The sequence below is a fragment of the Mus caroli genome, unplaced genomic scaffold (assembly GCF_978045245.1).
Source record: "Mus caroli unplaced genomic scaffold, Mus_caroli_1 scaffold_1, whole genome shotgun sequence".
NCBI classification, from domain to species: Eukaryota; Metazoa; Chordata; class Mammalia; order Rodentia; family Muridae; genus Mus; species Mus caroli.
Genome location: NW_028227256.1, coordinates 40,935,552 through 41,079,730, shown reverse-complemented (window position 1 = coordinate 41,079,730; position 144,179 = coordinate 40,935,552). Strand labels below are relative to the sequence as shown.

The window sequence follows — 144,179 nt, the reverse complement described above, 5'->3', positions numbered from 1 at the left end:
TCCCTCCATGGTTCCTGCTAGACTTCCCTCAAAGATGGCTGTAACCTTTCTGGTCATAGTGTTTGTCCCAGCAACAGAATGAGATTAGAACACATGCCCAGAGGGTAACCCAATCTACATATTCCCCCATGGTTATACCAAAGGGCCATCTCTTAAAGGGATTTTAGACCCTGTCAAGTTCACTGTCAACTGTAACCTTCACATGGGCATTCCACCACTGATCTAAACCCCCCACCTTGATTTCTCAATTTCTTAATGATATGCTAGGCAGACAAGAATTTAGTTTTGTTGAAAATGAATTTACCAAAATAGTCTCCAAAACTGTCACTACTTCAGTGTCATTATTTTATTTTACACAAAAATAGAAGATAGATATATTTGAAGTACCATTCAATACATACATACACTGCACAATGTTGAAATCATGTTAAATATCTGTGTCTACTCAACATTGATGATTTCTTTTGTATTTAGAGAATTGGGGCAACAAATTTTCTGTTCCCTATATTTATATATTTAGTTCCTTTACTGATCATTTCAATAGTGTATAATTTTTATCTTAACATGTATATTATAAAGGCTTTAAATCATCTTAACTGACTAAAAATATTTTAAACAGGCACAAAATTAAAATTAATAAGGAACCCTGTGTAATTAAGATGAGACAGAATAAAACAGACATGATCTAAGACAGTCTGAGACTACTTTATTGGAACAGTGAGAGGCTCCAATCTCTGTAGAATAAAAGTTAGGGGAATTTAGAGGGGCTAAGGGACATACATAGGTAGCTACCAAGAAATTACAGTGTGTGTGTGTGTGTGTGTGTGTGTGTGTGTGTGTGTGTGTTTGGTTTTACTTTTGCAAGAGGAGCTGGAAGGGTCAGACTGGCACCGAGCAATTCCTCGTGGCTAGGGCCTGTTGTTCAGTATAGCCTGACTCAGTTCCTCATGACTTGAGGCTATTACCCCAAACTACCATTCTCTCAGATAACAAAAGTTACCAAGTTCCCTGCATATTTATGTCAGCTATTTGCTTTCTTTATCTATGTTAAAGTATTTTTAGGAGGGCTGGGGTGAGAGCTCAAGGTATAAAAAACACTTTTTCTGAAAGTGTGGAGACCGGAGTCTGAATCTCTAGCTCCCACATGAAACGATTTGCACTGCTGCACATCCCTGGTACTAGGTGAAGGGCAGAGACTGGAGGATCCAGAAAGTTGCTGTGCAGGTAGCTTGGAAGAAATGGTAAACTTCCAATTCAGTAGGAGAACTTATTTCAAGTCAATAAGGTTCTGGGGCGGTGAGCTATTGTGCACAGACAGCCTGGTCCCCAGTTGAGCACAGGCCTGGAACCCCAGTGACCCTAAGGAATGGAAGGTGTTTGGCCATGCTTCCTGGACCTCTGGCTCCTGTCCCAGCTACAGCCTCCCACAGCCCTCTCACAGCCCCCTGTAGAAAGGTGTGTGGCCAGCAGTCATGTAGGCAATGCCCCAAGCTCCTGGTATTCTGTCTGGACTCCATCCCCACAGTTATCTGGCAACAGCCAGGTGTGCTCCTACCCACAGTTACCTGGCAACAGCCAGGTAGCCCTGGCCCACTATAAAAGGAGCTGATTGCCCCTCCTTGCTCTCTAGGTCCTCGCTTACCCTCTTATTCTCTTGCTCTTATGCTTGCTCCCTTGCTCCCCCTCTCTCCACATGGCCATGGCCAGCCTTTCCTTCCCCACTCTCTCCCTCTCTCTGCCTTTCTACAATAAATGCCTTAAAACCATGGTCTGCTTCTTCTCACAGGGACCCGCTGTGCTGGAGCAATGGAGCAGGTCTCCTTCTACAGAGCATCTAACCTCCCTCTGGGAAGCCTCCCTGTGCTCCAGCCATGGTCTCCACCAAACAACCCACCCGCCAAACCTGCCTAGGACTGCCCTCCCTGCAGTAACCTGCCAGAGCTCTCTCCTCCTGCCCTTATCCTTTCGTCCCCCGGGCCAGAGTCCGCCTGAGGATCCCCACCCGTTCTCAGCTCTTCACGACATATGGGATGTCTGAGAGTGAAAACCTGTCGTCCCTGGCCTCTGGGCAGGCCCAGGGACCCCAGAACCGACTCTTTCGCTGTTCCTGCCCTGTGGCAGCCTGGGGTCCATGCAGTCAAACTTCCTGCGTCCGCCTTGCACAGCGGCCCTGAGTGGACGCAGGACCCCATTTTTTTGCCCCACAGAAGGTAAATGGCGATTGTGTCCTATGCATGCATGCACACACATGCCAAAGGTTTTTAGGAAAATTATATAAGACTTTCTTTCTTGCATACTCTTGTTCTTAAACTGTGAGAACACTATCTTCAAAATACAAGAATGTTAATAACTGTCATTATCACACCTAATAGATCTTCAAACAATTATTATGCCCAGACTATGATTGAATTCTTACAATTATCTTAAAAACATTTGCACAACTTATTTATTCAAATTTGGATTAAATGCACTCCAGGCAAACACAATACAGCTGAGCTACATTCCAGACTCCCATATTTCAGATTGCTCACTAGTTCATTGGTGTACGTTTGGAGGAAAGGTCATACACAGGCCTCAGAACAACCTGCAGTAACTGGATGAAAGCAGTTCCCTGTTCCACTTCCACTTTTTCTCTGAGTTTTTGGCATCAAACTCAGGTCACCAGGCTTGATAGTGAGTGCCTTGAGCCCTCTTATTCACTCCATTTCTAGAATTTTGATTAATTCTTGTGTAGTTATTGAAGTTGAAATTGTTCTATTTTTGTTTCTCTCTGTTCAGTATTTATCTGAAAGATTGCTAATCTTCTGTTGTGGTTATTGTTATTGGTTTTGTTTTGAGACAAGGCCTCACTGGGCATCACTGGCTGGCTTAGAACTTGATCTTTCATCTTTTTATATGGTAATATGATGTAAGCTCTGAGGGAAGTGGTATCTTAGCAGTCAAGAGCCAAAGCATACCACAAATTCATACTATACAGCAAACCTCAGGCAAGAGATTTATTGGGAAGGAAAGCCCCAAGAGGGTGGCTGCCTCCGTTCAGGTGAAAAGCAGCAAAGAACTTAGCAGAAGACAGGGCATATATATATATATATATATATATGATATATATAGGATTTATATATATATGATATATATATAGGATATATATAGGATATATAAATATATATGTGTGTGTATATATATATATATATATATATATATATATATATATATATTTATGATTTATTGGGGGCAGAACGTTCCAGGATGGAGATTTCCAGGGTGGGGATTAGTGGATGATTTCAAGTCCAGAGCTTGGGGTAAACCCAGGTATTGCTGGTATTTCAGGCCCCAGGCTTCGACTCTTTACTTCTTAGGGTAGGGTCTGGGTTTCAGCCATTAGAGCAGTCAGTGTTCTGTGGGTTGAACCTCATAGATGGAGAGCCCCAGGGGGCAGAAGGCCTGGCCACTTGTGCGCCTTACAGCATGGGTATTGTCTTACACACCCTAAACACAATTATCAAAATTGGGGCATAAATAATAAGTAAAAAAATGTAGATAATGCTATGGCCAGTGTTGCCTGTTGGTGCAATCATATCCATATGGGCAACTGATAATTTTTATGTTCATGGGAATTGTTTATGTAATTTTTGAGCCAGAGACTCATGTATGTAGCCCATCCTGGCTTCATATTTGCTAGGTAGTCAAAGGCAATCTTCAACTTTTGGCCCTTTTGCCAACCCTTGCTGGGATGCTGTGGTAATAGGCATGTGCCTATTATCTTAGTTTTACCTGGTGCTGAGGACTAAACTCAGGACATGGTGCACACTGAGCAAGCACCTGACTGAGCTATACTCAGTCTAAACACTATCTTTTTTTTTTTTTTTTTAAAAAAAACAAGGTGGTGTTCACTGTTCATCTTTCTTTTATTCGAAAGTATTTATAGTATCTGATAACATATCTCCTTCCAATAAACAAAAATACTAACTGTAACAAAACATTAGATTAAGGTTCATTTATTCTACTCAGTTATTACAGTCATCTCTATGAATCAATCCAAACCTCTCTCCACTGCTGTGACAGGGCAAGACAGTAAGTACAAAGTTTCCTTCAACTTGTACTCTTTCTGAGGTTATTTAGGTTTTCCTAAAATTTGGCCTCCTTGAGAATGAGTTCTGTGCAAAATTACTGAACTCTACTCTAGAAACCCAAAGTCGAGATGTTCCAGCTAAGTTGTATTAGCTTCTGTTACACTGCCTGCTTGTGAAAACCTCTTTCAGGTCTTTGCTTATCTCAGTTTATGTTTCTCAAACTGCTTGCTTTTGTAAAAGCTCTCCTGCATCACCGAGGTGAGATATAAGGATATGGTTTTTGCCTTAAAAAATACAAGACAAACAAACCAAACCAACCAACCAAACAAACCCATATCCAAACATTTGAAGTTACAGTTGGGTCCCAAAATCCTTAGGTGTAGTTGCAGGGGCTGGAATAAAGACTTCAGTGGTCACCTCAGGTGAGCTCCCAGTAATACTACGACTTTCCCTTCTTGACATTGTCTACCCAGTAACCAGACCAACTGTCTTATAGAATATTCTACATTTTGATTTGTTTCTTTGTTCACTTGTGATTTAATTTAACTTCTTTCTCTTTCCCTTGTGTTTCCACAGACACTTGGCTAGATCAAGTTCAAATTCATTTTGTTCTTGTTTTGTTTGGCAAGAATACATCATACATCATAGTTGGTGCTGTGTGCCTCATGTTGAATTACACCAGGAGACAACTAATGCCTGGTTTCTATTTTTAGTGGTACTAAGATTGATCAAAGCATTCAAGTGGTGACAGCCTAATACCTCTATTGTAATTTCCCACCTTTGCCCAGTGATGTTATCCTTTGACAATTGGTGTATGACTGGTGTGAGATGGAATCTCAGGGATGTTTTGGTTTCATTTCTCTGATGACTAAGGATGTTGAACATTTCTTTAGGTGCTTCTCAGCCATTTGAGTTTACTCAGTTGAGAATTCTCTGTCTACCTCTGTTCTCCAATTTTTAATGGGATTACTTGGTTCTCTGGAGTCTAACTTCATGAGTTCTTCGTATATATTGGATAGTAGCCCTCTAACAGATGTAGGGTTGATAAAGATCTTTTCCCAATCTGTTGATTGCCATTTTGTCCTACTGACAGTGTCCTTTGCCTTACAGAAGCGTTGCAATTTTCTGAGGTCCTGTCTATCTATAGTTGATCTTAGAGCATAAGCCATTACTGTTCTGCTCAGGAAATTTTCTCCTGTGCCACATGTTTGAGGCTCCTCTACTTTCTCTTCTATTAAGTTCAGTGTATCTGGTTTTATGTGGAGGTCCTTGATCAACTAGGACTTGACCAAGGAGATAAAATTGGATCAATTTGCAATTTTTTTACATGCAGAACAACAGTTGAACCAGCACCATTTTTTGAAAGTGCTGTCTTTTTCCACTGGGTGATTTTAGCTTCTTTGTCAAAGATCAAATGATCATAGGTGTGTGAGTTCATTTCTGGGTCTTCAATTCTATTCCACTGATGAGTATAGATTTTTGTACTAGGATCTAATTATTTTTTTAATTTCCTCAGGTTCTGTTGTTGTCTCCCTTTTCATTTCTGATTTTATTAATTTAAATACTATCTCTGTGCTCTCTAGTTAATTTGGCTAAGAGTTTATCTATCTTGTTGATTTCCTCAAAGAGCCAGCTTTTTGTTTTGTTGATTCTTTGTGTAGTTCTCTTTGTTTCTACTTGGTTGATTTCAGCCTTTAGTTTGATTATTTCCCGCTGTCTTTTCCTCTTGGGTGAATTTGCTTCTTTTTGTTCTGGAGCTTTCAGATGTACTGTATATCTGCTAGTGTGTGAACTCTCATAGAATTCTGCACTGAAAATGAATATGTTTATTATATCTACATGAATTTGAGCATTTTTATGGGCAAAGTCACTTATTTGTTTATTTATTTGTTGTTTCAAGACAGTTGTTCTCTGTGTAGTCTTGGCTGTTTTGGAACTCACTCAGTAGACCACGCTGGCCTTAAACCCAGAGATTGGCCTGCTTGTGCTTCCTGGGTGCTGTAATTAAAGGCATGTGTCATCACAGCCGGTTTAAGTGTTTTTAAAGTTTTTTTTTAAGTTTTTAACTTCATATTTTGCATATTTCTCTAAATTTTCTAAAACTTCAATGCTAGTCAATTTTAGGTGTCTTTTAAAAGTTATTTGTCAGAGATTTAACAATTTCTTTCCTAGCTTGCTAAGTCCTATTGTATCCTCATGTATTATTTAAATATTATGTGGTTAAGTGTAATCATCTTTTGTAAATAGACTTTGAACTAAATTATTGTGAAGTTTTTTTTTTAATTCAAACTCACAAAGAAATTGACCTGTGCTTGTTTCTAGTACTTAATTTTCTAGTCATTTAAAGTTAAATGTATAGTTTAGTCATTAGTAATGTGTCCTTGGGAATACTCCTCTTAGATACCTGTGAGGGTCAACATTCAGTGTGGACCTGGATGTACTAGGAGATGTGTAGCATTAGTAAAGCATACTTATGGTTGTGCAAAGAGGTATTTACAAAGAGTATTCAAATGTGGGACAGCTCCTGAGGAAGGAAGAAAGACAAGCCCTGACTGTGGGCAGCACCTTTCAACAAGTTAGGAACCAGAGGGATAAAAAGCTAGATAAAGACAGGATCCCGCTAACATATACATTCAAACTGCCCCCTCCTCTCCTCTTCACTGAAGGCTCTTTCTGTCAGATATCCCTATACAAGATATTCTTGTAAAAAAAATTACAAATTCTAGCTACCCCATATAAAAGACACTGAATCCTGGTATTTATTTACAAGCTGGAAGCCTAGATAGGGCAGCTTTTGGAGCTATTTTAACTTACACCCCAGCTATGTGTCCCTTGTTACTTGCTGTTTCTCCTGTGCTCATGGTCCATCTACTCTCATGGCAGCTTCCTTCTCTCTTTTTGTCCTTTTTCCTTTCCCCCTCTCTACGTGCAATCACCAGCTAAGTAACTGAAAACCTGCCTACATCTACTTATTGCCCAATCACAGGCTTTAGCATTTTATTGACAAATTAAATTGGGGAGCAAAGTTCACAGACACACACACACACACAGAGGCTGGTATACATGAGGAACCACTTGTCTTGGAGCAACTAGATCTTGGGGTATAGAATTTAGCATTTAAATAAAGACAGCGTCAGATCAATCCCTATTGCACCTTTTTGTCTAAATAAAAAGACTCTTTCTCTTATAATAATAAGAATCTACAATATGAACAATTATGAAAACTATTAGGTAAAAGTTTCATTTAAAAAGTCCAGCCTGTTTGTATTTGGCAATCTGTGGAAAAAATATTCTATCATCTATCCTATCTTGGTGAGTTCAGAGTTCTGTATCTAAATCATTTTCTCATTACCATCTTAAGAATTTTAATCCCCTAACTTTTGTAATTTGCTATTACCAACCTTAAAACATCCATTTATAACTTATACCTTCATCTTCTGCCTGGTTTCAGGCCTAAAGTGATGAAGCCATAAGTTGTTTCTTTTGTTTCTCTCAGGTGTCTCACCTGGGGATCCATCCCATTTACAATCATCAAACCCAGACCCAGATAGCAGATCTAGATAGCAGAGGATGGCCTAGTCGGTCATCAATGGGAGGAGAGGCCCTTGGTCCTGTGAAGGATCTATGCCCCAGTATAGGGGAATGCCAGAGACAGAAAGTGGGAGTGGGTGCGTTGGTGAGCAGGGAGGGGAGATAGGGTATTTTTGGAGGGGAAAACAGGAAAGAGGATAACATTTGAAATGTAAATAAAGAAAACACTTATTAATAATAACAAAAAACAATAAATGACCTTCTGGTGGAATCACCATCTCTGACCTCAAGCTGTACTACAGAGCAATTGTGATTTAAAAAAAAAAAAAAAGCATGGTATTGGTACTGTGACAGGAAGGTAGATCAATGGAATAGAATTCAAGACTCAGAAATGAACTCACACATATATGGTCACTTGATCTTTGACAAAGCAGCTAAAACCATCCAGTGGAAAAAAAGACAGCATTTTCAACAAATGGTGCTAGTCCAACTGGTGGCTAGCAAGTAGAATAATGCAAATCGATCCATTCTTATCTCCTTTTACAAAGCTCAAGTCCAAGTGGATCAAGGACTTCCACATAAAACCAGATACACTGAATCTAACAGAGAAAGTGGGGAAGACCCTTCAATACATGGGCACAGGGGACAATTTCCTGAACAGAACACCAACAGCTTATGCTCTAAGATCAAGAATTGACAAATGGGACCTCATAACATTGCATAGCTTCTTTAAGGCAAAGGACCCTGTCAATAGGACAAAATGGAAACCAACAGATTGGGAAAAGATATTTACCAACCCTACATCTGATAGAGGGCTAATATCCAATATATACAAAGAACTCAAAAAGTTAGACTCCAGAGAAACAAGTAACCCTATTAAAAATGGGGTACAGAGCTAAACAAAAATTCTCAACTGAGGAATACTGAGTGGCTGAGAAGCACCTAAAGAAATGTTCAACATCCTTAGTCATCAGGGAAATGCAAATCAAAACAACCCTGAGATTCTACCTCACACCAGTCAGAATGGCTCAGATCAAAAACTCAGGTGACTGCAGGTTCTGGTGAGGATGTGGTGAAAGAGCACCTCTCTTCCATTGCTGGTGGGATTGCAACATTGTACAAGCACTCTGGAAATCAGTCTGGTGGTTCCTCAGAAAACTAGACATAGTATTACCTGAGGACTACTACTGCAATAACACTCCTGGGCATATACCCAGAAGATGCTCCAACATGTAATAAGGACACATGCTCCACTATGTTCATAGCAGCCTTATTTATAATAGTCAGAAGCTGGAAAGAACCCCGAAGTCCCTCAACAGAGGAATAGATACAGAAAATGTGGTACATTTACACAATGGAGTACTACTCAGCTATTAAAAACAATGACTTCATGAAATTTGAAGGCAAATGTATGGATCTTTAGGATATCATCCTGAGTGAGGTGACTCAATCACAAAAGAACACACATGATATATACTCACTGATAAGTGGATATTAGCCCAGAAACATAGAATACCCAAGATACAATTCACAGACCACATGAAACTCAAGAAGAAGGAAGACCAAAGTGTGGATATTTCTATCCTTCTTAGAAGGGAGAACAAATACCTATGGAAAGTGTAACGAAGTGTGAAGAAGAGACTGAAGGAAAGACCATCCATAGACTGTCCCACCTGGGGATCCATCCCATATACAACCGCCAAACCCAGAATTGTTAGCAGATGCCAACAAGAACTTGCTGACAGGAGCCTGATATAGCTGTCTTCTGAAAGGCTCTGCCAATGCCTGACAAATACAGAAGTGGATGCTCACAGCCATCCATTGGACCGAGCAAAGGGTAACCAATGAAGGAACTAGAGAAAGTACCCAAGGAGCTGTAAGGGTTTGCAGTCCCATAGGAGGAACAACAATATGAACTAACCAGTACCCCCAGAGTTCCCCAGGACTAAACCACCAACAAAGAAAACACATTGGTGGGACTCATGATTTTAGCTGCATATGTAACAGAGAATGGCCTAGTTGGTCATCAGTGGGAGGAGAGGCCCTTGGTCCTGTGACGGTTCTATGCCCCAGAAGAGGGGACTGCCAGGGCCAGAAAGTGGTAGTAGGTGGGTTTGTGAGCAGAGGGGGAAGGGGAGGAGGGAATAGGGGGTTTTTGAGGGGAAACCAGGAAAGAGGATAACATTTGAAAAAAAATCTAATAAAAACAACTACTTAAAAAGATGTTAAATGACATTACATACAACAAATAAAATGTATATGTGTATATTATGATGAATATCAAGAAATTTACCCATGATAAAGGAAATTGTAAGAATTATCTGGGCAAAGAAACGCAAGAATTTTTCAGTGCAGGGTATGGGGAAAATAGCTATTTATAGAAAAGGCATGAAGCTCAATTTTTCACCTATGAAATACTGAAACTGCAAGACTAGGAAAAGATGCCCCATAAGTAAGATGTGTTAGTAAAAATGAGCTTTAGTCTAACTAAAACAATTTAAGATGGGTAGTATGAAAAGCACTTGTGAAAGATCAAAGATCCATCTGCTCTAGTTCTATTAGGAAAGCAAAAAACCAGAGATGCTGTATTTGGGTCCTAGTCCATTCCTAGGCTGTCTGCTAATGTAGAAGGTTTGCATGGTTGGGATAACTGGACATTACAGCTACAGGTGGCCCATGTGGGGGCAGCTTAGTCATGCAGATCACCTTAGTCAAATGCACATTTAATCACATTCATCCTCTCAAGGGAAATGAGTGTGCCATTTTCACTCTCTGTCCTGATCACACTGCAATTCTGGAGAGTCTCTTAAAAATAAAGGCCCTGATTTCCATATGTGTACAATAGAGTATTTCTGATCTTGTTGTCTATGTATTAAGGTATGTTGCAATCCTGTCTTTTAGGAAGAGCCACTGTGTTTTTATTCCAGTGTCTAGAGTGACTCACATGTGAGCAATGAAAAGATGATCCTCTGTGAGAGCTCCTGCTGATGCCACCATTATTTCTGTGCCAGGCAGAGAACCAAGCCTGTACCCAATCAGCTGACCTTTTTACACGTGTAAAGCACTTAAGCTGGCCTGCAGTTTAGTGTTTCATCTGGTACTGAGTTTATGATTGACTTTTGATTGCTACTCAGGGTTTTCTACTAACAGTGTGAGAAAGAATCCACAGAATATTAACCTGCAAGGCTTTTTTTTTTTTTTTCTTGGAGAATTACAACAGAATGTACTGTACTGTTATGGTAAAGACCTCTTTACTAAAACGTGAAACCTTGTTTTCATATGGATTTTTAAAATAGAATTTTTAGATCACAGCATAATTGTGTGATATATCCTTTCACACCCTGACAGTACCACAGGGGCACACTATTACAATCAGTCTACATTAACATCATTAAGGCCTTAAGGACTAAAGTCTCTGGTGCACGTGGCAGCTCACTTTCAATGTTGAATATTCTCTGGTTGGGATAACTGTTGTGGCATATATTCACTATTGCAGTATTACAGAGTAATTATACTGTCCTAAACTTCCCCTGTTCTGTTTGTACCCCCAGCCCCCACTTCTCCCCACTTACCAGCCAGTAGTTCTTTTGTTCTCTCTGTTGTTTTGCCTTTCCAGACCACCCGTTATGGTTCAAATATGAAGTGTTTACCCTAAAGATCCATGTGCTGAAAGCTTCGTGTCCAGTATTGGGTAGTTGGTGCATGAAAGTGTTGACCTCATCTGTAGATTAACCCATTGACAAGTTCATAACTAGATGGGTTCGTTGGTTACTTTTATACTATGACAACTAAAAGCCTGACAGAAGCTCTCCAGGGAGGAAGGACTAATTTTGGCTCTCAGTTGCAGGTACTACCAGGCCATCAAAATGGGGAGATATTCTGCAGGAGCTTTTACAGACTTGTTATAACATGGAGGATCAGAAAGAGTTACCACCCTCAAGCCCATTTCCTCTAGCTACCTAGGCACTGTAAGCTGAGATCACCAAATGTTCAACACAGGTACTTCTAGGCATGTTTAAGATTCACACAATGACAATACTTGGAGTATGTTTCTTTTAAGAGTGTGTCTTGCCCCTAGTACCCTTCCCCCATGTCTCTGCTTTCTGGTTGCCCCAAGAAACATCAAGTAGTTACTTTTATTATGGTTGTAACTAAACACCTAACAGAAGAAAGTTATTGGAAGGAAGGGTTTCTTTTTGGCTCACAGCTCAAGGGCGTAGATGTTGGCAGAGAAGTCATGGAGGTAGAAGCTTGAGATGGTTGGTCATATTGCATCTGTAGCCAGGAAGCAAACCGAGATAAATTCTGATGATCAGCTTACTTCTTCATTTCTAACCAGTTCAGGATCAATCCATACACTGGTGTCATTCACCCTGGGGTCAGGGCATGGATTCTTTCACCTCATTTAACTCAATCTAGACCTTCATTCTGAGGTGTGTCTCCTAGGTTTGTTCTAGGTTTGGTTCTAAATCCTAGCAAGTTGACAGTCAAGATTGATCAGCACAGCAGACATGCTCCTCTACATGTTGTTTTTTGATGCAAGATAACTGAGCCCTCTTGTCAAGCTGGAGCTCCCTTGGTTGAGCAACCTGGAAACATGCAGAATTTGCTCCTGGTATAGCCCTGTTCAACAGGTCCTCTGGGAGATTAATTTTGATGTACATTTTATGAAGTTCATCAGAAGTGAGTTCTGATTGCTTGTAGCAATAAGCAACTGGAAATCCATCCACCCATATGCCTTTGTATTTCTCTCCCTGATCCTAAAGATCACTTCTAACTCATCCTCAAGAGGAGCACAGGCTAAGATGGTGAAGCAAAGAAATCTACTCAAAATGCAACCATCCAGATGAAATGAGGATTAACATTTGGATTATTATTTATTCATGCATGAGATCACACCACAAATAATTTGTATAACTGTAGGTTTTATTATTATCATCATCATTTTTATTACATTGGACTACTTATAAGTTTCTTCCTTGTTTCCACCTAATTTCTTCTTTATCAGTTTCCACTAATATCCCACTAATATCAGTTCCCACTAATATCTTTGGCTTTTCTTCATGTTCACATAGTTACAGTGACAAGACCATACACACATCTGCACACATATGAATCATAAGTCAGTTTACCCTGGAATCAATTGTGATAATTATTGTGCTCATGTATTCTCACATTTTTTTTGTGTTGAGCATATAAGATGGTGGTGAAACTAATTCTTTGGGGCAGCCTTCTTCATGAGGCAGCTCAGCTTGATGGAAAGATCCCATCATCTCTCTGCCCGGGCTTATGCTTCACCTAGGGATGAAAAGAAAAACAAGACATTGGCCCAGAGGTGTTTCCTTCCAGAACATTTTGGAGTAGATATACTTCAGGCATTTATGTTTCTGATAGAAGAAGGAGAGAGATCTTTAGAGACTGGCTTGATTGAGGTTACAAAGTCAGAGTGTGGAAGACAAAGCTTCCAAGGGACAGAAGCTTTCTCAGATTTTAAAGCCAGGATTGGTGCTTGACTAAAACTAAGCACACCCCTCCGAGCTCTGACAGTGTTCTCTCACAGAACTGCTTCTCAAACTAAGTCTACTCTAGAAGGGGTGGGGCTGAAGGGTGGGGGTGGGGGTGGGGGTGAGAATGGAAGGCATGTCATACCATGGAACATTCCAGGATAGATCTGCCAGATAAACACATTCTTTCCTAATAGAAATCTGTTGGGAAAAATTATCTTTCTGAACAGTGGTCAAGAGATGTAGCTAAAATCAGAGCCTCGTCAGCTACAATTAAGTCTTTTAAAAAAGCTGTACTTCCAAGCCATGGGTGGCATCATGGAAACAAAGATGTTGCTGGAGGTGTTTGGCCCCATCAGGGTAGTGAGTAGCTTGTGCTCCCAAGCTCACCAAAAAATGGCTTTAGTAGAAAATGTGTTTTCTTGTATACATTTGGCATAACATGCGCTTGGTTAGAATTAAGTCAGAAACATGCCATTTATTAAAGTATAAGACAGGAAAAATATTGCTATCAAACTCAATCTTATTTTAAAACCCTTTTAAATATTAAAAATGTATCATATATTATATATGCTCACACACACACAAACTTGTGTGTGTGTGTATGTACACTCATGTGCATGCATGAACACACAAGTATGTATGTCACATTGTGACAGAGGACAACTTTCAGGACTGAGTTCTTCTACTTTGGGTTTCAGGGATCAAATTCAAGTCATCTGCAGTCTTTAGGACGTACTTGTGGCTGCTGAGCCATCTTGCTGGTCACTGGAAATTTTTCTATCAGAATTTCTCATCCAAACCTGTTTCTCAATCATGGCATCCTCCTTGTAATTAATTCTCAGGCTTATAATTCAGTTGCAGTGCATTCTTGGCTACTATGGTAATAGGCAACCTGGTGATTGCCAGTTGTTATTTATATAAAACTGAAGCTGTTTTACTATTTACAGTTATAACAAAGTATGGAAGTATGTTTTAAGAACTAGAGCAACCCATGATCATGGATCAGAGAAATTCATATTGCGAAAATAACCATCCTACCCAAAACAATCTACAGATCCAAAGCAACATAAGTTAAAAATGCCAATGCTATTTTTTTATAGAAATAGAAAAAAATAATCTTAAAAACTGTATGGAAATGAAAAAGATCCAGGTTATCTAAAACAATCTTGAGCAAAGACTGTACTTTTCTGTTGATGTGATAAAATACTTCAACAAAAGGCAACTGCATACAAAAGCTGCTGCAACTGTGGTCCATGGAGGCCAGGCTCTACCTAGACCTGGTAATAGAAACTGGAAGTTCATCCATGTGGGAAATGGTCAGGATTATCACTCCAACAACCCCACTCTCAGTACTGGTTTCTATATCAGTGGCAGATAACTCATACGGTATTAATTTTTTACCTTCTTTACTGTGTTAATTACACTTTACAAATAAAATGCTTCCAATTGAATTACAGTCTCTGTGTTTCTTGGAGAATGGACACTCAGTAATATCAGGGATGCTGGATACTTGGAAGACATAGCTAGCTCACAACTGTTGATGTGCTAACTGTTCTGTGAATGCCAATCCATCTCTATTTCATACATGAGGACACTGAGGGGCAGGGGAGAGAGGATACCAAGCTTACCCAGACAGTAGATGGCTTTTTCAGGATGCCCACTACAATCTTCCCATATCACAATTCTGATCCATGGCCTGTGTGGAGCTTTTGGATTTAGCCCCGTTGACATTTAGGGCCGGATAATCATTCTCCGTGCTTCCCTGTTTGTTGTGGGAGTTTGAGCCACATTCTGGATTCCAGCCACTCAATGCTAATACCACCCCTGTCCACTGATGTGACAACTAAGCATACCTCTACAAATTGTTCATTGTCCTCTGTTGGAGGGGAGGATGGATTCCTATGAGCACCAGGGGTGACAGAGGTAGGTTAGGCCAGAAAAGCAAATAAAAATCAGGTTTGTGCTGAGGGAGAGATTAAGTGACAATGCCTATTGGCCCTGTCTAGATCTGTAAGCCTTCATCATCTTTTCACTCTAGATGTGGCCCACTTTCCATTTTGTAGGGCTTCCCATGAACAGCTGTTCTGAGCAGTGCTTGTTTGAAAGTTCTTTCCTATTGAGCCCGAAGCCAACTCAGGGATCTTACTTTATCAGTGTGCCCTACAGAGTCCTAATCCTTCATGGGTTGGCACTCAAAACAGTGTGTCCCTGTCATCTCCCTGAGATTGCTGTGAACCCCTGGCACTCCAAGGTTCAAGAGCAAAAATAGCAACTGCACCTGCCTGGAGGTCAGTGGATAATTCTTGGTTGGAAAATTCAAGCCTCCAGGCTCCTTTCCAAGCCTCTAAGCAAGACTTACCAGGGATTTTAAAGCTTCTACAGATTTCTGACATAGTTTCCAATGGTCTCAATGGTCTCGTGTTTAAGAAACTCTGACCTAACTCATTTGAGATCCAGGAAACAGTTATGATTTACTTCTTAAAGCTCCTATAGTGCATGTTGTGCCTTCATCTTCACTGGTGGATGGAGGGAGGAAACTGGGTAGGAGAGTGGATGAGGAGGGATACAGGGATAGGGATCAGGTGCTGAGAGGAGGGGTGGGAGAGAGAACATAAATCAGAGGGGGACATCTCTAGTACTAGCTGGAGACCTGAAACTGGGGAGGCTTCAGAGCTGGGGATTTGGAAACTCAAGTGGCCACCTTCTATATCCTGGCAAAACTTCCAGTGGAGGGAGGGGGACACCAAACCACCCACAAAACCTTCAACTCAAAATATCTCATGCCTACACAATGCGCAGGGATAAAGATGGAGCACAGATGGAAGGAATAGTCAACCAATGACTAACCCAACAAGAGACCCATCCCATGGGAAAAACCAAACCTGACTCTATTAATGATACTGTTATGCTTGCAGACAGGCACCTAGCATAGCATGTAGAGGCAGAGACCTACAGCAAAACATCAGGAGGTGCTTAGGAAGTTGTAGAGAAGAGTATGGGATAAGATTGAATGAGCTGGAGATGTCAAGGACAACACAAGACCTAGAGAGTCAACTAACTTGGGCCCACGGGGCTCATGGAAACTGAACTATCAACCAGACAGCATGCATAGGCTGGATCTAGGCTTTACAGATTTGTATTAGATGTGCAGCTTGGTCTTCATGTGAGTCCCTTAACAATTGGAGTGTGTGTGTGTGTGGGGGGGGTGTTGTCTCTGACTGTTGCCTGCCTCTGAATTTCTGTCCTCCTAGTTGTACTGCATGGTTATGCCTCAGTAGGAGGGGATGAGTTTAGTCCTCAATGGTATCTAAGCAGGGCATCCCCTTCTTTGAGGAGAAGGAAAGAGGATAATAGGGGGACTGGGAGGAGAGCAAGGAGGAGTCTTGTGATTAGGAGATAAAGTGAACAAATAAATTAATTAAAAAGCAGCTCTAGAGGCTATCAAAAAGTTTATTACAAACAAACCCTAAAATAAAAGACACAGCCCCACCCAGTCATTTCTCTATAGTTTTACAAAAGAAACCCTACTTTTTAATGTAGTTTTAAAATTTTATACAAAAAGTATATAGAAATGACAATACAAAAAATACTAGTTAGGTTGATCTTTTCTTATATTAGGATTAAGTATATTTAATTTCCCTTTTATTCCCTTTTCTTCATGTTGAAACTTTTAGAATGAATATGTTTAATTATTTACAACATATGCACTGCAGTCAGTTTTAAAGTTTGCAGGCTAGGCATGTCCTCTACCACTGAGCAACACTTCAAACCCTTTATTTTTATTTTGAAATAAAGGGCCGTAAATTGCTCAGGCTGGCCTCTAACTTTTGATCCTCTTTCTTTCAACCAGATTACAGTTGTGTGACACCAAGCAATCCATTTTCCAAAATTTCCCATATCTTTTAAACCAAATTGTGACCATGTTGATACTGTTTTTGTGGAGATGAAGGAAACTGGTAGAAATAAGTATTAGAAACAACAGTGTAGCCAGAAAACAACAGTGTAGCCAGAAAACAACAGTATAGCCAGAAAACAGATATTATTGGGAGGAAGAGAATGTCCAACTGATAGGGTTGGGAAAATATTAGGGCATCTTGTCCCCTCAAGTTACAAGAAAGAAGATCCAGCATGCATGGAACCCTAGGAGTCAGGCAAGGACCCCAAGTTCAGAGAATGTGACAGTGCAATAATGATGATGATAGCAGAACATGTACTAAGTTTGTATAGAGAAGTGAATGTCGGTTTTTATGTGTACTCGTTACTCACTTTTACTCTGGATACTTCATTAAGTCCCGTCTGCCTGCAGCTTTAATTTTCATGACCTGGATTCTATTTTAAGAGATCTGGAGCTTCCTCCCTGAGCTTTTTCATGAGCTTCTCGCCATAGCTTTTTCCAGATGAAGTCTCTCTTAAGTTCTCTTCGCTCTGACCCAACTTCAAACACCCTGCAGAGAGGTTTAAATCTTTAACTTTTGTCCCTTCCTATAAGCAGTTCTCTCTTCCTGGAAACCACTTTGCTTTATTCTGGGTAGTGGCTCCTGTTGTTCTTGGCTGCTAGGCTCAGCATCTTGGGCAGTGCCCTGGGCAGGCATGCCTCTTGAACCACAGGAGTGTTTGCAGGTCTGTGTGAAACCCTAACCACTCAAGCTATACTTCCTGCTTATTTTTAATTAAATTTCTTTTAGGTTAGCTACAAAGTACTGGGTTTCATTATGGGATTTTCATACTCATGTGCTACACTTTGATCCCATTCATTGACCTCCCATTTCTTTCTAGAACTGAAACAAAAATTTCCATTTTATCCTGCCCCCATCCACAGAGAACTTGTTTCTATTTAGACATTATGGATCTCTGGGGGACATTCCATTTCAGGTTGGGGCAGGAGAGAAATGGTGGGGAGAGAGGAAGGAGAGGAAGGAAAGAGGAAAGGAAGGAGGGAGGGCGAGAGAGGTGTCAGTCTAGTAATGTGTCTGTGAGAGCTCTGGGTAATGCTACCATAAATAGCTTGAACTCCAACTAGCTGGCTTTTGGTCATAAAGAGCTCATCATTTCAAGTGTGGACCTATATAAAAAACACTGGGGACTCGAGGCCACACAAGCTGCAATCTCTGCTTCATAAGGTAAAGGCATGTTTAAACTGATCATTTGAAAAGGTTCTGAGGGGCTTGAAGGCAATAACCAGGAGTTGCTTTAAGAAAGATCAAATTCTTTAATAGTAAATACTAATGTATATCAAACTAATGTAAGACTCTAAAAAGATAACAGTAATTGTACTTGATTGATTTTTCAATACACAAGCTGCCTTTGGGGAAAAATTGTTGACACCAACAGCAGTGGTGGGAGGGGTCATTTGATTTCTCGAGAACTGTCACCTATTCCTTATCTGAAACAAGTTCTCCCTCCTTTGCATGTGAAATAAAACAGTGTCTTAGATTATATTTGTGGCATCCCATGGTGACAGACAGGCACCTTATTACAGGGTTATATTGCATTCTTATTTCATATCCTGGAGGTGGTTATACAGTGAGTGTGTCCATTCCATAGCCCTGGAAGTAGTCATATTGAATGTCCACTCTGTTGTGCTGGAGGTGGCAACAGCAGTGGAGCACTGCATGTGTGAGAGAGGCTTTGCTGGATTATAGCTCTCAATCCTCCAACTTCACGTGGTGTCGCAATTAACTCATTTTCAAAGCAGATTCTGCATAATAGAGCCAACATTCTAACACAGCTTCTCATCACATCAAGGATAGTTTCTGAACCTCACAATAATGCTTGCTACTTTTAAAAGGTAGAACCATTAACTTCCCGAGGTCACTGAAGAAGCTGAAAAATTCAAAGCTAAGCTAAGAAAGTGTCTGCAAGGGGAAAGATGCTTCTGTGAGGCACATGGGTGGAACACTCTTGGGTAGCTTGGTAAACTGGAGAATTAAGGTAATTACTTGATGGCTTGAGTGCGTGAGCTGATTAAAATGCCATATCACACCTATCCATGGCAGTCTAGTTTTTTAGACACTTCCTTCACCAGAGATGCCAGGAACATGCAGCCACATCACATCCATCACCATCTCATTTGACATGCACAGGGACTCCAGGGGCACACATCCTCCGCACATGTGGAGTTAAAAGATGCTTCATGGCTGGAGTGCCTCTGCATATACTGCTCATTCATAGGACTGAGTGGTTGGAATTAAGCAAGTTCTGTAGGAGTGCTTTCGGCTAGGGTGTCCTCAGTAGCTGAAACAGTAGAATGGGGCAACTTTTGCACATGGCAATAAACTCAAGATAGTAAATGCAGATGACAAAAATCTACAAAAACTTGTTAGAAAGATTAAAAATGCCAGTGTACAGTGTGGACTTAATATACACTAAGCACTGGGAGTCATTTAAGAAAAGCCATGTAGGCAGCCTTCCCGGGCAAAGTGGGTTGCAGCTGTATGTCCACTTAGACTCCTGCCTCTGTCACTGATCAACTTCATCTTTATCTGGGATTCTCTTCCCTGACCCACCTCTTAACTGTTGACTGAACATTAGCTTGGTGCAAGCTAATGGTCTACTACTCAGCTACCATTCTGTTTTAATTTTGAGACAGGACCTCTTATATTGCCAGGGCTGCCCTTGAACTTGTGGATCATCTGCCTCACCTCCTAGGTAGGTGGGATAGTGATAGGGGTTATTGTGATTTTGAACATAGTGAGGATCCACACATTCCTAGTGCTGGTAATGTTTCTATTTATCTCACTAACCTTCAAATGGCAGTATCTGCTTTTATACTCAGCAAACACCAAGTGCCCTGGATCTCCCAGGTCCAGCAGGTCTATGGCTTTTGTGCCTATCAGTGGTCTCTGGCCAATTCTCTTGTAAATCAGTCTTCTTGTATGTGAGTGAGGGGACTAAGGAGACTCCAAGTATTAAAAGTGGGGAGCCAGATCAGACTCCTAGCTAGAGCTGTGTTCCAACACAGTCTCAGAGTCTGATCCAAGCTGGGTTTCTTATCCATGGTTCTTTAAACCACAATTCACAAGTGTCCCCAGTGGCACCCAATTTTGGACAGGCTTTCTTCACTGACATTTCTTCCAAATGTAATCTGAAATAATTTTAACTTCAGAACTTAATGGTGAGCTATACAGTCTCAGATTGTAACAAGGAACAGCAACATAATGCTCCCAGGTGCACCTGCTCTGGATTGCATTTCTCCTTGATCATAGGGGCTGCATCTTACACTGTGTTGCTCCTTGGGTGGCTGCCTTACTTTACTCACCCCGAAGGAAGCAAGCTGATGAGCACTGCTCCTGGGAACCTTGCAAGGCTGAGCCTTGAGTGTCTCTTCCCTCTCACCAGGCTCTGGCTATGGATCAGCGTCTCCACACAGCCCAGCAGCCCCTACTCTTGGGGACTCCACAGGAAGATGGTTTTGCAGGACCCTCAGTAGGTAAGCTCTTACAGCATTGCCCAGCCACAAGAATATGTGTTCCTTTTAAACTCTACGATTTTAAAAACTATAATTAAAAAGAGCAGAAAACAGAATCCATTACCTTCTAGTTTTCATTGTTATCACTACCACAATGTCTTATCATGTGTGCAGGTCTAAGAGTGCTATACGGTTGAACAACTTTTAAAACCATCGAAAGGGAATTTAGAGTTGCTTTTTGCTTCTCACTCAGATATATTCCTGGCATCCTTTTCTGACAGTGGTTCCATGTCAGAGGTATTTCCTCTTAGAGCCATGTGAAATTTTAAAATTATGTCTGGGCATGGATTCAGAAGCAAATAAATAATAGACATAACCAAGGATGTCCTGAGAACCATTTAAAATAACCATTTCAGTGGTAAAAAAAAAAAAGTTTCACTTCTGCTAAAGAGGGTGTTAACTTATTTTTTCCATATTTTTTTCATAAAATATAACTGTTTCTAAAATTCTGATCTATTTACTATTAATAAATGAAACTAAAGTATAATACAGATATTTTTCTCTTTATAGACCTTCAGAGGGTCTTACATAAAACTATATGCTTGTGTTCAAACTTGTATTACATTTGTGTTTTGCTGTGCATGCCCTGGCATACATGTGGAAAGCAGGAGGTAACTTGCCCAGAGTGAGTTCTCTACTTCTACCATGAGGGTTCAGGAATAAGTATAGGTCCTCAGGCTCAGAAGCAAGCACCTTTAACTGCTGAGCTATCTCATGCAACCAATGCCTGTTTTTATTTTTAATACATTTTTAATTATGTGTGTGCAAGATAGTGCATGCCACAGTATGTGTGTAGAGGTCAGAGAAAAGTTTGTAGCTTTTTTTTTTTTTTGGTTTTTCAAGACATGGTTTCTCTGTATAGCCCTGGCTGTCCTGGAACTCACTTTGTAGACCAGGCTGGCCTCGAACTCAGAAATCCACTTGCCTCTGCCTCCCGAGTGCTGGAACTAAAGGTGTGCGCCACCACACCCGGCAGCAATCAATTTTTAAAGTAATATTGATTGACTGAAGTAAGGGACAGTGGTGCACACCAGTATTTCCAGTATAGGAGAGGCTGAGACAGGGGAATCAAGAAATCAAGATCCAGTTGTTTTACATATTTCAAAATAAGTAAATAAATAATAATGAATAATATTGATAGTGATAGTGTAACTGCCAAGCTTAATACTTGTTTACTTACAAAATCAACCCGCCAACTTATCTGTAGCACTGAGAGAAAACTGTTGCCACAATGGTGGTCCTTGGGAGAAAAGGATAGAGGTATATGCTGGGTGTGGTAGGTAGGGTTAGAGGAACCTGATGGAGCAGGCAGGAATCCCTGATGGCCTGGTGTACTGGAGACAGCCTATTCTGGCTGTGAATGTCCTGAACTTTCGAACTGGTTGTTACTTGTGGCCAAGGAACATTTGATGTTATGTAACTCACAGACAGATTGCATTAAAGACCAAAGTTAACTCCAACTCTCAAATCTCAAGCTGGCGGGACCTTCCACTGGTTAAGAGTGTTGATTACTCTTCCAGAGGATCCAGGTTTGACTCCTAGTACCCACGGTGGCTCATAGCCATCTTAACTCCAGTTCCAGATCTGGTATCTTCTTATGGCCTCTGTAGACACTGCACCATACACTGTACCCACATGGCACACAGACATACCTGAATACTTGTAGGCAAAATACCCAGACATGAAAATAAATTTTAAAAACTACTCAAATCTCACCTTTAGTCATCTTACACATCTCACTGTGACATATGCCTTTCATGTTACTTCCATTTTCTCTGTTGCTGGAACACACACCACTCATGGTGGGTGGGTTAGGTTTATACAGGATCCTTGTAAATACCTGTGAATCAGTGTCTTCTTCTTTGTAGAACCTGGGAGTAAAACATTCTCCATTGTGTTCCTTGGCTTTCTATCTGTCTAAACTAGATTCAAGATCAGCTCACAGTCTCATGATTCTAGGACCTCATCAATCATTCATAAAGATGGGGCTTATTTGTCAGGTAACTGTGAAGGCTGTGGGTCTATGCCTTACAGCTTTACAGTGGAGAGAGTGGCCCAATGACCACACTGGCTCTTGATGAGCAAGTTCCTACAAGCTTATTGAAGCTTAGCTGTTGAGTCAGTACAGAAGTTTCTCTCTTTTGAGTGGTGTAAGTCAGAATTGCCTGCTTGTTAACAACCGTGATACCATCAAGGAACCAAGGTTTCCCCTAGATTAATATATAAACGACTCAATCACCCTTACTATTGATAAGAATCTGTTCCTAATATGTCCCACACTGATACCATCTTAAAATGCAACAAACTTCTAGGAAATAAAAATGAAAACATATATAGTCACATAAACTATGGGTAGCTTAGGCCTTTTGATGGGTAGTTGTGGATTTATTTTAAAAATTCCATGCAACAGTCAATGTCACCTGAAGTCACTGTAGGGCCTGCCCTGAAGGAAGCTACAACTATGTAGGGTTCTTCCCAAACTCATCTCCTTCCTTTTCATCTCGAGTGGCTGTTCTGAAAGACATCAAATGCTCATTGATTGCTCTCCCATCTCTTTTCTAGAGGCCAGATTCTACTGTCAAAATCTAGTCATATCCCAGGATACAAAGACAAAGGCCATACATGACCCTTCTGCTCCAAGCCAGAATCCCCATTGTTGGTATCACTTTAGTTCTTGGCCAACAGTAGATCATGTGCTTAGTATCCTCAGCCTCCCTGACATTTCACCTCACTGCTCCTCTTAAACACTGGAAAACCTATGAAGATTTGTGACTGCATGATAGCCCTGTTAGGTGCTCTCTTCCCATTTTATGACATGTGAGAACTGCTATCATGGTTTATAGGGCTCAAGGAGTATTAAAAGCAGTTGTAATTTAATATCTGGAGTTTGGCTAATAGCTTTCCCAGGCTTGGAAAGCTGGCTCCACTGTGGGTAGCTTAGGCCTTTTGACAGGTAGTTGTGGATTGGGAATGCCATCTCACCCCAAAATCCAAAAACAGCCATATGCATATTTATCTAGCTCCTCCATGTTCAGAAAGTTCACTCAGGCCACTTTGTAGGTAACCAGGTAACATCACTTCCTCTTGGTGGCAAGAAAGTGGGGATGGGGTATCACCTCTTCTGTCTTAAGACCAGGGGCATACTTTGTCATTTTGTCACATGTGAATTCCATGTCCCTATCACCCTATGTAATTCAGTTTTGTGTTCTAACTACAGTCACAGCTATTGATGGTTGCTCTCCTGTTAGAGAAACAGTTTCATCTATTATCATCTTATTGATGCCCATTTGATTTTTCTGCTTCACAGAGTTCGACAGGATAGAATCCTCTCTTCATAGCATCCAGAAATTTGTTCCTACAGACTATGCCAGCTACACACAAGAGCATTATCAGTTCGCAGGCAAGAAGATCATCATTCAAGAATCCATTGAGAACTATGGCACAGTGGTGTGGCCAGGGGTGAGAATTGCTACCTATGTGGTCCAGCTTTCTGGAGATAAAACATTTTGTACATCTGTGTTGCCTACAACAACTGGCCATGTGCCTTCTTACCTCTGTGCTTTCACAGCTAGTGAATAACTGCCTGGTTTCCCAGGAATTTGGGCTCTTCAGACATACAGCATTTCTCCCAGCAGCACTGGCTTTGAAGTAAAATCCTTCTTTCCCATTCCTGTACCTTCCTCCCCTTGCTCCTTGCCCACCCTCTCCCTTCCTCCTCATCATGATAGACCAGTGATCCATCACACACACCCCTAGCCCTAATCAATATTTACTGAAATATTTTCAGCTGACATAAGTAGGATACGTTGGAAATGGGATGTAAAACTGATACAACTACTATTTGAAAAAAGTTAAAAATTTATAGTTTAGAATTTGCAATAGGCACTTTTGGGCTCCCCCTCATTCTCAGGCAGTGATTTCAGGCTCTTTCACATGGTAAACAGTAAATAATTCAGAAGAAACATCCAGGAGTCATTTCTCTACATCTTGCTTCCCATGCTTGTAAGGATGGTCCTGAAACGGACAAAATTCTGTATTTTCAGGTTGTGTGATCATGGCCAGTCACTGTCCATTTATCTTGTGTCCATATTTAAAATGTGAACTACTGGTAACCACTAGTTGCTGACATGATTGTGAAGATTTAATGAGGTACTACTATTCCTAGGCCCACGTTAGCTGTAGTGACTGGTGCGACCACAACTCTAGTGAAGTTCATAGGTTTGGTAAACCTCAACTCTTGAGTGGTCTGAGGCCCAACATTACCATTTTCTCCAATGTGAGGCTGCCCACATTAGAAAAGGGTCCAGAGCATTAAGTTTGCAGATGTTTGGGAGTTATATTGAGATCTTTAAATATTTTGATTACTGTGTAGGGAAAGCAGGTCCAATGATACATATACATGGTAAAGGGACTCTAAACTAGAAAGTCATGATGGTGGCACTGTGGAACACTGAGTAGTCATGAAGAGAGTCCCATTGGACTCTCCAGGTGGTCTTGGAGACTGTTAGTAGGCGGGACAAAAAGGAGCCAGGGCTTCAGGTCTGGGTGCTCTTTTAGTTATTTATACACAGGTATGATTTCCTTCCAGCAATGCTCTTTTGCCTAACCAGAAGTTTAAAAACACCAAACAACCTATGACACCAGGCAAACACATAACTCTAGTGATGGAAAGACTTATAACAACTAAGGCTTCATTCAGCCTGTCCTGTACCAAATGGGCCTGCATTGAGATTTGTTTCAGACAGCTGCACAAAGTGAATATATGATTTCTGGTGCAGCTGTCCATGGAGAGATTACATCAGAATTTGCTTTGAGAGATAAAGTAGGGGCGTTGAAATGCCAAAATGACACTCCAGATGAGACACACTGGAGGGCAGGGTGTTTTCAGAGCTCAGAATATGTTCTCTGGAACACTGTAGGCGACACTCAGTACTAAAGGTCCATATAAGAACTTTCTCCTTGCCAACCAAACCCCCCTCCCTTGCTTTGGTGATGCCTGACATCTGTACCTGGCAGGCCACATTCATCTTTCCTCATCTGGCTCACCTCTCCCTGCATCAGGAAGGCAGTACTGACTTCCGAGTGATCTCTATTCTGCCCAGTCCCACCTGTATACCTCATTTATGCTACATAAAACACAGTAATTTGTAACTGGTTCACATGTCTTACCCATCCCTAGAGTACCTTGACAGCATAGATTATCTGTTCAGCAAGAACACAGGATGCGTTGGGATAGGGTTACTGTGCTATTCACTCTATGACCTGCAATGCTGAGAGCCAGGAGTTGAAGAATTCCCTGGCCACTAACTTCCTGCCTAGCCCAAATAAAAAGCAGAGTGCAAATCAGAGCTCAACTGCTTTGCACCTCCATGTCCTCACCGAAACCCTGGTCTGTGTATGCATGGGTCTGTTACTCTGTTGTGAGTACTTACCTCTTTAGTCTTTCCCAGGGCTTGCTGATATTTCATCTGCACATGTATATATGTGTGTCCCCTCCACTCCCCACACCAAATACTGATTTGGCAACAAGGCCCTGGCTGTCCTGGGGCTTACTATGTAGCTGAAGTTGGCCATGAACTCCCAGGGATCCTCGTCCCTTTCCTTCCCAAGTACTGGGAATAAAGGTGTGTGCCACCATGCTCAGCTGACATAAATAACATTTTTATGAATCAATGAAATGGTTTATCTCATTACAGAAAAGTTATGAAAACTAGAAACAAAGAATAAAAAGGACTTTTAGTATCATGAATTAAAACGAATTTGCCAGGGCTGATGTAGACATGTCGATCTGCAGAAGCTAAGGATCTGTGTGTTTAGCAAACTACTCCGAACACTTGGACAAGTACTATTTGGCAATGTTTGTCACTCAAGAGGGAGGGGAGAGAGAGAGGAGGAAGGGGAGAGAGGAAGTGGCCAGTTGTCTAATGTAACAAACCTAATTAATCCATAGTTTCATAAAAGAGCTGTGAGAAAAGTATTCTAATTTATATACCTTAAATGAAGCACTTAAGAGAACCAACATGAAAATGCTGGGAAGATTTTGTTCTTTTTCAGTGCACATTCCTGATTTAAGAGTGGAACTGATTCTCCAGGTCTTTAGGTAGAGTTACAGCATTCATGGTAGAGATGGGTATTATATTAAGTTTTTCTTTCTGTTTTGCTTGTTTTTGGACTGGGGGAACAATCGCATAGTAGCTCAGGCTCACTCAAGTTCCTAGTACTTACAGGTCTGAGCCACTGTATCTGGCTATACTGTTTCTTATATAACACTTATTAAACTGAAAATATTTAGGCTTATGCTTTAATGTTCAACTCAAGCAACAATGACTTGCTCCTGGTTTCTAATGATCCAATCTCAAAGAGAAAAATTGTTGTTAATGTCTTTTAGGCTACAGCTTTGTGTCAATATTTAGAAGACCATACAGAGGAATTAAATCTCCAAGATGCTAAAATACTTGAAATTGGTGCTGGAGCAGGCCTTGTTTCCATTGTGTCCAGTCTTTTAGGTTTGTTTTCTTTTGTTCTCATTGAAACAACAACAACAAAACCCCTATTCTGTGACAATTCTGATTTGTTACTACTGATAGGGTGTGGCTTGGCCACAATTATATTGAATTGCCTCTAAATGTCACATGACATGCATCATTAGTTATTCGAATAGTCTTGGAGACAATAGTCTTCAAGTAGCTACTTTACCTAGTTTTCATGCATGGAAGTTCAAAGGTATGAAACTGAATCCCGCTGACATTCATGAGTGGTGGTGGGGGTTTAAGTTGGGGTGCTACTGACATCAAATGTGGTGCTAATCATCCTAGGTCAGGATTATAGGAGGAAGCTGCCTAATTTAAGTTTCATCAGCTTTCTCAGCCTCTGTACCGACAGAGGCAGGAAGGAGTCAGACATGTAGATGGTTCCTACCTAACTCTTAGGAAAGGAACTTGTGGCTGCCCACATCTCCAGGCAGCATTCCCATTTCTTTTTCTCATAGGAGCTCAAGTCACAGCAACAGACCTGCCTGATGTTCTAGGAAATCTTCAATACAATATTTTAAAAAACACACTAGAATGCACAGCTCATCTACCTGAAGTGAAAGAACTGGTATGGGGGGAAGACCTGGACCAGAGATTCCCTAAGTCAACCTGTTTTTATGATTATGTGCTGGCCTCTGATGTTGTCTACCACCACTACTTCCTGGATAAGCTGCTCGCTACCATGGTGTACCTTTCCCAGCCAGGCACTGTGGTGCTGTGGGCAAACAAATTCAGATTTAGTACTGATTATGAATTTTTAGGTAAGTTTAAGCAAGCTTTTGATACCACTCTCTTGGCTGAACATTCGGAATCATCAGTCAAGCTGTTTAAAGGAATATTAAAGTGGGAGTGAAATGTAAAGCGTCTTTGAAACCATCAGTGTCCTGTGAAGATATTAGAAGGTGCACCATACCATACTGGTATGGCTAAAATAAATGCAACTCAATATACAACTTTCTAAGATGATAAGATTATGTGGTCAGTCTAAGTATCTACAGAAAGTAAATAGATACACGACTTTCCAATGTATTAAGCACTTAAATAAGAGCTTATACAAAGAAGTAAATAAACAGGTGGGTTCCTCTTTGTTTCTGCTCTAGTCCCTGGATTTTACATGTGCCAACATGCTTGTCATAATTACTGACGCTGAGCTTGACAGGGTCTGTGTATAGCCCAGGGCAGCTTTGAAATAGATATGCACCTGCCTGATTACAGCTCTGTGCCACAGTGATTGCCTTATTGTAGCTAGTAAAGGTGGAAAATGTGGAAATTGATGGAATGAGGAAACAGATGTCTTAAGAGCCTCCCCTGAGGCATCGGCAAGATGGTTTAGCAGTTAAGATTAACTGATATGCAATCACGGTGACTAGATCTCAATACCCACATCAAGTTGGTATTCAGCAAACAACTCTTTATAGCTCTGAGGAATCTGAGGGTCTCTTCAGGATTCTGAGCACCACAGGTGCACATACTCACACACATACACATATAAAAAGCTGAGCACAGCAGCACACTTATGAAATCGCAGTGCTGGGGTGGTAAAGAAGGGAGAATGCCTGGTGCTTGGTGGACAGCCAGGATAGGAATGGTTACCTATCATAATTGGTAAGCTTCAAGTCCAGAGACTTGTCTCAAAAAGGTAGATAGTGATTGAGGAAGACATCTAGTGTTGACGTCTAGCTGCCACATACATATGCACATACATGAATATGTACACTAGTCCCAATGCAATATTGCAATTATAGAGCAGAGCTTGAGAAAGGGAAAACACAATTCTGACTACCATTATTTCATATATACATGTTTATATGTGTATGTATACACTTTAGCTTTTGTGGCAAAGGAAACTTTAAATACAAATAAAAAATACAATATTCATGCCTGATGTGATGGTGTTGGGTCAGGATCAGAAAATACTTCTGTAGAACAACAGCATCAAAAAATTTTTTCTCTACCATCATTTATAAAAAATTAACTATATTTTTGCTTGTAGGTGGATATGGCTTTCAGGGCACCCTGACAGCCCATGGATGTGTAAGTCATATGCAGCAGGACTTCTAGGATTTCTAAAAGTTTAGCCAAGAAGATAAACATCAGAATGCAAAGTGTATATTCTAGCCGTAGATCTCAGGAACTACAACTCCCTTTACAACAACAGTGCCAAATTCTTGATGGTCTATTAACAGATATGCTAGAATCCTACCCAATTTTACAGAATTATTAAGAAAAACTAAAGACAGTAAGTAAATGGGATGACAATGCAAATTCCTATACTAGAAGGCAGTCCAAAGATTAATTTCTCTAAGCTCTATCAATAGATGTGAAGTCACTTACTGTCAAATTCCCAACATATGTTCCTGTGCGATGAACTTGTTCTGTAGATTCGAACTACACTAAAAGGAAAAGGCCAAGAGGTGTCAGGATACTCCAGAAGAATATGGTGGGAAAGCTTGCTTTATAAAAACTTGACAAAGTTCTATCCCTAGCCAAGAAGCTACTTGCAACTGATAGCTACTTGGAGAGGGAAACACTTTTCTTCAATGGAGTCACACTGGGTTTATAACAGCTGACCAACACACACCAGACGCCATAGCTCGTGTATGTGTGAGTGTGTGTGTACATGTGTGTGCACAAGTGGGTTTAATGTGAGAAAGAATATGAAGTTGGGTAGAAGGTAGGATCGAGGAGTTCAGGGAGGAGAAATAATATGAATAAAAATACACTGTATGAAATTCTAAAAGAATAAAAAAAATAAAAAGTGTCTGGGCTAGGAAGACAACTCAGTGGTTAAGAGAACTTGCTGCTCATACAGAGGACTGGTATTTGTTTGGTTCCCAGAACCCATATGGTAGTTCACAACTGGAGTTGCAGTTGCAGAGGATTCAACATTCTTCTAGTCTCTGTGGGCCAAAGCTTTGCACATAGTGCACATGCATGTATGCAGGAACACACTTATATACACAAAATTCTGAGACTCTTAAAACACACACACACAGTGTATTCTCTACTTTCACCAAATAAAACAATCTTTGCCAGTGCAGCAGCTGTACTTTCTCTATTTTGGAGTCTCTTCTTTAAGATACAAAGTTACAGGATCAAGCTTCACAGAAGAAAATAGAAGGGCAGAGTTTTTGGCAACTGCACAATGTATGGCAAGCACGGGAATCTACAACAAAACTCTGGTTTTACTTGCTGTTGTTTCCCTGTTGAGGATGGGTGGGAGAATCAATGTGGAAATCATTGGTTTCTCAGTGTGAATTCCAGTAATTAGTATGAAAGAGCCACAGCATAGTCATGGTGGTGATGGTGAGGTCAATGGAACAAAATCAAGTTCACAAAGTCTCACAGTCAACCAATTCTGACAAAGTCATGGTCATTCAATGGGAAAGTAGTAAACCCCAGATACAAGAATAAATACCCTGTACACACCTATATAATACACCTTTGAATCTCATAGACTAAACAAAAATATACACCGAAATACTAATAATTATAAAAATGTAAAATATAAGGTAAAAATCTCTGTAACTTTGGACTAAACAAAGATGTATTAGAAATGATATGTAAAGTACAACGTATAAAAACCAACCAAACAACCAAAAAAACTATTCTGTGGCACACACCTATAATATTAGCACTTAGGAGGCAGAGATAGGGGAATCTCCAGTTAGCCTGGCCTACATAGTGAGTTCCAGGTCAGTCAGGATTAAATAGTGAGATAGTGCCTAAATTAAAAAAAAAAAAATGCAATTGGATTATACCAACCTCAAAAATCTTTGCCTTTTAAAATGTACTAGCAGAAAATTTTAAAAATTTACACCTATATAATAAAGCACTTTATGTACCAAATATACGTAAAGAACTGAAATACAATAAAACAAAAAAAGTGGACAAAATTTGGAAGAGCCTTCCCTAAAGAAGCAAGACATGTTTAACAAACACACTGTTCATTGAGGGAATGCAGATTAAAACCACATAGAGATAAGACAACCACTACCTAGTTTTAAAAGTAACATCATTAAGTACTGAGAAGACTGAAAACCAAAAGCACCACCAGCACAGGAGACCGCAGAAGCCCATGCCTCTTACTAGGCAGGCAAGACATCTAAATCAGCACACCCACGCTGGAAGACAACTTGAAAGTTTCTTACATTAAACAAACAACTCAATAAACAGCAATTTTGTTCCAAAGTAACTATAAATCCTCATCACTGGGTAAGCAGATAGCCAGAATGAGTACATTATGTATTATGTTATGTAAAATTATATATCAGTGTTAACAGTGTCTCCCCCACTCACCACAGGTCAGCCTACAGTGCGCATTAAACTCAACAATACTGTATTAACAAAGACTGAAGAGATTTAACATTCTGACAGTCCAAAGCTGGAAGAAAACTCAAAATTGTAGTGACTAGAAGCAGGCCATGGCTTGTTTAGGGACAGGGTAAGCGTGGAAATTGACTACAGTATGGACCAATGACTAGTTTAAAACAACAAAAACAGGCTGTGCTAGTGGCTTGTGACATGGTTCAGGTAAACAAGGTTGCCTCCAGCCTGATGACCTCAGTTCAATCTTCACAATCAACCAGTGGCTAAGAATCCACTCCCACGAGGTGTTGACTGCCGTGAATGGGTGCACACGCCACACAAATGTAATGAAACAAAAACATTAAAAATGTTAAAAAACAAAACAACAAAAAGGTCTCTCAAATAGAGCCCATTTCGTTTTAGATGTACTACCTTTGAAGTATATAATGTAGAGAAATAAAATGATAGCAAATGGATCCTGTCTTCTAAGCATCTTCTTGAACTTACAGGTACTCCTTATTTGTATTTCTAGGGTAGGACACAAATTCCATGCTATTCTGTAACTGGACAGAATATTCTCAGAAAGGCTGGATTGACTATAGTTAGAGTAAGTAGAAAAACTACGGCCTGGTCTCTCATATACCATTCATCACAGAGCCACCATCACAACTCACCGTAACACCAGACGTAGAACAGCCTCCGGGTCTCCCATCCCCATAGGATTTCAACTCACTGGAAGTCTTTTTTCCCCCTCTAAACCTCCAGTTAATTTTTTCACAGTTACAAATTTGAAGAAATTTACAGGAAAATCTTTTCTTCTTCAAGTACAGTATGAGATGTAAACCTTTTTTGAGACAGGGTTTCTCTGTCCAGCCTTGGCTATACTGGAAATTGTTCTGTAGACCAGGCTGGCCTTGAACTCAACTGTCTCTGCCTCCTGAGTCCTGAAATTAAAGGCCTGTGCCTCCAGTTCTTGACTCTAAAATACATTTTTTTTCTTAAATAAAATAACTTAGCAATAAAAACATAGTGTACAAATTTCATTGCCCCATTACATAGCATCCATAGTTATCTCAAGAGACTCCCAAAAGTCTGTTTTTCGTTTTGGGCTAGGCTATTTCTACATACTGTTCCATATGCTTTTATTCTTGTAAATCATATATTCTGATGGCTCAGACTTGGAATCAGCTAGTAACAAAATTTGCTGCTATAAGCTGAGTTTTGAGGCAGTTAGCTCGTGGAATCATTGCCGATATGTGCTATGTAATAACTTGTAAACTCACAAATGAAAACAAAGGGAATTATACAGCTCCTCTATATCCTGTGCACATTTTTGTTAAGAGTTGGCAGTCTGATTCCTGAATGCATCTGGTGTACACAGATGGGGAGACACATGGAAGAGAGACAGTTGTGTACTCACTGCAGAACTGTCATTGCATATTAACTGCTGTATGGACAAGGCTTATTGAATAAACCATATAATGACTAGCTGTTCAAGATCTCACAATAGTGGATGTTCTACAAGAAATGAAACCAGCACCTTTGTAGGCCAGTGAGTAGTCATTACTTTGTAAGAACAATTCTCCCTCTGGATTCAGAGGGCCAGGAGGGCAGTTAGAAATTCTGTCAGGGAGAGTTGTCTGCCACCAACCCTCCCTGGTAGAGCAGTACTCATGTCTTTCTACTTTTGGTTTTAGACTCAAGTCTAGCTTATTTATTACTTTCTTATTCTTCAAAGAGAAATTCCATTCAAGAAGTTTTGTGCATGCTACCTTACCCACCTCCTTACATGCAGGCTTCTTATACCTTATATGCAGAGGATAAAGATGCAGGTTTTTTCAAGTATTGGCTTATTGAAAAAAACCTGGCACAAAAGCTAAAGTTAAATCAAATACGCAGTTTTTGAATGGACGGCACCCGTAATGCACCATGATTTTCTCATGGGACATGGTCAATTCAAGGGCTTTTGAGTGCCTACAGATTAGACTGCAAGGGAAGGTAGGTGTCAAGTTATCTAGTCTCTAGTTAATGCAATAAGGCAATGGGCGTGTAAGGATAGAGCTGGCCTTTTCAAAGGTAAATAAAGAATATATAATTCTAGGATGTAGGTAACAGTATTAAGGAGTAGAACATCCCATGACAAACTGCTTATAGCTGGAAATGTCCTCAGGAAGTAATCCCAAGCACACTCTGCAGCTCTAATGTTTCTTTAGGAAGTATCTTTCCCTAGTTCTCTAGTTGTTTTCAGTGTGAGTAGTGTAGGCATTTGGATACAATGACTTTCAGTCACCACCTCATCCATGCATCATTCTACAGATTTTTTGGCTTGAGGATATGGTCTACTGTAGAGCTTACTTGAAATCATCTGTTCTCAAGAAGCACATTATGATCCAGACAGGAAATGATACATGGTAGCACCCTGACTCTCCCAACTACAGAACTATACCAATAAAACTATTTACATATGGCTCAATGGACAGTTTACTGACCCTTCCTGAGGTACTTTAGATGAAGGGCAAGACCTGGCTGGTAAAACAGAATCTGAAATTAGTAATTGGTCTGAAGTGATCTTTGGAAGTTGCTATAATCTTTCTGACCCAAGACTAGATTATGTGCCTGTATGTGTACAGGTAAAAACACATATGATAGCTCATGCACTCAGCTAGCATCCACAGAAGGATGTTAAGACTCTAGATCCTCCAATTGCGCGGGACCTGAGACTGCATTAGTTAGGGTAGCAGAAACCGGCCTGAGTAGGGCCACAGGCCTCATCCGGCCGGATCAGCGCCTGGGTAGCGGGAGCGCAGGGTTGCCTGACACCCGCCAGCTACCCACGACCCCCGCCGCAGGATTTTGGGACTGCTGGTGAGTGGAACACAGCTTCTGCTCCAGTCCAATCACGCGGGACCTGAGACTGCTCTGGTTGGGGAGAGAGAAATCCGGCCTACATAGGGCCACAACCCTCTTCCAGTCAGAAAAGCACCGGGGCAGCTGGGGCGCAGGGTCGACTGACACTCGCCAGCTACCCACAACACCCGCCACAGGATCTTAAGACTTCTGGTGAGTGGAGCACAGCTTCTGCTCCAATTTAATTGCGCGGGACCTGAGACTGCATTAGTTAGGGAAGCAGAAACCAGCCTGAGTAGGGCCACAGGCCTCATCCGGCCAGATCAGCGCCAGGGTAGCGGGAGAGCAGGGTTGCCTGACACCCGCCAGCTACCCAAGACCCCCGCCGCAGGATTTTGGGACTGCTGGTGAGTGGAACACAGCTTCTGCTCCAATCTTTAAACAGTGACAACGATAACAACTAACCCCAGAGATTACCAGATGGCGAAAGGTAAACGTAATAATCTTACTAACAGAAACCAAGACCACTCACCATCATCAGAACCCAGCACCCCCACTTCGCCCAGTCCAGGGCACCCCAACACACCGGAAAAGCTAGACACGGATTTAAAAGCATATCTCCTGATGATGATAGAGGACTTCAAGAAGGACTTTAATAACACACTTAAAGAAATGCAGGAGAATACTGCTAAACAGGCAGAAGACAATAAAGAGGAAGCACAAAAATCCCTTAAAGAATTGCAGGAGAACACTGCTAAAGAGTTACAAATCCTTAAAGAAAAACAGGATAACATAATCAAACAGGTAGAAGTCCTTACAGAAAAACAGGAAAACACATCCAAACAGATGATGGAAATGAACAAAACCATACTAGACCTAAAAAGGGAAGTAGACACAATAAAGAAAACCCAAAATGAGGCAACACTGGAGATAGAAACCCTAGGAAAGAAATCTGGAACCATAGATACGAGCATCAGCAATAGAATACAAGAGATGGAAGAGAGAATCTCAGGTGCAGAAGATTCCATAGAGAACATCGGCACAACAATCAAGGAAAATGTAAAATGCAAAAAGATCCTAACTCAAAACATCCAAGAAATACAGGACACAATGAGAAGACCAAACCTACGGATAATAGGAGTGGATGAGAATGAAGATTTTCAACTCAAAGGACCAGCAAACATCTTCAACAAAATTATAGAAGAAAACTTCCCAAATCTAAAGAAAGAGATGCCCATGAACATACAAGAAGCCTACAGAACTCCAAATAGACTGGACCAGAAAAGAAATACCTCCCGACACATTATAATCAGAACAACAAATGCTCTAAATAAAGATAGAATACTAAAAGCAGTAAGAGAAAAAAGCCAAGTAACATATAAAGGCAAGCCTATCAGAATTATACCAGATTTTTCACCAGAGACTATGAAAGCCAGAAGATCCTGGACGGATGTTATACAGACACTAAAAGAACACAAATTCCAGCCCAGGCTACTATACCCAGCCAAACTCTCAATTAACATAGATGGAGAAACCAAAGTATTCCACGACAAAACCAAATTCACACATTATCTCTCCACGAATCCAGCCCTTCAAAGGATAATAACAGAAAAAAACCAATACAAGGACAGGAACCACGCCCTAGAAACAACAAGAAGGTAATCCCTCAACAAACCTAAAAGAAGACAGCCACAAGAACAAAATGCCAACTTTAACAACAATAATAACAGGAAACAACAATTACTTTTCCTTAATATCTCTTAATATCAATGGACTCAACTCCCCGATAAAAAGACATAGACTAACAAACTGGCTACACAAACAAGACCCAACATTTTGCTGCTTACAGGAAACTCATCTCAGAGAAAAGGATAGACACTACCTCAGAATGAAAGGCTGGAAAACAATTTTCCAAGCAAATGGCATGAAGAAACAAGCTGGAGTAGCCATTCTAATATCTGATAAGATTGACTTCCAACCCAAAGTCATTAAAAAAGACAGGGAGGGACACTTCATACTCATCAAAGGTAAAATCCTCCAAGAGGAACTATCAATCCTGAATATCTATGCTCCAAATACAAAGGCAGCCACATTCATTAAAGAAACTTTAGTAAAGCTCAAAGCACACATTGCACCTCATACAATAATAGTGGGAGACTTCAACACACCACTTTCACCAATGGACAGATCATGGAAACAGAAACTAAAAAGGGACACAGTGAAACTAACAGAAATTATGAATCAAATGGATCTGGCAGATATCTACAGAACATTCTATCCTAAAACAAAAGGATATACCTTCTTCTCAGCACCTCATGGTACCTTCTCCAAAATTGACCACATAATTGGTCACAAAGCAGGCCTCAACAGATACAAAAATATTGAAATTGTCCCATGCATCCTATCAGATCACCATGGACTAAGGCTGATCTTCAATAACAAAATAAATAATAGAAAGCCAACCTACACGTGGAAACTGAACAACACTCTTCTCAATGATACCTTGGTCAAGGAAGGAATAAAGAAAGAAATTAAGGACTTTTTAGAGTTCAATGAAAATGAAGCCACAACATACCCAAACTTATGGGACGCAATGAAAGCATTTCTAAGAGGAAAACTCATAGCTCTGAGTGCCTCCAAAAGGAAACTAGAGAGAGCACACATTAGCAGCTTGACAACACACCTAAACGCACTAGAACAAAAGGAAGCAAATTCACCCAAGAGGAGTAGACGGCAGGAAATAATCAAACTCAGGGGTGAAATCAACCAAGTGGAAACAAGAAAAACTATTCAAAGAATCAACCAATCAAGGAGCTGGTTCTTTGAGAAAATCAACAAGATAGATAAACCCTTAGCCAGACTCACTAGAGGGCACAGGGAAAGCATCCTAATTAACAAAATCAGAAATGAAAAAGGAGACATAACAACAGATCCTGAAGACATCCAAAACACCATCAGATCCTTCTACCAAAGGCTATACTCAACAAAACTGGAGAACCTGGATGAAATGGAGAAGTTCCTAGACAGATACCAGGTACCAAAGTTGAATCAAGATCAGGTTAATGATCTAAACAGCCCTATATCCCCCAAAGAAATAGAAGCAGTCATTAATAGTCTCCCAACTAAAAAAAGCCCAGGACCAGATGGGTTTAGTGCAGAGTTCTATCAGACCTTCAAAGAAGATCTAATTCCAGTTCTTCACAAACTATTCCACAAAATAGAAACAGAAGGTACTCTACCCAACTCATTCTATGAAGCCACAATTACTCTGATACCTAAACCACAAAAAGACCCAACAAAGATAGAAAACTTCAGACCAATATCCCTTATGAATATTGATGCAAAAATCCTCAATAAAGTTCTTGCTAACCGAATCCAAGAACACATCAAAACAATCATCCATCCTGACCAAGTAGGTTTCATCCCAGGGATGCAGGGATGGTTCAATATACGGAAATCCATCAACGTAATCCAGTATATAAACAAACTCAAAGACAAAAACCACATGGTCATCTCCTTAGATGCGGAAAAAGCATTTGACAAGATCCAACACCCATTCATGATAAAAGTCTTGGAAAGATCAGGAATTCAAGGCCCATACCTAAACATGATAAAAGCAATCTACAGCAAACCAGTAGCCAACATCAAAGTAAATGGTGAGAAGCTTGAAGCAATCCCTCTAAAATCAGGGACTAGACAAGGCTGTCCACTTTCTCCATACCTATTCAACATTGTACTTGAAGTCCTAGCCAGAGCAATTCGACAACAAAAGGAGATCAAAGGGATACAAATTGGAAAAGATGAAGTCAAAATATCACTTTTTGCAGATGATATGATAGTATATATAAGTGACCCTAAAAATTCCACCAGAGAACTCCTAAGCCTGATAAACAGCTTCGGTGAAGTAGCTGGATATAAAATTACTCAAACAAATCAATGGCCTTTCTCTACACAAAGAATAAACAGGCTGAGAAAGAAATTAGGGAAACAACACCCTTCTCAATAGTCACAAATAATATAAAATATCTTGGCGTGACTCTAACTAAGGAAGTGAAAGATCTGTATAATAAGAACTTCAAGTCTCTGAAGAAAGAAATTATAGAATATCTCAGAAGATGGAAAGATCTCCCATGCTCATGGATTGGCAGGATCAACATTGTAAAAATGGCTATCTTGCCAAAAGCAATCTACAGATTCAATGCAATCCCCATCAAAATTCCAAATCAATTCTTCAACGAATTAGAAAGTGCAATCTGCAAATTCATCTGGAATAACAAAAAACCTAGGATAGCAAAAACTCTTCTCAAGGATAAAAGAACCTCTGGTGGAATCACCATGCCGGACCTAAAGCTCTACTACAGAGCAATTGTGATAAAAACTGCATGGTACTGGTATAGTGACAGACAAATAGACCAATGGAATAGAATTGAAGACCCAGAAATGAACCCACACACCTACGGTCACTTGATCTTCGACAAGGGAACTAAAAACATCCAGTGGAAGAAAGACAGCATTTTCAACAAATGGTGCTGGCACAACTGGTTGTTAACATGTAGAAGAATGCGAATCGATCCATTCCTATCTCCTTGTACTAAGGTCAAGTCTAAGTGGATCAAGGAACTTCACATAAAACCAGAGACACTGAAACTTATAGAGGAGAAAGTGGGGAAAAGCCTTGAAGATATGGGCACAGGGGAAAAATTCCTGAATAGAACAGTAATGGCTTGTGCTGTAAGATCGAGAATTGACAAGTGGGACCTCATGAAACTACAAAGCTTCTGCAAGGCTAAAGACACCATCAATAAGACAAAAAAACCACCAACAGATTGGGAAAGGATCTTCACCTATCCTAAATCAGATAAAGGACTAATATCCAATATATATAAAGAACTCAAGAAGGTGGACTCCAGAATGTCAAATAACCCCATTAAAAAATGGGGCTCAGAACTGAACAAAGAATTCTCACCTGAGGAATACCGAATGGCAGAGAAGCACCTGAAAAAATGTTCAACATCCTTAATCATCAGGGAAATGCAAATCAAAACAACCCTGAGATTCCACCTCACACCAGTCAGAATGGCTAAGATCAAAAATTCAGGTGACAGCAGATGCTGGCGGGGATGTGGAGAAAGAGGAACACTCCTCCATTGTTGGTGGGATTGCAAGCTTGTACAACCACTCTGGAAATCAGTCTGGCGGTTCCTCAGAAAATTGGACATAGTACTACCGGAGGATCTAGCAATACCTCTCCTGGGCATATATCCAGAAGATGTCCCAACTGGTAAAAAGGACACATGCTCCACTATGTTCATAGCAGCCCTATTTATAATAGCCAGAAGCTGGAAAGAACCCAGATGTCCCTCAACAGAGGAATGGATACAGAAATTATGGTACATTTACACAATGGAGTACTACTCAGCTATTAAAAAGAATGAATTTATGAAATTCCTAGCCAAATGGATGGACCTGGAGGGCATCATCTTGAGTGAAGTAACACAATCACAAAAGAACTCACACAATATGTATTCATTGATAAGTGGATATTAGCCCAAAACTTAGGATACCCAAGATATAAGATATAATTTGATAAACGCATAAAACTCAAGAAGAATGAAGACCAAAGTGTGGACACTGTGCACCTTCTTAGATTTGGGAACAAAACACCCAGGGAAGGAGTTACAGAGACAAAGTTCGTAGCTGTGATGAAAGGATGGACCATTTAGAGACTGCTGTATCCAGGGATCCGTCCCATAATCAGCTTCTAAACGCTGACACCATTGCATACACTAGCAAGATTTTGCTGAAAGGACCCAAATATAGCTGTCTCTTGTGAGACGATGCCGGGGCCTAGCAAACACAGGAGTGGATGTTCACAGTCAGCTATTGGATGTATCACAGGGCTCCCAATGGAGAAGCTAGAGAAAGTACCCAAGGAGCTAAAGGGATCTGCAACCCTATTGTTGGAACAACATGATGTACTAACCAGAACCCTGGAGCTCTTGTCTCTAGCTGCATATGTATCGAAAGATGGCCTAGTCGGCCATCAATGGAAAGAGAGGCCCATTGGACTTGCAAACTTTATATGCCCCAATATAGGGGAATGCCAGGGCCAAAAGAATGGGAATGGGTGGGTAGGGAAGTGGGGGGCGCTATGGGGGACTTTTGGGATAGTATTGGAAATGTAATTGAGGAAAATATGTAATAAAAATATAAAAAAAAAAAAAAAGACTCTAGATCCTGTAAAAACTGCATGCAAGACATTTTAAAGCATATTTGTATTTTTCATAAAGCTCTAATTAAAAAAAGTTACAAATGACTAGACAAGATTAACTAGATCTTTTATAGCAGTAAATGAAGAAACAAAGATCTCACAAACACACACACACACACACACACACACAAATTAAACATATATAAGACTTAAATACACGTTAAGCACTGGAAATATATTCAAATAACTGCAAACCCATAGGAAACATTATAAAATAAAGTACCTCACTTTTTGGTCTATAGATGTAATAAGTTAGTCTGTGTTCTAACCCCAAACTTTATGAAAAATTAAGACCAAGCTTGAATAGCTTTAATATTTACTTTTATTTATAAAAAAAAAAAAATAAGGTATCAGAGTGCATATGGTGTACTGTGCCTGCGGTTTTGTACATTTATTCATGTATTTTACATGATTTCAATGTTATAAACATACTGTGTATTTCTTTACAAAACCAGATAGATTCAGCTGTCTGTCACCAACACAAGAAATTTTAACTCATTCTGATGCTATGTAATTGAGGATGCTTTTTTGATATGACTCCTTATGAAGATTTCCTTAACATGTTTCTTTTCCCAGTTGCCATTTGTTTATGCCTCCCCCCACCCCCACTAATTGAATTTATTTTTAGAAAAAAAGTCTGGAAATTATGTTCCCATATTTTTTAGTCAAATAAATAATTTAGCTACACCTAATGTAGCATTTTTAAGGCCTCTATATAATTGGAAAAATTTAGCATGTTTTAACCTTTTTGATTTATAAAATAAAAAACAGGATGACATTCACAGCTAAAATTAAAAGATGAAAACCTCTCATGCAGTGTGCAGCTGCATCCACCTCAGTTGGGGCTGGCAGGCAGGACGTGCTCTCCACTTGCCAAGTGTGGGAGGCAGTAGGAAAGTAGCATGATGTCAGAGGTCTGTATTACATGTATTAAGCCACACGCCACTGAGTTCTCTGATAAATACATATAGTTTTAATGATCAGTATTGGATGGTGGATGAAAACATGCATTAGTCAGACTAAAAATGCCACACATTTCTTCATATATCCATTCACTATAAAATTTTCTGTTTTGAAATGTAAAGTTTTGGTTCTTATTTTAGAATACACAATAATCAGGAGGATACATGATGGGGAGCCAGTTTTCAGTAAAAGATGCACAATGGGTCCATCCAAGTAATTTCATGAGCTATAATGAAAGAAAGAGTTAGTAAAGGACATGACAGGTCCCAAACCCAAATTTCAGAATAATTTAATAGTAACAGTCACAATGCACAGAAATTTTCCTTCTATCAGTCTATCATTCATTAGTACATCTGCCCACTGACTATCCTTCCTAACGATTCCTAACAAAACACAATCTTTTTCATAGGATAAAAACTCCAGAAAGAGTTCTTTAATCTAATGAAGACCCAAAGGACTTAAACTGTTTTACCATTTGTACTGAGTGATGAACATAGACAGAAAACAAGATGGCATTAAAATAATTTCCTTCATATCTCAAGCTAACTCACAGAAAAAGATCCAACTAGTTTTCCTTTGTATATGCAATATATGGTAAATTAATAAAGTTAGAAATCATCTCAGACAAAAAAAGAAAATATAAACTCCACAAATTCAATGATTTTAGAACCAATGCAACATACATTAAGAAGGAATGCTTCTTCCTTCAAAAAACAAAACATCATCTTCTAACTACAGAAAGTAATTTTGATACTGGTTTAGTAATGGTAACAACAGGCCACAATAGAGTAAGTATTTTTTTATAATGCACACAGGTTTTTTTTCCCCAGTGTTCTAGTCACTACACAGTATGGAAGTCATATACAGTATAATTACTTACTTGAATACAATTTTTCCAGTTTTCTTTTGTTGGTTTTTCTTCTACGAGTTTGGTTGCAAACTTAAGGCCTCTCCCATACATCTTATTTACTAATGCATGCTTGTATGCAAATATCAAAACCTATAAAATAAATAGAGATTATTTATGGCATAATACATTTTAAGGCATATGGCTTTAACAATGAAATGAGGCTTTCACAGAAGTATAGTTTTGTGTGTGGGCACACATGTGTATGTAGAGGCCAGAAATCAGTACAAGGTCTCTTTCTCAATTGCTTCCCACCTTATTCTGGTTGGTTTGGCCAGAGTGGTGGTCCCACAGATCATTCTAATACTGCTGCTGCAGCTCTGGAATTATGGGTGCATTCATAGTACTTGGCTTTTTTTTTACATTGGTGCAAGGGATTGACCTCAAGTTCTCATACTTTTGTGGCAGGCAATTTACTGAGTGAGCCATCTCCCCAGCCTCTGAAAGTATAGCTTTTAATCTGAGTATGTTGTATCAGAAAAATTTAAAAAGGTGTCTTTTATGAGCAAATAATTACATAAAAGAATATAGGAAGTAAATAAGGAGAAGCCATAAGCTACTAAAATCTACTTTAAATCATTACTTTGTGCAAAATAAACCGTAGTTTACATAATTACAGAAAACAAACAGTAGAAATAAAAATGGACAACACCAATCATTAAATTTTTAAAGGACATGTTTTGCATAAACATATCTTTCTGTCACACTGTTTCTATGTTTTGCCTGAACTGCAGAGTCTGGTAACCATCTTCAAAGAAAGAAATTCTGTTATACTAATATGTTCCTTTAGGGCCAAGACATGTACTAAAAATGTTCAATTAACAGGGTCAGTACTGCAGTGCATTACCCATGGTCAGCAGTGTCACGATGAAGACAGAAGTATGTGTAACAATCTCACTATGGTGATTATAAGTATTTACCACCTTGTTACAGTTCTCAAAGACAGAGACTAGTTATTTCTATTTCAAGGAGGAAGCAGTATTTAGAAAAGAGTAGACCTTCAATAACTGTTAACAATTAACAGCAATACCATCAATACTACCGAGGATTTTCCATTAACTTAATATATACTCATAACTTACAGGTAAGAAATAGGCATCAATGTTCAGCAACTTGTGACAAAGCAACAGTGTACTCATATATATAAAATAAGTAAATACATCTTAAAAAAAAAAAAAGACAAATGACAGTAAATGTATTTTTTAAAAACCCAAATTCAAAGAGTTTCAACTTGCTTTTCCAAACATTTGTTTAAAACTGGTGGCTAAAACTGGAGACATATAGAAGTTACAGAGTTCAGTTTTGAGGAAAATAATAATATCTAATCTAAAGAGCATATTTCACCCTCAGAATTAACATAAAAAATTTAGGGAAGAAAAAGGACAACTTTCTAGAAGATTATATATATATATATATATATATATATATATATATATATATATCTTAAAAGGCTACTATGAATATCATCAAAATTGTTTTCAAAATCATTGTTGAACACTTTAAAACAGTTTGGACAAATGCAAGGTACTTGGATAAAATGCATCTTCTTGAGAGTGGAGACTCACCTTCATCCTCTTTGGCAGATAGAGCACAAGAAGGAATGAAAGATCACTACACCAAGACCAATAGCAGAAGGGTAAGTTACCTTAGTGTCAAAAAGATCTGTCCACTTTGTAGTTTCCCAATAGGTTTCCGATAGAGATTCCATGGTACTTTCTCCTTCTTCTTCCTTTGCTTCAGCATCTCCAGCTGCTGCCCCATCGTGAGGCTGTGTATGAAGAAGGTGATCCGCCAGAGCACATCCTTTCCTACAGAGGGCATCTATCAGGGTGGATTTCTGCTTGTCCATATCACTGGAGAGCAAATAAAAAAAATTTTTTTTCACATGTTAAATGTTTTCCAAAGGATGATTTTACTTGAAGTATATACATTCTTTTCTCTAAAACTTACCATGCATAAATTTTATATATCCATATTGTGTAACAAAATTAACATCCATGATGTGTAACAAAATTGTGTTACACATCAAAAGACATTGTTAGTATCATAAGGCTTATCATATATAGAGATGAAATCAGTTAAGGCAATTGTACTTGGTTAAAGGAGAATGCCATAGCAACAGAGATGAAGGATTATTCAGTTGTTATGTCAGCTACACAAATTTTAAGAAGGGCAGTTAAGTCTTTCCATTAAAAAAAAAAAAAAAAATTGGACAGGCCTCCCAACAATTCCCTGACTGCCTGGTTTACCTGGGGTAGAACCAACAAACATTGAACTGCACTCAGTACCCTGACCTCCAACATCTGGCCTAAGAGCCTGTCTACCATCCTGAAGAGGCATGCAAGGACCCAGGAAGATACAGGTCCATAGCTCTCCCTAACTCCATGAGGAATATTGCTGGCATCAGGAACATAGGACCAACTAGGACAACCAGACGGCTAAGTAAGGGTAAGAACACAACCAACAAGAGCCAAGGCCATATGGCACCAACATGGTGGAAGCACAAAGGATGAACTTAAATCAACTTAAATCTTTTTTTTAGAAAGAAAGCCTTTAAAGAGGAAATGAATAAATCCATTAAAGACATAGGAAAACACCGGCAAAAGTTAGAAGCCCTTAAAGAGGAAATAAATCCCTTAATTAAACACAGGAAATACAACCAAAACAAAATGGTACAAGACCTAAAAATGGAAATAGAAACAATAAAGAAATCACAAACGCAGGCAACCCTGGAGCTGGAAAACCTAGGAAAGGCAATGCAAACTATAGCAAAAGCATCACGAACTAACAGAATACAAGAGATGGAAGAGAGCATCACAGGCATATCAGATACCACAGAAGATATTGACACATCGGTCAAAAAATTGCCAAGTTCCTAGTGCAGATACATCCAGGAAATTTGGGACACTGAGAAGACCAAACCTAAAAATAACAGGAATAGAAGAGGAAGGGGATTCTCACTTCAAAGGGCCAGAAAACATCTTCAACAAAATCATAGAAGAAAACTTCCCTAACCAAAAGAAAGAGATGGGCATAAACTGTATAAGAAGCCTTCAGAACACCAAATAGATTGGATCAGAAAAGAAGAAAATCCTCTCACAACATAATAATCAAAACACTAAATGTAGAGAACAAAGAAAGAATATCAAAAGTTGTAAGGGAGAAAGGCCAAGTTACACACAAAGGCAGACCTATCAGAATTATACCTGACTTCTCAACAGAGACTCTAAAACCAAGAAGATCCTGGACAGATGGTCTTGTAGACCCTAAGAGACCACAGGATACTATGCCCTGCAAAACTCTCAATCACCATAGATGGAGAAACCAAGAACTCCATAACAAAACTAAATTTAAACAATATCTTTTTATAAATCCAGCCCTACAGAGGATACTAGAAGGAAGTACTCCAACACAAGAAGGGTAACAACACCTATGAAAGCACACAAAATTAGCTATCTCACCACAAACCCAAAAGAAAAGGAACACACACACACAGACTATCACCTCCAACAACAAAATATTAGGAACTAAGAATCATTGGTCATTAATATGTCTCAAGATCAATGAACTCAATTTCCCAATAAAACGACACAGGCTAACAGACTACATATATAAACAGGATCCATCATTCTGCTGCATACAAGAAACACACCTCAGCAACAAAGATAGTCACTACCTCAGAGTAAAGGGTTGGACAAAAGTTTCCAATGCAAACGGTCTCAAGAAAGAAGCTGGGGTAGCCATTCTAATAGCCAAAAAAAATAGCCTTTCAACCAAAAGTCAACAAAAGAGATGGGGAAGGACACTTCATACTCATCAAAGGAAAAAAAACCACCACAATGAAGACTCAATTCTGAACATCTATACCCCAAATGCAAAGGTACCAACATTTGTAAAAGAAACTTTACTAGAGCTCAAAACACACATTGAATGAACCCCACGCAATAGTTGAGAGACTTCAACATCTGTCTCTTACTAATGGGTAGGTCATCGAAACAGAAACGAAACAGAGATGCAATGAAACTAACATGTTATGAGCCAAGTTGATTTAACAGATATCTACAGAACATTTAACCCAAAACCAAAAGAAGATACCTTCTTCTCAGCACCTTGCCCAATCTTTTCCAAAACTGACATATAATCGGACACAAAGCAAACCTCAACAGATACAGGAAGGCTGAAATAATCCCTTGAATCCTATCAGATCACCATGGACTAAGGCTGGACTTCAATAAAAACAGAAACAACAGAGAGCCCATAAACTCTCTAGTCAATGAAAACTTGGTCAGGGAAGAAATAAAGAAAGAAATTAAAGACTTTCTAGACTTTAATGAAAATGAATGCACAGCATACCCAACTAATGGGTCACAATGCAAGCAGTCTTAAGAGGAAAAAAAAAATCTATCTTACCACTCAGTGCCTTTATAACTTAACAGCATACCTGAAAGCTCTAGAACAAAAGAAGCAAATACACCCAAGAGGAGTTGAGGGGAGTAAATAGCTAAACTCAGGGCTAACATCAGTCTTTTAGGAACAAAGAAAATAATATAAAGAATCAACAAGAGCTGGTTCTTTGAGAAATTCAAGATAGATAAACCTTTATCCAGACTAACTAGAGGGCACAGAGACAAACCAGAGGAACTCAGAAATGAAAATGAAGACATAACAATAGAAACTTAAGAAATTTAAAAAATTATCAGATCCTACTACAAAAGCCTATATTCAACAAAACTGGAAAATCTAGATGTAATAGATGATTTTTAGAACATGTACCAAAGTTAAACCAAGATGAGGGAAACTTATCAAAACAGTCCAATAACCCCTAAGGAAATACAAGCAGTCATTAAAAACCTCCCAACCAAAAAAAAAAAAAAAAAAAAAAAAAGGCCAGGGACAGACGGTTTCAGTGCAGAATTCTACCAGACTTTCAAAGATGAGTTAATACCAATACTCCTCAAACGATTGCACAAAATAGAAACAAAAGAACACTATCAAATTCATTCTATGAGGCCACAGTTACTCTTGATACCTATACAACACAAAGAGTCAACAAAGAAAGAGAACCTCAGACCCATTTTGCTTATGGACATAGATGCAAAAATAATAAACAGAATCCTTGCAAACTGACTCCAAGGTTACATCTAAACTACCATTCACGATCAATTATGTTTTGTCCCAGGGATGCAGGGGTGGTTCAATATACAAAAATCCATCTATGTAATCCACCATATAAACAAACTGAAAGATTAAAATCACATGATCATCTTATCAGACTGCTTTGACAAAATACAACACCCCTTCATGTTAAAAGTTTTGGAGAGATCAAGGGACCTAAGGCACAGACCTAAACATAATAAAGGCAAAATGAAGCAAGCAAAATGAAGCTAGTAGCCAACATCAAATTAACTGGAGAGAAACTTAAAATCAATTCCACTAAAACCAGGGACAAGTTGTCCACTCTGTCCCTATCCAATATAGTATACATATGGGACCTCAAAAATTCTACCAGAGGACTCCTAGCTGAAAAACACCTTCAGCGAAGTGGCCTGATATAAAATTAACACACACACAAAATCATTAGCCCTCACTCCTTCATACAAATGATAAACAGGCCAAGTGAGAAATTAGGGAAGCGACATGCTGTACAGTAGTCATAAAGACTATAAAAATATCTCGAAGAAACTCTAACCAATCAAGTGAAAGACCTGTATGAGAAGATCTTCAGGTCTCTAAAAAAAGTAATGGAAGAAAATCTCATAAGACTGAAAGATCTCTCATGCTCATTCTCTGCAGGACTAACAGAATAAAAATCCGTCATCTTACCAAAAGCAGTCTACAGACTCAATTCCTACCAAAATTCCAACTCAATTCTCTAGAGACCTTGAAAGAGCAATTTCAACTTCATATAGAAAAAAACCAAAAAACCTAGGATAGTTAAAACAATACTGTACAACAAAAGAATTTCTGGAGGCATAACTATCCCTGACTTAAAGCTGTTATTACACAGCAAGAGTAATAAAAACCATGTGACATAATAACAGACAGGTTGATCAATGTAATACAACTGAAGGTGCAGAAATAAACCCATACACCAACAGACACTTAATAGTTGAGAAAGCCAAAACCATACAATATAAAAAAAAGAAAGCATCTTCAACAAATACTGCTGTTCTAACTGAATGTCTGCATGTAGAAGAATGCAAATAGAACCATACTTATTTCCCTGCACAAAACTCAAGTCCAAATGGATCAAAGACTTAAACATAAAACCACATACACTAAATCTAACAGAAGATAAAGTGCAGAACTGCCTTGAACTCATTGGGACAGAAAGACAATTTCCTGAACAGACACACCAATGGCTCAGACACTAAGAAAAACTAAATTAACTGAATTAACCTCATGAAACTGAAAAGGGTTTGCAAGGCTAAGGACACCATTAATATGACAGAACAGCAGCTTACAGAATGGGAAAAGATCTGACAGATGACTAATTTAAAAATATACTAAAAACTCAAGTTAGACATCAACAATACAAATAGCTCAATTAAAAAATAAAGTACAAAACTAAACACAGAATTCTCTACAAAGAAAAGCACTTAAAGAAATGCTCAATGTCCTTAATCATGAGGAGAATGGAAATCAAAATGACTCTTGAGATCATTTTATACCTGTCAGAATGGCTAAGATTAAAAACTCAAGTGACATGACATCACATGCTGGTGAAGTTGTGAAGCAAGGAGAATACTCCCCATTATTATTGGGAGTGCAAACTTGTACAACTGCGTTGGAAATCAATTTGGCAGTTTCTCAAAAACTTGGGAATAGTTCTACCTCTAGAGCCAGTTATATCACCCCTCAGCAATACCCAAAAGATGCTCCCCACCATACAACAAGGAAAATTACTCAACTTTGTTCATAGCAGCTGTATTTGCAATAGCAAGAAACCTAGATGTCCCTCAAATGAAGAATGGACTACTTCTCAGCTATTAAAAACAACTACAGCATGAAATTTGCAAGCAAATATATGGAACTGGAAAATATCACTCTGAGCGACATAACCCAGACCCAGAAAGACAAACATGGTTTGTACTCACTTATAAGTGGACACTAGCATTACAGGATAACCATGTTATACAATCCATAGACCCAAAGAGATTAAGTAATAGGGAGGATAACTGAATCTCACTCAGAAGGGGAAATAAAATAGGCTATGGAGGTGCAAGAAGCAAGGGAACTGCGTGGAAGGCGTGGGGTAGGGAACAGCGTGGAAGGCGTGGGGTAGGGAACAGGTCTCCAGAGCATTGTGGAAGTTTGGGGAATGGGAGAGAGAATGTAAGTCGGTGAATGGGGGACATCTCTGGGATGAAATCTGAGATAAGGAGGCTCCCAGGAGTCTATAGGAGTATCCCTATTGGAGACTCCTACCAGCTGGGGACATGAAGACTGTAGTGGTTGGTCACTTGTAAGACTTCCAGTGGAGGGAGGGGGACTCCAACCCACCCACAAAACCTTCAACCCAAAATTTATCCTGCCTACAAGATGTGCAGGGATATAGATGGAGCAGAATTTAAGGAAATGGCCAACCAATGGCTGGCCCAACTTGAAACCCATCCCATGGGAAAGAGCCTAGCCATGACATTAAAAATAATAGTCTGCTATGCTTGCAGAGTCTCCTGAGATGGTTTATCCAGCAGCTAATGGAAAATATGCAGCAAGCCATATCTAATCATCATGAGTTGTTGGGGAAGTTGAGGGGAACAGGACTGAGCAAGTTGGAGGTGTCAAGGACACCACAAGACAGCCAACTAACCTGGAGTCACTGGGGCTCACAGAGACTAAACCACCAACCAAAGACTGAGCATGAGTTATTTTCTTGTGCTGTGTTTTAAAAAGCTGAAGAAATTTATGAAATTTCTGAGGGAGTTGGAAAAAAACTGTCAATCCTAACTGTATGTTTTAAAAGAAATAAAAAAATCTTTAATACTAGTCCCTAATTATTAAAAACAAATAACTAAGAATGAGATGCAAGAAAGATTATTTACTGGTTAGGTACTTTTTTATAGTAGCTGCATCAGGCCTGGGATCAGTCTTCATGGCAATGTAAACTGCAAGAGCGGTTTGATCGATGTGAGAAATAACAGCATTGGCAGCATCAACAATTTCATTAAGTCTTTTCATTCGTTCCTGGGTAGGAAATAAAGAAGTGTATAAAATAGTGCATTGAAATATTTGTATTTCTACTGTCCCAGCCATGAAACTGTACGTCACTTCCTTGTAGGTCTAGAGGTCTGTACTATCTTCTAATGTGACTTTTACCATTTCCAGTATTCCTGGAAAACAGGCTGAGGGGTAACAATACCTAACTTAAGTCTGTAGTTCAGAACTCAAAATAAAACAAATATAAAAAGTTTACCAAAATGACTTATTTTTAAACAAGGAAAATGCCTTTCTAGCATATCATTAAGATTTTAGAGATAACAATCTCTATTTTATGCCATGTCACACAAAAAAGCAGAAAGTAAAATTCCCCCAAATCCTCATTCCCAAGCTAATAATCATTAAAATAAGAAAGATTATAAGGATTAGAAAGAAAGTATTATAACCAAGACTCTTACTTAGCTATAACCATCTTCAATCGTTTACTTAGTTATTTTCTCTTTTGTCAAACTGCTTTTGAGGGACCTCCTTTAAATATTCTATTTTAATTCACTCTAAACCTTCATGATTTTGGCATGTTTCAACTTCCATTAAGAGTAACAACAGCTAGCCTACGGTCCACATTAGACAACCTGGAATTATAAAAACTTTTGTAACGAAGTAGTTACTGAAAGTGCTTAGATTTCCACTTGCCCAGGACAACTCATCAAATCAGACCTTGTACTTTTCCTGTATTAACCATTCAAGTCCCGTCTTTACATCATTATTACATATACATACTGCACTTCATTATCAAAACTGAACAGGAGTGGAGTTCTTATCATTATCTTAATGGCATATCAACTGGAAGAGATTAATTTTCAGTAGGCAGGAAAAGAGGGCAGAAAGAGATACACCTTACCTCAAAATTACAAACTTTAGCTACTATTGTACAAAAAGCGAATTAGTAAAAAATTACTATATCTAACCTTTTCAGCATCCAGTTGATGAAGACGTGCGACATACAGAGGAAGGTAAGCAGGATATGTTTCTTTCAATTCATTGTAAATGTCAGTAGAATCAAGCCTATGTAAAAGAGTCTTATTAGTAATTTTCAATTACAAGCAAATTTTGGTTAAAAATAAATGTAAACATTGCTTTACAGTTGTAGTCATTAAAAATATTTTATAATGTAAGTTATAATTATTATAGGGACTAGTTACACAAATATATCTATCTGAAAATTACTTCAGTTAAGAGTCCTATAAAACATTTAGATGAAACTAGACATTGACATTGGGCTGGAGATATGGCTCAGTGGGAACTCACAATGCTCTTGTGTTTGTGTGGATGTCTATCATATGTATTTGGGTGTGCACAGAAGTTAGAAGAGGGGGACAAATATATATATATATATATATATATATATATATATATGTAATCTATAGAGTTGGCGTTCCAGGTAGTTTTGATCTGCCTAATATAGTGTTGGGATCCAAACTTTGGTCTGTTGGAAAAGCAGTGTATGTTCTTAACTCCTGAGTTATTTTTCCAGCTCATGAGCTGAGCACTTTTGATGGAGGGAGGACATATAAGGTCTTTAGGCTGGACCTAAGCCCCCAGCAAATAATAAGAATATGTGCAGGGTAAGTAATGGTACAATGAAGCTAAGGCAAAAGAAGATAAGGTCTTGGAACCCACTAAAATGACCTACTTGGTCATCCACTGAATTTTGAGATCTCGTAATGCTTCAGTAAACTCTTCTTTCAAATCTTTCTCTTTTTCTGAATCCTTGTCTTTATCTTTGCTGCCATTCTTAATCTTTGTTGGTGGAGGTATGAGATAGTAATGAACAGGGATCACATCCTAGGAAGGTGAAAGAAAGTTTTAGGTTAATACACTTCATTTCACACACTTTAAAAATCATTGTCAAAAGCTAAGAGTTTTGTAATATGGATTGTGCCTGCCTGAATTATATTCCAAATCTGAAGGGTCAAAAATATAAAGAATACCAATCTGTAATTACTAGAGTTTTCCCTCTGAACTTTAAAAACACTGAAGTTTTAATCCATTCCATTAAAATAAAAGAGGTAAGAATTTTTCTCTATGAGTGTCTTTCTCATTCTTAGTTGTACTTGACACCTTAATTACAGTGTACCTTGTACTTTCACAATTAAAGCTGAACAAGTTAAAACTAAAATAAGATTTTTTTTCTTAATAAGAGGGCAGAGAAGGCACATACTTATAAATACATGTTCTACCTAGAGTTAGTCTGACAATAAACACACAAGTAAATAATTTCTGATAGTGACATATAATACACAAAAATGAATCAATAAAGGACACACAGTGACTGCTGGGTAAGATAGGAAAACCATGCAAACAAAGTGGTAATGGAAAGGTCAGGGAAGATAAATGAATAAATTTGAATTACCTAACTGAAGAGATGAAAAGCACCCGCCCCCCCCCCCCCCCCAAGAGTTAGTCTAGGAATAGAAATTGAACAAATACAAAAACCTGAACCCAGTCTATGAAAAGTTATATAAACCAAGAAAGGGGGCTACAGCCACAGAGAGTTTGATGGGACATGGTTAAAAATGTAGATCCTATTTGAAATATATAAAGAAGCCTATCAAATATTTTATGTAAGGCAGTGATTAAAGACTTTGCTTTTTAATGATTTGATCTTATATATATGCTAAAAATTGGGCTATGTTTTATAACTGTTGATGATATAAGTCTTGAGAACAGACTACAGAAAAGTAGAGGTAGGAAAACAAACCAGCAAACAAACCTAGGACTCCCTACATTGTGTGGAACTAAATAATAAGTTGAGAAAACAAAAGAAAATGAACAGATATTCTTTGAAGGCAGAGCTAAGAATGTTTGCCAGTAGTGCTTACAGTAATGACATGAATAAGGCTAACAGAAATAAGAGAATAGAATAGAGTAGATCTGGTATTATTGCTTGGCCCAAAGATGCTCTAAGACAGGAACAACTAAAAGGAATTTGGGTTTTTGAAAACTTTGAGGATGTCCATGCGGAAAGAATCAGTAAGGCTGGCAAGATGTCTGAGACAGGAAGGTGCTTGGTGCTTGCTGAGCAGGAAAACCTGAATCTGATTCCTGGTCTTACCTAATAGAAGGAGAAAACTGACTTCCTTCCTTCCATCCTTACCTTTCTTTTTCTTTTCCTTTTCTCCTCCACTCCTCACACAGAATAAATTAATGAGTTTCAAACAAACGAAAGAATGGAGTGATCAACTGCTAAACCAGATGGAAGATGGTGAATAATGTAGAAGAGGCTTGGCTGCAAGGAGCCTGCTAATCACCTTGGCAAGAGTACTATCCTGAGACAAAAACTAAAGATACAGAGAAGAGGAGACTAAGCCTACAACTCTGAGAAAGTTGTTTTGAAGATGGCAGAAAAAAGGTAGCTGATTACTTTGTCTATGGAGTATAAATCTTTCCTATAAACATACATCGCTTGGGAAATATTGACCAATGCTTACACTTAATTTCTAGCAACAAACTGTCCTCAAGTTAGTCATTAAGTAAGCTTTTCAAATTCTGTTTCCAAGTTTATATTCAAATGCTGCTAAGTTAATATCTACATTTATTTTAATGAAGTTTCTAACATTAGAACAAACTTATATTACCAAAGGGATATATACTACCCTTTTGACATTATTTCAGAAAAACATGAGACCCACAAATTGGACTTTTATGTGTAAGCAAGACATCTATTTTAACACTATCTGATACTCAATTATGGGGTATAAAATGATACAATAGTATATGAGGAATGACTGTTGTAGCTTTATTATGACTTCACTGTAAAATAACCACCACCACATCTTCATGACCCATTTAAAAAGCAGAAAACAGAAATGAGAAAGCGCTAGAAATTTATCTGCAGCCCACTGTTATATTCTCTGGGTAAGGGAGCCAAAGCCCAGGAAGAAAAACTCACACAAGGTCCAAGACTAGAAAAAGAAACAGGTCTACTGTTGGGCTTGCTTCTTTAGGACCCTGCCACCTAACCATTCCTTCTTTCCTCAACACCAATCCTGTTTCTATTCCTGAGACCAGCTCTAGGACATGCAATAGAAGCCATGTTGACTCTGAATTCATGATTTTGTCTCAGAGTCCTTCCTCCTAAACTCTGATAGTACGGGAATTATGGGCATGCTCCACCATGCTCAGCTTTTTTTCTTCTCCACTGGTTGCTTGCAGATCACTTTCTTGAGTGGGTATCGCCCCAGACAAAGCAAAAAAGTATTTGAAAAACCTGACTCTATAGTATCAAATTCTCAAGAAAGCAGCTTCACAACTGTCTAAGTAGGAAGATATAAGGAGTCTCCAATATTTAATATTGTAATATTGTAAATATAGTTTTATCACTTTTGGAATCAAGTTCTTCACATAGCATGTTATACAGACTGTAAATCACCACTTGCGTGACAGTCCCTCTTCATTTAGCAGGCTAGAAAGTGGGAAACACTTCCACATAGAGAAACCTATGTTTTGGAGGGTAATTTCTCTGCTGAATTTCAAAGATGAGGCATGTTTTATTACTGTTTTAGTATGGAAAATGGAAAATAGAATTTAATATGAGTAATATGTTAATGTATGATAAAAAGTACCACCTAAGAAAAATATAAAATCCTATTGTAGCAAGCTTGATCATTAAAAAAGTTTATTATCTTAGAAAAAAAAAATCAATAACCAGTACAATTAAAATATAGTAAAACATTATAAAAATACTTCACAAGAATTTTCTATTATCAAAATTATAAATCCAGTATTTATAAATCCTAATCAAAAGGAAAATGAGAGTTGTTTTAGATTGTGTCACCATGATCACACTCTTTCTTTAATAATTTTTTTCAACTCACTTAAGGGACCAGTATATAGTTAATTTAATACTAATGATTTTGTACCTTAAATCATGAATGATTGTGATGTTTTAAAAAAGATATTCAAGAATACTCATAGTAGAAAAGCTATGGAGTTCTCAACAAAAGAAACTTAGTATTAAAATTGAAGAAGAAAAAAAGTCTTTGTAAGCCATCCATAAAGATTTCAACAGTGTTCAAACTGAGAATATTTTTCAGAAGCAATGTTACCTGTAAAACTAGTAATTGCCCAGTGGATAGCATAACACATCACTTAGATCTGGTTCAAAAGGCTCAGTTTCTTGAGTGCTTCAATTATTAATTTAGTTATGAAAGTAAAAGCTTTATAAAAGCTCACTATTTTAAAGATTTATCACTGCTGCAATTATGGTTTATTAAAAGTAAATTATTTTATATTATATGTGTAAGTATTTCTCTTTGTAACTTTGTATTTGTTTTTTATAAAAGAGCTGTACTATGCCATGTACTTGTACTGAGAGGAAGGGATGGGCAGAAGTAATTCTAGATTCCAAGTTTGTTACACGAGCTTTATTCAGCTTCCAGTAATTATAAACTCACACTTCAGTATTATCTATTATACCTTGTACAACCTTAGCCCAAGACTTTGTAGACCAACTAAAAAATACAAGTGGAAGAAAATGCAATATTTCAGTAAGGTTTCAATAAACCTTACTGAAATATGCTTCCTTTTGTAGTTGAGTTCCTGGCAAACTTTTTTAAACTGTCTTCATGGCAACTCAGAGGCACATATCAATGCATTAAATGCTTGGTTATGATCTATTAAATGGATTATGATTGTGCCCAAATGGGTCAAATCAAACCATCTGAGAAATACTCATCTTCAGTTTGTTAACTAGAAGATTTTTCATGGTGTACCAGAGCTTATCAATACTCACAAAAAAACCATTGTGGACAACATTCCAATACTATGAAACACGACTGTTTCTTCTATTACAACACCTCTTGGATAAATAGGCCACTGAATGGCTCTTCCTCAAATGTATCCCTTTCTCTGTACTCGGAGTAGAGATCTTCAAGTTAAATGGGGGGTCCAGCAGTCAATACAGACTCTCATATGTTAACAGAAATCAAGTAGAATCAATACTCATAGCATCAAATCTGTCTGTATTTTTATCACAGACTCAACTTTTATTTAGTTAGAAGTTCTTATTCTCTAATTTTTGTATCTGTCCTCCCATAACTAGGATAGATGCAAGAGCAGACAGAGACTAGTTTATTAACAAAATCATTTTACTTAAAATGGCTTTTAGAATATAAGTTTTTTTTTTACATTTTTCTCACATTTCAAATTTTTATTTATTTGTTTGTTTATTTATTGTGTGTGTGTGTGTGTGTACAGGTGAGTGCCATGGTACACATATAGAAGTTTTTTTTTTTTTTAACATTTTCCTCACATTTCAAAAATTTATTTATTGATTTATTTATTGATTTATTGAGTGTGTGTGTGTGTGTGTGTGTGTGTGTGTGTACACAGGTGAGTGCCATGGTACACATACAGAGGTCAGAATACAACTCTCTTTCCATCGTGTGAGTCCTGGAGATGAGACTCAGGTTGTTAGACTTGTCAACAGGTACCTTTACCCATCGAGTCATCTTGCCAGTCCTAGATTTTAAAAATAATGACTTTGCTCTCCATTGCATTCATCTCTTTATGACTTTGGATATGCAAAATTTCAAACTTTTTAACTTGATATCTTATCTATACCAATAAATGAGAAGCAATAAAAATCATCCATACCATTGGAAAATATGGTTTAATAAATATGGTTTCCATATTCCATAAATATGGAAAATAAACCATAGGGTATGGTTTAAAAAGCCTTTTTTAGAAAGACACTATGTCAATACTGCTTGTAGGTATTAACTAAGAGAACTATACTGCAGAATATAAAGAAAGGAAACTAAGGGAGAGATTCTTTAAAAATAAAGATTTATAATAGTGAGAGAAAAAAAGTTTAATAACTATGTAAATAAGGCTTTAAGACATCGTTTTTAAGAACTGACAATCAGTACCTTTTTAAATTTTCCTTGTCGTTTTGCTGCAGACTGCCCCTGGGAGTTAGAACGACATTCTGTAAGAAAACATGCATAATCTACACAGGATGGAGATACCACCTCTGCCTAACTTTCTTCCAATTTAACATTCCATCTGTATGTTGTCACAGTACTCAGAAGGGTCAGATCTGTGACCAAAATGGCATGCTTTTAAAGAAAGCAGCACTACCATGCCAATTTTTAAAAACAAAAATGCAATCAAATATGCCATTTTAAGGCAAAATTCTTTCAGCATTTTGGTTAAAGTATTTAGTGATTAAATTCCATTATCATTAAAACATTAAAAAAAAAACATTTAAATTTAGCTGACAGTCTGCAGAGTCTGATTGTATAGAGGAGGTCATGACCATTACACAAGCCTAAATCATTCTTTAAAAAAAAAAAAAAAAAAAAGCCAAACAAACAAAAAAGAAAAAAGAAAAAACCAAAGTAACACTCAGGGCTACAATGAAAGGCAAAGTGAGGTAAAATGGCACTTCCTTTCCAACTACCAAAATGTAGGAATTATAAAACTGCTGAGGAAAGTTTAAATAAAGAACCCAATGGCAATTATACTCAATAACTTTAGATTATTGCTATTTTCTTATAAACAACCTTTCTATCTATAGAAAGCTAGCAACAGTCAATTCCAAGCACTTATAATTTCAATATTGCCTCTGATAGTATTGTCAGGAAGTACTATTTCTGAATTCTTATAAGAATACTTCTGCCAATAATTCTTTTCTGCTATACTTTCCATGAGAAGTGGACTTCTGAGATGAGTTATCTACCATCTGGGTGAAAAACTCAGTTGAAGTCCCATAGAAGCAGCCATCTAGGTAAGTCTCCAAAAAGATCTATGAGGATTTCTTAAATCAGTTCAAGAACAAAGTCCAGTATCAAGTGCTGATTTACTCCAAATGACACTGAAGTATGTGTGGGTAAGAGTACACAATGAAATGCATCCTGAGAGATGTCAAGGTAAACGTTTTCTAAGCACAAAATCCCCAAATTACTCCTTATGGCTATGAACATATGACCTTCGTTGAACAGTGACAAGAAAAAATACGTTTCAAGATAAATGAGATGAATTCACTCTGACAACAGCATTTATAGATCCCAGGATTAGGTTAAGTAGACTTACATAGTTTTGTATGAACTAATGCTAAATGAGAAATGCACAGATGTAAGAATTGTATTACACCAAAATGACCTATGATAAAGGGTGACAGATCCACATAAAAAACATTCTCTGCAACAAATCTGTAATAAAAACAAGATGGAAAAACCTGAAATAAATACCTTTAAGTTTTAAATAAGTTATCTCTAAACTAGAAACAAAAAGCATCATTTTGAAACTACAAAAAGCAGAATCACAAGAAACACCATACATCTATCCACGTAATTGTTGAGGTCTTGTAGACCACAGCAAGCTTTCACAAATGTGAGAGCCAATATCCATTAATAAATATCCTTCAGATTGGTTTTTATAAACAAATGAAGAGAACTTGACTTATTCCAATATCTATACTATATTGGTTGAAATTCTAGGGTATGCTATAATTTTACATATCCCATTTGCTTCAACCAATCATGATCTGGATGTCAAGAACTTCAGGAACTGAGGTGGAATAGCTTTAGGGCATGAGGCTTGTGGAAAAGAACATAAAGTACCTTTTAATGATACATTTAAAAAGGTACCAAATATTAATCCACCTTCACTAACAGCTCAAGAAAAAGAAAAACAATTACTGTTCCCTCTCTGCAAGTATTCTTTTACCCCTTCTGAACGATGGACTTTGAAAGCCCATCTTCAAAGGGATGGAAAATTTTAAACAGGTACTTTCAGTGTAAAACACTAGTACTTACAGCTTTCTTTCCAAGCTCAGTCTTTGACAATGTCAAGGAGCCTGCAAGGTAGCATCCAGGTCCTGCCCCCTTAGGTATTCTAATGAGAGAATTAAAAAGGGAAAAAGTAACAAAAGAAAAAGTTTCACAAAAACACTTAGAGGAAAACCATCAAAATCAAACTGAAATATTTCCCATGTCCAAATTTTCAAAAATCAAACTGAGAAATAACTTCAGACTAAAATGATAGCAAATTATAAATGTAGACTAACATACATCAACATCAGCACTTACTTATCATCAGGTAAGGAAGTAACAAAGAATGGCTGATTGTATTTGGGTGGTAATGTTAAACTGCTTGATTTCTTCTTTCCTAGAAGCGCAAGGCTATGATTTTCATGAATATCTAAGCTCAAGGTATTAGACAACCTATGTGAAACAATAAACGGAAGATCTTTGAGACGATCCAAATCACTGATTTGCTCATGACGAATCTGTAATCGGATTGTATAATCTCCTTTCTCCAATTTCAGAGAATACTAAAAAAGAAAACATTTGGAAAAAAGTAAGTTCAGTTCAGTAAAAGGAGAGTAAAAGGATAAAAGACACAGTTCCATTTACAGACTGTACAAGGTATGAGACATCTATATTCAAAGTCTAAGGTGCTAGTGAGCAGGGCAGAATTTGAAGTATCAAGTGGCTTGCCTGACCCCAAGCGTATCTACATATTCACACAATCAGTGTTATACATAAGAAAAGCAAGTATAGTTTTGTTTATATGCCATAAGAAACATGAAGTGGTAGTCAAAAAGTTAAAATTAGATTTGTATATTACCTAAAATAAACATTCATGTGTATGCACATGTGTGACTTCTGTAAAACTTTACATTTTCACTGTGGAGTGTCACATCCCTTTATGACAAGCAGGGAAAACAAGGAGGCAGTAGAGATCAAGGATTATAAAGCTACTACATCCCACTCTGCTGCTAACATGCTCACTGAACAGCGGTGCTGTCAGTAGTTTGCAGAAGCAATGTCTTCTGAGCCAATGTGAAATGTAACTATAGTGATGAGATTGCTGCTTGCTTGACAGGAAAACTGGGATCGTTCCTTAAATGCAAAAGCTTCCATAAATAATTTTTATTATTTTACTACTTAATTATTTTATTATTCAGCAAAAAAATCATGAGCATTTCAGGAAAAGTATCTCCTATTTCTTCAAATACAATTTCAACCAGAGACAAAATTCCCAAGTAGTTCCATGTCCTTTAGTGGGAAACAGTGTCCAGAGCATGCAGTTCAATGTGGCGCACGCCTTTAATCCCAGCACTCAGGAGGCAGAGGCAGGCGGATTTCTGAGTTCGAGGCCAGCCTGGTCTCATAGTGAGTGCCAGGACAGGGTTTCTGTATAGAGAAACCCTGTCTCGAAAAACAAAACAAAACAAAACAAAACAAATGCTCGGTATAATTTCAGATGTGAAGGTACTCATATTAACCCTTGTGTTCCACTCAGACCTGGCGTCACGTTATGCTCTCCCATTCACTCACTGTCTATCTTTAGTAGAAGCAGTGTGTAGGAGGGAGGAGTAATGCAACAGGTAGATATACTAGGACTGGAGGTCTAATCTAGTGGAAGAGTGCATGCCGAGCATGTGCAAAGACACCAATGTAGTCCCTTCTCAGCTAAAAATGCTCTGATGGCCAGTACTTGTAAGCAACATCCTCTAGTATATGGCAGAAAAGTTGTCAAGTCTGCTGCTTAATAACTACAATGAGCAAAAGAGATTTCTATAGGTGTCAGAAAATTGAATGTGACTTTATGGTACTTTTAAAAAAACCTTTTAAATGTTATACCTTAACGAGAAATTTGGGATTTATTACTTTTTATAATTTATACCTGATGTGGATAGGCATCGCCTGAGCCCATCTGTCTTTTGTTCTGGTCGAAAATAATCCACAACTGACTGTCAAATTCTGACTCATATAACAATTCACAAAGGAGTGGACAACTAGGTGTTACTTCTCCGCTCTTGGGCTATTAAAAAAAAATAACAATTATTGATATGATTTATATATAATACCAATAACACTTTTCAAAAAAGTATTCAAAATATATTCTTATAACTATTTCTTTTCAAAGTATACGATAGTTACTATCTTGGCATTAATAGATGCACTTTTGTAAACTTTAAATCTATAAACCTAGTACTCTTCCTATACACACACACACACACACACACACACACACATTTCTAACAAATCTATATATAGTTCTAACACAGTCTCATTATTTTATATAACTGGAATCTAACAATTTATCTACCAGTATGTAACAATAAGACTAAAGTCACATTATGCTTCAATAAAGTAAGCATAAAATGAACTGAAATCTCATTGACTCTAAAACCCCCCTGGATCCAACATTTACAATGATCTCAAGAACTCTGATTATTAAATCTTTGCAAAGCATAATCAGGCTAGGTGTTAAAAATGGAGACTTGTGTTATGGTCAAGAGGTGCAGTATCTCTCACATATGCTGAATACTTGATACCCAGCTGGTGATGTTGTGTTGTTTTGGAGATCACCGAAATTCTAGGAGGGAGGGCTTCATTGGAGGAAGCAGGGGCCATGTTCTAAATTTTTTTTCTTGGTACCTTCTCTCTGTCCTTTGTCAACTGAGCTGAGTCTACTAAATGTTCATACTGCCACTGTGTACTGTCTGGAGCCATTTGCCTATTTTTAAAAGCAGAGTAATAGTTTGCCCGTTTCTCTGAAGCAGAGAGAAAGAAAAAAAAAAAATAGTCTGCCTGCCAGACAGAGTCAAGGTGGGTCAGCATTTGTTGGCATATTTCCTGGCCTACTGAGGCATGGAATGATAAGAGGTGGTACACTTGAGGCTCAAGGTGAAGGACTGAAGATTCTATTGACCTTAGTGGTAGGAACAGAAAGGCATTTGGATGGGAACAGAGGTCTTACTGCTGCTACTGTGGTACTGACCAGCAGTCCTCCTCTGTCTTCTTTCTGCCTTTCCTATCTTTAATCCTTGCTCTCTCCTCAGACATTGTTCAACTTGTGCTGGTGGGCTCCGGTACAGTGTACTGCTGGACTACAAGCCCAGACACATAGAGCCCAGAGAGTACCCTCTGAAACAGTGTGGCAGAGTAGCAATTCCTTCCTTTATGCTTTTTCTTTCTTCCTGTTACCTGTCCTATCAACAAAAAAACCTCAATAAATTATGAATAAAAACGAAGTCTCAAAGACCAGTCACATCTTTCCAACTGTGATTTCATAGTACATAAGATTGGAATTTACCACACAGGTATATTTTACTAGAAAACACATACCTGATGAAAGCTGTATGTAAGGACCATCTCATAAAGCTGGCGATTATTTGGCAAAACATCTCTTGATCCTAAAGGTCTGGTTTTTGCATTTACTGGGCTGTAACAAGGCAACTGCATCACTGAATTAAGTCAAGACTTTTTGTTTTTGTTTTTTTGTTTTTTTCTCTGCATAGCCTTGGCTGTCCTGGAACTCACTCTGTAGACCAGGCTGGCCTCAAACTCAGAAATCCACCTGTCTCTTCCTCCCAAGTACTGGGATTAAAGACATGCGCCACCACTGCCCAGCTAAGACTTCATTTAAAGAAAGCAGTTAAACATGCAAGGTGAAGATCACTTCTTAAACTGTCTTTTATAGTAAACTGTACAATCTTGTAACTATTAATATATAGTCTATATTAACTAAATTGCTACAATACTACAAAGACATGAACAGAAGTTCATGATCAAAAACACTTAAAAATGTTACCACAAAGTTCTTAGCAGAGTTCTTAGTTGGGCAATGATTACCAAAAGAGTTAAAGAACATTTCTGATGTGTACACTCACTCCTACTTGCTGGTGCTGGGCATAGGCGTGGCATGGGCCACATCATATGCAGGGGTATAGCTAGTCCTTGTCCTAAGGAAATGACACTGTAAAGGTATCAGCAGCAGAACACTACATTGGAAAATCCTGCTTCCTCAGGGAGTTTATGGCATACACTCAGGAGACAAATTTCTTTTATTGTCAATGAGAGTTTCTGATTCTGAATTTTTCAAACAATGAACAATGAATTCACAAAATAAAAATTTGACACTGTTAATTTGCTTTGTTGTAATATCCAAGATTAAACTGAGGGTACTACATATGGAAAGTGAACACTATTATTAAGCAGTTCCTCAATCCTTTTTCTCAACTTTTTGAGTTATCCAGGTAGCCTTGAACTTGCTTGTCTCCTGCCTCAGACTCAACTGCTAATGAAATGGTTAACATATAGGGACACTACTGATGATAGGATCAGTGAGGGTAGAAAGCAATGCTGAACCATGTTTTGGAAACTCAAGAGGATTCCTAGACAGCAAAATAAAACTTTTTTCTAATATACTAGCATCACATAGATAAAAATTAGAAAAACAAACAAAAAGCAATAAAAGAATTCTTGCATTAACATTTAACTTTTGTAGCTCTTAAAACAATGAGATACCGTAGCGTCTGCACCCAGCTCTTCAAAGTTATGCAAGGAGCCAGATCTTCATACTTTAAAGAGGACTGAACATCAAAACGATTGATTCCTTCAGATGCATGCTACAAAACATATTTAAAAATTAATTTCTCAAATATTAATAGACAACATTTTATATATATGTTCATAAATGCAAGTTTTCAATATCAATGAATGAATATATTCAGATTTATAGATTAGTTTCTAATTAAGTTTTACATCTACCACAGAAGTCATTTTTCATAACAAAAATGACACTAAAAATAATGAGAATGTTATAGCACTTACAATGTTTAACTGTGGTGCAGTACACACTATCCCATGGAATGATATGGTATAATCAATATTGACATCACTGAGACTTGCCCACCAACGAGCAATACAAAATTCAATTGCTTTCCCGCCCTGGAAATAAAAATGAGAATGTTAAAGAATGAATTTGTTTTCTAATTCTTCCTCATATCATCAAATATTACCTGTTTCAAAACAAAAATTTTATTTGTAGCAAGAAACAAAATATTTTATCATTCATTATCTATTTATATTTACTATTATATATTAACAGTAGGGCTTTAAGTAAGATAACAAATGCCATGTAAATGAAGGTCCAAGATTAGAACATTTCTTTATCAGAAGTATCAGAATTAAAGAGAGATGAATATTTGTTGGGGTACAATTCATCTACTTGCCCTGAATGCACAGACCCTGAGTTCCACTATAGAAGGGGAGTTCCACTTTAAGAAGGGGAGACTAGAGGAGGAAAATTCACTTCTGAAACACAGCTTAAATTTTACTTATTAGCATAGATTCTCACTATGTAAATCAGGCTGGTCTTGGAGATCTTCCTACTTCTCCTGCCTCCCAAATACTAGGGTTAAAGTTAAGTACTGTGATAACTGGTTTGGTTTTCAGTTTTTCTTTTTTTTTTAAAGACTGATTTATTTTTATTTTACAGATATAAATGTTTTGCTTGCATTTGGTGCTTTCCGGTTGCATGAGGAGATCAAAGAGGGCATAGGATCCCTTGGAACTGGAGCTACAGATGGTTGTAAGCTGCCCAGTGGGTGCTGTGTGCTGAAGCAGACTCCTCTACAAGGGCAGCAAGTACTTTCAAGCCCTGAGCCTGCTCGCCAGCCTTGGATTTCAGTATTCTTCATTAAATTACCTTATCTGACAGGCATGAAAAGAACCTGAATCTGTAACATGGTCTAGGCAAAACATATAAATGTCTTGGGAGTGCTCTCTATTTTCTTGTTAGATAAACTTACCAAAACAGGAAAAGCTTCAATAAGTGTTCCTTTTTCTGGAAGGGAACAAAACTTATAAAATTCATGACTTCGATATGCTCTCTGCTTCACAAGCTGTACTGCATGAAGAACAAATTTTGCCGATACCTCAGAAGAACATGAACACACGGTAACTTCTAAAATAAAGAAATTAAATTTTAAACTGGCAAGAATTAAAATGCTCATAAAATGGTTAATTATTATTATGAAATTATTAAAATTTCATCTGTTTAGGTGATAATAAAAATAATATCTTCTTTAGTATGTTTTAGATTTATGTATATTTTATATATGAGTTTGTATTCATGTATGTCTATACAACATGTGCATATCTGGTGCCTGCTGGAGGAATACTCTTGAACTGGAGTTATAAAAGGTTGAGAGCCTCTGTGTGGGTGCTGAGAATCAAATCCAGGTCTCTCTGGAAGAGCAGCAAGTGCTCTTAACCATTCTTTTCTCCAATCCCTAAACTAGGATCTTCAAAGTGAAGCTGTAAGGTTTGTGAAACAAAGAACAAAGTATATGTATAGATGATACAGAAATAAGAAATAAGAAATAAACCACTATCAATCCTTACTACAGACATTAGGAAAGAACAAAACTGTTTCTGGATCTATACACAATTATAACCAGGACTTTGAAACAAACAAACAAACAAACAAACAAAAACCCTTTTCTTGTTTTAATTGGAAAACAAATTAGTTCCCAATAAAAAGATTATAATTTTAGAAAACCTTATTTACCATGCCAAAATTTTCATCCCTGCTTACTCGTGTATGTATTCCTACTTCTTTCCCTGAAATTTCACCATATATTAGCTTTACTGTACTACATGGCCAGATGTAAACCAAAGTCATGAAGAGGCAAGATTATTTAAGGAACACTTCTCTAATTTAAGAGCATCAAAATAAGGTTTGGTTCATTTTGGTTCTTACAGACCAGGGAGCATAGAGGGGAAAATAACTAATTGCTACGAGGACATATATATTTTGATAGTATTTTGAATGATGTGAAATAGAAGCCATCAGAACATTTGTAAGCTAACACTGAAATGATGTGACAACATGTTCAGTCCATACCATTCAATGTTTTATAACAATACCCACAATCTCAAATCCTACATGTTTTCAACAACTATATATCTTAAGAAGATTATATTTACTGACTCATAACTAACAAAGTGCTTTTCTTTTTCTTTTTTTAATTAAAGAAAACAGACTCTGGGTAAACTGCAAGGGCTAGGCAGAAACAAGAAACTTCTATGGGTAGGATTTTTACTCTTTAGTACTACTATTAATGATTTTATCAGAGCCCTGAGCTATAGAACCCCAATAGGCTTTATGTAAATGCTGCAGCACAGGAAGCTCCACAACTTGACCATAAAATAGCCTACAATGACAACTCACAATTATAGCTTAAATAGCTTTCTGTCACTGAATACACCGAATTGTTAAGAGTGAAGTACACCAAACTGTTAAAGAGTACAGAGATTAACTTACGCAGACGAAACACTTTATGATTGTCTATTCTTACAGAAGAGGGTAAGCAGTATCAGTTAAAATAGAAAGTCAGCTATGTAAAACTAGGTGTTCCAAGTTAAGTAGTAGTCTACACCTGAGCCCAGACTCATTCCCTAAAGTGGAGTCTTCCCACTTCATTCTACCTCTTTCTCAACAAGTCAGTCAGAGTTTTGATAAGGTATTCTATAGAAAAACCCTCTAGAAGCAGCCCTCCTAAGGGCCTAGCATAGACATAGATATACAAAGAGCAATTCCTGAGAACTCTTAGCAGGAAATCAACACAGAAATAGCACATCACCACCAGTTTACAAATTCTCTAACAGATTTAAAAAATAAAAAGGTAAGAAACAAATTTTACTTACCAGCCCAGGTTGCCCCCTCAGGAACCTCAACAAAATGTCTTCGAATCTGACCAGGTTTAAAATGTACATCTGTAAAGGCTAGATCATAATGTGATGACTCATTTACTCTGAAAATTTAAAAAAAAAAAATTAAACGTGATACTCTAAAAATAAAACTGTATATAAACAATACACTCATCAACACTCTAGATGTTATCCAACAGAGGCAAGTGAACAGTTTGCTAGAAATAAACCCTGGACAATACTACCTCATTCTGTAACACAGCAGTAGATATAACCTCTGACAGCAGCACACAGATGATCTACTCACTTATTTTTATACATTGTAACAGAAACAGTAAGAAGCTTATGCTGTCTCCTGTTAAAGGAATTTTACAAAATTCAAAGACTCTCAACTCTGATTTCTAAAAAATAAAAATTTTCTGAGACAGGGTTTCTGATGTATCCCCTGGCTGTCCTGGAACTCCCTTTGTAAACCAGGCTAGCCTCAAATTCCCAGGAGATCTGCCTACCTCTGCCTCCCAAGTGCTGGGATTAAAGGTATGCACCACCACACCCAGCTATGATTTTTCAATTTTAAAATCACATTATATTTTATGTCAGCAATAGTCTTACAGATGTATGAGTAAAACATAATAAACTGAATCCCCACATGCAGTTTCAAAATGCTCCAAACTACTTCCATAAGCAATCAAAGAAATGTAAACATCAAATGGGTAACTATGTGCTATGGAAATAAAATGTGGGTTGCAATTATATTGTCTTTAATTATATTGTCTTTAATTTTACAAATAAGAAATGAATACCTACTATGTATGAGGTACTGTTATTTGTAGCTAGAAATATTCCAATGAGTAAAAAAGAACCCTTTCTTTGCTCTATAACAACTGGTAGGGAAAGAAAAAACATTTAACATAGCAAGCTCCATAAAAGAATTGTTACAGAAAAATAGAAGAATGGTTTGGATCCTAAGAGTGAGCCTGCAGATGGTTGAAAGTCTTGTCCAAATTCCCACTGAACTTACACAAAACATGTAACAGAGAATTTAACTGTGATGTAAATTTCCCATGTGCATGGATATTTTAATCTCATCAATTTTATCCTGTAGGCCTCATTGGCTGTAATGTTAGAATACATTACATAATTAATATTTAACTCAAATAACCCCCACCAAAGGTATTTAGAATGTGTAAATACGGCTTGCAATCAAATGATATATATTAAATTGAAAAACAAATTGGAACACATTAGCTGAAGCCTGTCCAGGAGCTTGTAAAAAGTGTTAAAGAGAGGAAGGTAGTAAATCCCCTCACCGAGAATTCCCAGAAGTCTGGCTATTTAACATACCAGCAAATGAGGCAAAGGAACAAATGCATAAATACTGAGGAAACCATTGAGTGTCAAGAGAGGGAGATAGCTAAAAATGTGTACTTTGGTATACTCAGTGATGGAAAGCCATCTGAGATGTTAATTCTAAGTTATTCTTGTGGGCTTTTTAAAGGAATGTAAACCTGATCCTTAAGGAACACTCCTGGTGTGTTTGAAGCAGGAAGTTAATACACCAAAGTAAATTCCCTGATTCCAGGATGCTTGAGGTGGAAAGAATAAGGCTGGAAATAGAAAGCAACTAGAAGCATCAGGAGAGCAGAATCACAGACACGGGAAGGTAAGCAGGGTGCAAAGGACGAAGATGAAGAATCCCTGTAAGTGAGGAAAGAGGTACAACGAAGGCAGAAACAGCCTCTCAATTGGGCAATATGGAGTCAGTGGTAGGATGGGCAAAGACATTCAATAGAAAGTGGGCAGATGCCAGATACCCTCAACTAATAATTAACAGAAACAGCATTGCTAACTATATGCCAACTAGGATGCTAGCTAGAAGCAGAACCGTTACCTGCTTCTGTCTTAATCTTTCTAGTTACTTGCTTCTAGGCAATCCTCCAAAAATCAATACTGTATTACAATATAGGCATTAACAATGTATACATAATAATAAGCTAAACATCTTACTTACTTTGCTGCTATAACTGCAGTGATTGGAACTCTGAATAAAGGACCTGCATTGGGGGATGCTATATCATAGCCACACACCTTGAAGAAAGAATGGTAAGTTTCAACACCCATGAAAAAAGTTGCAAAACATAAGTAAAAGGTGTAATGTAAGCATAGAATAATCTAGTCTTAAAATTTAAAGGTCTAGCAGGTAAGTTAATACTAGATTACTGACATTAATTCATATAATAACCCAAAGCAAATAGCAACCAAATAGCAAATCATGACTGAGATGAACAGGTAATAAGGTATCAAGTTTTAAAAAAAGCATTTTAATTACTCTCTACCTCAAACTAAAACTTAGTATTATAAATATTTTGTAGAAAGAGTAGCTATATACTATTCTGTATTTATTTACAACTGTCAGGTTTAACAAATGTTTCCTCTAAATAGTAAAGCTAACCACAGCACAAGTTTAGCTACACTGCATAATTAACAAAGTACAGAGGCCTGATCAAAAAGGCTTTGCGTAGCCAGGCGTGGTGGTGCACGCCTTTAATCCCGGCACTCAGATTTCTGAGTTTGAGGCCAGCCTGGTCTACAAAGTGAGTTCCAGGACAGCCAGGGCTATACAGAGAAACCCTGTCTCGAAAAACCAAAAAAAAAAAAGAAAAAAAAAAAAAAAAAGAAAAGAAAGAAAGGCAGGCTTTGCTATTTCTATCCCCCCAGTCTTATTCACAGAAGAATGCAACACTATATAACTAACTGCTTAAATGGATACAGAAAAGTTAGAAAATCTAGCAAGTGAAAAGGTTAGATTTTTAATGAGAGAAAGCACATCAGGGATTATTTACTTTCACCTTTTCAAACATTTCAAAGAGAAAAGAAAAACAATAGATGTTACAATACCTCTGTATAATGTAATCCTTCTCTTAAGCCCCTGGGGTCCACACGGATGTTTATGTGCCGACACTGATTCATGAGTTCCAAATGGCTGGGACACTGAACCCAAGATGAATTTGAAGTTAAAGCTAAATGAAGCTGAAAGGATATTTTTTCAGAGTTTTCTGGCATTAAAAAAAAAAAAAAAAAAAAAAATTAGACTCAGCATTTCCTCTTTTTCCTGGGAAGGTCTATGTTTTATCAAGAAAATTTAGTTTGGTCAACTGTATAATACATTAGACAGGATACCAAAATTATAACTTAAATAAAAATGCAGAATCTTCACGCATATTTTCATCCATCACTGCTAAGCCTTATAAAAAGCTTAGTGGACCTTTTGTATCACAGCACATAGAGATCAAGCAGCTGACTAAAATAAACTGCCAGATACAAAAGAACAGTTCCTCACCTCCCCACAGCTGTGTTTACGTCCCACACTCACCTAAAGCTCTGTCTTCTATTCAAGGAATGAGATATGGAAAGAAAATTAAGCTATAATTTTATTATAGGCTTAATAAATTATGGGCCACTGAAGGTCAGGGCCCACTCTTTTCCTTCATTGTCAAGATCCTGAATGAACTGCTATGCTACTGGGGTCTCTAAGAAATATTTTCCACCAAATCTATTAAGTTTTAAAATAATCACTTGTTAATGTGTATTTTCTCCTAAGAACAGTGAGTGGTTTGGGTCATGACAAATCTTTCACAGTGACTGCTTAAGACCATCAGAAAACACAGATATTTACATTACAATTCATAAATAACAAAATTATAGTTATAATTTTATGGTTGGGAGTCACCACAACATGAGGAACTGTATGTTGGATAAGGTCGATAAACATTACTTTAGACATCAGACAAGCAAAGCAGCATTCTTGTTTTATTTACAATTCATTTAAGCCACAAATACAAATGCTTCTGCTTACTGTCACCCTAGTACTTACCTGTGTTTTCTGGAAATACAGGCTCAATGCCAACACCATGATCTGAAGGAGCAGCCACCTGGACAGGATCTCGGAGGTAGATACCACGGTTATTTCCAACAGTAACTGTAAAACCTAATCTGTTAGCAAATGATGTATTTTGAATGAGGTAGTCATAAGCTTTGTCAACCTAAAAGAATATAAATGATAGCATGTAAATGGCTAGGTAAAGAAAATATTTTATTAAAAATTATGCATCAGTCTTAATTAATCTGGACCCCCAAGATCTTTCAAACACTGGACCACCAAACAGGTAGCATACACCAGCTGATATGAGGCCCCCAACACACATACAGTAGAGGATTTCCGGGTCTGTGTTCAATCAGAGATGATACACCTAACAATCCTCAAGAGACTGCAGGCCCCAGGGAGTTTAGAGGTCAGGTGGGGTGGAGGGTGGGGGCATCCACGTGGAGACAGGGTGTGGTCACAAGGAGGTGTGGGATGTGAAGCAGTTGAAGGGTAGTAGGGGAGGGGCAGGGAATGGAATATGGAGTGTAAAAAATGAATTACAAAAAAAATTAAATTAAAACCAACAAATTATGCATCAATTAAATTTCAGCTGTAGCAAAGCTAATTTCTATATTCATTTCTCTAAAATAAATCAATAACACAGTTAAGATGGCAAACCAGCTGGGTAGTGGTAGTCCATGCCTTTAATCCCAGCATGTGGGAGACAGGAAGATCTCTATGTTTTGAAGCCAGCCTTGTCTACAGAGCTAGTTCCAGCACAACCAGGGCTACAAAGAAACCTTGTCTCGAAAAACCAACAAAAACAACAACAACAAAAAAAAAACCAAAGGGGGGGGTAAGGTGGGGAGGGAAAGAGAAAGGAAAGGAAAAGTAAATTTGTGCTTTTAAAGAAAATAACATTCTGAAATTTAATTGATGCATAATTTCTACTTGAGACTGCATTCACAGTTATTCTCACATGATCTAAGATCACTCAGTAACTTATGTCTGACTTTTAACACTTTGATTTTCTAATCTCTATACACTCCAAATGTTTCTTTTACTTAAATGCAGTTAAACTCTTTTACCTACAAAGAGCCTTTGTGCCCTTTTTGATTACAGTTCTATAATGGCCACATCTAGAGTTTAGACATGCTGAATCACCATTACAGAGCAGTATTTACAACATTATCTCAATGATTTCTAGTTATTTTAGTACACAGACAACAGTACCTGAATAATTCCATGTCCTTGGGCAAATACTTCTATATTGTCAGCTTTTATTGCAGTATTTTCTAGAGCTCTTCTGACTGAGTGTACAGTATAGTCAACATTATTTGCTTTCAGCCCTAAAAACAAACAAACAAACACCTAAGAAACTAATGTTAATGAACTCACTAGTTGAAACACTCTCCCTTCACCAAGATGTTAACATGTATGCTTTTCTGCTGTCTTCTTTTAACATTCACTTCTAAATGTTTTCTTAAAAATTAGAGTTGATTTAAATTGCTTGCATCACACAAGTACTTTAAGAAAAAAATTCATTGCATGCCAACCTGCAATCACATCAATGCAGGCTATGTAGATATGACATGGATGTACCAAGCAGGCATCTTAGGGTCATTGTAATGGCATTTTCTTTAAAATATCATAGATTCAGCACTATAGTTGGTAACAGCAATTTTCAACTCAATTATATTTTATAATTACCAGTGGAACTTAAACAAATCAAAAACACCTGTCATGTTTCACAGACATATGACCTTGAACTCTTTGGTGAGTTTGAAGGAGTAAAATTGAGTAGACTAGGATCTGTCCTGGAGGTCTGACTCACTGTCAGGTGATTACTGACTGACTGGGGATGGAGGCAGACTACTCCCCAGTACGACTCATCCATACTGGGCAGAGGAGAAAGTCAGAAAAGGAGTGAACTACAAGAGGCAGGTGGGAGGTAAGACTTGAAGAGGACAGGCTTCAGGCAGAAGTCTAAGTTCTAAGTGACCTGGTGACATCCTATTTAATACTGCACACTATTCAACACCTGGTAATGTAGTATTAGTATTTTGAATTTGTTTATAGTCGTCTGCTTTTTGCAATAAATTCTGTATCATCAAAGTACTTTTGATGTTCTATCCAATGATTTCGCTCCAGAACTAAAATATGAAAATCATTAATAGTAGTCAATAGATTTTATTTCCTGAATGATTGAATACACACACACTCAATAGATTAATCATTTTCTACTTTACATCTTATTTTGTGTCCAGGACATTTCTATTCTATACACTCTTACCATGAGAACTTCAGAAAGTATAGCCTACAATAAAGAGAGTAGTATGTAATATCCTTACCTGAAAGTACCAGGGCAATGCCACCACAGGCATTGGGGGAAGACATTGATGTCCCATTCATTAGCTGAGTCCCCCTCAATGTCCAGTTAGGCACAGAAGCAATAGCACCTCCTGGTGCACTGATGCTCACACCGAGAGCTCCATCAGCACTAAACAGAAAAAAGGTGAGGATAGCTGAGCACGAACAATCTTTAAAAGGTCCTAATTGTAGTCCTAAATGATACCATAATTGCAGTTATAAAAGAAAAAAGGAAAAAAGAAGATATTATTATGAGGCAATAATGGAAGGAAAATGACCAAACACTGCTCATTTCTCAACACACTTATTTTTTTCCTTGTAAGTGAAATGTCTGTGTGTAGCTCTCTATGTTTATGTGAGAAAGGCATAGGGGTCAGTTATTTCAATGCTCTAACCCTTAATGAGGGTATTTCTTTCACCTATACCAGAAAAATTTCACTTTGTCTAACAGAAACATAACATTACCTTATTCTGAAGTTTAAAGTTTGAGAGTTTCTCTGTGTAGCCCTGGCTATCATGGAACTCGTTCTGTAGACCAGACTTGCCTTAACCTCACAGAGATCTGACTGTCTCTGCCTCCTGTATATTGGGATTAAAGGCATGCAACACCACCACCACCTGGCACATTAAAGAATTTTAAAATCGTCCTTTGTGTGTGTGTATGTGTGTGTGCAACCTCACACAGAGGAAGAAAAGGAGGGAGATGGGGAGAGAAGAGAAGAGAGACAGAGAAATAGAAAGATATGCTGTTGGGAGCAGGCCATAAACTGGCATCATGGTATATCTGTGTAGGTCAGAAGACAACTTACAGGATTTGGCTCTCTCCATTACTGGGACCTAGGTATTAAATTCCAATGGTCTGTACTGGCAGTGAACACCTTTAATCAGTTATCTTATCAGCTGTAAGATCACAATAGCACCCAGCACAGCTCTCTTCTCTGTCTCATGGAAAGATACAAGGACATGCTATTTCCCCACAGAGATTGTTGGATTTCCTATCATGATTCTTACCCAAAGTGAATGATGCTTGTTATATTTTTAAAAACTCCTAGCTAAGAACACTAGGGTGATTTGACGTCAGTTCCCTAGAAAGTGGAATGCACTCCACCGCTGCTGCACAAATGGGTGGGTGGCAGTGCTTTCAGAATCTCTCTGAAATAGGATTAGGCTAGGTGCAGTTAGTCTGCAAACTCATTCACTTATTGAAAGACAACAGTGTTTGGATAATATAAATAACATTATGTTCTTCACAATGTCATCCATAAATTTATATACAAGATATGAAGATTTAGGGACAATTTTCACATTCTTGCTCACAATATCTGCAGTATCCATCAACCAACAGTCACAATGAGGACTAGGTATCTAGCAACTAGAAGAAAGTAATTACAAAGAGTTAAAAATGTAATGATTTCCTATTGGTTTTTTAACTAATTTCTGACTATCTTGTAAAGTAGCTAATCATAAAGTGACTTTAATTGTTGAAATTGCTAATCGAAAAATGAGTTTAAGTAAGAACCAACAAATGTTTAAAATTTGGAAAAATGTTTTCTGTGGTTACTTTTAACTGTCAACTTGACAGTCTAGAATCATTTGGCTAAAGTTGTAACAAGTAACTGTCTAGATTGGGTTGGACTGTGGGAATGCTTGTAGGTGACTAATAGAAGACCCAGCCTAAAGGTGGATGGCACCATTTCCTGTGGCAGTGCCCTGGAATGAAAATAGTGAACAGAGCTACAAAGAAACATGTATTCTTCTCTGTTCTCCCAAGCTTCTGAACCCATAACTTCCCTGGTCTAATGGACCTTACTTGGAACTGTGAGCTAAAATAAACCCTTTCTCTGCAAGGTGGCTTTTGTCAGGGTCTTTTATCCATCAACAGAAAAGGAAATAAAGAAATCAGTACTGAGAAATGGTGACAATGTTGTGGTAACCTCATCACATGGCTTTTAAGCATTTGGAATTGAGTAATATGTAAGATTTTAGAAATTTAAGCTAGAAAACCACTGAATACTTTGGGGAAAGCTTAGTGGAATCGTCCTGTGGGGATTTGGAAGATAAAAGTGCTGTGGAAGATAAAATGTAGACTATGGAGGCCTGGCTCATGAGTTTTCAGATGGAAACAAATATTGTACCAAGAACTAGAATGATGTCATTTTTATGATTTTATTTTTATTTTTTTGTTTTTTTCAAGACGGGGTTTCTCTATATAGCCCTGGCTGTCCTGGAACTCACTTTGTAGACCAGGCTGGCCTCGAACTCAGAAATCTGCCTGCCTCTGCCTCCCAAGTGCTGGGATTAAAGGCGTGCACCACCACCGCCCGGCATTTTTATGGTATTTTGACCAAGAACAATTCTGGAATATTTGTTCTGTGAAGCATGACTGGGGTAAGTTCAAAGCCTGCTTTGATTGCATAGGAAATTTCAAGACAGAATAATATTCAGGCTGGTGCTAACACAGCAACTGTAATTCATAGAAATTAGCATCTTTAAAATGAAACCTAGTATACTGGGACAAAAGGAAAGATGCTCTGAGGGCAACATCACACTCCTCAAAGGCTCTATTATAGTGGTATGAATTAAGCCTAAGATAAGAAGCAGTTTGGGGTTCCTTAAAACAAAAAACAAAAACCCTGCAAGTTCCAGAGCCCTATGTGGTCTCCACATCTACCAGCACTCTTGGCAGGGCAGATCGTTGTGCTTGTTCCCAGACCCCACAGATCTGCCTGTCTCCTAAGAGAACTGCTCTAATCAGAGACACACAGCTCAACTTGCCTCTAAAACGGCCTGCTTCAATTTGAGACATCCATGCCAGTTAACACCAGAGACAACCAGATGCCAAAGGCAAGCTCAAGAATGTAATCAACAGAAGCCAATACAATACAATTTGGCAGCACCAGAACCTAGCTCTTGTACCCCAGCAAGTCCTGGATACCCTAATACACATGAAGAGCAAGATTCTGACCTTAAATCCCATCTCATAAAGAAAGATGGTAGAGGCTTTTAAGGAGGATATAAATAATTCCTTAAAAGAAAAACAGGAAAAGATGTAAAAGCCCTTAAGGAGGAAACAAATCCCTTAATTAAACACAGGAAATACAACCAAAACAAAATGGTACAAGACCTAAAAATGGAAATAGAAACAATAAAGAAATCACAAACGCAGGCAACCCTGGAGCTGGAAAACCTAGGAAAAGCAATGCAAACTATAGCAAAAGCATCACGAACTAACAGAATACAAGAGATGGAAGAGAGCATCACAGGTATATCAGATACCACAGAAGATATTGACACATCGGTCAAAAAATTGCCAAGTTCCTAGTGCAGATACATCCAGGAAATTTGGGACACTGAGAAGACCAAACCTAAAAATAACAGGAATAGAAGAGGGAGGGGATTCCCACTTCAAAGGGCCAGAAAACATCTTCAACAAAATCATAGAAGAAAACTTCCCTAACCTAAAGAAAGAGATGGGCATAAACTGTATAAGAAGCCTTCAGAACACCAAATAGATTGGATCAGAAAAGAAGAAAATCCTCTCACCACATAATAATCAAAACACTAAATGTACAGAACAAAGAAAGATTATCAAAAGCTGTAAGGGAGAAAGGCCAAGTTACACACAAAGGCAGACCTATCAGAATTATACCTGACTTCTCAACAAAGACTCTAAAACCAAGAAGATCCTGGACAGATGGTCTTGTAGACCCTAAGAGACCACAGGATACTATGCCCTGCAAAACTCTCAATCACCATAGATGGAGAAACCAAGAACTCCATAACAAAACTAAATTTAAACAATATCTTTTTATAAGTCCAGCCCTACAGAGGATACTAGAAGGAAGTATTCCAACACAAGAAGGGTAACAACACCTATGAAAGCATACAAAATTAGCTATCTCACCACAAACCCAAAAGAAAAGGAACACACACACACAGACTACCACCTCCAACAACAAAATATTAGGAACTAAGAATCATTGGTCATTAATATGTCTCAAGATCAATGAACTCAATTTCCCAATAAAACGACACAGGCTAACAGACAGACTACATATATAAACAGGATCCATCATTCTGCTGCATACAAGAAACACACCTCAGCAACAAAGATAGTCACTACCTCAGAGTAAAGGGTTGGACAAAAGTTTCCAATGCAAATGGTCTCAAGAAAGAAGCTGGGGTAGCCATTCTAATAGCCAAAAAAATAGCCTTTCAACCAAAAGTCAACAAAAGAGATGGGGAAGGACACTTCATACTCATCAAAGGAAAAAAACCACCACAATGAAGACTCAATTCTGAACATCTATACCCCAAATGCAAAGGTACCAACATTTGTAAAAGAAACTTTACTAGAGCTCAAAACACACATTGAACCCCACGCAATAGTTGAGAGACTTCAACATCTGTCTCTTACTAATGGGTAGGTCATCGAAACAGAAACGAAACAGAGATGCAATGAAACTAACATGTTATGAGCCAAGTTGATTTAACAGATATCTACAGAACATTTAACCCAAAACCAAAAGAAGATACCTTCTTCTCAGCACCTTGCCCAATCTTTTCCAAAACTGACATATAATCGGACACAAAGCAAACCTCAACAGATACAGGAAGACTGAAATAATCCCTTGAATCCTAGCAGATCACAATGGACTAAGGCTGGACTTCAATAAAAACAGAAACAACAGAGAGCCCATAAACTCTCTAGTCAATGAAAACTTGGTCAGGGAAGAAATAAAGAAAGAAATTAAAGACTTTCTAGACTTTAATGAAAATGAAGGCACAACATACCCAACGTATGGGTCACAATGCAAGCAGTCTTAAGAGGGGAAAAAAAATCTATCTTACCACTCAGTGCCTTCATAAAGAAATTAAATCCCATTCTAGCAACTTAGCAGCACACCTGAAAGCTCTAGAACAAAAAGAAGCAAAACCCCCCAATAGCTAAACTCAGGGCTAAAATCAGCCAATTATAAAGAAAGAAAACAATATAAGAATCAACAAAATCAAGAAAAATTCAACAAGATAGTATAAACCCTTAAACAAACCAAAAGGCAGAGAGGCAGTATCTAATTTAACAAAATCAGAAATGTATAAAGAAAATGTGGTACATTCACACAATGGAGTATTTAGTTACTAAAAACAAGGGAATCATTAATTTTGCAGGGAAATAGATAGAACTAGAAAATATCATCCTGAGTGAGTAGACCCAGACCCAAAAGAATATACGTGAGGATGCTTCAATCCCACTTCAAGAAGGAACAAAAAGATGAGGGGAAGCACAGAGAGGAAGCGAGCTGGGTGGAAGAGTTGGGATGCAGGGAAAAATATGGGCAGTATCAAGTATATGGGGAGACAGGAGATAAGCCCAGAAGGGCCAAGTTTATGAATGAAAATATGCAGCTGCCAAGGGTGGGGTGAACCCCTATAATGTTCCAAAGACCTGGGACGGAGGATTTTTCCAGGACTCAATGTGGGTGATCTTAGCCGAAATGACCAACAGTGGGGAGATGAAACCTGAAGAGACTACCTCTCATAGATAGTGCCCCTAGTGGAGAAATGGGGACACCAAGAACCTTTAAAATCTTTGACTGAAAAATGTTCCTGTCTAAAAGAATGCAAGGGCAAAAATGGAGCAGAGCCTGAAGGAATGGCTAACCAGTGACTTCATCTTGGGATCCATTCCACGGGAGGTCACCAAATCCTGATACAATTCCTGATGCTATATTGTGCTTGCAGACAGGAGCCTCTGGATCTGAGAGGATCTACCAGCAGCTACTGAGACAGATGTAGAAACTCATAGCCAAGCATTGGATTGAAGTCAGGGACTCCCATGGAAGAGTTAGGGAAAAGACTGAAGGAATTGAACGGAATGGCAACCCCATAGAAAGACCAACAGTGTCCCCTAACTTGAACCCTTGGGAGCTCCTAGAGACAAAGCCACCAGCCAAAGAACATATATGGGCTGGACCAAGACTCCTGGCACATATGTACTAGAGGACTGCCTTGCCTGGCCGAAGTGGGAGAGAATTTGCCTAATCTTGTAAAGTCTTGATGCATCAGGGAAGGGGGATGCCTGGTGTTGGGCACTCTCTCAGAGGCCAAGGGGAGGAGAGATAGGGGTATTGTGAGAGGGGACTGAGAGGGATATATAGGATGTAAATAATGAATAATGATGATGATGATGATAATAATAATAATAATAATCAAGAACAACAACAAGAAACCCACTGCATGAGAAATGTTCCTCTAGAGTTAGCGCACAGAGGCTAATATAGTTGTAGTCCAAAGCATGGGCCACCTCTTTAGAGTACAGCAGAAAATGGCAGTGTAATAAATATTGTGCAGGTGGTTTTAAAGATAATTTTTAAAAAATGCCAAGAATGAGGGAGTCATGGAGAATAACTGACACCAGACACTGTGGTAGGGGTACAATTCCTGCAAAAAGGCTCCCATATGCCACTGTTTGAGATTTCAGTTGCAATAGAGAACACAAGAAATCAAAATCAGATCTATATATCCGATGTTTAATGCTGAGGGAGAGGTAGGACAGTTTTTCAGAGAGCACTATCAAACATGTTTTTCGCAGTAATCATTAGCCCACATCTTTTACTTTATACCTTGATAATTTAACCAAATATGTGCTAAGGTATTTCTTGTTATATACCAGATAAAGACAAACTCAATTCTTAGATCAATTAGTTTATTGTAGATTGTACTAAAATAATTCTTTGTGCATTAGTTTTGGTTTTGGTGCTAGAGGTCAAATCTCAGTCCTTACATATGCTAAGCATATATTCTATCAGTGCACTATACCCCAATCATCTGAAGAAACTCCTTAAATTTTCTACAGCAAGTGACACTTGCAAAGATTGGTTTAAATAAGTCCATAATACTTTGTTTTTATTTTAAACATAATTTCATTTTAAATTGCAACATAAAACTTGTAATTTAGAAATCAGATTCAGAAGTAATTTAATAACTTTTTTATTAACTGAACATAAACTTTTTGTATTAACTGAACATACAACCTTTGTGAACTTAGGATTTTTTTTTTGAAAAATTTAAAGAATTTTATTATTTGTGTGGTGTGTATGTGTGTGTGTGTGTAAAACTGTCTGTCTGGAGGGCAGAAGGATTATGTTCTCTGGTGAGTTGCAGCCAGTTGTGAGCTGCCTGACATAGGTGTGGGAAACTGAACACAGATCTTCTGTAAGGGTTCTTCTTACTATGTATTCTGAGATACTCAGACATCTCTTCAGTTCATACTTTGGATTCTCAATCTATACCTATTGTTACTGACACCATATGGATGGAGAAGGGCAGCCTATGATGATGGTACAACACAAACTTTCCTGATACTTAAGAAATTAGATTAGTATAGTAAATTAGTTCTACACAAAAACCTACTTATCTTTGACTCCATGCACTGTTGCATATAGAACTTCTTCCTGTATCTTAACATTTAATCCATCCTTCAAGACCATGACCACCTCCTCTAGAACCAGTTTAAGCAAATCATCTTACTCCTATTGTTCCACCATCTGACAATGTCAGTTGCTAAATCAAAATCAAAATTCTTCTAAATCTTCTCTAAAGAAATAAAGACATGAATTAAAATGGACATTATTTTTTATCAGGTGCCAATACTCACTGATGTCCTAATGAGGTATTATTAAAAATTAAGACTTATATAATCTCTTAATTAAAAAAAACCGTTCTGAGGCACACAGGAATTCTGCCTGACAAGTGGCAAGAGTTCCTTCCCCTCTGGGCCAGCGCCCTAAGAAGCCAGTCCCACAACACCCAGAGGAAGATCCACTCCCAGGAACTCTAACACACCCAGGATCATAGGATCAGAGGTGAGAAGGACACATCTGTCCCAACACCAGAAGTAACTGGGACCAGCAGGACCCATGCACGCACAACTCTGCCCGACCAGTGGAACTGGTTTCTTCAGGTCTGGGCTGGTGCCCTGAGCACACCTTGGGTATGAACTCTGCAGCCAGTCCTACAAGTGCCAGAAGATGCTCCCAGGCACTCTAACACACACACAGGACCACAGGATAACAAGATCCTAGGAGCTTGGTCACACCAGGATCTCAGGGTCCCAGATGCAGCTTGATGCCCAGGAGCTCTGACACACCAAGGATCTCAGGATCACAGGATCACAGAATCACAGAATCATATGATCCCAGTGACAACTGAACTAAGAGGAGTTCTGACACAACCAGGATCACAAGAAGGACAGGTTCCAGACAGGTATAGCAAGGGCAGGTAGCATGAGAGATAATCAGATGGTGGGAGGCAAGCATAAGAATATAAGCAACTGAAACCAACCATCAGAACACACTTCTCCCAACACAGCAAGTCCTGGATACACCATCACACCAGAAAAGCAAGATTCGGATCTAAAATCACTTCTCGAAATGATGATACAAAACTTTAAGGACATAAATAATTCCCTTAAGGAAATACAGAAGAACACAGGTAAACAGCTAGAAGCCCTTAAAGAGGAAACACAAAAACCCCTTGAAGGATTAGAGGAAAACACAATTAAATAGGTGCAGGAAACAAAACCATCAAAGATCTAAGAGTGGAAATAGAAACAATAAACAAATCACAAAGGGAGACAACCCTGGAGTTAGAAAACCTAGGAAAAGAGATCAGGATTCATAGACACAAACATCACCAACAGAATAAAAGAGATAAAAGAGAGAATTTCAGGGGCAGAAGATAACATAGAAAACACTGACAAGAGTTCTTTGTCAAAGAAAATCCAAAATGCAAAAAGCTCCTAACCCAAAACATCCAGGAAATCCAGGATATAATGAGAAGACCAATAGGTATAAAAATAAATATTAAAGGTATATTCTATACCTATTAAAGGTAATAGGTATAGAAGAGAGTGAAAATTCCCAACTTAAGGGCTGGAGAGATGGTTCAGCGGTTAAGAGCACTGACTGCTCTTCCAGAAGTCCTGAGTTCAATTCCCAGCAACCACTTGGTGGCACACAACCATCTATAATGAGATCAGATGTCCTCTTCTGGTGTGTCTGAAGGCAGCTACAGTGTACTTATATATAATAAATAAATAAATCTTTAAAAAAAGAAAAGAAAATTCCCAACTTAAAGAGCCTGTAAATATCTTCAACAAAATTATAGAAGAAAACTTCCCTAACCTAAATAGATGCCCATGAACACATAAGAAGGCCTACAGAACTCTAAATCAACTGGACCAGAAAAGATATTCCTCTCAACACATAATAATCAAAACACCAAATGCATTAAACAAAGAAAGAATATTAAAAGCAGTAAAGGAAAAAGGTCAAGTGACATATAAAGGCATACCTATCAGCATTATACCAGACTTCTCACCAGAGACTACTAAAGCCAGAAGATCCTGGGCAGATGTCATACAGACCCTAAGAGAATAGAAATGCCAGCCCAGGCTACTATACCCAGTAAAACTCTCAATTACCATAAATGGAGAAACCAAAGTATTCCATGACAAAACCAAATTTACACAATATCTTTTCATAAATCCACCATACAAAAGTTAGTAGATGGAAAACACCAACACAAAGAGGGAAACTACACCCTAGAAAAAAGCAAAAAAGTAATCTTTCAAGAAACTCAAAAGAAGATAGCCACATAAACCTATTTCCACCTCTAACAACAAAAATTACAGGAAGTAACAATCACTTTTTCTTAATATCTCCTAATATCAATGGACTCAATTCTCCAATAAAAAGACATGGATTGACAGACTGGATACATAAACAGGACCCAGCATTTTGCTGCATACTGGAAATGCACCTCAATGACAAAGACAGATACTACTTCAGAGTAAAAGGATGGAAAACAATTTTCCAAGCAAATGGTCCCAAGAAACAAGCTGGAGTAGCCATTCTAATATTGAATGAAATCAAAATTCAACCGAAAGTCACCAAAATGCAAAGGAAGAACACTTCATACTAGTCAAAGGAAAAATCTACCAAGATGAACTCTAAATTCTGAACATCTATGCTCCAAATGTAAAGGCACCCACATTCATAAAAGAAACTACCAAAGCTCAAAGCACATATTGTACCCAATACAATAATAATGGGAGACTTCAACACCCCACTCTCAGCAATGGACAGATCATGGAACCAGAAACTAAACAGAGACATAGTGAAACTAACAGAATTTATGAACCATCTAGCAGATATTTGTAGAACATTTCATCCTAAAACCAAAGAATATACCTTCTTCTCAGCACCTCATGGTACCTTCTCCAAAACTGACCATATATAATCAGTCTCAAAACATGCTGCAACAGATATAAGAAGATTGAAATAATCCCATGTACCCTATCAGATCACCACAGACTAAGACTGGTCTTAAATACCAACAAAAACAATGGAAAGCACACATACACATGAAAACTGAAATATGCTCTACTCAATGATAACTTGGTCAAGGAAGAAATAAAGAAAGAAATTAAATACTTTCTAGAATTTAAAGAAAATGAAGGCACAACATACCCAGACTTACAGGAAACAATGAAAGCAATGGTAAGAGGAAAACTCATAGCTCTGAGTGCCTCCAAAAAGAAACTGGAGAGAGCACACACTAGCAGCTTGACAGCACACCTGAAAGCTCTAGAACAAAAAGAAGCAAATACACACAAGAGGTGTAGACGGCAGGAAATAATCAAAAGCAGGGCTGAAATAAACCAAGTAGAAACAAAATGAGTCAACCAAACCAGGAGCTGGTTCTTTGAGAAAAATCAACAAGATAGATATACCCTTAGCCAGACTTACCAGAAGGCACAGATATAGTATCCAAATTAATAAAATCAGAAATGAAAATGGAGACATAGCAACAAAATATATCTTAAAATAATTATTCTGTATGAAAATATTAAAATCATGTTCTATAAATATTAAAAAACAATTTGTAAAATGTGTTTAAATTTCCTTTCAAAAATGTTGTCACCGTTTCATACTAGGGATGTAAGTAATTTACTGTTACAGTATTAGAATATTTGACTTTGATTATATATTGATGTTTTTCAGCCTTTGATTATATATTAATTTTTATTAGTTTGTTGTATAGTCACTTATGTTTTCATGAAATCAAAATCAATTTAAACTATATTTGATGACTGTTATCTTCCTTTGTTCTCTCCAATCTCTCCACTCTAAACTCTGGACAGATATTGATCTGCCTTTAGTTGTTATGGTATTGACTTTCTTATAATCAAAATTGGAATCAAAACACTCATGTGAATTCCTTTGATTATTTTCTTTTGTGTATTGTAATTCACTTACACTATATCCAGGGTGTTAAGTATGATGCTCTTTCATTAAATATATTGAGTTTTATGAAAAAAAAAAAGTTTCTCATATAATACAGATGATGTTAGAGAACCAAAACTTGTCAATCAGAATTTGCTTACTTATAGATCTCACCCAAAATGCTCAAAGTAGTTTATAACTTGGAAATGAGCATAGGATCTGTTGCTATGATCCGTTACAAAAGCACAACATTTGTTTCACAAAATTTTAAATATCAAATCTGCTCAAAACAAGGCTATCAATATTTATAATCTATAAGCCCCCCCTCCCAACAGTACAAAGTTTAATCAAATACATGTATTACTCCCAATGATTACTTATACTTACCTTGGGCCTCTAGAAGACCATGTATATTGATTTGCAGGCAGTTTCTCTCTCAGTGAATACTCTGCAACCATCATATCAGGGGAAACATAAGCTCCAACACCTATAAGGATGGATTTTGCCATTAACAAAGGGGAACACAATTCATCTCAAGCATCCTAATTTTTTTTCCAGTGAAATACATTATGCTTAACATGAACATTAGCACACTCTCTTATAAATGTTAAGGGAAAACATTTAATACAGAAACAAAGTAAGTTTACGTTATACTATGCACACTGCTTTTGGGCACATAACTTCCAGGATTATTATGTGCATTAAAAAAAAACCTGCCAAATTGTGTGCACATTAAACCACTTTCCCTAAATTACAATAAATTCCAGATAACACAGTTCCTCAGACTTTCCTAGGAACACATTTAAGGTATATGTGAAATTACGATAAATTCCAGATAACACAGTTCCTCAGACTTTCCTAGGAACACATTTAAGGTATATGTGAAGGTATGTGCAACCCATAGCTCACAGGACATATGCAGCCCACAAAACTGTAAGCTTACTTAAAACATTATGAAGGTTTGTTTATGTAACTTGACTCTATACGTGAAAACTTCCTGTCACAATGTAAAGTGACTGAAAAGACCTGAGCCTTCAGTGTTTTATATAAAGGATAGGATATAATACTTGATTAAACAGTGGTTTATTCTTTAATTTATATATTTTTAGATATGGGGTCTCTCTAGAATCATGGGCTAACATCAAATGTGTGCGTTTCCTCCTTTAGTCTCTTGTTTTGCTTTTATTTAAACAAACCTATTTCTGAAGTTGTAAAGCTTACTAACCTATCACACTGGATGTAGTTCCTCCTGGACAACCCACTGTAGAAAGGCATGGACCATTATTTCCAGCACTTGAAACATAAATTGTATTATGTTTCCATACTGCTTCATTAATTACTTCACAAATTCTCCTGAAAAAGAAAGAATTACTTTGAGCAAATTCAACTTCCATATTTAATTTATAACCAAACAAATCACATTGATTCCAAGCTGTGTAACTGACAGTAGCTTTAAATGAGGAGAGGAGATGTGTATCAGGTACATTCAGTTATGTGATTAACTATACATGGACAGGTAGGCTCCTAGTAAGACACAATGCTATTACAACTGATATATCCTAGTTGAGTTTCATGGAATTGTAAAATCAGGTTAAATGCAAGAAAAACACAAGATATAGCCTGGGTGATGGTGCACACCTTTAGTTTCAGCCCGCCAGAGGCAGTAAGAAAAGTAGCTTTATGAATTCGAGTTCAATAGATTTACATAGAGATGTCCAGGCCAGCCAAGGGTAAATAGTGGGACCCTGTCTCAAAAGAAGAAAGCAAACAAACAATACCCAATGTGGAAAACAGACAAACAAAGCCTCAAACCTACAGAGCATTAAAATATTAAAAGGGGCTGTAAAGTGGTAACATTGAGCGAAAAATGAAAACCAAACAAAAAACAACAAAACAATGAAATGACTTCTGCATACATTTTGACTAGGGATTAATTGATTAAAAAAGCTAGCTACTATCGTCATTGACAAAGTTCTATGAGGGATGGGATGGGGAGAAACTAATAGAAAACCTAAGAAATTAAAAATCAAAGAAATCGCTGGGCGGTGGTGGCACATGCCTTTAATCCCAGCACTCGGGAGGCAGAGGCAGGCGGATTTCTGAGTTTGAGGCCAGCCTGGTCTACAGAGTGAGTTCCAGGACAACCAGGGCTACAGAGAAACCCTATCTCAAAAAACCAAAAAAAAAAAAAAAAATAAAAAAAAATAAAAAATCAAAGAAATCTAGTTAAAGATTGACAACAAACAAGAAAGTTTACTGGCATTAGATAAGGGACATGCTGTTAAGATTAATGAAGAAATTGGAGATTATAAATTACCCAGCTCCAAATAGTTTTGCAAAATCCAATGTGTGATGTCTAACAAGAGTTCCAAGTTCAGTTACCAACACACACACAACATTGTGGCTAACAACTGCCTGTGATTCCAGTTCCCGGGGATCTACTGCCCTCTTCTGACCTCCATAGATGTTATGCACAAGTGAAACACACACACACACACACACACAACACGAGAGAGAGAGAGAGAGAGAGAGAGAGAGAGAGAGAGAGACAGAGACAGAGACAGAGACAGAGAATAAGTGTAAGTGACAAAGGAGAAAAGATCACTCAGGTGAAAAAGTTAATGAGATGACAAGGTAAAAGAGTGCAGTATAGAAAGAAATGGTGAAAACTGGCAGCATACATATTGCAAGGGCAATATAAAAAAATACTTCACAAGAAACCCAATTACCTGCAAAAACAAGTGAACCACTTGGTAACAATAAACAGCATCGAGGTTGTTAGAGCTCTCCTTTTGATAGGACCTTAAATACAGCTTCACATACTTTGGTGCCGTGAGTTATAGATACATTGATCACTAAGAAAATGATCTAACTATTTCAGATACATAAAATATAAAGGAAAGGAGCTTCGGTATATCAAGTTAAGGCCAACACTGTACTTAGAAGAAAGGATATAGATGACATATGCAAGAGTTTCCTCTGAGGTTGAAATGTTTCATCCTGAAGTGAAGCTCCTCCTTAAGCAGGAAGGTAAACAACTCAAAAAGGCTTCCTTCAGGAAGCCAGTAAACCTGAATAAATTTACTAGGCCCCTCCCTGACAGAGTAAGCAAAGAAAGCTGGGAGTCCCTCTCAGAGGAATGAAGCTAAACAGCTATGAAGATGCTCAGAAAAGCTAGACTGCAAAGTACACTCAGACCAGAACAGCTATGCGTAGGATAAGCAGAAACCAGCCAATGAGCCTGGAAGAGATTTCCCAACCTGTTGAGCTGCTTGCAGGCTACTGTGAATGCTCTAAATTCCCAGATATTTTAAGTTGTCACTCATGCTAGAGTGGGCTTTGGTGATGCAGCTGTCTTTGAGTATTTCTGCTCCTGTAAATACCCTCTCACCCATACTCCTGTAAATAACCCCAATTAAACTCACTGGTCCACCAAGGTGGACTCTGATGGTGTCTGAATTTTGGTCTTATGTGTACCATCTTCCTAGGAAACCTTTGTCACAAAATAAAATTACATGAAAGGAGGGGATGCAGGACAGAAAGTAGCACAGACTGAGGAGCTTAAGTGGAGCCAGTATGTGTAACAACAGAAAGGTTTATAGGTAAGTGATAAAGGAAATAACAAGGAGCACATCTGGGCATTTGTCAGGTAAGTAAAGTACCACTGAGAAATCCCAGGATCTCTGTGAATGAGCTATTTTGGTGATGGATGGCCCAACAAATCCAAACTGTCTGGAAAGGAAGGAAAATGTAGAATCAATGACCAATGCCAGAGTGCCTGGAAGGCTTTGAGTCTCAGACCCACCATTATGGAGGAGTGACCATGCTTGGAATGGTCTGGCAAAGTGCAGTGATGAGACCCGGTATCAAAGGCATAACATGCGAGTGAGGGTCTGACTTACAAAACACAATTTTCTGCTGATCATGATTATTTTAATTTCAGTTCACTTACGTAAAACATTTGATCATCTTCATCTTCATTGGGTAGGTTCTATAATGTAACAACTCCCACCCCCACAAAATACTTACCCAGAATTTGGCCAATGAGTTGCTTCTCCGTAACTGTAGTTGACAAGATCACACTTATGATTTATAACTTCTATCATCTATGAAAAGATTAAGACTCTAGTTTAGGAAGTCTTTTTTAGAAACAGATTAACCAAGATAAATAGTTTATAACCCTACAGTGTCCAGACTAACCATATCCTAATTTATAAAGTATTTTTAGGCATACACTAATTAATGCCAAAAGGTAGCAGGGGAACAAATTCAGTAAACTGCCAGTTAAAAATGAAGCTATTCTTTTAAGAATGTAAGAACCATAGATGAAAATGGGTAGAGGCAATACAATGATCTGATTAGATTTTAAAAGTACTTAAGTTATATGACAAACAAATATACAAAATATTAAATTTACTTAGAGCTTTAATTTTCTTTTAGAGTACTGGATCAAGTTATATATTTTTAAAAATTACCTTTAAAAGTCTGCTAAGAGATTTACTACAATGAGTATAAAGTATTCTTTTTTTTTTCTATAAAGACTTTAAATCAAGAAACTTTTTCTTGGCAATTTTTAACTTTAAATTTTGCTGGGTTTTTTTTTTTGAAACAGTGTTTCCTTGTGTAGCCTTGGCTGTCCTGAAACTTACTGCAGATCTGACTAGCTTCCAACTCAGAGATTCGCCTGTCTTTGCCTCCCGAGTGCTGGGATTAAAAACAAGTGCCACCACCACCTAGCAGCTTTAAAAAATTTAAGATCAATTAATCAGCATTGGTTTGCATCTGAAAACACTGTTCTGTACATCAAAATACTGTTACATATACTCTTGATAAACCAGCACCATTTTATAAACATAAGTTTCTAATCCCCTACATTATTAATCTATATCAAGAACTCCTAGACACTCACAGCTCTGATGAGGCCTGTGCCTGTTTCCATGGTGCTTAGCCGTGTATCACCAATCTTAATGGATAGAATTTGAGCACCAGGAGCAACTCCATTCCGTTCAGGCTCTTCTGGAAAATGCCCTGCGGCTATACTTGCTACATGGGTTCCATGAGCTCCTATAGACAGAAATAGGGTGTTTGTGCATGACAAAAAATGTCATCACATGTAAAAATTTTAACCATTCCAACATGCACATTATGACAAAATAATTTATAAAAATATAACCCAATTATATATCTAATATTATCTCAAATATATTCATGTCAAACAAAATAAATTTCAATTACATGTTTATTTTTTCGTCTACCCTGGATACAGCTCTGTAGTAAGGGAAAAAAAATGTAAGCCACAGAAGACAGCACATATTTGTAATACATAAAATTCACAAGTAACATGTTATCCAAAGTATATAAAAAATATCTTTCAAATACAACAAAGGAAGAAATGAGTAGAAACACCCTGTCCACCAAGCAAAGTGGGCGAAACATGTGAAAAAGTCATCTCACAAACAGGATGGCCACAAGGCATAGAAAGCATAGAAACATGTTTTGCTTTATAAGTCATCTTAGAATTACAAATTACTGCCACAAGGCAGTATGCCTATGTACTTTACAACATAACTAAGATGTTAAAAGTTGACAACAGTTTAGAAAATACCACACACTTTTCTTGTTCAAGAAATCTGAAGAGGCATACTTATTAACTTAGTAGTCTCACCTTTGTCCCAGTATCCAACAAACATGTCTAAACATATTTACCAAGACATTCACAAAAATGTTCATGGCTGCATCATTTATATAATTCAAAATTCCAAATAACTTAGGGCTCATGGAAAGTAAATGGCTATTTAATATATTAACCCACAGAGTTGACAATCAATATGAATTAATATGCATTGAAATAAAGTTCATAAGGTTGAGTTAGTCTCATATAAAAACTGAGTTTATTCCATTTATGTAATTGGAAAAAGGATAAATCATGTGGAAACTGAAACTATTTTATCACTTGTGATTAAATATCCCCATATGGTCCAAAGAATGTAGTAATGAAAATCAAGATAGTTACCTTGGGAGAATGAAATTAAGGGTTTTCTCATGTTAACACACAAAATAATAAACATCATTATGATATTTGTATATGTTCATCGTATTTTAATTACATCATGTCTTCATTATCTTCTTTTGAACTCCCATCTCTCTAGTCTTTCTTCTTAACAGTCATAACTGACTTTATTCCTTTCTCCTCACCTGCCCAATTCTAAAAGCAGCATGGTATTTCCACTTGTTTTTACAGTCTTAGTATAAAAATACCCAAGCCTATCTGCAGCCCACAATATTAGTCAGCATGCTCTTCCACTTTATACAAGCATTTTATGATGGATATGTTCTCACTAAAACTCATTTATTTAGCATTTTGTATATATTATTTTTGATTATGTAATATTTTACATCATAATATAAGTATGCAGAATCTGTCTTGGATAGTTACCTAGTAGTACAAATAGCTAGTAGACAATTTTTAAAAACTTGCATAGGATACTATAGTGAGAGTCTTTTTATATAAATATCCAGTTAGGGTTGAATTTCTCAAAGGTTAATATTTGCGAGTAAAATCATTCATATTTATTCATGGATTTTCAGATGTTAAGGTTTGGTTTTATTTATGGACTACTTCTACACAGTGTATAATTAAAAACAAAAAGTCACAAAATGTCTAGGCTTCATCCGTCAATTAAAATTTCTCTAATGAATTCACTAGAGCCTTACTCTGTGCTGCAGGAATTTATCCTTCAGCCACTGCATGACTATCTCTCACTAGTAAATTTGAGATAGATACCTCCGCTGGTCACGATGGAGAGCAGGTTTCCATCATCATAAATATTAACAGAGTAATTCAGCATCTCAGCTGTGCCAAAAGAACTGTATTCTTGGGCCTCTTTGTAGTTTCTCAATACAGCACATTTACTCAAGTCCCCATTTTCATTCGAATCAACACAGGCTCTGTTGGGAAGGAGAAATAGGCATTAAAATTTATCCTCCCACTCCTTTTTAAAGATCACACAATACAGTTTCTCAGTCATCTTCTCATTGCTTTCCTCTCCCACCACTCAAATCCAATGACTAGATTTTGTTTCAGACTAAGCAGTTAGGCTTAGGTCAGAAGTTTCCCAGAAGTCAATGCTAAAACCACACACAAGGACATGGATGGTCAGAGATGATATAGAGAACCATCAGGGCAGGTGAAAAATATATACTAAAGCTTGGGTTGGAGTGTAGACTAGTTTTAGGATGGTTCCACATGAAGGATCTTACTTCCTGCTATTATTTTTATTGCTGCCATAGTTAATCCAGCAGCCTTTGGAGCTTTCTGACACCACATGACTATAAACTTTAAACTTTAGTCACATAGAGCTTTAGGAAAACATATTTTTTTAAACAAAATGCAATTTCTACCTAATTTTATGGTTTTCTTCCTACCTGTTCTTTACCCATTTTATTACTGCTAAAAATTAAAAGATACATATTTTACACACATTATCAGACTGTTTGTTTAACTGAACCTAAAAGTCACAGATGAAATGCATGTTATGTAAAGATCAATACTCCTTGTGTATGTTTGTGTGTGCATGTTTGGGTGATAACTGACAGTTTTGCTGCACAGCCCCAAATGGACTGACATTCAGTAAGCAACTTGTGGTAATCCTCCTGCCTAGCCTACCAAGTAGTAAGGCTGCACACATGAATCATTTTGCCTAAGCCAGAAGTGAATATTATATACTGTGTTATTTTGCCAAGTTAACTTAGCTATTCTATCTACTTAAAACTTCTAAGCCCAAATTTTCTTTTTTGTACCTTCAACATGTTTTTAGTAAAATCGAGCAGTATTTGTGGTTACTCTCCAAATTGTCCAGTTCTTAACAAGGAGCATTTCTGTATTTATAAGTGATCAATCTGCCAAAATGTGGCTAATGAAGTAAGTTTTTAAAAAATAGATAAGCATAATGTTTACTGTGAAAAATACTAAGTTCAAAAGGCTTGTCCACAACTAACAAAAGCCGGTACATCCTTCACATAATGTTGCTAAGTGATATGACTATATAAACCAGACTATATACAGCTCTGAGGGTTTAAAGTTCTTCAGAGCAAATAAAAACATTTTTAATAAAGAAGATCTGCAGAATACTTGAGATTACCTCCAGGTCTCACCATCATGCCACACCAAGCAGTCATATACAGGGCCTGGATCACTATACTTTTTCTCAAAAGAATTAAGTAATTCCACTTGACTTTGCAACTCTTCCTTGATTAGTTTATTGGCCTATTAGTCAGAAAACAGATTAACATTAGATAAAACTTTGTATACATGAAAGTTGTATTAACATATGACAAAAGACAGTGTTGAACAAACAGAAAAAAATGACTTCACTTTAAAAAAATAATAAGGAAACAAAATGTTTCTGCAGTGTTTGGAGACTGAATCTACGGTGTTGTATATATAAGGGACGTGCTCTATCACTAACTTATAGCCTTTGTCCGTAATTCCACCTTTGATTAAGAAAAGTGTATATTCATAATAAAAGAACAATTCAAAAACTTTTTATTTGTTACTTACTTTCATGCCTAGATTGTCCAAAGTTGCTGCAACTAGCACATTATTTTCACAATAACAACAAAATGTTTACTATTAATGAGTTCACATATATAGTATATTTCATGGAAGTCCCTTGAATTCATTCTCAAGGTTTAACACATTTTCATTGCAAGGTAAGCCCCTAAAATCAGCAGAGTCTACTTTTGATACCGTGAGTAGCTGTTATCTTACTGAAAGACGGGAAATTTAAATTATGTTTTTATTGACTTTTTCCATAGGATCTAGTTCTTTGTAAGTCATACTAAATGTAAGGGTATTTTATTCTTTAAATAAGAATTATAGCTGGGCATGGTGGTGCATGCCTTTAATCCCAGCACTTGGGAGGCAGAGGCAGGCGGATTTCTGAGTTCGAGGCCAGCCTGGTCTACAGAGTGAGTTCCAGGACAGTCAGGGCTACACAGAGAAACTCTGTCTCAGAAAACCAAAAAAAAAAAAAAAAAAAAAAATTATAGCTATTCAAATTATAGTATGACAACTGCTAGAATTGTTTAAAATATAGTTTTAACTGGAATACTGATTTATTGTTCCTGAATCTCAGAGTAAAATCCCAGGAAGTTGGAAACACTGAGAAGCCTGTTTGCCCTTTCAATGTTGTAGTCTAAACTGTAACACTGTTGACGCATAAACATTCCTTGGTTTTTCTTTTTAAAGAAAAAGCATAAAACCAAAAGCATCTAAAAGAACACTATTTTCATCTATAAACGACTTAACTACTTTAAAACTTCATGGGGGTGGGGAGTATTGTCAAGTAGATCTAGGTTTACTTCCCAGCATACACATGGTAACGCATAACTATCTAATTTAATCTCCAGGTGATGCACTCCCTCTCCAGGTCTCTGAGGGCACCATGAACACATGGTGTGGACAAACACTCATACATATAAAACAAAGATAAACAAAATCTTTAAAAACATTAACAGGTACATTTATATGCCTATGGTGGGAATATAAACTGGCATAATCCTTATGGTCTATGAAAAGCTACAGCCAACAATATTAAAATGATATTTCTCTTTTTAAAAAGATTTTGATTTTATGTGTATTTTTTTTTTATGTATATATGTGCACCACCTGCATGCCTGATGCTTGTAGAGGCCAGAATACATTGGATCTTTTGGAACTAGAGCTACACACTAACTTTTGGGCCATCCTCAAGAGCAGCAAGTGTTCTTAACTGCTGAGCAATCTCTTTAACTCCTAAAATAACATTATACATAACTGTCAAAAAACCAACCAACCAAACAAACAAACCTGTACCTATGTGCAAGATGAACAAGCTGTATTATAGTTATAAAAATAGAAGTAAAATAAACTGTAAAACCCAAGCCACAGAAGATATTCTAACATTCTTGGCAAAAGAAACTGCATAAAAGTTTTGTATGGTTCCATTTTACAAACTTTAAAGATGAAAACCATTCTATATAGTTAGAAAACAAAATCATGGTTATTTCAAGGCAGACAACTGGGATGGTGGCTAAGAAGAGGTACAGAGGAATTTCTATGTGAGCTGGTAGGAAAGACTTCATGACCATGTTTTAAAACATTCATAAATACATATGTAAATTGACCTGGTATAAATAATGTCAGAACTGGTAACTTAACTCACTGGAAAAAAATGTCAACGGATGCACCCTATGAAAATGCAGTCTATTGAACCCTTTAGCATTCTAATTCTATGAAACATGTAAACAGAAGTGAGTAGCACCAACTTGGGAAGAGCCATTGTTGGCAATATCAAATTCTTCTTGTTTTCTACAAGCTTCTGCAAGTGCAACTCTGTGAACTGGATCCCAGATTTTTTCCTTCCGTTCTTTCTGCAAAGATAAAAAAATCTCCCCACAATCAGGCAGGCAAAATAAGCAGGTAAACCTACATGGCTATGCTTTTGCCTTGCTAGCAATTCAGATACTACAAAGTTATTAAACAAAGGCTTACAAAACCATTTCTCGCGAAGATAAAAGTAGTGGATCAATAAATGAAGTTGGTTAAGAGAACAAGTTTAATCAAGTCATACCAAAATAGTTTTATATTGTTATTCCTCAACTTATACCCACACTTCTCCAAAATGCAGTGTATCATATCAGGAAACAAACTGAATTCCCTATCACTTAAAGTACAAATAATAATCTTGGGCCCATATAAAATTGGAAAATGCAAATAGGTAAGTACAAGGTGATGACTAAAGACAGGCTACAGCTTCACTGGGAAGGGTAGATATCCTCAACTCTCCTGTCCATAATGCTTCATCCTCTTTCTTTGGACAGGGCTCCAAGCTTCTGAAATTGTCTTATCTCCATTCTTCATCACATAGTATCTCCTAACAAGAGTCTGCTAGATAAAAGAATCCTTTCATTAAACTAATAAACTGGACTATCTAGGGAGACTCTACTTCAACTATATGATCTATATTCACATGTTGATATTGTCTTTACCAAAACTGAGTATAATACACTAAATTAAAAATGTCATTATGTCTGTGTTTTCATATTCAATCAAAGCTAAGTGCATTAAAATAAGTCCTGGTTCATGGATATTAAAGGAAGAATACACTGTGATTAGATGACAATATCAACACATCAGGATTACTGTCAAAAATGATACTTTGTTTCATTGTTGAAGTACTGAATTCACATCAGTGATTAGTGTCACAGTGTTCAGAAATGGTGCTATGCAATACAATAACCCATAGCAGTTCCCTTAATAGAGCAGATATTTAAAACTTCAAATATAGCTCTCACTCCTCTCCTGTCTTCTCCTCTCCTCTCTCCTCTCTCTAAAAAAACATAAAAATTAAAAAAAAAAGCCTCAAAAATCTTCATCATCAAAGAAAGTTCCACTTTATATAGAATAGACACTCTTTACAGCAGACTCCTAAACACACTTTCTTCTTTATACATTTTTATCTCATCTATGTGCATGTATGTGTGTCTGGTTTTTTTTTTTTTTTTTTGTGCACTATATGCATGGTGATGCCCACAGAAACCAGAAGAGGGCGTAAGATCTCCTGGAACTGGAGTTATAGGTGGTTATGAGTCATCTAATGTGCACATTGAGAACTTAACCATGGTTTGATGCAAAGGTAATAAGATCTTTAAACTGCTACGCTATCTCTCCAGCTCCAGACTTGTTTCTTACATACATACTTCAATAGCATTAGATCTGATTAACAGAATAATACTAAATGATGACAACCTCAGAGGAAAAAGACTAGACAATAAGAAAACAAAAATAGAGGTCTATACATTAACTCTTGAAAAAAAGCCCTAAAGCTCAGTGTATATCATCTGCCCGGGCACCCACACCCTGCCTCAAAAGACAAACGCTTGAGCTTTAGCTTAGTTTTGCTTTAACCTTCCTTAAACAAACTAGTCCATGTACCGAAGACTAAGAACTACTTTAAGAAAAAACATACTCTTGGACAGTCTTTCAAAGTCCAAGTCCCTCAAAGACTTAAGACCTCATGAGAGGATCGTTTTTCTTCAAGTAGGAATCCAATCTAAGCATATACATTTGCAAGCTGATAATGAATTTGTCATTACCTGTATCCTTTCCTTGAGAGCCTTTGGATAGAAGTCATAACCATTTTTAATGCCAATATGATATTTTCCTAAAGGATTTGTCCAGTTTGCAGGAATCTGTAGGTAAAACAAATTGTTCACTCATTTTCCAATGCCAATGATACACCACTGCGAGAACAAACTATCTCACATCTATCTACTGGCTCACATTGGGTAAACAGGCTTATGCATATGAGAAATACTTTGAATATTCTAAGTAGTCACTAAAGTATCACTATGGTTTCATAGTTTATAAAATCCTTTGAAAATGTACTATGCCATTAAACCACTATGATCATTTAACAGTTCTTTACATTGCTGACATCTCGTCTTTCCTTTTACCACACTTGAGCGAATTAAGTAGCAGGGAGGAAGCACAATATTCAGGACTTTCTTCACAACCGGATTTCCTATTTAGAGTAAGAGTGTCATTCTTCTATAACAGCACCGTATAGATAATGCACAGATATAAAACAAGGATCTTTGAATTCTTGGAGACAAAGCACTATAAAATCATGTTAATTTCATATAAGATCCATAACACTCTCTCAAATTGTCTCATAGTATTTAAAAAGTTTTTATTAGAAAGATGAAATTAAACCACTTATACAAACAACAGGAAGGTAAAAATTGGAATCTAGTTCCATCATAGAAACCAAAAAATTTAGTTCAAAGGATATGAGATTTAAAATTAGATAAATGTGGCTATTATTCTAAACTTCACTAGTGTGGGAAGGGAGGAGAAAATGATTTCCTTCTTTGTACAAGGGAAAGCTATTCCATAATCCAAACCTAATGACCATTTATTGGGGAGCGGGGGGCATGTATGTGGTCTCTCTAATGTTTTTGGAAGCAAATATACCAGTTGCAAGACACAGTTTAAAGAAAGTTGATAGATACAGCAAAGCAAGGAAGCACTCCAAAGAAGAGGGAAGACTGGGGTGACTCAAAAGTGAGGTGGCAAACCTTGACACTATCGCTGATGCCAAGAAGCGCTTGCTGACAGGAGCCTGGTATGGCTGTTCCCTGAGAGGCTCTGCCAGCACCAGACCAATACAGATGCAAATACTCACAGGCAACCATCAGACAAGCCTGGTGACCCCAATGGAAGAGCTAGGGGAGGGACTGAAGGAGCTGAGGGGGATTGCAACCCCATAGAAAGAACAATATCAACTAATCAGACCACTCCGAGCTCCCAGGGAATAAACCCCCAAAGAGTATACATGGAGGGACCAATGGCTCCAGACACATATATACCACAGGATGGCCTTATCTGCCATCAGTGGGAGGGGAGGCCGTTGGTTCTGCGGGATGTTTGATGTCCCAGCATAGGAGGATGCTAGAGCAGTGAGGCAGGAGTGGGTGAGTGGGTGGAGGAGCTCCCTCATAGAGGCAAAGGTGGTGGAGGTGGGGGTGGGATGGGGGAATTGTGGAGAGGTAACTGGGAAAGGGGATATCATTTAAAATGTAAATGAATAAAATGATTAATAATAAAAAACATTAAAAAGTGAGTTAGCAGCACTGTAGTGCTAACATATATGCCTTAGACATTTCTATGAATATTTATGAGGTGGGTGGGATATTCATGGGGTAAGGAGATCATCTTCTCTTCCCAAATCTTGGAAACACAAAACCAGAAAATAAGTGAAATAATGAAGCTAGGGTCTTTTGAGGATGCAGGCCCTTCATTAGTGCATGCATGGGAAAATACCCTTGAATGTTAGTTTCTGATATACTGAGAACACCCTATCTATCACAGTGGGAACAACTAATCTATCAGCAGCTTCAAGGTCATTTAATCACAATGGAGCATTATGAAAATTCAAATGCCAAGATACATCCAGAGTTTCTTAGTTAACTCCCTTTGAGACTGGCTCAAATCTTGTTCATGACTGTTCTCATGTTCTCTGTTGGTTGATACATTCTACCTCTCCAGGGTTAAGATCATCTGTTATTTAAAGCTTAATTTATCATGAAATATGGGATTTGCAATAGACAGGCAGGCTGCTCAGAGAACATCTCCCTGGCTGTCTAGCTCTTACCACTCATGTTGATCTTCTACCAGAGAAGCTAAGAGTCATAACTCTATGACTTATATGAGTAAGAGCAATGAGCACCAACTATTTTAGAATCCCAAAGTTTATTCCTATTCACCCTAAGTATAAAAACCTGTTATGTATGCACTAAATATAAATACAGAGTTGAACTACTAACAACTCACTCCTGGCCGGCTCACACCCTTAATTCCACACTTGAAAGCAGAGGTAGGTGGATCTCTGTGAGTTTGAGGCCATCCTGGTTTACATAGTTCCAGAATAGCCAGAGATACAGACAGAGACCCTGTTTTTAAAAACAACAACAAAAAAAAGTAAAAAAGAATCCTCACTTGTCTCACTTGTATAGTATCACTCCTCAGCTTATTCCCATGTTCCATAGGAATTATTTCCCAGGTAGAAAACTTTTGGGTGAAAATTTCACACAATTAGATGTATGAAAATTATTAAGATGCCTATGTTTTAACTAAAACTTTATGTATCAATCGGCTGTCTAATGAACCCCATCCATCTTCTTCAGAAAACATGTTCTTCATAGTCTTGCAGTGCTCCTGACATAACAAAAAAGTATTGCCATTGTACATGTACCTTTGTGACCTCTGCCTAGGAACAACTTCAAAATATTCAAAAGGCCCTGAAATGTAACAAATTAAGACTCTCAAGCCATTAGACATGTTTAATCACACTACCTAGCATATATGACACAATGACAATAATTCAGTTGTTGATTTATATTTAACTATAAATAAAACAAAAAAATGTACATGATCCATGGGATCATATACATCTTAAAATTTATGACTATACGTTTTCCTTAAAGGTAGACTACTTTAAAAAATTATACAAAAAAAATCTCAGAGAATTAAAGTCATGCTATCTAAACTTAGGCAATTATGAAATGCCATTTCATATATTTAGTTCATATTTTGAAGCTCTGTGTGATACCTTTAAGAAGCAAAAGTTCAAACTACATATCATAATTACAATGATTTTCTTCTGTTTGTAATGTGTGTGTGTGTGGGGGGGGGGGTTATGCCCATGTTGCACATATGGAGCACATGGAGGCTAAAGGTTGATGGAGAATTCCTCTATTGCTCTTCATCTTGTTTTTTGAGACAGTCTCTGCCTAAACTGAAGCTCAAAGGTTAGCTGACCACTGAGATCCACGGATTCTACTAATTCTACTACTAATTCTACTTTCAAGCGCTGACATTATAAGCATATGTTACCACACCTCAATTTTACATAGGTGCTGGGATCTGAACTCAGGTTTTCATACTCATATAATAGATATTTTATCTACTTAGCTATCTCCCCAGGTCCCCACCGCTGTCTCTTCTTTTAAAGATAATATATTGTTTTGTATGTAAATCCACTTTGCCTGGAACTCAAAATCCCTATGTCTGGAGTACATAATCTCTTTAATTACAAATTACAGTTCATTTCTGAAACTCTTAAAGAGATGTCCCTAATAAATCGGATGATTTTCTCAATGAATCAAGTGTCATCATGACCATGATGTTATTTCAGTCTTTCCAGCTTTATAATAGCAACACATCCTTGTATACTCAGATTCTATCTGCTCTGGCTATACTATATCTAGTACCACTATTCTGTATGCCTACATTAGCTTTTTAAAAGATTTGTCAATATTTGAGACTAAATATAGATGATTTTAAAAAATGTTTAACTTAGTGTGTTAAAGTGAAAACAGCATGGTGTTCCCTTTCAAAATGCTTCTAATGTTAGAATGGAGTAGAAAAACTACTGGAAAACCACAGGACAAAAAGAACTAAACTTTAATTTTTTTCAAACCTTACTTTTAATGTTAGTTCTTAAATGTTGTAACCTCCCTTGTATCCACCCACCAGAGGTAGTGGGAAAGAAAGGATGGGAGGGAGTGGGGGGAAGTGGACCTGTTTAGAAAGGTTCTTTGGAGCAACTCCCATCTGTGTTGTCTGGAAATCATCAGTTCACTTTACAAGTTAGCAGCGGCAGCTCAATCCACTCACAAACACTTCACGGATACAGCAGCAGTCCAGTTCGGGTACAGTCAGCTTAGCAACATGACCTAACAGACAGCCAGGCCTTAGCCTCAGCTCTGGTGATCAGGAGGGACCAGGAAGAACACCAGAAGAAGTTCTTGGCTATGCCAGAGAAGACCCACACTGAACAGCTAGCTGTACCAGCAAGCCAAGCACCTTTCCATCATTCCATCAAGTCCTATTTATATCCTCCAAAGATCACATGTTCTCAGCACCTGTCTTGCCTTAGTATGTGCATCCAATCAGCTCCATTCCAAGGACTCCAGATAAATGGAGCTCAACTACGAAGTGTAAGATGGACCAATACATGCATGTTGTTAGCAAAGAATCCTTCACGTGTTTGCTTTAATAGAACATCCTCTCCCCTGTGTCTGCTTCATAGAAATGTTCCTTCACAAGTCTGCCTTAGTCTTTCACGCCTGTGCCCACTTTAAGGAAACTTGCCTTCACATGTTTGCCCCAGCAAAACACTATCCAACTGACTACAAAGAGTCCTTAAGTTTTCACTTCATACAGGTGTGCCCAACCTTTTGCTATTGCTAACGCAACACTGTTGTATACAAAGTTCACAACCCAGAATCCACCCTACCCCCAGGCCTCACTGGATACCTTACATAAATCTTTCTCTTGGGTCACACCAATAGCTCTCTCTTGGCTGAAATGCCTCCTGTGTGCCTCAGGTTGGACACACCTGCTAACACACTTTGAAGATTGCAATGTAAAAATAAAGACAAGAGTATTACTGGGGAACTAATGGAATGTTAATGTGATGTTGGCACATGGGCTACTCTTACGGGAAAAATAGGACACCAACTTCAAACTAAGCATAAAAACCACTTCCAGTCAAATTCTCTAGAACAAGTAAGAAAAAACACAATTTTCTAGGAATACAGTTACAAACTTAATTAACTTAAAGAGTTTTCATTCATTAAATATGTATATATATGTAAAATTGGTATGTAAAAATTGAAAATTTCAAGTATAAAATAGGAAATGGATATATTTTAAAAAAGAAAAAACTCACCAGTCAAAAAGCAATGAACAACTTAGCAGTATTTTTTTTTTTGAGCTTTTCTGACTTTTTTTTTTAATTAGGTATTTTCTTCATTTACATTTCAAATGCTATCCCAAAAGTCCCACACACCCTCCCCCACCCACTCCCACTTCTTGGCCCTGGTGTTCCCCTGTACTGAGGCATATTAAGTTTGCAAGACCAAGGGCCTCTCTTTCCAATGATGGCCGACTAGGCCATCTTCTGCTCACTCTGGTTTCTCTTCAGATCATATAAATCTTTCGCCTTTTTTTGGTGTTTTGAGACAGGGTTTCTCTGTATAGCCTGGGCTGTCCTGGAACTTACTCTGTAGACCAGGCTGGCCTCGAACTCAGAAATTCGCCTGCCTCTACCTCCCAAGTGCTGGGATTAAAGGCGTGGGTCACCACCGCCCGGCCAACTTAGCAGTATTAAAAAACAAAAAACGAAAAAACAGAAAAATGAAAAAGGTAAATGAACTTTAATAGCACTATGAGGTGACCTAAAAGCCTAACTCTGTGGGAAAAAAATGACTGATTTCATTATATAAATGCAAATTAAACCTACAAAATGATTCACTGATATTACCATCCTATTTTTAAAAACTGAAAAAAGGTCTGAAAATTCCAAGTATTAGAAGTTAATAGTAGGCAAGGCATGGTAGAATATATTCGTTATCCCCAAATTTGGTAGGTGGAGGCAGGACTATCAGAAGAGTTCAAGGCCAGCTAAATGATACAGCTGTTACCCATGACCGAGTAAAGCTGTATCTCCATGACTCAGCAATTCTATTTCTGCCATGTCCTGGAAACATCTGCACAAAGGTACAGGAACTGTGCCTAATGCTTTTGAAATACCTGTTAGCTAACAGTTCCAAACTGTAAGAAACAGTTTAATATAGCAAAGCAAATAGAATATGCTGTATAGAAACCATAACATACTGCTCAACAGGGAAACTGAACTATTGTTACAACAATAATAAAGGCCAGTCTTAAGACTCTCAAATCTTGAAAACATCAACAACAGGAAGAACTGACATAGAAATGAAGACATTAATGAAAGGCTGGTTAAATTAAATAATGTATTTTATATACCTGTACAATGAAGAAAAAGAAATGATTATCACGTAAGTTTAAAAGGGTCGTGATCTGGAAGAAGAGAGTAAGAAGGACTGTACAGAGGATTATCACCTATAGACAATGGCTACCAATGTGTTCAAAGCATTACCTTGTACCTGGTCTTAAACTACAAGATGAGGTTCTGTTGGTTGTTTAAGGGTATTTGGAAGAAGGAGAAAGAGAGACAGATATTTACTTCATTATAGCACATGGCTAAGTCAAAGAAACTTATTGTGCTACTTTCAGTAAACTCTTTAGGTTTACTCTTTAGAACTTAGGAGATCCAAGTAGCCATGGTACCAGTGACTAATAATTATTCCTTCCTGACTACTGAAAAACATCTGTAAGTGCATTATACATGGATGAAGAAGGAAAGGCTGGCAGAAAAGTCAGTATGAAATGCAGTTAGTTTCCACCATTCCATTGCACAAGCTATCATCAGCAGACACATCCCAACGTAGACTCATAAGATGGTTTAGATGCCAACTTCCTGGAGAATGTGCAGAGCAAATGCAGCAATGAAACACACTGAATATCAGACTGCATGTGGGTAAAAAGCAAAATTATCAGCCTTAATTGATTTATCTTATTTAGTAAGGAATGATATATTACACATAATTTCTTGTAGCCTCCCTCAGCCTTGAAGCAGGCTGAGCCAGACTTTGACCTTGCTGCCACTACGGAGATTACCTAGGGTAGAGCCTTCTGATCTTGATGGCTCTTATTTGCTCTTCTCCAAGACTCGCTTCCTGCAGAAAGGTCCTTGGGACGTTCCGAAACACACCCTGTAAATCGCCTATGGGCTGGCTTCAGGCACCAAGAAGGGGCTGGTGGGGATGGGCCTACCTACCCTCTTTATAAGCACAGACTCTCAGTAAACTTCAGAGGCTTTGAACAGCAAGGTTTGTCTTGGCCCCGTTCTTTTCTCGCTGTCTGATCTCTTTCAGCCCCGGCCCGCCTTTCAGGGGAACCCAGTTCACGTGGCCGCAGGCGGCTACAATTTCTACCTTTTGAGCACTAGTGACAACAGTTTCTATGGTTTATTTAAAGTTTAAGTGTTTACCGCTATCAAAAAATTAGCAACTAAGAATAATTATGTAGATTAAATCTGCAAGGCTCACTAGAAATGTGATTTACTGTCTTAGAATAAACAAACTAATGCATTTCAAACTAAGTCTGCTTGTTTTAAAAGATTAAAAAAAATCATTTCTAAATCTATTTTTTATTGTCATCCTCTAAATCTATTAACCAGTAACTCATGAATACCAAGGACAAAATTAAAACAAAGCCATCATTTAAATTGATCAGTATTAGGGTCTAAATATTTCTTCATAGTCAGGGTCACTGAGAAAAAGATGAAGGCAAAACTGTATAGGTGGTTACTTTCTGTTTTTCTATTTAAAAGTTAAAACCATTTGTTGCGCTCAATTAAAGAAAACAATCCCTACTATAAGTACTTTCTTGAACAAATAACTTCTAAGATGGCCCTCATGATCCACATCTTACTATGTGCATGCATGCATGCAGCTATGAGATACCTCTTCCATGTGTCAGATTATTTACTGACCAATTTCCAATAAGTAGAATACAAGGAAGAGATGGACTGTCACTTGTAAGCTAACCTTATAAAAAGACCAAGACTTTCACCTTACTTACTTTCTCACACCTCTTGCCCTGAGAGAACGTAGCTACACTACAAAACAGCTATGTGGAGACGACCATGTGGCAAAGAAACAAGACATAGTAGTGTTGCAGCTTTAATCCCAGCACTTGGAAGGCAAAAAGGAGACAGATCTAATCTGAGGCCAGCCTGGTCTACCTAGAATTTCAGGATGGCAAGGACTACATAGAGAGACCCTGTCTCAAACAAAACAAAACAAAACAAAACAAAACAAAACAAAACATCCATGCAACAGCTTAACTTCCCAATGCACCTAAGCTAACTAAGCCTTTAAATAAAAGCACAGGCTTGGGCAGCAATTTACAACTTCATTAGAAATCCGCAATATATACATCCATCAAGATCACACCTAGGCTCCTAGAACACAATAATGGAACATCTCCTTATTTTAAACCATGGGGTTTGGAAATAATTCGCTTGCAAGTAACAGGTAAAGACTACTATACTGCTTAGGTTTAAAAAAACAAAACAAAACAAAACAAAACAAAACATGTTTTGAGGCAACATTACAAAAAGAGGGAGAGAAAAGAACAAACAAAAAACACATTCAGTAAGAAGAGAAATGTTCCAACCTTAAGCACTCTTCCAGAAAGACCAATAATTTCACCATCTTTTGGTTCTACTTCTGTAGCAGTATTTACATCACCACTTCCTGTTGTATCAATGATATCAATGATTTTTGGTTTTCCATCAGTTGTAACCTAAAAATTGAGGCAAATAAAATATTAGTTATTGTCTTTAAAGAAAGCAATGCAAATCCCTATGTACATATATATAAATATAATTGCCTCTGAAAAAATTATATTAAAACTTTAATTATAATAAATACTAATGTATTAAGTATAATAAATACTAATGAAAAAAATTAGTCATGGAAACAATATACAACTCAAGTGGTTTCATTTATTTCTTTAATATTTACAACCTTTGAGGTGTTGGATATAGCAGCTGACAGTACACAAAAATCCCTTAGATATTGCAGAGTGAGGAAGTAGACAAATATATAAAGATGTAATATACTGAGAGAAATTAAACAAGAAGACAAGAGTGGTACGGACTTTTCTATTTTAAGTTGGTTGGTTAAAGAAGGCCTTGCTGAGGTGAATTCTGAGCAAATATCTGGAAAATGTGAGCTTCAGAATAGAAAGAAAATAGTATTTCATTCCTGAATGTCACACTAGTACTTGAAATTTACTAAGTTCCAAGTTCAAAGGTAGCACACTCCCAAATGTGTTTTTCTTCAAATGCTATTAGGTATCATCATAGACACAGTTGTTCAAGCCAGAAACAGAAGTGCTTCTCTGTTATCTAGCTTACACCTTGCATCGCAGCTAAGATGCAACTTCCTCTAACAAAATTTAAATCTATTTTTCTACTTTTTATCACCATTGTGCCAACTTGACAAACCAATAGCATTTCTTCCTTTTGTAAAGCATGTATCAGCTTCTTAAACTGAGTTGAAAATCACTCTTTGTGAGGGTCCTGTAACAATCTCATGTGGTGTCACAAAAAAAAAAAAAAAAAAAAAACCCTGGCAATAGTAAAAGGTCACTAATATACAACAACTAAAACTTAATTCAAAACTACGTGTGTAATGAATCCACCGTGTTTGTGGCAGCACTTAAGGCCAGCTGCACTGTATAAACATTGTGGACTTGGCTTTAAACAGTCAACATACATACTTTGTACTGTGCAGGCCATTGTACCACAAAGTTCATTGGATACTTCTTTGAAACACCTCAGGCTGACTTGACCCTACTGTAGTCTACAGACTGTAATATTTTTACTGCATGACATTTTCTACTCTTAGAGAAACCTAATGGTTCGATTACCAAAAAATAAAACTTGTAATATTTTCCATCATTCCTCAGCACATAAATATCAAATTAAAAGTTGATCACCCTTTCAGAAAAAAACTCTCCAATGATTATTTAATATATCCTAAACTTGATTCTCATACTATTTATTTTTCACTTCATAGGACATAATCCAACTTGTAATGAATACACCTTAGGGGACTCTCATCAGTTTCTTCTATTAGAGTTTAGTTCTAAGGGCACAGGTGCTATCTCCGTGCAATTCAACTTGCCAACATACATTCAACAACAGTGCTTTGCTTTTTTTTTACTACTGAGTGATCCAACATTGATTACTTAGCATTAGCTCTAATTTTGGTAAGGTATGTTTCTTTATTAGCCATAAACTTTCATGAGAGACACAACATTATTGCTACAAGCAACCATAGTAGCATACTTTCATTGAGCAATTGATGAGCTCTTTTGGGCTTATTTTTGAAGGCAAGTTGTTGCATTCAATATATACTTAAGGAAAACACAATATATACTTAAGGAACTTCAATACTAATTTCCACAGTGGCTGTTCTAATATATATTTCCACCCAGAATATATAAATATCTTCTTTGCAGTCCCAATTTATCGGCATCTATTGCTTTCTTGATGATAGAAATTCTGAGTTGGTTAAGCTGAAATCTCAATACAGCATTTGTTGCTCTGATGGCTAAGGATGCTAAATAGTTTTTCATTATTTATTAAAAAGTCAAATATTTTTAAAATCACATTTATTTTGTATGTATGGGTATGGTGTGAGAACAAGAATGGCACAGAGTTTGAGTATAAGTCAGATGACAACTTGTAGGAATTGGTTCTCTCTTTCTACCATGTGGGTCATGGAGATTCAACTCACTGTCAGGATTGACAGCAGCCATAGTTATTCAATGAGCCAACTCAAAAGCCCTGTTCTTTTGAGAGCTAACTTTTTTCCCATTTATTACTTGATGTCTTTTGGGATATACATATATAAAACTGTCATGAAAAACCCATCGTTTTGTACACACACACACACATATATATATATATATATATATATATATATATATTCACATACTGGTTAAAAACTGTATTTGCGTGTACATACACCTGCACACACACAAACTAGCTGGAATAAGGCATGGAAACACAAAGTCTGAAAAAAGAAAAGAAAAAAGAAAAATACCAATGTCAAAAATTATCAAAAATTAACAACCACAAACTCTTTAGACTTTTCTTCAACCTAGAAAGGTCCATAAGTCTTTAAAATCATGGCTAATGGCCATTACTACTGAGTCTTTTTACCACTATGAATCTTTTCTCCCACACAAAGTATTTCCTCTATAGCATATGCAAAGCTTTGTATTTAACATATACTCAAGGAAGAAGTGACTCATATAGGAGGACAGAATTTATTTTCTTGATAGGGCAAAGAAGGTACAGCTGGTGGATCCCACACCAAACTCTTTGTCCTGTCACCTTGAAAAACCGAGAGCCGGCCATTGGTGGCACAGGACTTTAATCCCAGCACTCGGGAGGCAGAGGCAGGCGGATTTCTGAGTTCAAGGTCAGACTGGTCTACAGTCAGTTCCAGGACAGCCAGGGCTACACAGAGAAACCCTGACTCGAAAAACCAAAAAAAAAAAAAACAAAAAACCCAAAAAACAAAAAATTGAGAGCATGATGGTATGAAGCTCCAAAGGGCCTGACAGGTTCAGCTATTCTTTTTATGAACAACAATTCTTTAGTTTTTTAAGTATTTATACTAGAAGACTTATGATAACCAGAAGGCTCAATACCACAAATCAGGAAAAAAGGTAAGTATCAAAATCATATTAAACTAGTAAAATAAATCCTCATTATCAGTATGTGAGAAAAGACAATAAGAGAAAAAAAAAGCCAGACGGAATTTAATGGTTTATTTACCATGTACTATTTCCATAAGTTTTACTTACAAGAAGTGACCTGCACTTCACACACTCTCTCTCTCACACACACACACACACACAGCAAGCAAAATACATATGCACAAATTTTAAATTTCTTGTCCACTCCACTGGAGGTTTTTCAAAGAGACCACAAAATTGAGGGATAGAAAAGAATGTAAAGGCAAAATCACATGAAAATTTTGCAGTAGAGCTTTGGGATAAGAAGGAAATACAATTGGTAATAGTGGAAATATTTTCTCTGAAGCCACAGACCTTAACAGTAGAGCAGGCAAAGGGCTGAATTAAATCAGTGATGTCTTAAAAGAATGAAGCAGCAGCTTGCAAGTGACTATAGAAAACTGTTGGGCAATTTAAACACCACATGCAAACACACGTATTAGAACCTGAGACATCTGGGTACCTGGGAAAGAGAGAAATCAAATATTCAAGAGAGAAGTATAGGAGTGAAGGGTGTTGCTGAGGCTACACCAAAGGTTAGAGTTAGTAGAGGAAATATAATAAAATTTGAAATTTTAGAGTTTTATTAAAAAAGCAAACTGACTTTGCTTTGAGCAAAGATGTTGATCCTTGGTTTGCTTTTGATAAACAGTAGGTTTGGAAAAGCAAAGCATGGGTCAGTGGTGAGATTAGTGGCAGTGAGCACTGCTTCTGTGTATATATATATATATATGGCTTAAACCAAATTTGATCTTGTCAGGAAACCCACTCATGATCTCAGTCAGTTTTCCTGTCATTTTCACCACGTCTAACAGTCACAGTTTGCAGGACTTCATTATTCAATGGAATTGAAGCCACATAGTAGGTACTTGAATGCTTGCTGAGAGAATATTAAACATTTAGGTAATTATTAATCTCCTCATGCAGTCTGTATACAGGAGTGTGCTATCACACCTGACTCTGCCCTCTACTTTGAATACACCCAAAAAGCTGTGACAAAAAAGGACTTGGTCTACGGAAGTTAAAGGAGGAGACACAGGCTGGTTCCTCCAAGTTCTCATTTGTAACCTCTAGTCCTTTACATAGATCCCATTTGGCAACTCAAATAGCCAGATAGGCCTCCTTCTCTTTTTATTTCTATTTGCTTTTTAACCTTAATGATGTACACACAGAGCTACAAAATAATTTCCTCAGGTAAGAAAAAAAAAATATCAAAGTCACCCATGTAAGTTCCTTGCTGAATTTAAACAAAAGATCAGGTTTAGAATCTGAGAATAAATGCTGGATGATCTTATCTTATGTTTTCTTTTGGTTCAATGTTTTATTGACTAAATATTAATGTTTGTGTAAATATCAAGCATATTTTCCCTTCAGACAATGACCCAACATGAACTCCTTCTGCTAGCATTTAGTGTTTATTCAGGACTTTTAAAAAAAAAAAAAAGTATTTAACACTTTAGCACTGTAAAATCGTGTGTAGTTGACTGTCTCAATTATCAAGTAATCCTATGGGGTAAAAACTGTTACTTTACAGAAACAAAGTACTCTGCTAACCAGAACCAAAAATTCTACACATGTCCACTGAGTAGTACTATGCCAAAATCTTCGGGATTTTCTGAACCTCTAACGCTAAGAATCAGTGAGCCACCTACCCTAGTTGTTCTCCCACACCCTACAAAAAGTAAACACACACTCCTGTGTATTGGGAAGCACTTCCACTGTGTAATAAATTCACAACGTGTCATTGCTGTTACCAAGTTTTAAACCTTTGCAATTACTATTAATAAAATAACTGTAGTCACCAGGAGGGCACTCATACTTGAACTTCTTAATCAGAGACTCTGACACTGTGTGTGCTTCAGGGCACAGGTGTGCACCAGAAAGGGGAAGAAGTAACAAACGCTTGGAAGCAGGATTCCCTGAGAGTCCCAGAGTGTCCACACAGGCTTCTTTCCTATCCTTTCCAATAACCTCTAACATGTACGTCAATTGTCTTCCCATCCATTTATGTCAATTATTAGGCAGCACAATGAAAAAACTAAAGATTGGAGGAAACAAATCAAGGGCTAGGAAGAGAAGAATTAGTATCCCTCTTTTGTGAGGAACAAGGATAAGATGGTATCAATGTAAGCTAATCTATCTATTTGATAGATAAACTGACCAAGGACCGAAAAGAGGGTAAATAAGCTCTAGTTTTAGTCAGATAAGATCTTCAACAAAGGTTAGAGAGTACTTATGAGGGGGTTTTAGTAAGAGGCTAGTTTAAACACAGAATACATTTTATTCAGGCATTTTTTTTAACATTAGTAAGGTCCCTGCTCTTAAAGACTTCTAACTTGAATAAAGGAAAATGAAGTCATTTTTAGGAAGTCATAATCAAAGTATGTTCTCTTACGTTTAGAGGCGTTTAAAATGCACATTTTCATAAGGCCTGAAAAGTTCGCCCGAAACAAACTAGTCGGGCCTTTTGAAAGAAAAGAAAGAAAAAAAAAAAAAAAAAAAAAAAAAAAAGGACTAACCCAGGATTTTTCAAGGACCCTGAACAAATACCAGCAAATACCTTAAAAATAGAACAAAAGTATCAGAAGAAACCATTCCGGAAGCGGACTGGGTCGAATTCTGGGAACTCACTTTGCTGGCCTTGCCAAAACGAATATCTCTTAAACATCACTAAGGATTTCTTCAAGGCTGTTACCCCTATCGTTGGTGCCCCCCCCCCACGCTCCCGCGCCCCCCAGACCTATAAAACTGTAAAATTTTCCCATGCCGAGGTCGGGTGCGGACCCTGAAGAGGTGTGGGGCCTGGAACGCCCAGGCTGACCAGCAAAGCTTCCCCGCGGCCCCCGATCCCGAACAGCCACGCTGACCACACCGCTTTTGTGTGGAGAGGGAACGGGGCCTGGAGGTCGCCCAGAGCTGTCCGGGCCGCCCCGGCCCGTCCGGTCCCCGCCTTGTTCCAGGCTCGGCCCTCTGGGTTACGGGCCCTTGGGCGCCGCCTCACCTGCATGCCCGGGGCCCCGGGATCGACCCCTGTATCCAGGACGGCGATGAGCACCCCGCGCCCGTCATACTCCGGGTAGCGGCACAGGAAGGAGGAGGCCCCGGTCTCCTTCTTTGGTAGAAGACCGTGGAAAGGAAAGGGCTCCTCGGTCGCGGCGGTGGCCATGGACGCAAGCTGGAGGACAGACGAGGAAGAGGCAAACTGCCAGGCAGCGCGCGGACGAGCGGCGCGAGGACACCCGGCTACCGCGGGACGGAGGCGGAGAAGGGGCGGAGCATGGCCACCAGTACCCAATCGCGTGCGGTCAGAGGTATCTAGCCAATCATACGCTTCAACGTAAGCTAACGGCGCCGCTACGAGTCACGACGAGGGACTGTTACCCAGGCTGCAGAGCTGGGACGGAGTGTGCGCTGCTACGGATGACAACGCACTGGAGGGAGGTTCTTGAAGGATCTCTGCGGTGGGAAGAAACCCGGACTTGCCTTCCAAGCTGTCACTCTCCGTGAGAAGTAGCGAGAGGAACAGGCTGCCTGCCTGAGGTGTGGGATCCTCGCAACGCCGCCGAGGTTGGCTTAACCCGCTGCGGACCGGAAGCCTGTAAAGTCGAGCGCGGAAGTCTCAGATTTAGCGGCCCGGCCTTTCTGGCAGGGTGAGGTGCTGTTTAGTCAACAGGAAGTGGGTTGTCGGCTGTTTTGTCGCCAGAGTCCCCGAAGCAAACCACGTGACAGAAATGAGCTCCCTCCTCTCTTCGTGGCTTACTTACCCTTGGCATCCAGAATTTCAGAAAAATACCTGCCTTTTCTCCAGTGAAGTTCCTCTTTGTAACACAGTTATCGAGCCATAGTTTGCGGGGGTTTTCCCATTAGGATGCACAGTGACAGCAATCGTAAATGACATTTGAAATTTAAACTACACAGATTATCCAGTAACAAAGGTTGCCAACATTCATAATTAAGAATATTGTGGGGGTGAATTAATATTTTCCTATTTGTGACAAATCTACTCTGTACCAGTGAGAGATTCTGCACTTTTTTAGTGTGTAGTCTGCCTGGAGGCCTCTGAAATACTGAGCACCGAACCACAGCCATAAGTATGGTAATTCTTCTCTTTAGTGGCAGAGACTGCTGTGTCTACTCCAAAAGTCCCGGCAGCAAAAAGGCGCCCAGAGTAATCTTAATTATCCCATTGACAAACTCAAGAGACCTTACCACAGAGATGTCTTTAAATGCATAAGATGAAATATATAGGATCATACAGGAAGTAGACGGTGGAAAGATTTATAAAAACTTAATTTTTGTTGTATTGCAATAGTTTCATATATGTAAGTAATTACATATATGCTCTTTTTAAAATTAAATAACAGAGCCATCGTCAAGTCTAATAACTAATGTTATTTTTAAATTGGAAAACAATTGTAAATGACATTTGAAAATATCTAAACTACACAGTTTAACTAATAACAAAGGTTGCCTGTGTTCATAATTAAGAACATTTGGAGGATGAAAATAATTTTTCCTATTCAATCATGGGCCCTGTGCATTTCTATGGTCTCCAGTTTAAGAGGCAGGTTCATAGAATCCCGTGTATGCCATTTGTTTCAAACCATAGCATTTCCATTGACTCCTCATACTCTGTTCTAGTGTCTACAGTAATTCCTGACGATCCTCTTCAGTTTTTGTTCTTTCAGGTTGGAGGGAAAAGGTTAATGATTTCTTTATTCCCAACTATGTTTCATTTCCTTTAGGAAAGAATTGGAAAATACTTCAACTGTAAAGGAAAAAGAATGGCAAACTCTCCAGAGATGTTCATATTGAACATGAAGTGGCAGAATGCATTGACCCGCAGCTTCACCCAAGCCATGGCCCCACCACTTTATTTAACAAAGAGAAAATGGCTCTGATGGCCATGGGTTGCAGTACTTTTTACCCTGCTGTGTTGTGCTCACCAGTCAGAGTATGAATGCCTACTCAGTGCCTAGAATAGAACTGTCTATTATAACAACAAAGCAAAAGGATTTTTAAAAAATGATTTTCAAGTTTTTTGTGTTGTCTCCCACAATTTTTTTTAATTAAGTTTCTTTTTCTACAGTTTTAAGGTGACATCTGATGCTATATCACAGCTTTGGAAATTTAAAGGATATTATTTCTGGCGTACTTATACTAGCACTCTTTATATCACTCATTTCTATATAGCCAGTTGAATGGTACTCTTTCATGCCTAACATCCTTTATTTATAAGACATCCAAACACTGAAAGGCAATCACTCTAAGTCCATGTTTTCATTTGCAACTGTATTTTCATTATATAACCACTTTCAGACTTTGATCCTGATATGATTTACATTTTAAAGATGTGACCTTCCATTATAAATGCATCTCTTGTTTTTATATGATATAAAATATCTCTTATTACTACATAAGAACATAAAATATATTAAATTGTAACTTGAAAGAATTTCTTGGGATCAGAATGTTAATTTTTCTTTTGGATTAAGTTAACTTACAATTACAAAGTTGATGAAAACAATGAGTAAATCTTAAGATTAAAATGAAAAAAAAATTGGATGGGAGGGAGGGGAGGAAAGAAAAGGCAGCTTTTCCATAGAAGTTTGATGAGAATTAGACATATTTCCATTTATAACACACTATTCTAGGGCTGGAGAGATGCCTCAGCGGATAAAAGTACTGACTGCTCTTCTGAAGGTCCTGAGTTCAAGTCCCAGCATCCACATGGTGGCTCACAACCATCTGTACTGGCATCTGATGCCCTCTTCTGGTGTGTCTGAACACAGCTAGAGTGTACTCCTATACATAAAATAAATAAATCTTTTTAAAAAACAGGCTATTCTCGTTACAAGTATAAGATTCCCATGTGTATGTCTCTTAAATAATCAGAGCCATCAGCTGCTACCCTTTATGGAGCAAACCCCCTATCTCATCCCCCCCAGCCCCCTGCTTATATAAGTGAGTTCCCCCACCCATCCACCAACCCATTCACACCTTACTGACCTAGCATTCCCCACACTTGGGCATGGAGCCACCACAGGACCAAGGGTCTTCCCTCCATATATGCTAGATAAGGCATATATGCTCTGCTACATATGCAGCTGGAGCCATGGGTCCTTTCATGTGTACTCTGGTTGGTGCTTTAGTTCCTGGGAGCTTTGTGGGAGGAGGAGCTCTTGTTGGTTGATTTTGTTATTCTTCCAATGGGGTTGCAAACCCCTTCAGGTCCTCAGTCCTCCCCCTAACTCTTCCATTAGGGTTCCTTGCTCAGTCTGATGGTTGTCTGCAAGCATCCTCATCTGCTTGGTAAAGCTCTGGCACAGCCTCTCAGGAGACAGCCATACCAGACTCCTGTCAGCAAGTGCTTCTTTGCATCAGCAGTAGTGTCTGGGTTTGGTGTCTTCTGATGGGATGGACCCATAGATGGGGCAGTCTCTGGATGACCTTTCCTTCAGTCTCTGATCCACTCTTGTCCCTGCATTTCCTTTAGACAGGATCAATTCTGGGTTAATATTTATGAGGTGGGTGCAGGCCTACCTCTAGATATGTTCTCTACAGGTTCTCTCTCCTCTTTCTTGGGTATTTTAGCTAAAGTCATCCCCGTTGGGTCCTGGGAGCCTCTTGCTTTCCTGGCATCTGGGACTTTCTAGTGGCTGCTCCCAGTTCCCCATTCCCTATTGCTACACTGCTCCATTCAATTTCCTGAATTCTCTTCTGTCTCTTCCCACACCTGATCTCTTTTTTCTTCATCCCTCTTCTCTGCCTCCCTCTACCTCCCATGATTATTTTGTTCCATCTTCTAAGCAAGACTGAAGCATCCACACTTTAGTCTTCTTGAGCTTCATATGAGCTGTGAGTTGTATGGTGGGTATTCCTAACTTTTTTCCTAATATCCACTTATCAGTGAGTACATACTGTGTGTGGTTGTTTTTTGTTTTGTTTTGTGTTGTTGTTGTTTTGTGACTGGGTTACCTCACTCAGAATGATATTTTCTAGATCTACCCATTTGCCTAAGAATTTCACAAAGTCATTGTTTTTAATAACTGAGTAGTACTCCATTGTGTAACTGTACCACATTTTCTATATCCATTCCTCAGTTGAAGGACATCTGGGTCATTTCCAGCTTCTGGCTATTATTAAATAAGGCTGCTATGAACATACTTTAGCATGTGTCCTTGTTATATGTTGGAGCATCTTTTGGGTATATGCCCAGGAATGATATATCTGGGTCCTTAAGTGGTATTGTGTCCAATTTTCTCAGGAACCACTGGACTGATTTTCAGAGTGGAAATCAGCATGCAATCCCACCACATCCTTGCAAGCATCTAATGTCACCTGAGTTTTTTATCTTAGCTGTTCTGACTGGTCTGAGGTGGAATCTCATGGTTGTTTTGATTTGCATTTCCCTGGTGAATAAGGATGTTGAACATTTCTTTAGTTATCTCTCAGTCATTTGAGATTTCTCAGTTGACAAATATTTGTTTTGCTCTGTACCCCATTTTTAGTGTAGTTACTTGGTTCTCTAGAGTCTAACTTACTGAGTTCTTTTTATGTATTTGATATTAGCCCTCTATGGGATGTAGGGTTGGTCAAGATATTTTCCCAATCTGTAGGGTGCCTTTTTTTTCCAACTGACAAGTGTCCTTTGCCTTACAGAAGCTTTTCAACTCTTTGAGATCCCATTTGTCTATAATTGATCTTAGAGCCTGAACCATTGGTGTTCTGATCAGGAAATTTTTCCCTGGGCCAATATGTTTGAGGCTCTATCCTACTTTCTCTTCTATTAGATTCAGTGTATCTGATTTTATGTGGGGGTCTTTGATCCATTTCCACTTGAGTTTTGTACAAGGAGATAAGAATGGATCAATTTGCATTCTTCTACATGTCAACTCCTACTTGAGCCAGAACCATTTGTTGAATATTCTGTCTTTCTTCCACTGGATGATTTTGGCTTCTTTGTCAAAGATCAGGTGACCATGGATGTGTGGGCTTAACTATGGGGCTTCAATTCTATTCAGTTGATCTACTTGTCGGTCTCTGTAGCAATACCATGCTCTTTTTATCATTATTACTCTTGTAATAATTTATCATTATTACATTAGTACACCTTGAGGTCAGAGATGGGTGATTCCCCCAGAAGTTCTTATCCTTGAGAAGAGTTTTCACTATCCTAGGTTTTTTGTTATTCCAGATGAATTTAAGAATTACTTTTTTTATCTCTGTGAAGAATTGGGTTGGAATGTTGATGGGGATTGCATTGAATCTATAGATTGTTTTGGAAAGATGGCCATTTTTACTATGTTAATCCTGCTGATCCATGAGCATGGGAGATCTTTCCATCTTCTGAGGTATTCGTTGATTTCTTTCTTCAGAGTCTTGAAGCTCTTGTCATACAGATCTTTCACTTGCTTTATTAGAGTCACACCAAGGTATTTTGTATTGTTTGTGACTATTAGGAAGGGTGTCATTTCCCTAATTTCGTTCTCAGCCCATTTATCCTTTGAGTAGAGATCAGTGTTTGAGTAGAGATCAGTTTGAAGAGTATTGGTATTAGGTCTTCTTTGAAGGTCTGATAGAACTCTACACTAAACTCATCTGGTCCTGGGATTGTTTTTTTTTTTTTTGGGGGGGGGAGACTATTAATGACTGCTTCTATTTCTTTAGGGTGTATGGGACTGTTTAGATGGCTCATCTGAACCTGATTTAATTTTGGTACCTGGTATCTATCTAGAAAATCATCCATTTCATCTAGATATTCCCCTTTTGTTGAATGTAAGCTTTTCTAGTTGGAACTGATGATTTTTTAAATGTCTCCAGTTTCTGTTGTTAATCTTCCTTTTCATTCTGACTTTGTTAATTTGGAGACTGTCTTTTTGCCCTCTGGTTAGTCTGGCTAATAAGGGCTTATCTATCTTGTTGATTTTCTTAAAGAACTAGCTCCTAGTTTTGTTGATACTTTATATAGTTCTCTTTGTTTCTACTTGGTTGATTTCAGACCTGAGTTTGATTATTTCTAGGTGTCTACTCCTCTTGGTTGTATTTGCTTCTTTGTCTTCTACAGCTTTCAGATGTCCTGTTAATCTGCTAGTAAATGATATCTCCAGTATCTTTGTGAAGGCACTAAGAGCTATGAGTTTTCCTCTTAGCACTGCTTCCATTGTGTTCCATGAGTTGGATCATTTTGTGCCTTTATTTTGGTTAAATTCTAAAAAGTCTTTAATTTCTTTCTTTATTTCTTCCCTGACTATGTTATCATTGAATGGAGAGTTGTTCAGTTTCCATGTATATGTAGGATTTCTGTTGTTTTTGTTGTTAGTGAAGACCAGCTTTGCATGGTGATCTGCTAGTATGCATGGGTTTATTTCAATCTTCTTCTATCAGTTGAGGTTGAGGCTTGTTTTGTGCCTGGTTATATAGTCAATTAGGAGAAGGTACCATGAGGTGCTGAGAAGAAGGTATATTCTTTTGTTTTAGGATAAAATGTTCTATAGATATCTGTTAAATCCATTTAGACTGTAATTTCTGCTAGTTTCACTGTGTATCTGTTTAGTTTTTGTTTCCAAGATCTGTCCATTGCTGAGAGTGGGGTGGTGAAGCCTCCCACTATTATTGTGTGAGGTGCCATGTATACTTTCAACTTTAGTAACATTTCTTTTACAAATGTGGGTGCCCTTGCATTGGGTCATAGATGTTCAGAAGTGAGAATTGATCTTGGTAGATTTTTTTCTCTGATGAGTATGAAGTGTCCTTCCTCAACCTGTTTTGGTTGAAAGTCGATTTTATTTGATATTAGAATGGCTACTCGATCTTGTTTCGCCGGACCATTTGCTTGGGGATTTTTTTTTCCAGCCTTTTACTCTGAGGTAGTGTCTGTCTTTATCACTGAAGTGTGTTTCTGTATGTTGAGTCCTGTTTACATATCTAGTCTGTTAGTTTATGTCTTTTTATTGGGGAATTGAGTCCACTGATGTTAAGAGATATTAAGGACCAATGATTGTTGCTTCCTGTTATTTTTGTTGTTAGAGGTTGAATTATATTTGTGTGACTCTCATCTTTTGGGTTTCTTGTAAGAAGATTAATTTCTTGCTTTTTCTTCAGTGTAGTTTCTGTCTTTCTGTTGGTGTTTTCCATTCATTATCCTTTGTAGAAAGGATACTGTGTAAATTTTTTTTCATGGAATACTTTGGTTTCTCCATCTATGGTAATTGAGACTTTTGCTGGGTATAGTAGCCTAGGCTGGCATTTGTGTTCTCTTAGGGTCTGTATGACATCTGCCCAGGATCTTCTGGCTTTCATAGTCCCTGGTGAGATGTCTGGTATGTCTGATAGGTATGCCTTTATATGTTACTTGACCTCTTTCCCTTACTGCTTTTAATATTCTTTCTTTGTTTAATGCATTTGGTGTTTTGACTATTTTGTGACAGGAGGAATTTCTCTTCTGGTCCAGTCTATTTGGAGTTCTGTAAGCTTTGTGCATGTTCATGGGCATCTCTTTCTTTAGGTTAGGGAAGTTTTCTTCTATAATTTTGTTGAAGATGTTACTGGCCCTTTTAAGTTGGTGTCTTAGTTAGAGTTTTGCTACTGTGAACAGATACCATGACCAAGGCAAGTCGAATAAAAAACAACATTTAATTGGAGCTGTTTTACAGGTTCAGAGGTTCAATCCATTGTCATCAAGGTGGGAGCATGGCAGTATCCAGGCAGGCATGGTGCAGGCAGAGCTGAGAGTTCTACATCTTCATCCAAAGGCTGCTAGTGGAAGACTGACTTCTAGGCACCTAGAGTGACAGTATTAAGCCCACACCCACAGTGACACACCTACTCCAACCAGGTCACACCTATTCCAACAAGGCCACACCGCCAAATGGTGCCATTCCCTGGTCCAAGAATATACAAACCATCACAGTTGAATATCTTCATTGTATTCTATACCCATTTTCCTTAGTTTTGGTCTTCTCATTGTATCCTGGATTTCCTGGATGTTTTCAGTTAAGAGCTTTTTGCACTTTGCATCTTCTTTAACTGTTGTGTCAATGCTTTCTATGGTATCTTCTGCACCTGAGATTCTCTCTTCTATCACTTGTATTCTGTTGGTGATGCTTGTGTCTATGATTCCTGTTCTCTTTGCTAGGTTTCCTATCTCCAGTGTTGCTTCTTGTGATTTCTTTACTATTTCTATTTCTATTATTAGATTCTGGATGGTTTTTCTTCAATTCCTTCACCTGTTTGGTTTTTTACCTGTATTTTTTTTTTTTTTTTTTTTTTTTTTTTAGCGATTTATGTGTATCTTCTTTAAGGGCTTCTAGCTGTTTACCTGTGTTCTCCTGCATTTCTTTTCCTGTATTTTTCCTGTATTTATTTATGTCCATCTTAAAATTCTCTTTCATCATCATGACATTTGATTTTAGATCAGAATCTTGCTTTTTCAGGTGTGTTGGTGTATTCAGAGCTTGCTGTGGTGAGTGAACTGGGTTCTGATGATATCAGATAGAATTGGTTTCTGTTGCTTATGTTTTTGCACTTGCCTCTAGCTATCTGGTTATCTCTGGTGTTATGTTGCCTTGTTGTCTCTAACTAGAGCTTGTCCCTTTGTGAGCCTATGATGCTGGGTGTGTCAGCATTTCTGGGAGTCAAGCTTCTTTTGGACAGGATTGGGGTGTGGAGGGCTGTAGCAACAGGTCAGCTCCTGGGCACAGATGGAAACCTTGATTTAAGTTTTATATAGTATAGGATATTGGACTTCAAATTGTAAGTTTTACTGCATTTCAGTTTGTCCATTTTGTATTCTTCAAAGGCTACTACATCTGCAGTAACAATGAGCAGCATTCAGGATATATGATACCCCTATTTAAAAAAAAAAAGTAGACCTAGTCATGAAACAGGGGTGTAATGGAGAATAGATATGTCCTTCTACCATGGGGACATTGTCAGGAAGTTAACTTTAAACAATGTTCCAGAAGCATCTGAAAATTGTGTTAAACAACCATGACTTTGTACCATAGTTTGACTGAAGCCACTTTAACTCAATTCAAAATCTTTTACTGCTCATTAGCAAGCTATAAAATAGCTCATGTTACACATGCTTATGTGGTTTGGTTTTTCTTCCTTTGGTGCAATGAAATTTCTAGATAGAAGGAATTTTTTAGATATTTAGTTTGCACTTCTGGACAATTGGATCATTGGATATAGGAAGGAAATAAGTAGAGAATACTTTGAGTGTGAGAAAACAATAAAATTTAAGTAAACAAAACAAGGCTTAGATGTTAGAGAAGAAGGAAGAGGGGGATATGCTAAAACAAGTCATTAGATGAAAGCATCTGTCTCCCTATGTGAGGTTAAGTAACAGGCAAGATTCCCAAAAACTCCTGAGGAGGATTGCTTAAAGCAGGAAGTGCTGAGTCAGATGTAATGTGCCTTCTTCCAATACCTGCCCATGTAAGAATGCAAGCTCATTGCATTGCAGCATTACTTCACCTTATGATTGACAGATATTTTATAATCAGATCAGAGGATTAGTCTATCATCATCACAGTGGCAAACATGGCATCATGCTGGCAGACATGGTGCTGGAGGAGCTAAGAGTTTTACATTTTGAACTGAAGGCAGCCAGGAGAAAAGAATCTCTCTTGCACTGGGCAGAGCTTGAATACTAGGAGACCTCAAAGCCCACCAACACAGTGACACATGTCCTCCAACAAGGCCACACCTCCTAGTATTGCCACTTCCCATGGGCCAAGCACATTCAAATCACCACAACTACCAACCAATATAAGAGCTTAATGACATCAGTAGTGTGTCTTCAGAAAACCAGAAAAGTTTTTGTAGGAGGCTATTTTCTTTGTACAACACAGATTTCCAAGTGTTGCATGATGGACACAGTGGTCAGTATTTTGAGCCTCATCTCTAGGTAAACATTCATGGCTCTTCAGACTGGAACTACTTTGAATCCCTAGTCATTCAGGATAGCATAGACTGTGCTGTAGAAACATGTAAATTCAAGCTTCTGTGATGCAAAGCTTATTTCTCATTAATACTACATCTCCATTCTGGGTAGATTGGAAGGTCTGAATCTAGATTCTCTTAAGTCTTCATGCTAGGCTGAAGGAGCAGAACTATCTGTATTGTGGCTAGGTGCCATGCCAGAGGAAATAAGAACACGAGGACCATGTGCTGGCTTCTAAAACTTTTATTCTGCTTATATTGGGTTGATCAGAGTAAGTATTACAACCAAGCCCAAATAAGGGCAAAAAAGTGTCATTTCATCATGTGATTGAGGGGAACCTCTTAATCTGTGTGGGCTATTTGAAACTACTGTGGGCTAAGTGGATTATAAACAGCATAAATTTCTCATAATTTTAGAAGATGAGAAGTACAGTAGTGATTTATTTTTAAAAATTCAGTGTCTGGGAAACACCCAGTTTCTAGTTCATGGGCTGCTGCATTTTCAATATAGCCTTACATAGGGAGTTCACCAAATCATTCACCATCATTCATGATGGCTCCATCTCATGACTTAATAACCTCCCACAAGTTCACCTCCATTCACGGCTTCTTTTATGGACTAGATATTAAGGTATGACTATCAGGGACAAATACAGTCTATGGCAAAAATAGCAAACAAGCTACTTGAACAGTCTTTGTACTTTCATAATTCCATCATCACTTTCTTGTTTTTACTCCAGTGAAACATTGATAGTATAAAACATAAAACAGGGAGCAAACTCTCTCTGTAGTTAGTTCCCCTGCATGAACTTCTAAGCAGACTGTGATTGGTATCTGCTCATGAATGGTCGCCTAAAGAGACTACATCAAATACTCAAGGTTTCCTGAGTCATATGTTTTTAAGTATGTACCACCTAGCACTAATAATAATAGTTCAACTATGACAGATCATTCCTGGATTTGAGTTCTGTTAATACTCATGTGTCTTTCACGTTACTTCAACTCTGAATAAGTTCTCAAAATCTCTGTGCACAAGTCAACTTCATTTTAATACTTCAGTGTTCATGTTATTTGACTATTATCGATTTTGTACTCTTAAATTTGATTTCTTTGGTGTTTTTATAAGTCAGAAAGATTAACATGTTAGAAAATTTCAAAAGATTATAATCTTTGACCTTTCATAGAAAAAGCACACTTCAGCTCAAAGATTAAAATTACATAAAGATAAATTATATATCTTTCTAGATATAAATTATATTATCTTTCTAGAAATACCTTACATGTACAAGGAACATGTGTGTGTTTGTAATCCCTCTTCCCCTTTTACATAGATGTTGGAATATTATATTTTTCTCACTGAGTTCATTTTTATTTCACTTCTCAATACCTGCTTTCTCTGAGTTTTTAATTTTTATTTTAATCTTTTGAGAATTTCCTGCATGAAAACTATATTTATATATTTTTAACCTCTCCCCTCCAAACCTTCCCATATCCTCCCCTTATTTCCTCTCACATTAATGACTTCTTCTTCTGTAATTATTATTACATACATATATGTGTATATATACACCTACTGATCCTATTTAGTGTTGCTGTTATAGCTGTGTTTAGGGTGACCACCTGGGATTGGACAACCTCCCAGGCGAATCATTTCCCTGCAGAAAACTGCTTCTCCCTCTCCCAACCGCTATTGATTACCTGTAGCCCTCCATCTAGGGATGGGGCCTTGTGAAATTCCCCCAATCTATGTTGGCATGTCTACTATTATCATTGTGTAGGTACCCATATTTTTGAGATTTCATGGGTGCAGGATTTGTGTCATATCTACAAGACACATCTTATAACAGATGTCTTGATCACTTGACTGTTAAAATCCTTTTGCCCCCTCTCCCACAATGGTCCCTGAACTTATACATAGGGATTGCTTCTCAGTACTTCTCAGTGAATATTATCACAAACATTTATTTGTTTTTGGATCATGTACATTATTAATTTGTAATATAATTAATTATTATGTTTTTAACCCCATGGATGTTGTGAAGTTGGTAACAAGAGCTTTCTTGAAGGACAGTGGTTTTTAAAACATAAATCTCTCATGCAAAAACAATCTTAATTTATTTCAGTGTTGACAAAGTCAAATTTTCACACATGTCTTACATACATCCCATTCTGTTCTTAGAGGAATTGACCATGTGGTCCCTGCTAAATGGTCAGGAAGGCTCTGCTCCATATCCTTTCTGACAGTAAGTGAGACAGATAGGACAAATTAGAAAAGTATGTAGTATGCAGAGTATTCATAGAGTGCAGATTATAGAAGTTCTAATTTCCCAGAGGTTAAAGATTTCCAGGACTACTGTTGACCTATGGCTCTATTCTTAGAGCAACCAAGGGAGGATTGCTTTTGGATTGGCATATGATTACCTTGTAACACTTAATACTTTTATTTAATTTTCTTTGACGAAAAACAACTTTAAGAAGAACAAGGCATATTTAATATGTTGGTTTTCCATTACCATAGTAAATACCTAAGGTGATCAACTTACAAAGAGAAAAGTTCTCTTTTGGTTCATAGTCTCTATTAGCTGTATTGGGACACTGGTAGTCTGAATGAGAACGGCTTCCCTAGGCTCATATATTTGACTACTTAGCCTTTGGGATTGGCACATTTGAAAGGTGTGGCCTTGTTGGAACTAGTTTCTGGTTCCTGTTGGTTCAGATGTAGAACTCTCAGCTGCTTCTCCAAAACCATGTCTACTTGTATTCTGCCATGTCTCCTACCCTGGTAATATTGGACTAAACTTCTGAAACTCTACGCAAGCTCCAATAAAATTCTTTCCTATATAGGATGTGCTGCGGTCAAGGTGTCTTTTCACAGAAATTGAACACTGACTAAGCCACTAGTAGAGCTGATTGATGGAGCAAAACCACTCACACTCACAACATGGTCAAAAATGGGAGAGGAAGCCACAGGTAGGGTCTACCATATGCTCTACCTCTTAAAGGTTCTACTCCTCCTCCTTAGCCCCATGCTGAGGACCAGTCCTTTACCACATAAGCTTTGCAGGGGGTGAGGCACATAGGATCTAAGGCACAACATTGTATTTGTTGGGACTCATCCAAATCCCTGATGTATATATTAGCCTGCAAAAACATGCCCACTGATTTGGGGCGGGGGGCAGGTAATTACTATGATGATGACAACACCTATATTATTTATGACAATGAGGGATTTGTTCATGGTATCATTCTTTCTGTCCCTGGGTTACTTGTGGAAAGTATTTCAGAGATTTGGACCTCTCTTTGGGTCAGGCCTGTGCCTGCATAAGTATAATTGTTGACTTTTGTGGTCCTGCACAGTTTTTTACATACCATGATCCACACCTTGGAGTAGCAGAGTAATATGTTTGACTTATGACTCCACTTAACAATGCATTCCAGTGATCCAAGCAGAGGCAGGTTGACCCAGAGAGGCAGGAAGTAGGTTGCAAGGCATTTAGGCAAAAGTTGAAGGACCTTGCCTTTGAGCCTAATTCTGTCACTTACTGGTTACTGACCTATAACAAGGTCTCTGTTTACTCAACTACAAGTTGGGAGTTTATAACCGTGACATGCAAAACTTTTCACAATGGCATTGCATAGCTGTTATTTTCATGTAGTGCCTGGTGTATGGTATAGACAATAAATAAATGAGTCACTTAGCATTATGTTACTCCAAGGTGAGATTTTGCTAATAGGCAATAAGATTTTTAAAGGACTATTACATTTTATAGGTGTTATTTTAAAAGTAAGTTTAAGCATATGGTAAAGGCATTTTACATTCCTCTGTGAGTTAAATCAGTTTATAATTTGTAAAATATTATTGACAAATGTTCAGTTCCTATAATTTAATTTGCTGTGGTAAAATAATCCTCAAATTTCACAGCACCATTTTAATATCTAGGGCTGGAGAGATAGTTCAGTGGTTCATAACACTGCCAAGTCTTCTAGAGGGCCCATATTCAGTTCCCAGAAACTACATGTAAACTCATAACTGTCTCTTAACTCTACTTCCAGGGGTCTAATGCCCGTAAGCACAAGATATACACATTTGAACATACACAAGATACCCAAACACATAAAATAAAAAATAAAATATGAAAGAATATCTAATTGAGAACTGGTTATAGAAATGACTCTCTCTCTCTCTCTCTCTCTCTCTCTCTGTGTGTGTGTGTGTGTGTGTGTGTGTGTGTGTGTGTGTGAAATATAGTGGCAGAGCATTGAGGAGGCTGAGAATTCTCTCATCTTCTGAAATTATTTGTATTTGTTTAGGTGAATCCAATTCCAATCAATTCATAAAGCCTTTTGGGGTGTTTGAAGAAGAAGAATCAGTGAAAGGTAAAAAATGAAACAAGACATTTTAAGATAAATGAATTTTCATTTCCTAATTAGTGGGGTTTCTCAAGAATTTTAATGCATACTTATCAATTTCAAACAAAAAGGATAAATAACATTTAGACATATGTATACACATAAATATCACACATATCATATGTATATTAAAATGAAGTACATTTGAATACTTGGAGAACTAGTTCCTCAAATAATGTTTCCAAACTTGCCCAAAGATCTAAATGATGCAATACTCTTATTAACAGTACAGAGAAGGGACTTAAGAGATTACTCAGCATAGTAATTGTCCTGCAAACATGAAGAACTTGAGTTTGTATTCCAACACCCAGATAAAAGCTAGGCATGTACCCCTATAATCCCACCACTGGGGTGAGCAGACAAAAGTGTATTCCAGGGGCTTTCTGATGAGGTATTCTAGTTGATCTAGCCAATTTGTTTTTTTTTTTAAAGATTTATTTATTTATTATATATAAGTACACTGTAGCTGTCTTCAGACACTCCAGAAGAGGAAGTCAGATCTCGTTGTGGATGGTTGTGAGCCACCATGTGGTTGCTGGGATTTGAACTCTGGACCTTCGGAAGAGCAGTCGGGTGCTCTTACCCACTGAGCCATCTCACCAGCCCTGATCTAGCCAATTTGGTTTCTGTAAGAGAACCTGACTCTTGTGTGTGAGAGTGATTACACAAAAAAATACTAATACTTACATGAATACATATACATGTATATAATACAATACACACACAGAGAGAGAGGTTAAAAGAAAGCATGAAAGCATTGCTAAGACAGCCCAAATCAATGTCTCTTAGGAAGGTCCACAATAATCTGTATTTTAAACAAAGATAACAAAGATTCCAGGTAATTTTTATCATTAGGAGAAGTTGAGGGCCATTGAGTTCAATTTTACTTAGCCATTAAATGTATATCTAAGAGAGCTCTGTTGTGTATAGAGAAAAATAGAAACTTTTTCCGTGTATGTATTTGAGTTCATGGGTGTGCAGGTGTGTGTGTGTGTGTGTGTGTGTGTGTATGTGTGTGTGTATATGTGTGTGTGTGTATGTGTGTGTGTGTGTGTGTGTGTGTGTTGGTGCATGGTGTATGTTTATGTACATATGAACATCAGGAAACAACATCAGGTATCCTTCCTCATGTGCTGATCACTATTATTATTATTTTTTCTTTGAGACAAGTTTTTCATTGGCCTGAGACTCACCAAGGCTTGCTGGCCATGGCATTGTAGGGATCTCCCTGCTTTCCAGAGCTGGGGTTACAAGCATACACCATGATGCTTAGCTTTTGTTTATATATATTCTAAAGAGTGAACACAGTTCCTCATGTTTTCAAGAAAAGTATTTTACTGACTGAGCTATCTCCCCATCTCTTTTTAAAATGTAAAGGAATCCCATTGGGTAGTGTGCCAGTTATCTGTTTATTACCTCTCAGTTGCAAATCTACCCTTCTCTTTTGTTCCTCTTTGGCTCACTTTTAAGCTTTGACAAATTTACATGCTTTTCTACAATTAGTCTTTACTGTTTTCTCAAGAACACTGGGATTAATTTTGTTTTTGTTGTTTTTGTCTTTTTCTTCTAAAAGCAGAAACAAAAGTTTGCTTTGAAACTGTGTTTTCTTGGAAACCCTGGAGGATGAAACTTTTTCTTTGAAACTGTTCATTCAAAGATAACTATCCTTTGAGGCCTTAATGTTGTTTCTCATCTTTTTTTATTTTAACTTGGCTGTTATTGGGAAGATTTGATAGTCAAGTATAGGAGACACCCCACATTAAGCTTGAGATGCCTGAGACCCCTGGTGACAAGGAAGAAAAACCTCCTGGGGCTACTGTGTTTCAGAGCATGAAGCTATGGCCTCTTGTGGGCCCAATATGAGTAATGAGAGGCCCCAAGGCCTGCTTCTTTGGCGAAAGCACCTCATGATGTCATTTCTACAATTCTGTGTACTTATCATTCTCCTTACCTATTTACTGTTCCTTCTCTTTTCTCCTCCCTTGATAAACTAGCATTTGGTGACCTGTAGAAACCCTCTTGATATCCAGGAACTAGATGTTTAACTGTAGAAGAAGCTCTACAAATTTGGGGAAATTGCACCTAATGTCAAATTGGATATGGTGATAGTTAAAACATCTTGGGAAAGTTTGATATGTTATGGTCACTCGCTCGAGGTGAAAATGAAAGTAGCCGAGAGCCATTGGCAGAGATGAATAAATCTGCAGCTGTTCCGCCAGTCTTATTCTTAATTCTCTATAATAAAAGCAGGACATTTTTATTACAAAACTGAGGATGGAATTATATACAGATATTTCCCAGAAAGTCAGCAATGGGTTCCTTGGGTTCAGGCATCTCCCTAGGAATTCTCCATATAGGTTAAGTGAGGATGCCTTTTGTAGACAGACAGATGGGATCGTGAATGTTTGACACATTATTGGAGATCTTATGAGATTAGGGGATGGGACCCAGTACAAGAAAGGGATATTGGCGAAGGGACGTGCCCTTTGCTATATTTTTAAGATCAACTTGGAGCACATTGCTATGGGACTGTAAAGACCGCAGGGTCAGCAGTATGACCTCATGTTTGCCCTTTTATGAAACCATACTGTCTCACACATGTCTGAAAGACATTGACTTTGTAACCACAGTACTGTTGCCTCTGATCTCACTGGAGACTGGTGGTCGGGAGATATATTAAAAGAAAAAAAAAAGCTTGCTATAAAACCCTTATGTTTGAGATTTTATAGTTCCTTTTTTTCTGTTCTAAATCTATACTACTCTGAATCACAAGAAAATGTTGGCACAGAAAAATAAAGAAGCATTTACCCACCCCTCCTGCTATGACCTTTGTAACCCAGCTTTCTTGTATGATTTCAATAAAAGACTGGGGCTGGGTCAAATCTATAGAACACTCTGACTCCTGAGCTCAGAAGCTCTCACTGCATGAGCAAGCCTGTCAGCTTCCTCAATTGATGTGTTTTCCTATTTGCCTACCAGGTATCCCTAGTCTTTGATGACTCATGTTGAAGCTGGAACACCCCACCCCACCCCACCCCCACCCCACCCCCACCTCACCCCCACCCCACCCCCCGTAGTCAGGCTGATCCCTCTTTTACTCTGGAAGGCTTTCATTTGCTGGCCATCAGAACAATCTGATGCCTCTGCTAATTTGTCCTTCCCTTGTGACCTCTGATGCCTGCAAGCTCTGGGATTTAGTCTCCGTACACCTAGCTTCTCTGATGTTGGAATTTGGCTGCATACCCCCCAGCACTGTCCTGAACATAACAAAACTCAAGTATCTACTTGGTCTTATCTTCAAAATGTCAGCTGACTGTTTGTTATCTCCACTTGGATACCAAATGAGAATATCAAACTTTGTACATACAAAACTTAATTGTCAATTTCCTCCCCAATATTTTTTCTCTTCTAGCATCATTCCTACTATCAGTCCCTAGGAGCGTCGTGTTTTCTGTTGTTCAGATCCCAAATCTTAGCTCCTGACGCTGTCATTCTATTTCACTCTAGCAGCAGAATGTGTTGGCTGTATTGCTCTGTATCTTCGTTACTGCTAACTTATCTATCAAAACCAACAGAATGTTTTGGTTAAGGTGTATCTGTAGAAGATAGGCTATGTTGTAGTGACATCTATCTCTCAAATCTTTCTGATTCACAAATTGTTACCTCCCTCTGCCACACTGATCATCGCACCACTTCCATATTTTCTGTTCAGGCCCTGACTTTTTGTCTTAGTTTGGTTTTCCATTGCTGTGAAGATACAATATGACCACTCTAACTCTTACCAAAGAAAACATTTAATTGGGGTTGGTTTACAGTTGTAGAGGTTTCGTATATTATCTTCATAGGAAACATGGCAGAATGCAGACAGGCATAGTGCTGGAGAAGGAGCTGAGAATTCAACATCTTGATCTGCAAGCAGCAAAAGATTGTCACTGGATGCAGCTTGAACATTAGAGATCTTCAAGCCTGCCCACATAGTAACACACTTAGTTCAAAGCTACAAACTCCAACAAGGCTACACCTCTAATAGAGCCTCTCCCCATGGGCCAGACATTGAAACACATGAGTCTATGGGTGCCATTCCTACTCCAATCATCACCATTTTGAGTAGCCAGAGACTAACACATTGGTGGCTGACTATATGTTTGATGAAAAAGCAAGAACTGTAGATAATACTATGGCTCTGAAATCTCTGAGTGGACATGAAACAGCACCACCACCACCACCACCACCACCACATCCAGCTCATTGGTTAAAGCATCGACATGCCTGAATTCAACATGGAAGATGGCTATTGTTCACAGCTCTGCTCTATGAAGCAGACACAGCAGGTTACGAATTGAACTGTTGCTCCTCAGCTAGGAAAATGCTAGACAGCATCGTTGTAGTCTGGGCCAGTAGAAAGCTGTGAGTCTTGTGACTTAACCTGATTACCTTCTCCAGGTGCTTTAGCTCGCCTGCTTCGGCAGCCATTTCTTCCTTTTTCTTATTTATTTATTTATTTATTTATTTATTCACTTTACATTCTGATTGCAGCTGTCCCTTCTCATCCCAGTCTCCCTTCACACAGCCTCTCCACATGCCCTCTCGCCTCCACTGAGAAGGAGGAGCCCCCCTGGGTACCAACCCACCCCAGCACATCAAGTCATTGTAGGACTATGCACATTCTCTCTCACTGAGGCCAGACAAAGCAGCCCAGTTAGAGACAGGACCTACAGGCAAGCAACAGAGTGAGGCACAGCCCCTGTTTCAGTTGTTAGAAAACCTGCATGAAGACAATATCTGCTATATATGTCTGTGGGGCCTCGTCTAGGCCTTGTTAGTTGACTCTGTCCTCTGTGGAGTCCCTATTTCTCCATGTTCCTCAATACTTCCCCTAACCCTTCCGCAAGACTCCCTGAGATCCATATAACGTTTCACTGTGGGTGTCTGTATCTGTTTTGGTGATCTGCTGGGTGGAGCCTCTCAGAGGACAGCTATGCTAGGCTCCTGTCTGCAAACATAAATGAATGCCATTAATGGTGTCAGGGATTGGTTCCTATCCATGGGATGGGTCTCAATTTGGGCCGTTCTTTCACTCTGTCTCTGCTTCATCTTTTTTCCTGCACTTCTTGTAGGTAGGACAAATTTGGGGCCAAAGTTTTGTGTGTGTTTTGGTATCCTTATCACCAGGAGTCCTGCATGACTAGAGGAGATGGCCACTTCAGGCTCCATATCCCCCACTGCTAAGAGTCTCAGCTACAGTCACCCTTATAGACTCCCTGGAGCCTCTCCCATCCCAGGTTTCTGGCAATGTCCATGCCAGGGAACATGACCCAAAGTTCTTTGGCTTTCAGCACCCATATAATCCAGCCAGCTATGGCTTTTAATCTATGGTCATTTCATTCACCCATAAATTTAACTGCTTTTCTATCTTTTTCCATTTTCTACACTCTAATGCTATGTTCATCACTTTCAGCATTGCCTTCACACAGACCTTATGGAGTTTCCTGCTTCTTTTTCTAGAAAGATCTAATTGTTGATTCCTTAACACTGAATTCACAGCCAATAGCAGTAGAACTTGTGCATGAATGAAGCCTATCCATGGGTGTATTTTCTCCATATACAGCTCAGCTTTCTTTGGTTTAAAATCTATACTTGAGGATCAGTTTAAACAGCAAAATCAACCAGTAAAAGCAGAAACATTGTACACAAAACAAAATACTGTGCCAGTAAATGGAACTTGGAAATACAACGTGTTTATGTATGAGGGTGGAAACAAAAATAGGATATTGCCCCATCTGACCTTAGATGGGAACTTAGCTGTTTTGTATTTAAGTTTTTTTTTTCTTTCTTGCATACTGGATTCATAGTGACAAATAAGTTTTAGGAAGTCGGTTAAAAATACACACCCAACAAACAGTGCAATTTGGCAGTGTTACCCTCTCTCTGGAGGAATCATTCACATCTCCTAGCCTGTGCTCCTGAGTTGGTTTTTGCCTGACTTATCTATTTTCACAAAGCAGTAAGTCATGCTGTTCCAAAATCACAGACTGCCTATATCCTTTCTGCTCAAAACTTTTTTAAAGGCTATGTTACACAGAATAAAAGTTGGACAGTTTGGAGTCCTCAAAGCCCTAACTGTACCTATCTTCCACTCGCCTCCAACATTGCTTTGTTGTAGCATCTTAGTTGATGCTGCTTCATGTCAATAGCTTCACTGCTATCATATGGAAGAAGGCTGAGATGATCCTCTCTCAGCCTTCTCCTTTCATTTCTTATTCTTAATTTCCTTTCTTAAAATATTCTAAGTATCTAGATCTAGTAGCACAGGCTCAGCTATTATTCTTGCTATACAGAGGCTATGGCTGAGAGATAGCCAATAGGTTCAGGGTCTGTCTAGACTACAGCATGAGTCCATGCTTATTATAGGAAATTTAGTGATGTTGTCCAAAGCTTAAAAGTCACTGGGGCAGGAGAGATGGTCAAGTGGCTGAAAGCATTGGGTGCTCTTTCAGAGGAATTGGGTTTGCTCCCTAGCACCCACATGGAGGTTTTTAACCATCTCTAACATCAGTCACAGGAGATCTGATACCTTCTGGGTACCCTGGGCAAAAGGAATGCAGGTGGTACACACATGCAGACAAAACACTCATATAATAAAATTGAATTGAATTTAAAAAAAAGATTAAAATCCAAAACGGAGCCCAGTGGTAGAGAGCATGCATAGCATATTCAAGGATATGGGTTCCACCCTCAGTGTCTCTCTGTCTCTGACTCTATCTCTGTTTCTGTCTCAATCTTTTCTGTCCTCTCCTCTCCTCCTCCTTTCTTTCCCATAACTTACTGAGTCCCACAGTGAAACTAAAAGCATTTATGAACCAAATGGATTTAACAGATATCTATAGAACATTTCATCCTAAAACAAAAGAATATACCTCATCTTTGCACCTCATGGTACCTTCTCAAAAATTGACCATATACTTGGACACAAAACAAACCTCAACACATACAAGAACATTGAATTAATCCCGTGTATTCTATCAGACCACCACAGACTAAGGCTGGTCTTCGACAGTAACAAAAACAGCAGAAAGCCCACATACACATGGAAGCTGAACAATTATCTACTCAATGAAAACTTGGTCAGGGAAGAAATAAAGAAAGAAATTAAAGACTTTCTAGAATTCAATGAAAAAGAAGGTACAACATACCCAAACTTATAGGATACAATGAAAGCAATGCTAAGAGGAAAACTCATAGGTCGGAGTGCCTTCACAAAGATACTGGAGATATCATTTACTATCAGCTTAACAGCTCATCTGAAAGCTCTAGAAAAAAAAAAAAAAGAAGCAAATACATCCAGTAGGAGTAGAGGGCAGGAAATAATCAAACTCAGGCTGAGATCAACCAAGTAGAAACAAAAATAACTACTATACAAAGAATCAACCAAACAGGAGCTGGTTCTTTGAGAAAATCAACAAGATAGACAAATTCTTAGCCAGACTAATGAGAGGGCACAGAGATAGTACCCAGATTAACAAAATCAGGAATGAAAAGGGAGACATAACAACAGAAACTGAGGAAATTCAAAGAATCATCAGATCCTACTACAAAAGTCTATACTCAACAAATACCAGGTGCCAAAGTTAAATCAGGATCAGACAAACTGTCTAAACAGCCACATAACCCCCTAAGAAATAGATGAAGTCATTAAAAATCTTCCAACCACAAAAGTCCATGGCCAGATGGTTTAAGTGCAGAATTCTATCAGACCATCAAAGAAGATCTAGTTCCAATACTCCTTAAATTATTCCATAAGATAGAAACAGAAGGAACACTACCCAATTCTTTCTATGAAACCAGTTACACTTGTACCTAAACCACAAAAAGACCCAACAAAGAAAGAACACTACAGACCAGTTTCCCTTATGAATATCGATGCAAAAATACTCAATAAAATTCTCCAAAGTTGAATCCAAGAACCTATCAAATGATCATCCTCCATGATCAAGTAGGATTCATCCTAGGGCTGCACAGATGGTTCAGTATATGAAATCCATCCATGTAATCCACTATAAAAACAAACTCAAAGAAAAAGATCATCTCATTAGATGCAGAAAAAGCCAGTGACAAAATACAACACCCATTCATGTTGAAAGTATTGGAGAAAGAAGGAATTCAGGGTGCATACCTAAATATAATAAAAGCAATAAAAAGCAAACCAATAGCTAACATCAAATTAAATGGGGAGAAATTCAAAGCAATCCCATTAAAATCAGGAACTAGACAAGGCTGCCCACTCTCTCCTTACCTATTAAATATTGTCCTCAAATTCTAGCCAGAGCAATTAGACAACAAAAAGAGATCAAAGGGACACAAATTGGAAGGGAGGAAGTCAAGATATCACTATTTGCAGATGATATGATAGTATACATAAGGGACCCACAGAATTCACCCAGAGAACTCCTACAGCTGATAAACAACTTCAGCAAAGTGACTGGATATAAAATTAACTCAAGCAAATCAGTAGCCTTCCTCTACTCAAAGGATAAAAGGGTTGAGAAAGAAATTAGGGAAACAACACCCTTCACAATAGTCACAAATAATATAAAATATCTTGGTGTGACTCTAACCAAGCAAGTGAAAGATCTAAATGACAAGACCTTCAAATTCCTGAAGAAAGAAATCAAAGAAGATCTCAGAATATGGAAAGATCTCCCATGCTCATGGATTGGCAGGATTAAAATAGTAAAAATGGCAATATGACCAAAAGCAATCTACAGATTCAATGCAACCCCCATCAAAATTCCAACTCAGTTCTTCACAGAGTTAGAAAGAGCTGATGTGATCCCTGGTGGTAGCCTAGGCCAGGACCCCACATGGCCTCATGTAGCATCACCCACTACTCACATGAGGTTGGTCCTCACTATCCTTGAGTCTCCAGTTCTCTCTCTCTCTCTCTCTCTCTCTCTCTCTCTCTCTCTCTCTCTCTCTCTCTCTCTCTCTCTCTCTCTCTCTCTCTCTGTCTATTCACTGTGCCCATATCCTTCTGTTTCTCTTTCTCTTCCATTCTCCATGACTTACTTTCTCCTCTTAGTGATGGTCTGGGTCTCTTGAGTACTTGGAGTCATCTCAGAATTGGTCTCAGGTGTGCTATGCCCCACTCATGCACTGTGTAGGAGCCAACTCTGGCATGGTCTGCACATTCAGGCCTGCATGGTGCCAGACTAGTGGTGACCACAGTCTAGCTCTCTGTCTGGGAACCCTGGTGATAGACCAGTCTTTGATCTCAGGCTTGCTTTTTGCCAGGGACGTTAGGCTACTAATCATTCAGATGCTCATATGTCGGAACACTGAATGTAGACATAGCGTGTGTCCTCTCTGCCACCTACTGACACAAAAGTGACAAAGCAGCCAAACCTGCAATGGAATAAGCCTTTTTTTTTTTTTTTAAATGTTCTAGTGATACTTTGTTAATTGAGTGAGAAATTACTCCTAATCAGGATTTGCACTAGCCATGCTCGAGTTCACACTAGATAAGAGTTTATACTATGTGATAAGAAGAGTGGACATGACAAAGTTTATCCTAGGCTAAAATAATGTAATACTGGACTTTCTTGGACCCACTAGTGGTCTAAATAATGACATGAATACTTCTAATACAGTTTAAAGCTTAGGCCTTCTGCTACTGTTTAAACTTAACCTGACTGTTCTAGCCAGCAACCCACCACATGGCTAGCTCTATACCTCCTGGCCTCTCTGAAGTCAGTATCAGTTCCCTTTCTTCCTTGCTTTCAAATCTCTTCCTTCAGCTTGCCTCCTCCTATGGTATACTCTTTGCCTGGAAATTTCATCTTCATATTTCTTACCCTAGCTATCAGCCCTCAGCTCTTTCTTAGAACCAATCAGCAGTGAGACAACACTTGGTAAATCTTAGATAGCCTTTAGGCAACTGAGGAAGGACAAACATTTACAAAATTGAAAACCAGGTGATGGACCATAGAAATTACAATAGCAAATCCTATTGGCACTTAGCTCTCTGCCAGTATAGAACTAACAATTTAAAATACAGAGACACACCTTAACACCATGTCAAGAAGGACATCTCCAAAATAATAGCTGTGTTGGAATAATAGATTCAATATTGAAGGTCTCTCCCAAGCAGCCTAGAGTAGTGTTCCAATTTCATTTGCTATCATGATACATTTTAAGAGTTTGACAGCAAACTGGATTCACATTTTTTTAATTTGAGAGGTGGGTTTGCCTACCACTTTTGCATTTTGGACGGGTTATAGGATGTCATGATTCCTCACACCGCATGGGGCAGCTGTGTTCCCTAAATATCAACACAGATGCCAAATATTAATTGGGACTGTAATGTGGATACTGTATGGAGCAATTGAGATGAGGTATAAGACTAAGAGCAGAATGTTACCAGAAGTGGAAGAAGAGTATGCCAAGTCACAGGGGGAGTAGAGACAATGCTATTTTTCAGATACTCAGAGCAGAGACTTAGGAATTCCTTTGGCTCTACAGATAGTCTGATGTTCAGGTCTTTATCAATAGTGCTCAGAGAGGAAAGGCTCAGGGAAATTGTAGTTTGAAAAAACCTCCTGTAACATAGACTATTGAGAACAGCCATGAAAATGTGGGAATTATGAGGGTGACTCTAGTGAGGACTCCTGGTAATGGAGAATACAAAACCTGAACTGGTCATCTTATGTAACCAAAGACTGAGATGTCAACCCAGTCATGAAACCTTTGACATCACAACCAATTCTGCCTGCTAAATAGCCAACCAATAACTGGTCTAAGTTGAGCCTACTCCGAGAGAGAGAGAGAGAGAGAGAGAGAGAGAGAGAGACAGAGAGAGAGACAGAGAGAGAGACAGAGAGAGAGACAGAGAGAGAGACAGAGAGAGAGACAGAGAGAGAGACAGAGAGAGAGACAGAGAGAGAGACAGAGAGAGAGACAGAGAGAGAGACAGAGAGAGAGACAGAGAGAGACAGAGAGACAGAGAGAGAGAGCATGGGTAAAACCATCTAGATTGCCAGGAAACTGAACCAGAAGCTGGTTAACCCAGAGATTGAGGGTAGAACCAAATATGACTGGCTTTAAAAAGTCAATGGAAAGATTTCTAATGGTATTCTGCTATACTCATAGATTGGTGCCTAGCCCAGTTGTCATCGGAGAAACTTCCTTTAGCAGCTGATGGGAACAGATGCAAAGACCCACAGTCAAACATAAAGCAGAGCTTAGGGAACCTCCAGAAGAGGTTGAGGAACAAATGTTGGGGCCAGAGGTATTGAGGCTATAATGACATCAGGGTCACAGAATCAACTAAACAGGGCACATGGGGTTCATAGAGACTGAAATGGCAATCACAGAGTTTGCATGTAAACCCAAGTGACAGTATGCCACCTTGCTGGGCAGAAGAGAGAGAGGTGGTGGTTGCCTGGGGGTCAGAGGAGAACCATGGTGGAGAGAAGAGAGTGAGGAGGAAGGAGAACTGCATTGGGTTAGATGACTCATGAAAACATGGCCCTGAGGGTTGGCCAATTGAAGTTAAGAGCAATCCAGACAAAACATAGTAAATGATAACTCAGGGTTATCAATAAGAAAGTAGATTCCAAGAGCATAGAGGGTAGATATCTACCCAGTTCTTGTGTTGTTTAAGGCTTATTATAAATAATAAAGTTGTGTGTCTTTTATCCCAGAACAGAATAAGCAAAGACAGATTAGATATCTCACATTGGGAATAAAAAGTTCTACAACAGAATTCATAACAGTGGGAGTGGAGTGCCTCTGACTCTTTGACTTCTCTTTGGACCATTTTTCTCCTACTGGGTTACCTGGCAGCCTTGATAGAGGGTGTGTGCCTAGTGCTATTGCATCTTTTTATGCCATATTCAGTTTATATCTCTGGGAGGCTGTTTCTCTCTGAAGGAAAAGGAAAAGGCAGCAAAGGGGCATGTCGGGGGAGTGGAAAGAGGGGAAACTAGTCAGGAAGTCTTGTATGAGAGAAGAATAAATAAAAAGAAAAAATGTGGGGATTATCTTGAGAAGACACTACAATATTGTGTGTAATTGAATTAGACATTCAATGTTGTAGACTTATCGGGATGAGAAGTATTGGAATTAACATTTGTTTAAATTTTTATTTTTAAGGTGCTTGTGAACTGGCCTAAAATGGGTGAAGAACAAGCCATCAACCTTGGTGACTTAAGTTCAATTCCTATAAATTATATCAAGGAAGAATAAAACAATTTTGATAAGTTGTTCTCTGATGGTCACACACATGTATATACACACATGCATGTTAAATGAATGAATATATAAAAATAACAGTAACTTAAAATTTTATTTTCTCAAAATATTGGGATTAGCCTGCCTTTTACCTAGAATTGTGAAGAAAACCCCTTTTATTAAATAAACAGGCCTTAAACACTTTTAAACTATTTTATTTTGCACTTATATACTTAAATGAAATACATGGCAAGTTCATTTGAAAGAAATAATTTTTTATAGCTTTGAGTCATTTTATTACATGGATTATTGGCAAGCTGTGGATGTGTCCTAAGGATGATTGACAGGCTGTTGGTGTTTTCTTTTTCTTTCTTTCTCTCTCTTAATTTTCTTTCTTTCTTTTTTGCTATTTGACTTTACTCTGTAAAAATACACAAAAATTTTATAACACTCTGTATACAAGACATAAACAACTGGTAGATTTAACCCTTACAGTTATTTCAACAGAAAGCTACTATGTAAATTACCTTGTAAGAGCTTTCACTGTCGAGGGAAAGACTGTACAGGGAGTGGTCCCCACCAGTGCTAACCCAAGCTGTCCAACTCTTCAGTAACAGCCTTTCACTTTTCACCTTTTACCAGACTGCCCAGCACCGTACTGTGTGTTAAGACACAGACCCACTGCCTGCCCATACCACAAGTAAGCACATCCACCCTCCCCAGGGACAGTTAATGGAGCAATCAATGTCCAAGGGGCACTAACCAGGTCTAAAACTGTGCTCAGCACCAGGATGAGAAGGAGCAAGAGCTTTTTGCTTGCAAAGCCTGAAGTGGAAATTGCTTAGCTTGATTTTGCAACTAAATTCATCTTCAAAAAGTTTACAAAAAACGCTGGGGACTTAGCTTCATAGGCGGCAGCGTGAGAGAACCTTATAGAACCTACTGAGCTGACCTGGAAGGAAGCACTGTAAATCACTAGAGGCGATATGCCGGTTCCTTGCTTCCTAGCTTCAGGTGGCAATCCCTCTGTCTTCCCTCCATTTGTCCCTGACTCAGTGCTGGCAGGAGCTCCTTGTTCTACTCTGACAAGCTTTCAGCCATTTAGCTACTGGGCCATCTAGCTGCCTGACCTATGGCTCACTGAACTAAGACAGAATTAGGTACCATTTTGCAGGTTTAAAGAAGTATTTATCACTTGAGATTTCAGTCAGTGAGAAGATACTAGAATGTTTTTCCTGAGGTAAATACAAGCCTTAAAGAATGGTGTACAGTGTACAGAAGGACAGCAGCCTTATCCTCAGCATCTGGACTCGTAAATTAACAGGCTGGTAAAGCCACAGACACATTTAAATGGAAAAATAAAGAAGCAGTGCTTAAGTAAGATACTGAGAGTGAAGACTAGCAGTTCCCAGGGAGACACAAGAGGAGAACACAGACACCAAGAGGAGGATGCTCTAAAGTGCTTGAGAAGGCTGGAAGACCAACTCTGAAATGCCTCCAGTGAGTTCCAACAAGGCGAAGAGGTGACACCAGTTAGTGACTCAGATGGAGAAGGACACAGCTTTTTAAAATAACAGTTGTTTAAATATTTTATCCCTTTTGGGGGGGGGGCAAGGTTCATTATAAAAACTTTTCAGCCACTGAAATGACTGATTTGCAACTCCTGCTGATGTTCTAAGATCTTAACTGTGCAAATAGTTTTCAAAATGTCGAAGGACAAAGCACACACCTGCACCAAGAATTTAAACAAATGCAGAGGTCTGTACCGGATCCCGAAGCCAGGGTTCAGGATACTTTTCATCCTGAGTTATGCTTTGTTGTTTCCCAATTCTCTGCTGATGGATTACAGAAATCAGAAAATTTCTCGGACCCTGAGGCTTCACTTCTTCATTTTATTACAATTACATAAATAAATAATATAATATGCAGCCACCCTGAACGTTAGTAACTAAGATGTCAGAAAAGAGTCTCAAGATCTAAGAATCAGCAAGTGACCTGAGGGATCCAAATGGGAACACTAAAGCGCCCTGCTGTAACTGTTCACCTGCCCCTGTTGTTGAATGAGGCGCAGACTGGGCCCCACACTCAGGCTGACAGCACCACACACAATCCCTCATCCTCATGACTCCCAGTTTCTGTTCCAAGAACAGTTGGATAATCAGATACATTAGGCACGAGGGGGTGGAGTTCAATTACCTCAGAAGCTAATTCAAGCCATAAAGCCATATACCAGATCTCTTTATCTTTTTATATAGATCTGAGTTCACTAAGAACAACATTTTAAAGCTCAGAGCAGCTGCGTACAGCACAACCATGCAAAGTGAGACCACTATGGAGAAAGGAAAAACCCAGAAGACTGCAAGGGTTTAGACAGGAAGACAAGAGCTCGTCTTTTTAGGCACGACGAGAGATGTTATCCGGCAACCATTATGGGATAGGTATTTAAAAGTCATCCTTCAAGTCGGGGGTAACACAGATGGCTGCAGCTCAAAATAAGAATACCACAGTTCAGAGGGATCACAGGAGTCGAGTAACGAGCCTGCTCCCCTAAGATTGCCTTGAGTCCAGCTCCATCAACTCCATCAGCTCCTGTGGACCAGGCACGAGGAAGGCTTCTCTATGCAACATGAGTTTTCATACTTGTAGTTTTAAAATACTATTCAGAAATTTGGAGTCCAAGCAGAAACTGTAGGGATTCTGCCTCACACAGACCCAAGACGTCCCACTGTGCCCCAAATGGATCTTACTTATTTCAAGTCATCTGCGCCCAGAAGAAAGGCCATGGCAGATGCGGGATGTAACAAAGAGTGGAGAGAGAGAGAGAGAGAGAGAGAGAGAGAGAGAGAGAGAGAGAGAGAGAGAGAGAGAGAGAGAGAGAGAGAGAGAAGGAGGGGGAGGAGGAGAAGGAGGAGGAGGAGGAGGAGGAGGAGGAGGAGGAGGAGAAGGAGAAGGAGAAGGAGAAGGAGAAGGAGAAGAAGGAGAAGAAGGAGAAGAAGGAGAAGAAGGAGAAGAAGGAGAAGAAGGAGAAGAAGGAGAAGAAGGAGAAGAAGGAGAAGAAGGAGAAGAAGGAGAAGAAGGAGAAGAAGGAGAAGAAGAAGAAGAAGAAGAAGAAGAAGAAGAAGAAGAAGAAGAAGAAGAAGAAGAAGAAGAAGAAGAAGAAGAAGAAGATTTACATGAGAAAGAAACCGGCTTGTGGAAGAGGACCTGCCTGCCTCTCCCACCACCCGTGGTGAGGACTGAGGGCAGGGACGAGTCTCATGCAGGGCCCCTCCTACTGCCCAACATGCCTGAGCTCAGGAAAGGCCCGAGCTGGCCTTTCCGTCTGTACGATGTGACTGAGCGCACACTCCCGAGTAACCTACAATGCACCCTCTAAGAGCTTCTGTTCTGGTGTCGGGCCCCTCATTCCTAGGGACACAGCATTCCTTGCTGCTTCATACTAGCAACTATTTCTAGGGCACAGCAAAGACCTGGGATCCGGGATGAGCTTCAGGTTCTCCAGCTCCTGTGGCTGGCACTGCCTCTCTCTCTTAGCACTGGGTTGTCTCCCCCTGGTGGCTGAAGGGGAGTCTGTTTGCACTTGAGCTCCTTTGCAGTTTCCTCTGCCTCTACTTGATGTTTTTTAGGAGAGCTGTCTGGGCATTCACAACGCTTTGAAGGCATCTTCACTGCCAGGTGCTACGCACTTGTCCGGGTGAAGAAGCACAGCCAGCTTCCGGTAGACCTTATTAACTTCCTCCCTTGAGGCCCCAGGTCTGATTCCCAGCATCTCCCAGCTGACCTTAACTATTTCAGGTTCTGCGAATGGTGTCTGCTTGTTCTTTGGTGAAACTAGCACTGCTATTTGCCGTAGGATGCTTCCCGCCATTTTCACACAAGTCAACTATGGACATGTAAAAGGTCTGGAACATCTCTTTGATTCCCTCGCCAGTTTGTGCTGATGTTTCAAAGTACAGGAAACCTTTGCTTTCAGCCCAGAGACGCCTCTCACTTTCATCGATGCAGCAGTGTTTGGAGCAGTCAGTCGATCATGTTGGCACATACAACAAAGACAATGTTGTCCATGTTCCCGTGTGGCCCAAGCTCCTGCTTCTTTTCTGTCAGCCATGAATCAAGGGCATCAAATGCGTTTTTCTGCCCAACGTCATAGACCAGTATCACACCTTGTGTGTCCTTGTAAAATTCATTTCGGACCTCAAAAAAGAAGGGGTATCCAGCCATGTCAAAGATGTTAACTTTGATTTCTCTGTCTCAGACTTGGACCTTTGTGACTCCATAGTCAATCCCAATGGTTGACAGGTACTTAGACACAAATCTCTTCTCACAGTAGCGCTTTATAATGCAGCTTTTCCCCACTGCTTCATTGCCCATGGAGATGACTTTGATGCGGAGGGACTTGGCGAGCTCCTTCTGCTTGGCATCTTGGACTCCATCGCCCTCGCTCTGTGGGGGCCACAGGATGTGGTGTCCTTATGCACCCAGCCAAACCATCCCTCAGGCCTCCTCGCCGCTGCACTGGTCACCACCCTGGCTTTCCGCACTAATCCCCAATGCTGCCTGGCTTCGACAGATGCGGGCGGTTGGGAAGCGGTGAGCCGCGGAGGGCCTGTTGATGTTTTCTATGGATGGATGACATGCTATCAGGGTTTCCTATGAATAACTGACAGGTTGTGGGCCTTTCCTGTGGATGATCAACAGACTGTGACTGTGCTCTATGGATGATTGACAGGCTGTGTGCGTTTATTATAGATAACTGTCAGGATTTGGCCTTTTCCTGTGGATGACTAACAGGCTGTGAGAATTTACTTTTGACGACAGACAGGCTTTGGCTTTGTCAAGTTCATGTCTGACAGGCTGTGGCCTTGTCTTGAGGATGATTGCAGGGCGGTGGGCATTGTCTGTGGATGACTGACAGGCTGTGGGTGTATTGTGTGGATAATTGAAAGGCTGTTTACTTTTACTCTGAATGATAGAAAGGTTGTGGGCATGTCCTCTGGACGAATGACAGGCCGTGGGCCTTTCCTAGGACTGGGAGGTTTTCAGAGTTTACTTTCGGTGTCAGAGAGACTTGGATCTTGTTTGGTGCATGACTGACAGGCTGTGGTCTTGTCCTTTGGGTGACTGACAGGCTTTGGGCATTGTCTGTAGATGACTGGCAGGGTGTGTTGTTTTACTATGGATGATGGACAGGCTGTTGTCATGTCTTGGGGTTGATTGACAAGCTGTGGGCATTTCATATGGATGATTGACAGGCTGATGAGATTTCCTATGAATGAGGGATACGTAGTATGCATTTCCTGTGGCTGATTGGCAGGCTGTGTTACTTTACTATGGATGAATGGCAAGTTGTGGACAATTCCTGTGGATGATGAAGATGTTGTAGGCATCTCCTTTGGATGATTGACAGGCTGTGGTCGCTTTCTGTGAAAGACTGACAGGCTGTGGGTGTTTCCTGTGGGTGAATGACAGGATGTAGGCATGTCATATGGATGATTGACAGGTTGTGGGGATTTCCTATAAATAACTGACAGGCTGTGGGCTTTAACTATGGATGCCTGACAGGTTTTGGCTTTGTCCTGTGAATGACTGACAGACTGTGACCTTATCCTGTGGATGACTGACATGATGTGGACTTCTCCCGTGGATAACTGACAGGCTGCGACCTTGTCCAGTGGTTGATTAGAATGCTTTGGACGAGTCCTGTGCCCATGATTGACAGACTGAAGGTGTTTCCTGTGGATGATTTAATGGCTGTGGACGTGTTCTGTCGATGACTAACAGGCTGCTATCCTTTACTATGGATGACTTACAGGCCGTGTTCCTATACTCTGGATGATTGATAGGTTTTGGATGTTTACTATTAATGATTGACAGGTTGTGGGTGTGTTATATGCATGAATGACAGTCTGTGGGGATTTCCTATGGGTGGTTGACAGGCTCTTGGCATTTAGTATGGATGACCAACAGGATTTGTCCTTGTCCTGTGTGTGGCTGACAGGATGAGCCTTCTTTTCTGGATGATTACAAGATCTTATCCTGTTGATGATTGACAGGCTGTAGGCATTTCCTATGGATGATTGACAGTCTGAGGGCACTTAGTATGTATGACTGACAGGCTTTGGCTTTGTACAGTGGATGACTGACAGGGTGTGGATGTTTCCTATGGATGATTGACAGACTGGGTGTTCCGCACA

At 38.4% G+C, this 144,179-nt stretch overlaps 2 protein-coding genes and 2 pseudogenes across 4 annotated transcripts; 1 reads left to right on the top strand and 3 right to left on the bottom strand.

The window, feature by feature from the left end:
* Window positions 1-20,455: 20,455 nt before the first annotated feature.
* Window positions 20,456-28,293, top strand: LOC110306971 (protein-lysine methyltransferase METTL21C). Its single transcript, XM_029474360.2, has 4 exons — window positions 20,456-20,537; window positions 23,884-24,035; window positions 26,965-27,082; window positions 27,565-28,293. Exons 1-4 carry the CDS (start codon window positions 20,456-20,458, stop codon window positions 27,957-27,959), a joined length of 747 nt encoding a protein of 248 aa, XP_029330220.1. The 3' UTR covers window positions 27,960-28,293.
* Window positions 28,294-40,842: 12,549 nt separating this feature from the next.
* Window positions 40,843-111,792, bottom strand: Tpp2 (tripeptidyl peptidase 2). 3 transcript variants are annotated; one of them, XM_021178932.3, is made up of 30 exons: window positions 111,401-111,792; window positions 105,259-105,387; window positions 96,741-96,836; window positions 94,911-95,015; window positions 92,744-92,868; window positions 91,387-91,550; window positions 89,512-89,666; window positions 88,632-88,708; window positions 85,828-85,955; window positions 84,990-85,089; window positions 73,296-73,444; window positions 72,178-72,293; window positions 70,954-71,122; window positions 69,978-70,135; window positions 69,091-69,167; window positions 67,077-67,183; window positions 65,177-65,331; window positions 64,197-64,313; window positions 63,891-63,991; window positions 62,709-62,805; window positions 61,261-61,398; window positions 59,658-59,902; window positions 59,385-59,463; window positions 57,495-57,533; window positions 52,256-52,407; window positions 51,531-51,627; window positions 50,459-50,589; window positions 44,048-44,255; window positions 42,376-42,495; window positions 40,843-41,721 (listed from the first exon to the last, which is right to left on the bottom strand). In XM_021178932.3, the coding sequence occupies exons 1-30, from the start codon at window positions 111,563-111,565 to the stop codon at window positions 41,632-41,634; spliced, it is 3,789 nt and encodes a 1,262-aa protein (XP_021034591.1). In that variant the 5' UTR covers window positions 111,566-111,792; the 3' UTR covers window positions 40,843-41,631. The 3 variants fall into 3 exon arrangements, 2 of the variants coding, with proteins under 2 accessions (XP_021034591.1, XP_021034663.1); XM_021179004.3 differs by lacking the exon at window positions 57,495-57,533; XR_015046958.1 differs by lacking the exon at window positions 40,843-41,721 and having other exon boundaries at window positions 50,448-50,589.
* Window positions 111,793-135,049: 23,257 nt separating this feature from the next.
* On the bottom strand, window positions 135,050-135,174 carry LOC115032482 (small nucleolar RNA SNORA17; annotated as a pseudogene).
* A 6,419-nt stretch (window positions 135,175-141,593) lies between these two features.
* The window catches only part of LOC110295018 (dnaJ homolog subfamily C member 27 pseudogene), a 17,368-nt pseudogene continuing 14,782 nt past the window's right edge, over window positions 141,594-144,179 (bottom strand).

What these genes read in the sequence shown, in the direction of transcription:
- LOC110306971 (XM_029474360.2), top strand. Translation starts at nt 20,456, where the DNA reads ATGGATCAGCGTCTCCACACAGCCCAGCAGCCCCTACTCTTGGGGACT. An exon ending in TTTTGCAGGACCCTCAGTAG is followed by an intron (nt 20,538 to 23,883) that starts GTAAGCTCTTAC and finishes TCTGCTTCACAG; the next exon opens with AGTTCGACAGGATAGAATCC. An exon ending in CATTGTGTCCAGTCTTTTAG is followed by an intron (nt 27,083 to 27,564) that starts GTTTGTTTTCTT and finishes TTTTTCTCATAG; the next exon opens with GAGCTCAAGTCACAGCAACA.
- Tpp2 (XM_021178932.3), bottom strand. Translation starts at nt 111,565, where the DNA reads ATGGCCACCGCCGCGACCGAGGAGCCCTTTCCTTTCCACGGTCTTCTA. An exon ending in TGGTCTTCTAGAGGCCCAAG is followed by an intron (nt 73,445 to 84,989) that starts GTAAGTATAAGT and finishes TTTTCTGTTTAG; the next exon opens with TGCTGATGGAGCTCTCGGTG. An exon ending in ATCAACTGGATGCTGAAAAG is followed by an intron (nt 50,590 to 51,530) that starts GTTAGATATAGT and finishes TTTCCTACCCAG; the next exon opens with GAACGAATGAAAAGACTTAA.